Source organism: Hemiscyllium ocellatum, chromosome 17 (assembly GCF_020745735.1).
Source record: "Hemiscyllium ocellatum isolate sHemOce1 chromosome 17, sHemOce1.pat.X.cur, whole genome shotgun sequence".
In the NCBI taxonomy this organism is placed as follows: domain Eukaryota; kingdom Metazoa; phylum Chordata; class Chondrichthyes; order Orectolobiformes; family Hemiscylliidae; genus Hemiscyllium; species Hemiscyllium ocellatum.
Window position 1 is genome coordinate 57,212,995 of NC_083417.1, and position 144,179 is coordinate 57,357,173.

The 144,179-nt window shown below is 41.4% G+C and overlaps 3 protein-coding genes and 2 long non-coding RNA genes across 6 annotated transcripts; 2 read left to right on the forward strand and 3 right to left on the reverse strand.

Annotated features, from left to right (window-relative positions):
* Positions 1 to 536: 536 nt before the first annotated feature.
* On the reverse strand, positions 537 to 1,735 carry LOC132823770 (uncharacterized). The gene is made up of 3 exons (XR_009645586.1): positions 1,559 to 1,735; positions 1,275 to 1,352; positions 537 to 826 (listed from the first exon to the last, which is right to left on the reverse strand). It is a non-coding gene; the product is annotated as an uncharacterized LOC132823770 (long non-coding RNA).
* A 3,276-nt stretch (positions 1,736 to 5,011) lies between these two features.
* LOC132823771 (uncharacterized) lies at positions 5,012 to 6,502 on the forward strand. Its single transcript, XR_009645587.1, has 3 exons — positions 5,012 to 5,486; positions 5,693 to 5,770; positions 6,219 to 6,502. It is a non-coding gene; the product is annotated as an uncharacterized LOC132823771 (long non-coding RNA).
* A 17,200-nt stretch (positions 6,503 to 23,702) lies between these two features.
* On the forward strand, positions 23,703 to 54,850 carry usb1 (U6 snRNA biogenesis 1). 2 transcript variants are annotated; one of them, XM_060837780.1, is made up of 7 exons: positions 23,703 to 23,862; positions 27,496 to 27,644; positions 36,379 to 36,562; positions 39,298 to 39,351; positions 40,762 to 40,867; positions 43,267 to 43,347; positions 52,925 to 54,850. In XM_060837780.1, the coding sequence occupies exons 1-7, from the start codon at positions 23,756 to 23,758 to the stop codon at positions 53,027 to 53,029; spliced, it is 786 nt and encodes a 261-aa protein (XP_060693763.1). In that variant the 5' UTR covers positions 23,703 to 23,755; the 3' UTR covers positions 53,030 to 54,850. The 2 variants fall into 2 exon arrangements, with proteins under 2 accessions (XP_060693763.1, XP_060693765.1); XM_060837782.1 differs by having other exon boundaries at positions 23,833 to 23,897.
* Positions 54,851 to 59,330: 4,480 nt separating this feature from the next.
* LOC132823991 (phospholipase A2 group XV-like) lies at positions 59,331 to 101,033 on the reverse strand. The gene is made up of 6 exons (XM_060838193.1): positions 100,691 to 101,033; positions 82,754 to 82,910; positions 70,640 to 70,758; positions 65,877 to 65,975; positions 64,008 to 64,232; positions 59,331 to 63,423 (listed from the first exon to the last, which is right to left on the reverse strand). The coding sequence occupies exons 1-6, from the start codon at positions 100,824 to 100,826 to the stop codon at positions 62,903 to 62,905; spliced, it is 1,257 nt and encodes a 418-aa protein (XP_060694176.1). The 5' UTR covers positions 100,827 to 101,033; the 3' UTR covers positions 59,331 to 62,902.
* Positions 101,034 to 106,662: 5,629 nt separating this feature from the next.
* On the reverse strand, positions 106,663 to 139,958 carry lcat (lecithin-cholesterol acyltransferase). Its single transcript, XM_060837507.1, has 7 exons — positions 139,878 to 139,958; positions 137,134 to 137,192; positions 131,703 to 131,873; positions 130,184 to 130,299; positions 126,352 to 126,447; positions 124,798 to 125,022; positions 106,663 to 107,189 (listed from the first exon to the last, which is right to left on the reverse strand). The coding sequence occupies exons 1-7, from the start codon at positions 139,956 to 139,958 to the stop codon at positions 106,663 to 106,665; spliced, it is 1,275 nt and encodes a 424-aa protein (XP_060693490.1).
* Between the last annotated feature and the right edge of the window lie 4,221 nt (positions 139,959 to 144,179).

Below are 144,179 nucleotides of genomic sequence, written 5' to 3' on the forward strand. Positions count from 1 at the left end.
ACAGACACATGACAGATGAAACACAATAAAAATGATAGGAAGAGCTGGTAAGGGCACAATGGCTGAAATCGCATTCTTTAGATTGGCATTATTCATTCAATCACTGCTAATGCTTACAGAGGCATTTGACTCATATACTGACCAATTCATACACTTCAGAGCAGCAGAAACATTGCCTGGAACACAGGAACACATGCCTGCTCTTTTTCAAATTACTTCAAGTAATCTGTTCCATAAACTTGAGTATGCGCAATAAGCTGACAGATGGAACAGACTAATATCAAGTTTATGGTACAGTTCATAATGGGATGCTGCATCACTGTTGCATACGAGCACTAGCTACTGCCAATGAATTCCCCACACCACCATTCCTGAAACTGGTCCGCCTGCACAGAGTTTAACTTCATTTACCAGACAGATACAGGCATCAATCTGGCTTCAAAGTTTAATATTATGCAATGCGGGTTCTGCACAGATCGCTCAATGGCATTTCCGATTTGTTGCATCGTTGCTCATTTAAGAAAAAAAAGAGAGGATTTTTCAAATGTATCACAGAGTGGAATTTTATTCAGGAACTGATATCAAAAGACAAGCAAAACAACATTCAATAAACTTGCAATGATTCATAAAAATACACAAATCCTCCGGAGCTACATAACGAAAATATACAGCTTGGGGAATACAGTACAAATGGCCAATCTTTCAGAGGTTGTGTCTGAAGAGCGTGTTGTTCAGGAGCAGCAGGTACATGTCTCAGAGGTTTTCCCCTTACACACACAGCCATTGGCACAGTTGGTGCATGCTGCAGGACAGCAAGAGCAGCAACCTGAGAGGAGAGGACAAAGACACAAATCACTCACAATCTATTCGGTCACTGAAAGCTCCCACAGCCTCCCATGACAGCACCCAGCTCCTCCCTCACAAACCCATCTGTCTCCCATCTCCCAGTCACCCCCCTGAAGAGGCTCAGCAACACATCCCAGTGAGAGACAGTTTGAGGGAAGATGTTCCTCTCACTATCTCCACAACACGGTTTCTAATGAGAAGTCGAGAAGATCAGCGCTTTCCGATGGCAACCTCAGACATTGCTTTAAGCAGCAGCTTCTGGTCTGGAGATTCTTCCGATTGGACATTGTAGAAATCGGATGGCAATTCAATCCGGTGTCATCCCGGATCATGTGTCTGTCTGTGGTGTCCCTGTGTGAGTTGTGCCCAGGACTATGTGTCACACCAATAGAACGGGAGCAGTTTGAAAGCCTGTCCCAGTCACTCACTTTTCTGGCAGCGTCCAGCTTTGCTGGTGGCACATTGACAGTTGGAGCATCTGCAGGTGTTTTCACAGGAGCAGGATCCTGAAAAGAGGAAAAACACAGAGAGTGAGTGGTGTGCACCGCCCAGCAATGGCCCCAGGCACGGGCGGGGCCCGGGGCCCGGCTCTTTGTGCCATTGCCCTGGGCTGCAGTGAGTTGAAGAAGCAGCCTGGCCTCCCTGCAATGCTGCTGGCTCCCAGTCAGACTGAGGCCCTGCACTGGGACACTGTGCACCAAGCCCCACTCACCATCCAGGCACACACAGGGCTTCGGCTCCGACATCTCACCAACTTCTTCTGCAGCTTCGAGCCGGCTCCAATCCGCGCTTCTCCACCTTGTGCCGTTTGCTGAAGCCGAGCCGATCTTTATGAGATTGTGATGGGAGGCGAACCGGCTGCAAAACCGGGCAACGGGCGGCCCGGCGCTACCTGAATGCACACGACCCACCGGAGTGAGTCAGCGGCTGGAGGTTTGAATTGCAGCCGCTTCCTTCATTCACAACACGGCCCTCAGGGATTTCTCAGTCAGTGTAACATAGAGATCCTGTGGTGGGAAATATTTGGAGAGTGAGTGAAACCACACTGCAGGGCTCAGGGTAGGCATGGTCTGCACTCTGTCCATCGCCTCACTTATCATTTCCTTTCTCCCAGCTTAAAGCCTTTTACGATTTAAAATGAATTAGTTTTACACGTTTTCTGGGCTAATAAGAGGTTGAATAGATTGGTTATGAAAAAAATAATGAAAGAACATACAAACACAAGAGAATCGAAATATAGGACAAATTATCAGTCTCTGAGCTGTGTTTGTTTTGGAGGCGATGTGTCTCACATCCAACATACAGGAGTGGGTCAGTCTTAGCTGCTTGTCCACCTTTCTGTGTGTAAAAGGAAGCCGGAACCTCCCCAACTGTTATCAGAGACAGGGCTCGGGGGTGGGGTCTACATTTGATGCACTGTTTTCTCTGTATTTGGACTGTCTTATGTACATGGCATTGTCACTGTTTTGTGAGTGAAAGTGGATTCGAGAGTTTGTCCTCATTTCCCTGAAAACTGGTTGAACGGGAGGGTTTGGGGCCTGGCTTGACCGTTCCTCTCCCTTGTATAATTGCTGTTTTCTCCGTTTACAGCTGTTAATGTTGACTGTTTTGTAAACTGTGGATTGTTTTATAAAAAATAAAAAAAGGAAAAGAAAAATGGAGTCCGGGTGAATGATGTGAACCTCACAAATCGATTTTGTCCATTGTATCATTCCCAGCTCTGTGTGTGTCCCTGTTCTTTAATTTAATTGTCACGTGTCTGCCCATTTCCCCATTCTCCTTTTATGAGCCATTTATTATCTCCCTCATTTCTCACTACTCTCCAGATCTCCCATTCATGAGCAAACCTGGAGACCTCCCTCGAGTTGGGGTTAGTACCAGAGGATGGGAGAATTACAAAATTGCCCCCTTGTTCAAAAAGGGCATGCCCAGCAATTACAGACCCATCAGTTCAACTTTGGTCGTGTGGAAACTTCTGGTAATAACAATTTGCGATAAAATTAATACAAACATGGACAAATATCAGAGATTCAGGTCGAGTCAGAATTGCACCCTGTGGGAAGGTGATGCTTAACTAACTTGGTGCACTTTTATAAAGACATAAAAGAGAGGGTGGATATGGTTAATGCAATCAATAACATGTACAAGAACATAGTGGTTAGCACTGCTGCCTCACGGCGCCAGCGATCCGGGTTCAATTCCCGCCTCAGGCAACTGACTGTGTGGAGTTTGCACATTCTTCCCTTGTCTGCATGGTTTCCTCCAAGTGCTCTGGTTTCCTCCCACCGTCCAAAAATGTGCAGGTTAGGTGAATTGGCCATGCTAAATTGTCCGTAGTGTTAGGTGAAGGGGTAAATGTAGGGGAATGGGTGGGTTGCTCTTCGGAGGGACTGTGGACTTGTTGGGCCGAAGGGCCTGTCTCCTACCTTCAAGTCAATCTGTGTCCAAATGGCCAGCTCTCCCTCTATTCCATGTGATCTAACTATGTTAAACGGTCGACAATGCAGAACCTTTTTGAATGTCTTGATGAAGTCCATATTGACAGTATCCACTGCCTTGCCTTCATTCATCTTCTTTGCCACTTCTTCAAAATACTCAATCGTTATTGAGACACGATTTCCCACAAGCAAAGCCAAGTTAATGATGCTTCATCATTCTTGCCTTTCTAAGTACATGCAAAACCTGCCTCTTAGAATGACCTCCAACAACTTTCCCGCCACTGACACCAGGCTCACCAGTCTACAGTTCCCTGACATTTCCTCACCACCTTTCTTCAATAATGGTTCCACATAAGCCAACCTCCAATCTCCAGCTCCTTACTTATAGCTAGTGCTGATACATCTATCTCAGCAAGGGGCTCAGGAGTCACTTCCCTAACTTCCCACAATATTCTGGAGTGCCCCTGAGCAGGTCCTGGAATTTATTTATGGATTTTAATAAGTCCAGTGCTTCATCTGCAACATTTTTCAAGGATTCAAGATTTCGTTGTATAAGTTCTCTACCTTCTATATCCTTCCCCACACTAAATACTAATGTGAAGTGTTTTTCTAATATTTCACCCATCTTTTGCTGTTCCACCCACAATCTGCCTTGTTGATCTTTAAGGGGTTGCATTTACACACTAGTTACTCATTTGGCATTAATGTAATTGTAGAATCTCATTGGATTCTCCTTTAGCCTATTTTACAAAGCTATCTCTCATGTTCTCTTTTTGCCCTCCTGGTTTCCCTCTTGAGTCTACTCCTTCTTCCCTTATCTATATCTGTCACATGTCTCCTTATTTCTTGACCGGGCCTCAATTTTGCTAGATCTTCAGCATTCCCTAAACCTAACAACCTTGAGCTTCATTCTAACAGTAACATACTGTGCCTGGACTTTCATTACCTCATTTTTCAAGGCCTCCCACTTCCCAGCTATCCTGCGAATATCCGCCCCAATCAAATTCTGAAAACTCTTGCTGAACACCATAGCATTGGCTCTCTTCCAATTTCGAACTTAAACTTACAGATCAGGCTAACGAATTTCCATAACTGTTTTAAAACTAATACAATCATGATGACTGGCCCCAAAGCCCTCCCCCACTGACACCTCAGTCACTTCCCTATTAGCATGTGATACGGTAGGAATGATTCATTATGGTGTCGAGTCCAGGAATAGGGAGATTACATTAATCCTGTATAAAACACCAGTCACAAAGCAGCTGGAGTATTGTCTTCAGTTTTGAAGATACATTGGAAATGGTGAGAGAGTTTTCTTTGGAGAAGAGAACGTGAGGAACTTTTGATGAAGTTTTCAAGGTCGTGAATGAACTGGGAATGACACACAGGGAAAAGGAGTTATTCCAAATCAGAAACCAATGTTGGAGAAGGAAAGGTGACATGAGATGAAATAGTTTCACATTACTGAACCCTACACCATTATTCAGAATTCCTGCGGTGTTATATGCTAATAAGACAAGTGACTGAGGTGAGAGGTGGGGGAACACTTTGTGGGGAATCTGGGGGAAGCATTGCCACAGAAGGCTGTCGAGGGCGGGTCGTCCTTTGAGAGAAACAGATTGTTGACGAACAAGGTGCTTGAAGGACATGGGGAGGAGGCAGGAGAACAGAGTTAATAAACATCTCAGCCCTGATCAAACGGCGGGGTCGGCTCGGTGGGGGAAAGGTCACTCTGTCCTGTATGATTCGATGATTCTATGAGCTGGGAGAGCGATTGGAAAGCAGCAAATATCCCGAGTGGAAAGAGGAAATGTCAGGTCAAACAGAAAGTGCTGTCCCTGCCTCCCCCAGACCGTGGCGGGGAATCGTGTTGCAGACGCTCGGACACTGGCTGATCCCACAGGAAATGCTGACACATTCCACTGATTGAGAAATCCCTGAGGGCCGTGTTGTGAATGAAGGAAGCGGCTGCAATTCAAACCTCCAGCCGCTGACTCACTCCGGTGGGCCGTGTGCATTCAGGTAGCGCCGGGCCGCCCGTTGCCCGGTTTTGCAGCCGGTTCGCCTCCCATCACAATCTCATAAAGATCGGCTCGGCTTCAGCAAACGGCACAAGGTGGAGAAGCGCGGATTGGAGCCGGCTCGAAGCTGCAGAAGAAGTTGGTGAGATGTCGGAGCCGAAGCCCTGTGTGTGCCTGGATGGTGAGTGGGGCTTGGTGCACAGTGTCCCAGTGCGGGACCTCAGTCTGACTGGGAGCCAGCAGCATTGCAGGGAGGCCAGGCTGCTTCTTCAACTCACTGCAGCCCAGGGCAATGGCACAAAGAGCCGGGCCCCGGGCCCAGCCCGTGCCTGGGGCCATTGCTGGGCGGTGCACACCACTCACTCTCTGTGTTTTTCCTCTTTTCAGGATCCTGCTCCTGTGAAAACACCTGCAGATGCTCCAACTGTCAATGTGCCACCAGCAAAGCTGGACGCTGCCAGAAAAGTGAGTGACTGGGACAGGCTTTCAAACTGCTCCCGTTCTATTGGTGTGACACATAGTCCTGGGCACAACTCACACAGGGGCACCACAGACAGACACATGATCCGGGATGACACCGGATTGAATTGCCATCCGATTTCTACAATGTCCAATCGGAAGAATCTCCAGACCAGAAGCTGCTGCTTAAAGCAATGTCTGAGGTTGCCATCGGAAAGCGCTGATCTTCTCGACTTCTCATTAGAAACCGTGTTGTGGAGATAGTGAGAGGAACATCTTCCCTCAAACTGTCTCTCACTGGGATGTGTTGCTGAGCCTCTTCAGGGGGGTGACTGGGAGATGGGAGACAGATGGGTTTGTGAGGGAGGAGCTGGGTGCTGTCATGGGAGGCTGTGGGAGCTTTCAGTGACCGAATAGATTGTGAGTGATTTGTGTCTTTGTCCTCTCCTCTCAGGTTGCTGCTCTTGCTGTCCTGCAGCATGCACCAACTGTGCCAATGGCTGTGTGTGTAAGGGGAAAACCTCTGAGACATGTACCTGCTGCTCCTGAACAACACGCTCTTCAGACACAACCTCTGAAAGATTGGCCATTTGTATTGTTTTCCCCAAGCTGCATATTCTCTGCGTATGATTTGTGTGATTTCAGGTCTACGTGAACTAATCTGAACAGCATGTGCTGATTTTGAAATTACCTTTTTTGTATCCGGATCAAATTAAACATCTCAGTATTCTATGACAATTGTTTCGCTGTATGTATTAATTGTATTTTACTAATGAGGAAAAGCGCTTTACCGTATTAAGGAACTTGTACACCATGATTCCTGTACGGAGCATTGCCATCGGGTCATGATTTGGAGATGCCGGTGTTGGACTAGCGTGGACAAAGTTAAAATTCACACAAGGCCAGGTTATAGCCCTACAGGTTTAATTGGAAGCACACAAGCTTTCAATAGACAATAGGTGCAGGAGTAGGCCATTCTGCCCTTCGAGCCTGCACCACCATTCAATATGATCATGGCTGATCATTCCTAATCAGTATCCTGTTCCTGCCTTATCTCCATAACCCTTGATTCCACTATCCTTGAGAGCTCTATCCAATTCTTTCTTAAATGAATCCAGAGACTGGGCCTCCACTGCCCTCTGGGGCAGAGCATTCCACACAGCCACCACTCTCTGGGTGAAGAAGTTTCTCCTCATCTCTGTCCTGTGGTCTACCCGGTATTTTTAAGCTGTGTCCTCTGGTTCGGCACTCATCCATTAGCGGAAACATGTTTCCTGCTTCCAGGGAGTCCAATCCTTTAATAATCTTATATGTCTCAATTAGATCCCCTCTCAGTCTTCTAAACTCAAGGATATACAAGCCCAGTCGTTCCAGTCTTTCAGCGTAAGTTAGTCTGCCATTCCAGGAATTGACCTCGTGAACCTACGCTGCACTCCCTCAATAGCTAGAATGTCTTTCCTCAAATTTGGAGACCAGAACTGCACACAGTACTCCAGGTGTGGTCTCACTAGGGCCCTGTACAGCTGCAGAAGAACCTTTTTGCTTTTATACTCAATCCCTCTTGTTATGAAGGCCAGCATGTTATTAGCTTTCTTCACTACCTGCTGTACCTGCATGCTTACCTTCATTGACTGGTGTACAAGAACACCCAGATCTCTTTGTACTGCCCCTTTACCTAACTTGACTCCATTGAGGTAGTAATCTGCCTTCCTGTTCTTGCCACCAAAATGGATAACCATACATTTATCCACATTAAACTGCATCTGCCATGCATCTGACCACTCACCTAACCTGTCCAGGTCACCCTGTAATCTCCTAACATCCTCCTCACATTTCACCCTGCCACCCAGCTTAGTATCATCAGCAAATTTGCTAATGTTATTACTAATACCACCTTCTATATCATTTTTATATATATTGTAAAAAGCTGCGGTCCCAGTACTGATCCCTGCGGTACCCCACTGGTCACTGCCTGCCATTCCGAAATGGAGCCGTTTATCACTACTCTTTGTTCCTATCAGGCAACCAATTTTCAATCCAAGTTAGTACTTTGCCCCCACTACCATGCGCCCTAATTTTACCTACTAACCTCCTGTGTGGGACTTTATCAAAAGCTTTCTGAAAGTCCAGGTACATTACATCCAGGTACATTACGATCTCCCTCGTCCATCTTCAGAGTTACATCCTCAAAAAATTCCAGAAGATTAGTCAAGCATGATTTCCCCTTCATAAATCCATGCTGACTCTGACCTATCCAGTTACTACTATCCATATGAGCAGTAATTTCATCCTTTATGATAGACTCCAGCATCTTTCCCACCACTGAGGTAGACTAACTGGTCTATAATTTCCTACTTTCTCTCTCCCACCTTTCTTAAAAAGTGGTACAACTGTAGCCACCCTCCAATCCGCAGGAACTGATCCCGAATCTATCGAACTCTGGAAAATAATCACCAATGCATCCACGATTTCTCGAGCCACCTCCTTCAGTACCCTGGGATGTAGACCATCAGGCCCCGGAGACTTATCAACCTTCAGATCTAACAGTCTCTCCAACACCAATTCCTGGCAAATATAAATTCCCTTAAGTTCAGATCTTTCAGCCACTGTTACCTCAGGGAGATTGCTTGTGTCTTCCCCAGTGAACACAGATCTGAAGTACCAAATCAATTCTTCTGCCACTTCTTTGTTCCCTGTAATGTATTCCCCTGTTTCTGTCTTCAAGGGCAATTTTAGTCTTAACCATTTTTTTGCCTTTCACATCCCTAAAAAAGCTTTTACTATCCTCCTTTATATTTTTGGCCAGTTTACCTTCTCTGCGTATTTCCTTCTCAATAATCCTCTGTTGTTCTTTAAAAGCTTCCTAGTCCTCCGTTTTCCCACTTATCTTTGCTATGTTGTACTTTTTCTCTTTTAACTTTATATGTTTCTTAGCTGCCCTCATCAGCCACGGCTACCCATGCCTCCTCCTAGGATCTTTCTTTCTTTTTGGAATGAACTGATCCTGCAACTTCTGCATTATACACAGAAATATCTGCCATAGTTCCTCCACTGTCATCCCTGCTAAGGTATTGCACCATTGAACTTTGGCCAGCTCCTCCCTCATAGCTCCATAGTTCCCTTTATTCAACAGAAATATTGTCACTTCTGATTGTACCCTCTCCCTCTCAAATTGCAGATTGAAGCTTATTGTATTAAGGTCACTACTTCCCAATGGCTCCTTCACTTCAAGGTCCCTGATCAATTCTGGTTCGTTGCACAATACCAGATCCAGAATTGCCTTCTCCCTGGTCGGCTCCAGCACCAGCTGTTCTAAGAATCTATCTCGGTGCACTCTACAAAGTCTTTCTTGAGGTCCAATACTATCCTGATACTCCCAGTCTACCTGCATGTTGAAATCCCCATAGCAACTGGAGTAACATCTTTGCGACAGGCCAATTTCAGCTCCTGATTCCACTTACATCCGACATCCAGACTACTGTTTGGGGGCCTGTAGATCACTCCCAAGAAGGTCTTTTTACCCTTAGAATTTCTCAGCTCTATCCACACTGACTCTGCATCCCCTGATTCTAGGTCCCCCTGCGCAAGGGACTGGATATCATCCTTTACCAACATGGCCACCCCACCCCCTCTGCCCGTCAGTCTGTCCTTATGATATCACATGTAGCCTTGAATATTAATTTCCCAGGCCCTGTCCACTTGAAGCCATGTCTCAGTTATCCCCACAATATCGCTCCTTCATCAGGTGGTTGTGGACTAACTTTGCCATCTAGTGGACAAATTTAAAGTAATTGGTAATGGAACCATTGTGGGGAACGGTGAAGTAAATGATTTCATGGTGTGCTTGCATTTGCTTTTCTTAAAATAGTATTCGCGTGAGAACAAAGCTCGGGTAATGTGCTGCTTAGCTTCCTTCCCCCCACGCCCATTTAAGATGTGACTTTATTGCGCCAAAGCATTGCAGAGATGGATCACTCAATCTCTTCCTAGGCAAGAGGGTTAATTTCTCAGGCCGGTTTAGTCAAGTTGAGTCTTCATCAGTAGAGAAGAATGAGAGTGATTTTGTTCAAAGATCCTCAAGAGACTTGACTGTGTGGATACTGAAAGGATGCTTGCCTTTGCCTTTGAGGGCAATTCTAGAAGCAGAGTGCAGTTAACAATTAGGACTGTTCAAATTAAGACAAAGAGGAAGAGTCTTTTTTTCTGATTTAGGAGTCTATTGGCTTCTCTTCCGCAGACAGCAGTGGAAGAAGTGTGTTTGAATATTTTTAGTTTGGGGTGCAAATAATTCTTGACCAACAAGGAAATCAAAGATTTTCAGGAAGGTTATAGCTGTAGAGTTGCGTGAACAACCAGATCAGGCATCCTTTATTCAATGACCAGAGACCCCTACTGGCCAAATCGCCGACTCCTGCTGCAAATTCTAATGTTTGCATGCATGTCCTTACCATTTCAAGCTCAAACCAGAAAGGGGAGTAGTTTGGGAATAGCTGTCATTTGCCAGAATCTTCCTTCTGGTACAGGATCCCAAACTCAGGATTAAACCTGGCACCGTGTTAACAATCCACTCACACAACCTTAGATGGACTGGCCAGTTACTGGCCAAGTGCACCATTAAAACCTAGAAAAGGAAGTGGGGGATTGGAAGGGTGGAGGGGGAGATGTGGGTGAGATTTCAAAGGTGGAGTACTGATAAGAGGCCCTTCAGTGTTGAAGTAACTGTTGCTTGAAGTCGCAAGTACGGGAGAGAGAAGCTACCTCTATCTTTCCATGTGTTTCTATTTAGTGAATAACAGAGCTGCTCTGGCACATTAACAATCCAGACTGAAGTAGGGTGAAATAAATTAAAACTTTTTTTAGATTCAGATTTAAGGAAGCTCAACCACTATCTCTATGAGCAATTGGATTGTGGACTTAGTGTCAATGCATTGGATATCTACTATTAGAATACCAATTACTAAAATAGAGCAGAAGTCAACAGTGAACAATTTAATTTAATAAAATCAAAAGTTAGTTCAAATAATGATTACTTAATCCCCATGAATTATTTGTATTGCCGTCAAATTTCAAAGGAGGACTTTTCTAATTTTTTAAAATTACAAAACAACTTTACAAATTCCTGCTTTGTACACGAATTTTCACCTTTGGGAAATATTCTTTGAGAATGGTTCACTGGTATTGCAAATTCAGGTGTGAACCATCCTTTCATTCATTTCCAATCAGGAAAATAATGATGCAGAGGAATGGGGAATAAATATTCATTTCTTGATATAGTTCACAGTCTGAAATCTCTCCTCAAACCTCAGAATCTTTCATTGTGTGAAGGCTGGTAGCAGTTAAGTTTCTAATTGTGTTTTTACTGTTGTAAATTCTTTCTGCACCAAATATTCAACACTCACTTCAAAACCAACATCAAACTTGTTCAAATATGTGTGCAATAAAAAACTTTATAAGCATCATACATATCCAAGTACTTACACAGTAAATGCTGCTAAATCTACCAAATAATGACTGGCATGGTTTTAACCTGTTGACATGTAACCAACAAGGGTGTGGATTGTTTTGTTTTATGTCCGTGTTTGTGCAGGTTCAGAAAATCACTAGGTTGCAGAAAAATGAGGCAGAACATTTCTGTGGACATATCGCTAAATGTCATATCAGAGTTGTTAGTAGTCACGATGTATGACAGCCTTATTCAGGATTCAGAATTTGACTGAGAACAAATATGTTAATAGGGTATTTCCTGATCTCCATGTCCTCGGTATCTAAATCCTGATGAGTTGTGTGCAGAAATGAACTAGTTAAAATGTAAGATATAATTTTGTAATGTTCATTTTACTTTTATCTGTGAATAAAATGAGCTGTCTCTTCTGGGTTGATAAGTGCCAATCTGTTACTTTGATGAGGGTTATTAGTGAGCTCACTGTACCATGGAAGGAAGAATTTCAAATCCAAAAGGTGACATTGCATAAAAGTAGACTTGAAATCACTTCTTATCATCCACTGATATCTAGTTAAAGAGTTTGAACCATATGCTGATGGAGCAATTGGGGAATGATGGAGTGAATGCCTCGACTTAAAAAAAATCATGGCTTGTGGACATTGCTGGCTGGGTCAACATTTCTTCCAATAATTATTTTCCTGATTGGAAATGAGTGAATGGATTGTTCACATCAGAATTCTCAATACCAGTGAACTCTCAAAGAATGTTTCCCCCGAGTGAAAATTCATGGGGAAGGCAGAAATTTGTAAAATTGCTGTAGTATTAAGAGATTATTTAGAAAATCCTCTTTGGAAATTTGATGTCAACACATAATTAAATAATCATTATTTGAATCAACTGTTGCCTTTGAGAATATAGTTCAGCAAGAAGATTCTTGTTAGTTGGTCAATTACAGCTTCATAATTAAGTTTTCAAATGGTTCAAATTATTTTTATAGAATGAGTTGGGTGTTACATTAAGAAATAATCATGCAGAACATGGGACAATTAAAAGAAAGGAAAAGAAAGACTTGCATTCATAAAGCACTTGCACGTTTCAAAGCACTTTACAATTAAAGCCAATTTGCATTCAGCAAGCTCTCACAAGCAGCAATATCATAGTGACCAGTCAATCTGTTTTGTGTTCTTGAAGATTAAATATCGGCCATGGATTATTCCTCTGTTCTCCTTTGAAATAAGGGCATTGAATCTTTTACATTCTCTCAAACAGCCAGTGCAGGCATCAGTTTATCATTCAAAGGATAGCACCTTTGACAGTGTGGCATTTCTTCAGCTCTGGAGTATCAACCTGAATTCTTGTGGAGATCAGGAGTGAGATTTGAACCTGGAATTTTGTGACGCAGATGCAAGATTGCTGTCAACTATTGCACAATACATGCTGGTATAATGCATCAATTTAAACACTTTAGTGTATTAAAGCACAATCATTCATAATGTCCAGTCAAGCAGCACAGAAGAAAGATACTCCATTCATTAACCTTCTAAAAGTGCAATGACTAATAATTCAAATCTGATATTACATAAAGTGTGTTATAGTTCATTTCCTTTCAACATAATGCTTGCAACATTATGGTGCCATGCTACCCTTAAAATTACATGTTACATTTACAAGATACAGTAGTTACATTTCACGCTTAATGTTCTCTGGTCCATAGAACTTGAGAGCTTTATCCATGGGTTTGAGTCCATCATTGTACTAATATGGGAGGGCCTTGAATGGTAGCTTTACCCCATTGGGCCTTTGCAGCAGCTATTTCGAGTTTCTGGGGATCCTGAGCATTCCATTTTGAAGATGTGACCTTCATCAGGAGCAACGTGGCAAAACATAGAGCACATTTCATCAAATTGATTGCTCTTCACCAGCATCTCGATCTGCATCGTAGGCAACACTCAATCATGTGAATGTATTGCTTTTGAAGTGACCCTTTTGTATCTGAAAACAAAGCCCATTTCATTGTGGTATGGCAATCTCATTCATATTACTGAATAAATGATAGTTCTAAAGAGATCTGGATGTTTAGGGAATGGGTTAGTCCCAATCATTGAATCTCTACAGTGTGGAAGCAGGTCATTTGGCCAATTAAGTCCACACCGACCCTCTGAAGAACATGCCACCCAGATCCAGCCACCCCTCCACCCTCCTCCTGTAACCCTGCATTTTCAATGGCTAATTCACCAAGCCTGCACAATCAAGCAACATTTTATGAGATTATGTTTTAAAACCAGAGTGCCATCTGGTGTCATCCACTGGAAGAGGTGTTCTGTGGAGCTTGAACAGTGTGAGGTGCAAAATCTGCAATGAAATTGACTACAGATAGGATTGCTCAGCTGTTCAGACATAACATAGAAATTGTATGTTAATTTTGTGTATGTGTGTGTCGGGTTTTTTTAAAAGATATTCACTATTGCTACTGTTTACATTCTACACATCATTAATAAATACAATATAATGGTTATCCCTATGTGAGGGATATGCAAGTTCACAACACTGGTTGTCCAGTGGCTTAGTACTTGATGCAATAAATCCTACTACTCAGTCTGGAATGCTCAGCTTCACTTTTGGAGATGGCTCTGGTTTGTTGCTGTCTGATCATTGTCTTCCTCTGAGTTGTCCAACATTAACTAAAACTACATACTTGTTATTGTCTAGATCATTTGCTTTTATCTTCCACATTGGAAAATACTCATTTTCAATACTTTTCACAAGTTTATGTGTGATGTTGAGAACTTCAGTGACATCTTTCTGTTTCAGCACCTTGTGTCCTTTACAGACCATTCTCGAAGACAACACTTTAATTTATTCTTCTCCTACCTCTCGCAACTTATCAGTTTTGTCAAGCCAAATTTGACCTCTTATCCATTGATTTCAGGAAACAACTTGGACACACACATAACCGATCCTGACCAACAATGGATTTCAGCATGCTGAAGTGGGCAGTAGCACCTATCAACTTTCGTACAATCATGGTGTCATGAAAACCATCATTGGCAGGATTTAAGTTTGAAAATGAAGGATGATGTACAAAAGATTAGCACCTTAATGACAAATTTTGCACCTGTATCCACTGGGGTGAGGCTCCAACCAACCACTCCCAAAAGTTCATTTCATGCAAAATCTGTGGTTTATGGATGTTGTCATAGGTAGTGATAACAGGCCATGCTTTAAAGCAATGAATATAGTCCAGGGAAACAAGTGATCACAAGTCAACTTGAGCACCTACAAACAATTTCTGGTTCTGATTCCAGTTTCTGACAGGAATTAATCTCCGTTTTCCAGCAGCAGCCCACAACTTGCAGTTACATAACACTTTTAACTGAGTAAAAATACCCGAGGTGCTTCACAAGAGCAATAGTAAATCAGATTTGACACCAAATCACTTAGGGTAACATCAGGGTAAGTCAATGAAGAAGGTTTTATGAAGTATCTTAAAGAGCACAGCTAAATCCAGAGATGGAGAGATTTAAGGACTGTGTTTCAAAGACTATGATCCAATACCTACAGATATAACTATCAATTGTAGAAATATACAAGAGGACAGATATTAAAGAGTGCAGAGTTGTTGGAGTGATATCTCATTGGATACCAGAGAGGCAGTAAGAATCTCTGTTATAGATGAGTTTGGAAACAAGAATGAGATTTGACAATTTTAGCACCTAAATTACAGTCGAAAGGTGTGGTGCTGGAAAAGTACAGCTGGTCAGGCAGCATCTGAGGAGCAGGAGAGTCAGCAATTCGAGCATAAGCCCTTCATCTGGAAAGTTACTTATGCTCGTAAAGCTGACTCTCGTGCACCTCGGATGCTGCCTGACTGGCCGTGCTTTTCCAGCACCACACTTTTTGACTCTGATCTCCAACATCTGCAGTTCCTCACTCCCAGCTAAAACAGTACCAAAATATCCAAAGCAATAATTTATTTCTGGGTGTAACATAAATATGACATTTGACATTGAAAGTGAATATTTGCAGGGTGTAGTGTTACCACTATGGCTGGCAGAAATTACAGTATTAAAGCAGGGCTGGGTTTTGAATCAGCAAAAACGTGCATTTCTGGCACAGTCATCCTTTATTAGGCAATTATCCTGTCAAAGCATATCTCCCTGATTCAGATTACATGACCATTCACATTGCTCTCTTTTGTCCAATTGTCAGTCTGTGATGAGTCAGCTCATTTTCACTTGGACAGTAATAGGATTGTCTTTGCACTCTGGGCTAAAGAGAGGAAACCATTAATCAAAGTAATTTGTGATTGCTATCATAGACCCTTACTGGGAACATTCGTATGTCCAGCCAAAGAAGAATAAGATGGAGTTGACCTGTGACATTTCACAAGGCAGTTATGGATGAGAATGGTCATTTGAATCATTGAACTCCATCCATCCAGACAAATTCTCCACTTCCCTCAAAGACATGTCTTGTTGTCCATTCTATCATCCCGTGTGAAGAGGAACTTTACATACAGTGTACAATACAGAAATAACTCATTGAACCCAACAAGCCTTGTGCTGCTGCCTATGTTCCACTCAAGTTTTGTCCCAATTTTCCTCATCTAAATCTATTATGTTGACTATCTAGTGTACAATTCTGGTCTCCCTCTTATAGGAAGGATGTTGTGAAACTTGAAAGGGTTCAAAAACGATTTTACAGGGATGTTGCCAGGGTTGGAGGGTTTGAATTACAGGGAAAGGCTGAATAGGCTGGGGCTGTTTTCCCTGGAGCATCAGAAGTTGAGGGGTGACCTTATAGAGATTTATAAAATCCTAAGGGGCATAGATAGAGTAAGTAGACAAGGTCTTTTCAATGGGGTTGAAGGGGTAACGTTTTCATGCAGAGGGTGGTGTGTGTATGGAATGAACTGCCAGAGGAAGTAAAACATTTAAAAGATATATGGGTGGAAATATGAATAGAAAGGGTTTTAGAGGGATACAGACCGGGTGCTGGCAAATCTCATCAGCATGGACATGTTCAACTGAAGTTTCTGTGCTGTACATCTCTATGACTCTAGTCCCTTCTCACTCATATGATTAGATTAGATTACTTACAGTAGTGAAAACAGGCCCTTCGGCCCAACAAGTCCACACCAACCCGCTGAAGTGCAACCTACCCATACATTTACCCCTTACCTAACACTAGGGGCAATTTAGCATGACCAATTCATCTGACCGCACATCTTTGGACAGTGGGAGGAAACCGGAGCACCCGGAGGAAACCCACGCAGACACGGGGAGAACGTGCAAACTCCACACAGTCAGTTGCCTGAGTCGGGAATTGAACCCAGGTCTCAGGCGCTGTGAGGCAGCAGTGCTAACCACTGTGCCACCATGCCGCCCACAAATATGCTTGTCTGTTTTCCCCTTAAATGCACCAAACTATTCACATCGACCAGTGCCTGTGGTAGAACACTCCACATTCTCAACACAATTTAAGTGAAGAAGTTTCTTTTGAATTTCCTCATGTTACTTGGTGATGACCTTATATTGATGGTTTCTGGTTCCCAACAAGACAAAACATTGTCTCTACATTCGCTCTATCAAGATCTTTCATAATTTGAAAGGCCTTTATTAGGGCACTGCTTGGCTTACATCTTTCAAGAGAAAGAGACTCGGTCTGTCAAACCTTTTCTGATATGGATACTCATATATCCCTTTGTATATCTTCTCCATATTTTCTTTAGTATCTCTGTGCTTTTTATGATATGATGGCAAAATTGCACACAGTACACTTTAGACTACTACAGAATAGAGGGATCTGTGAGTCTTCATGCACAATTACAAAAAGCTAGCATTCAAGTCCAGCAGGTAATAGAGAAGGCAAATAGAATATTGCCCAAAATTTCAAAGGACGTGGAATTTGGAAGTAGGGCAATTTTGCTAAAATTAGACAAGGCACCAGTGAGACCACAGTTGGAATTATATCAACAGTTTTTATTCCCCTTATCTCAGGACAGATAACCTGGCATTGGAGGCAATCTAAAGAAGGCCCATTAGACTGCTGTAGAGGGACTGTTTTATAAGAGATTGAGTCGGTTGGGCATGTACTCATCGAAGTTTAGAAGGATGAGAGATGACTTCATCGAAATGTACAAGAGTCTTACGGAATTTGACAGGGATAGATGTGGAAATGTTGTTTCTCTTTGAAGGAGAGTTTAGAATCAGAGGACACAACCTCTGAATATGGGGCCACCCTTTTAAGTCAGAGATAGGGAGGAGTTTCTTCTCTCACAGGGAGGTACATTTGTATTTCCCTGTGAGAGAGGTACTTCACCACAGAGGGTATAGAGGCTAGGTCATTAAGCAAGGAAATCAAAGATAATGTGGAAAATGGAAGAGAAGCAGAGTTGAGGATTATCAGATCAGCCATGATCAATTGAATGGCAGAGTTGACCTAATGGGCTGAATGGCCTACTCTGCTCCTATGTCTTATGGTATTTTCTTTTCCTTCCAGTCATCTGCATCAAATTTCATTTGCCATTATTCTAACCACCCATATACCCTGGATACTGCAATAAATAAATGATGATGTTTTCTGATATTGCCGTTGATAAACAGTTAATTGGACAGCAATTTTTGGTACTCATGCATGCACGGATAAACATGAAAAACTGAAAGTTGCTGTTGAAGATGCCCTACTTCCCCATGATCTGGACAACAATGGTATTTCACTGAAATACTCAAAACTAAAACTTAGGTCTTGTCCATTCCAAAGTAAGTAATTTTTAAAAATATATGACTGGTCTCAATTACTTTTGAATAACCTCTCTGGTACTGAAAAAATACCATTGATAGCTGTAGAATGGAGGCATTGCAGTGGATAGCATCCTTGCCTCTGAGTCATAAACTCTAGAATTAAATCCCACTCCAGGATTTGATTACAGGTGTGAGAGAAGGATAAATTCCTGGTCAGGTATGTGATGGAATGAAAGTTGGTAGCCCTACTGTAGTACAATGGGATAGCAATACTTCAATGATGACAATGTAAGTGGTGATGCTATTCTGACATCAGCACAGCACAAGAAAGAGAAACAAGTGATTGAGACAATAAAAGGGGCAAAAGAGAGTTTCTGTGCTGGAGAGCTGCATTCAGTAAAACATATTGTCTAAATAAAGAGTGTATTGCATTATAGAGAGTGAGAGAGCCTTACTCTAAGTCAAGGAAAAAGTAGGGATGCAAGGCACTCAGAGCAGCAGCAGCCTAATAAAGTAGTTTAGCCTCTAAGAGAGCAATTGCAGACATCCAACACCCTATAGAACTAAACAAGTTGAATTTGCAAAGTCACAGTGAGTCTAACTGTCTGTTAGAGAAACATGATAACTGGATTTAGATGTAACAGTCCAAAGCATGGCGACATCCACCATTATCCTTCACAGTTCTCGACTATAAAATGCACATGAATATGTACATTACCATAGAAACATGCACTCCTTTTTTTGGAGTTGGGGAGTGGGGTTGGGCACAGTAATTGTCTCAGTTGCTTAGAGTGGCCTGCTGTGGGTAAGGTGCCAGTTACCCAGACTTCATTTCCCTTTCTGGTTAGGTTGGATTCCAGAATTGCTTGTTTGTTTAGATGTGATGGAGGTCATGGTGCTGGGGATCAGATCCACATTGAGACATAAAATTTACAAAGTTGCAGAATCTCTTTTGTTCAGATTTTAATTTTTGATTGAGATGCCACAAAAACAAATGTTATCATAACTTTTCAGTCTGTTGTTTTTTTTAAAAAAATTGTCTATTCATTAACCTCCCTTTCCCTCACTTTATTTTATTTTCTGCATATAATCTGGTATGTAATTTAACATTTATTTCATGAAAAGCATATCCTGCGATGTAGAATCAACATTACTGTTCTTTAATAGTGTTCATTTATTATCACATTTTATTCAAGTTCAAGGAAGTAACTGTGCAAAGGAAATAAAGCATGCAAAAAAGAAGGAAGAACTGTTGGGGCCACATGAACAGGTTCACAGCTTAATTGTGCTGAGGCAACAAAATCTATAGACACACTTTCGACCTTGGTTATAAAGTATTTCACACAAGGGTCAACAACATGTGACTACAAGTTGATAGACACATTTCTGATAGGTAAGCAGGTTACACCTTTTGTCTGTGTGCCAAGTACTTTGAGCCCACTCTGCGCATATAGGTAACACACCCCACATTAATGTGTGCAAAATATTATTTCCTGCACAGGCTTGTTTGTGGTGCAATCTAGGTGCATGCAGCTTCTCACATCAGGTGCTCCTGACGTTATATTTCTGATGACTTACTGAATATTTTGATGCCTGTGCTTTAAGCTTCATGTAATAGCCCATTTAACCAGGACCATTTAACCATTAAACAGCAATTTGCTGTTGCAGATACTTGTGAATAAGTTATACACTTATTAAACTGATACACTTATTATTAGGCTAGAAAGGGGTCAAGAAGTTGCCAGGAATGGAGGGTTTGAATTATAAGGAGAGGCTGGTTAGGTTAGGAAAATTTTCACTGGAGCATAGGAGGTTGAGGGATGGCTTTATAGGGTTTTATGAGGGGCATAGATAAGGTGAATTATAGGGATCTTTTTCCTAGGATGGGGGAATCCAAAACTAGAAGGAATATTTTTAAGGTGAGAGGAGAAAGCTTTAGAAAGGACATGAGAGAGTGGTTCATGTGTGGAATGAATGGCCAGAGTAAGTGGTAGATATAGGTACAGTTACAACATTTAAAAGACTTTTGGGTAAGTTCATGAAAAGGAATGGTTTAGAGGGATATTGGCCAAATACAGGCAAGTGGGACTAGATTAGTTTGGGAACATGGTTGGCGTGGATTAGTTGGACTGAAGGGTTGACTCTATGAACTGAGTCAACCAAAGTTAGTGCTGTGACCATACAAATGACTGGAGATTGTAACTACTCTCTTAGGGAATATGAGGAGGGAAGACACTGACCTTAGTAATAAGAATAATTCTGCCAAGACAAACAAAAGGAGGACATGTAGTTTATAGAGCTAAATATGGAGAATGAACATGCTGCATGTTTGAGTTTTTATACAGAGGATAAGTGTATATGAGTGTCCCACTGGGGGACTGTTTAAATTGGGTTGTGCAGTGTAATTGGGTCACTGACTTAAAATTCACTTTTGTTGCAGAGTTGAGAAGGATCAGAAACCTCGCAATGCATGAAAAACAGGAGCTGGTACTCCACAAGTTAAATGCCTTCCTCAGCATTCCCTACTGACCAAGAGAATGTCCCACTAGACTCATGGAAGTCACAGGTATCCCTTAGTCCTGAACGCCAGACTTCAGCTTGTTAATGTCGTCAGTATGATCTGTATGTAATGAGGTTACTCCTGGGTGAGATGAATATGAATGAAAGAAGAGATTGAATTCTCCTTTCTGTGACAGATTTGGTAATCTGTGTCTGGCTGATGTGCAGGAACTGCTATCTAATCTGGTTCTTTTTTTTCCCCTTTGCTCACCCCCTGCCCTTATGTGTAACAGTACATCCCAGAGGACTTCAGATGCAGATTATCAAAGAAAATTTGGCACTGAATCACTGTGAACTTTTCGAGCATGTATCAAAAAAACTGAGTCAAAATGTTGAGTTGTAACCAGCGTCTAAACAAGGAAAGGGACGTAGAGGAATGAGGAGCAACACCAGAGTTTATACTCAGGGCTACCAAAGCTGAGGGATTAAAATCAGGAATATGTAAGAGATCAGATTTAAACAAGTATAGAGACGTTGTAGGGTTTTGGGGAAGAAGGTGTTTATAGACATAGGGAGGAGCAACGCACCAGAAGGATTTGGAAACAAGAATGCAAAGGTTAAAATTGAGGCATTGGCCACATGGGAACCAACGTAAGGTTTCAAGCACAAGAATGGATGCTGGATGTGACTGGTTGAGTTACGACAGGGCCAATTGATTTTTGGCTTGATCTGATGTGTGGGAAGGTTTCTTATATTGCAACAGTGACTGAACTTCAAGAAATGAACTTCATTTGTTGTAGATAAAAACAATGACTGCAGATGCTGGAAACCAGATTCTGGATTAGTGGTGTTGGAAGAGCACAGCAGTTCAGGCAGTCTGAGCTGCTGTGCTCTTCCAGCACCACTAATCCAGAATTCATTTGTTGTAGTTTGCTTTGATTTGCAATGGATGTGAAAAGCGTAATTCAAATGCAAGACTTTTAGTTTGAAGGGTAGGGGCTTAGCCAAGTAAGACGTTGGAATGGCAACGACCAGGGTTTCTGTAACAAATGAGCTGAGGCAGGAGTGGAGGCGATGTTGTGCAGGATCGGTTTTGGTAACAGAAAGGTTGTACAACTGGAAGCTCAGGGTCAAACAAGATCCCAAAGTTGCGAGGGGTTAGATTCAGTCGCAGACAGTGGACAGGGAGAGTGGGAGCATGATAGATGAACAAAAGTGATATCAAAGGTTAAAGTGAGTCAATGAAAGGACAAATGCATGAATATATAATATATATTCTGGAAAAGACCTAATAGATTAACATGAGAAATACTTACGCATTCCATTTTCACATTATCCTGCATAGCACAGTTTTGAATTATTCGTCAGACTGTAAAGTACAAGTTGGGTATTAGATGTACTTTGGCACCCCCTAGTGACTAGCCGGATTGAGACTGCTTCAGTTCTCAGCCGCTGCCTCCAGAACGCTATGTTAATGAGGTCTACATGTTATTTGGGTAGCCCGCAGAACAGGACGCCAGGCTGGTGCTGTCTGTGCAGCTTGTGATTTCGAGTAAACTGTTCAGAAGTATCACTCATGCAATCTAGATAACCAAATTGTGCCAGTCTGCAGCAGAGTCAAGACAAAGAGCAAAATCCTGCATATGTAAAACAAAAGGTGTTAATTTGTTTTTTGATTATGGAGGCACTAATCAGATAGGCACCAATCTTAACAAAATGAATATGTGTATTCATTCTTTGAGAACGGGGTGTTTAAAACATGCAACTTGTTTTTAAAATTGCTTCTTTGTTTCCTGAAGTAGAATCTTGCCCCGTCTCTATTCTACAAAGGAATGAAGCACAGTTGTGCAGCAAATGGATTACAAAAGGGATCCTCATCTCATCTCCTGTCTACCCTGATGTTATTTGGGAACACACTTAAAAATTTGTATTCAGGTTTAAAACATTGATGTGTTATGAAGTACAAAGAACTACAACAGGATCTGGCAAGGGGAAGTCCGTCCCTAGGCCAGAAAAGACATGACAAAGGAATTTTATTTTTGTCTAATATTCCAGAATGCTTCAGCTGGTAACTCTAATTTCTATGTCAGTATGACACAATCTTAAAACAAACACAAAATACTGTGAATGTTGGAAATCTGCAACAAAAAAACTCTGGAAATTATGTTAAGCAGGCAGTAAACTGTGGAGGGAAACAGAGCTAATATTTCAGGCTGATATGAAATGCTTTGATAATAGCTTGTCTCAACCTGAAAGTAAGGTTCACTCCACTGATGCTGTTGGAATTTTCCAGCAATTCTTTTCTTAGGACAAAAACCTTGCCAATCTCTTGAGCCCATGATCAAGATTGAAATTCCAATGTAGCACTGAGGGCATATGCATTGTCAGAAGTTTTACCCCACAATAAGGGTTAAACAGGTTCTGTCTGCTGATGGACAAGGAGCTAATGGCATTATTAAAGAGAGAAAGATATGCATGTGTATATTTATACCTTTCAAAATTGCTCTTGATCACCTCTGTCAAATCTCCTCTCACCATTCTCTTCTTTGAGGAGAACAGCCCCTGCAGCTGTTCTAATCTATTTACACAATTGAAGTTCCTCATTTCTGGAACTATCCTTGTGAATCTCACTGCTTTATCTTTTATGCCTTCATATCCTTCCTCATTACCCATCAACCTGGTGCAATACCCCTGTTGTGGGCAAACCAGTGTTTTAAACTCAATTATCGTGACTCCTTTGCTTTTAAATTCCATATACTGTTGGTCAGGTCCAGAGTTCCAAGTGCTTTATTAACTGCACTCTCAAGTTTGTCTGTCACCTTCAATATTATTAGATTGCTGAGCTGGGACTTCATAGCAAGACACAAATATGCAATTTTCTATAGATGTTGACTTTTCCACTATAAAACGAATAATAGTTACATTGTTTTGTGAAAATGCACAATTAGTTCCAGCAAAGAGGCGACATTTCAATCAGAGATTCTTAAAAAACCTCCAATTCAATAATAAGGAAAGTGCTGTTGCAAATGTTAAACAGGGGATGGAGGCCTATAGCAAAATATATATTTAAAATCATTTGACTTCATGGCGAGAACAGACCACGGTTGAGGTGTCTGAGCAGCTGGGGTGAGGGTTTGTATTACTTTCGGGAGGTTCCTGGGTGGGGTGGGGTGGTAGCAGTTTGTGTGAGTTGCCGGAACCCTCCTCCCAGGCCCGCCGTTCAGGCCGGAACGTTCAGCGGGTGGCACCGGGGTCCAAGATGGCGGCGGCTGAAGGGGAGCGGTTGTGAGAGCGTTCAGCCCTGGGATGTTGTTGGTGAATTACAGCAGCAGCGAGGAGGAAGAGGAGAAGGAGGGTCCGGGCGGAGCGGGTGCCCGAGGCCAAGCAGAGGAAGGAGCTGCCGGCGGGGTTGAGTGAGTAACGCGAGGCCGGAATGAGCGGAAGAAGGGTCAGTGTGCGCCGCCAGGAGATTCCCCCGAGTCAAAATAAATGTAACACATAAACAGAATTAATGTAATAACAGGCCATTCAGCCCAAACTGTCCTTGCTAGTGTAAATATTCCCACCTCCAACTTCACCATGTTCTGACAGCAACACCCCCAGATTTCCTGGTAAAGCTGTAACCGACCAAAGCAAAAAAGAAAGGAGGTGGTTTAGGTGGGTGTAGAAAGAATATTTGGGGGAAGACCTCAAGACAACTAAAACAGGAGCTCCCTGGTTGGTGAAAGACCCACAAGGAATGGCAGAACCAGCAAAAAAAAGGAAAAGCATTTATTTGAGTGAAAATGTGAGTGAGAAACAGGCTAAATATAGTACCTTCGGAAGTAAAATGAAAAGGGATTTAGTATAATAAAGTATGAAAAGACAATGGCAGTTAACATTAAAGAAAATCCAAAAGTTTTCCATCGGCACTTAAATAGGAAAAGGATGAGAGAGGCACTGGTCAAAATATGTGAGTGCTTAAGCGTGAAATGATGGCTGTTGCAATGTAAGACCATAACACCTAGGAACAGGAATTAGGCCATTCAGTCCATCGAGTTTGCTCCACCATTCAATCACGTTTCTCAATCCCATTCTTCTGCTTTCTCACTGTTACCTTTGATTTCCCCATGATATTCAAGAACCTATTTATCTCAGTCTTAACTATGCTCCATGATCTTCCCTTTACTGTAAGGTTGTGCCTTTGGGTTCCAATCTCTCCTACCAATGGAGGCATCTTCCCAACATCCACTCTGTCCAGGCCATTCAGTATCCTATATGTTTTAAATAGATACCCCCTCATCCTTTTAAACTCCATTGCGTATAAGGACTCTGTGTCCTTAAAATGTTCCTCATATGTTAAGCTTTTCATTCCTGGGACCATTCTCGTGAACGTCCTCTGAACACACTCCAGGGCCGTATATCCTTCCTGAGATATGGGGTCCCAAAACTGCACACAATACTCCAAATGTGGTCTGACAGAGCCTCATAAAGCCTCAGATGTAAATCCCTACTTTTATATTCAAGTCCTCTCAAAATAAATGCCATCATTGAATTTGTCTTCCTAACTACTGACACAACCTGCAAGTTTATCTTGAGAGAATCCTGGACTAGAACTCCCACGTCTCTTTGCACTTCAGACTTCTGAATTTTCTCCCAATTTAGAAAATAGTCCGTGCCTCTATTCTGAAAATGTGTTGCTGGTTAAAGCACAGCAGGTTAGGCAGCATCCAAGGAACAGGAAATTCGACGTTTCGGGCCAGAGCCCTTCATCAGGAATGAGGAGAGGGTGCCAGGCAGGCTAAGATAAAAGGTAGGGAGGAGGGACTTGGGGGAGGGGCGATGGAGATGTGATAGGTGGAAGGAGGTCAAGGTGGGGGTGATAGGCCGGAGTGGGGTGGGGGCGGAGAGGTCAGGAAGAGGATTGCAGGTTAGGAGGGCGGTGCTGAGTTCAAGGGAATCGACTGAGACAAGGTGGGGGGAGGGGAAATGAGGAAACTGGAGAAATCCGAGTTCATCCCTTGTGGCTGGAGGGTTCCCAGACCTCCAACCGTCGTGTTGTTATGTTCTGGCGATGGAGGAGTCCAAGGACCTGCATGTCTTCGGTGGAGTGGGAGGGAGAGTTAAAGTGTTGAGCCACGGGGTGGTTGGGTTGGTTGGTTCGGGCGTCCCAGAGGTGTTCCCTGAAGCGTTCTGCAAGCAGGCGGCCCGTCTCCCCAATATTCTGCAAGCAGGCGGCCTGTCTCCCCAATTGAATGCCTCTATTCTTCCCACTAAAGCGCATGACCTCATACTTTCCCATGTTGTACTCCATCTGCCACTACTTTGCCCACTTTCCCAACCTATCCAAATCCTTCAGCCGCCTCCCTGCCTCCTCAATGCTACCTGAACCTCTACCCATCTTTGTATCATCTGCAAACTTAGCCAGAATGCCCTCTGTTCCTTCATCTAGATAGTTACTGTATAAAGTGAAAAGTTGCGGTCCCAACACTGATCCTTGCAGAACACCACTTTCTGCCATCATGAGAAGGACCCTTTTATCCACACTCTCTGCTTTCTGCCCAATAGCCGAGTTTCTATCCATGCTAGCACCTTGCCTCTAACACCACAGGCCCTTGTCTTACTCAGTCTCCTGTGTGGCACCTTGTCAAAGACCTTCTTGAAGTCCAGATAGATAACATCCATTGGTTCTCCTTGGTCTAATCTGCTCATTACTTCCTCAAGAATTCTAGCAGATTTGTCAGGCATCACCTCCCCTTGATGAAACCATGCTGACTTGCCCTATTTTACCACACACTTCCAAGTATTCTGAAATCTCATCCTTCACAATGGATTCCAGGATCTTATCCATGACTGAGGTTAGGGTATAGCGAATGAAGAAGTGATTAAGATGTTGGATGGGCTGAAATTTTATAAAGACTATGTTTTCAAAAGGATGGCTGTACTTAACGTTAGTAAGTCATTAGGACCAAAGGGTTACTGAAGGAAGTAGGCTGGGAAATATGACGATATGGTTATCCTTGAGAGGAAAGTGCCAGAATATTGAATAATTGCAAAATCTACACCCTTGTTCAAACTGGACAAGTCAGTTTAGCTTCAGTGTTGGATAGCAATCATCCAAGACTAAGTTAACAATGACTTGGACAAATAGGGCTAATGTAAGTAAAGCCATCATGGATTTATTAGAGGCAAATCTTGTTGGTCTGCTTTGATTGAGCTTTTTGAGGATGTGCCAGTGAGGGTTAATTCAGCTGATACACTTATATATGGACTTACCAATGACATTTGATTATGTGTGACTTACCATGCTTGGCACCAAAGCTCAGAAGCCTTTCATTCTTTAACACTCAACCATGCAAATTTATCATGCTCCTTTTAAACGTCCTTTATACCCCCCATGGCACTTCCATTTTCTATTTATAACTCAAAACACTGAGCAGAAGTGAATTAAGTTGATGCAAGTTTAACGTAATTTCATTACTTTATGAAGTTTGATTTTGTGACGATCTGATTCATGAGGTTCAGATACTAAGTAATTTGTTGAAATATGCCCTTTGTTCCAGTACCTCATTTAGATTCTTATATTCCAAGTAATGTAAAATTCTTATTGTGTGAGTGTCATTCTTTAATGTTCCCAGATTTCAGCAACATTAAATATGCCTGGTTATTTTAGTTTGATGGCCCGCACCAAGTTGCAACCCATTTTGTTTTAAAAAAAATGCAGTTGTAAATTTCTGTATTTCTTGCTGCAAACTGGAGATGATGAGTTCAATGAAAGATGAAAGAGAGAAAAAAGAACACATTGCAAGAATGAGAGTAAACAAAAGTGTGCAATTTAAAAAAGGAACAAGCATAAAGGCAAGCAATACATTTTTATTTGAAACCTCTATCTGGATTTTGCTTAGCTCAGTTATGTACTGATTCCATTCATGGCGTCATCTTAGCTGCAAGGTAGCTGGGTACAAATCTTAGGTTAAAAAGTAGAAAAATAAAGAAATAAGTTAAAAGTTCAACATTAAATGCTGACGCTGAGTGTCGATGTTTTGTTTTTAACTCGTAATGCACAGAGTGAAATCCCAACACTTGCCAGTCCCAGAGAGTGTAATGGGGATGTTCAAGGAACTTGAGGAGTTGGATGATAGTGCGAAGCATGATGGTCGCATACGAAGCTTTCCACACCAGCGAGGCAACTGGGCAACACTTGTGTACTTGGATTGTGAGTCATTGATCTTATGGTTCAGCAAATTTCAACATGGAAATTAGAAAACTGTTGATGTAATTTATAGTGATGCCAGTACAAAGTCTGAAAGGAAAGAAGGAACTCTGAGTTACATATTGTATTGTTACATGTTCCAACATGCTTCACAGCAAACAAACTCTTATTATGGTTATGAAAATAAACCCCACAATCACTTTTTGAATCTATAAGGATCCCACATAAAGTAATTAAATGAATCACCAGTATCTTATTGCTGTTATTTATTGATGAAGAAATCTTGGCTGTGCCAAAAGAAGAATAAATGTTGCTACATCTTGTTATTGTTAGTGGACTGTGGACCTCTGTATATTGGATTTGTAGTGCAAATGATTTTCTGGTTGTTTGTTATCAATTGTAAGGTAAATATGCTACATAATGAGGGTTCTGTCATTGGGCCAGTGATACTGATGATGCACTCTGTTGTTTACCAATACTTACATGAAACAATGTGACAAAGAGCATCAATATTCAAATTTATGAAGACAACCAAGCAAGAGGTTTATTTAATTCTTTAGTCTCTTAATAACAGAGAACAGCAAAAATATAATTCTCATTGGCAAATTTGAACAATATGCATTGGAACACCCACTCCTTTATTGTGTAACATTTCTCACTGAAATGTTTGTGCTGTTCAAAACATCATGTAAAAATATGATTGGAACTAAACTTTAATCATATCCCATTGTAATTATCTGAATGAAAAGATGACCGTACCCCCTCAAACTGAAATAAACTGGAGCAGTTAGAAATTTCCATTCACCTCCAGTTGATGATAGTTATTCAGTGCTGCAGCATTGATTTTACACTTCTTGTATCTTGCCAGTCTTTTGCGACAAAACCATATCCTTTTATTAGTGTTATTGGCTACACTCTAATCAGTTTGTTTTCCAATTAGATTGTTTGTGAGTTATCTTAATTTCATTGACACTTATTCTTAAATGCTACATATTAGTGTCCATTTTGTTGAAACCCTTGGGCTGCTCACTCATTAGAGAGAGATGCCTGGTGGTGAGTTTAACTTGAGGGTCACCATGTCTCTGCTTGAGAATGCAGGACCTGCACGGTGACCTCAGCTGGTATGGGAATTGAACCTGCGCTGTAGCTGTCACTCTATATTGCAATCCAGCTGAGCGTTGACTTGAAACCGCTTAAAGATAATTTTGTTTCAATGTGCACTTTGTTGTCTCAGTTGTATATATTCCAACAAATGATAAAACAATTCAAATGTTATTGTGGCACCATTTTACAGGTCAATTTTAAATGTAACCATTAAAATTTCTCCTGAACATGCTGGTTTCATAACAGTTTCTACCCTACTATTGTTAGAATACTGAATGGACTCACAAACTCTTAATATTTGCCTCTACCTGTGTTTTTGTTTTTCCGCTGTTGACCTATTATTTACTTACCTATGCACTTAACTCTGTGATCTGCCTGTATTGCTGGCGAGACCACGCTTCGCGCTGTGCCTCAATACACATGACAATAAATTCAATTCAATTCAGTATAGAAAATCTACTCTTGTTAATAGATTAGATTAGATAGATTGGATAGAGAGAGCTCCAGAAGTAATGTTACAGATAATGATTATTGAATCACTGTCTCTGTATTAACTGTATGTACTGATGAAATATTACATTTTGATCAACCCCTAAAGATTTTAAGTTGTCCTGAAACTATTTTCCACTAAATAACGTAACTGAGTAATTAAGTAAAACTGATTTAAGGACAACAGAATAGGTAATATGTCAAGTCTGTTGTCCATAGGAGCATCTGTATGCCATTGTGACCCAGACAGAAATGTATATTGTCAGTGTTTGATATTTGAGCAGCTTCAGCTCAGCGTTTATGACTTAAAGGCTGAAGTGCAGGTACACTTCAGGCAGGGGAAGGTGCCATAGATTCTTTGCACCAGTGGGCAGTCACACTATTTAAGGTAAGGGCTTCTGATTTATTCTGAGATCAAGCAGATGGGTGTAACTGAGAGTGAGACAGGTAAGGGGACCTCAGACAGCAGGAAGGTCAGCTTCTGCAATTGTCCAAAACATTGTTTTCAGCTGTATGGTTGAGAGCAGAGACGACATGGTGGTATAGCAAACTAAATGTGGCATCACGGTGCAGGAAGCCATGCAAGTGAGGAGGGGAGTCATAAGGAATGTGTGGTAGCAAGGCATTTAGTTGGGGGAGAATTGGCAATGTTCTCTGCAGCAAAGAGCAAGAGACCCGTCGGCTGAGTTGACTGCCAAGTGCCAGGGTTTAGGACATCTCCTCGGGGAGAGAGAGGAGCCTGCAGTGATTGGATGAAGATCCAGTTGTCTTAGTGCATGCAAGTGCCAGCAACATAAGAATGACCTATAATGTTGAACTATTTATGACTTTTTACCTTTCTAATTTTTTTTTGTTTCCTAAGAATTTGTTCTTCAGTATCTGTAGCTAGGTACCTTAGATGATGCTGTTATGTGGCCACTGTAATCTTTTCACTATATTCATTTGAGTACATTTGACAATAAAGCTAATTCATTCACTCAATCATTCGAGTAGAAATATGAAGGAATTTCTGCAAAGAGAGCATGTGGAGCTAGGTATTAAATCAAAAGGTAGAACCTCAAAGGTTATAATCTCTGGGTTTTTTTCCTCCTCAACCTCTCCCCTTGCCTGAGGCATGGTCACTCTTGGGTTAAACCACCACCAGTCATCTCTCTCTGATGAGTCCTATGATCCAGTAGGACTGTGATGAAATTAGCTGTTTTGCCTGAGCTGCATCTAACTTGGTATAGGGTGCTTAAAATCAAAGAGACGAATGTGTGACTGAAAGACTGTTATGGGAGAAATGAGCTCTGGGTTGTGGGACCATGGCCAAGTATCAGGGAAAGTGGAACTTCTACCATTGGGATGGTCTACAATTGAACCCCTGCTAGAGTCAGTGTTGTTGCTAACCACATAACCAGGGAAGCAGGAGTTCTTAAATATCAAACAAATATGGAAAGATGTTGTATTACAAAGAGTGGAAACAACGTTAAAGACAAAATTGTTAATGGTAAATGGGGTTAGACAATGACAGAAGAACAGAGTGTAAAAATTTAAGTAATACATGAACAATCAAGACTGAATGTTATAAAGATGATAAAATGAAACAAAGTCTTTGTATGTGAATGTATGTAGCATTCATAATAAAGTAAATGAATTGATATTATTTACTGGAATAAATATATATGGTAGCCATTATGGAAACATTGCTTCAAGGTGACTAGTTGAGTTCTCCATGTAAGACATTCAGAGGAATAGAAAGGTAAGTAAAGCTGAAGGGGTTGCACTGTTGATCAAGGATGACATTTCTGCAATGGTTGAAGATGGCTTTGATTCAATTGATCACGATGTAGAATCTGTTTGGATGGAAATGAGTAACAGTATGGGAAAGAAGTCACTATTGGGAGTGGTTTGCATTGGTTCTTAACAGTCAACACAATGTAGCACAAAGTACACAAGAGGAAAGATTGGGTCCTTGTGATAAAGAGATGTTGATAATCATGGGTGGTTTGAATCCCTGCAAACTGGAAAACGAAGGTTGGCAGTGGCAGCCTGGGTGAGGCATTTTTAGAATGCTTTTGATATAGGTTCTTGGAGAAGCAGGTTCTGGACCTAACCAGTGAACAGCTTATATTAGATTTTGTATTGAGTAATGAGATAATTATTTAAATACATCAGAGTTAAGAAACCCTGGGTTGCAGTGATCATAATATGATTGAACTTGGCAATCAGTTTGAAAGGGAGATTTGATAGATTGGTTTTAAGACTGGTATTTTAAAGTTAAATAAGTGCAACTATGTGAACATGAAAGCTGTTACCAGGCTAAGGGATAAATCAGTAGAAATGCAATAGCAAATGTTTAAGGGGATATTTCAGATACACAATACATATTTTACAGTAGAAAGAAAAGTTCTAAAGGGGGGACTCGCTATCTACACGAACTGAAGAAGTTAGAGAAAGCAACAAACTTCAAGGAAAAAGCATATAACTGTACAAAATGGAGAGGTAGCTCAAATGATTGGTCAGATATTTTAAAAAAAATAGAAAATGACAAGGGTTAATCAGGCAGAAGGAATCAATATGAGAGGAATCTAGTTGAAATTGTAAGAACAAATAACAAGAGCTTCTACAAATATTGAAAAAGGAAAGTAAGAAGTAAAGTGAATGTTCTCTGGAGAGTGAGAGTGGAGAGTTATTAGACAATAACAAAATGCTGTAAGAAATCGATGAATATTTCACTTCTGTCTTCACAGTAGAGGATACCAGAAACCTTCCAGCACTAACTATGTCAGAAGGTGGAAAGGAAAAGGGACGTGGTGAAATTTTAGTTACTTGGGAAGCACTATGGAGCCAACTGATTAAGAGGAAAGTGATGGCAGAGAGCTAATGTCACTAATACTCCAGAATCCCTCCAGGTGATGAAATGAATTTGAATTGCACCATGTCAAATGATGAAATTTGGTTCTAGTGAAAATCTGGAATGAAAAGTTGACCTAATAGCAACCATAACCACCATTGATTATTGTAAAAGCTTCTCTGGTTCACTGATGTCCTTTAAGAAAGGATATCTGTCATTCTTACCTGGCCTAGTTTACTTGTGATTTTTAAAGTCACACCAATCTGGGGTTAATCGTTAATCTCCACCTGAGCAATTAAGGACGGACAATAAGTAACTGTTTTGCCAGTGGTGGCCGTGTTCCGTGAATTAACCTTTTTAAAAAAAAGGCCTGTGGGCTGACAAGTCTCCAGACCCAGATGGAGTTCATCCAAAAATCTTAAAGGAGGTAGCTAATGAAGTTGTAGATACTTAGGTTAATTTTTCAAAATTTGCTAGGTTCAGGAAAGGTTCCATAAGATTGGAAGTTTGCACATGTTACCGTCTAGTCAAGAAGGGAGGGAAACAGGAACTATGGGAAAGGTAGCTTGACATTTGTCATGGTGAACTATTAAAGTCTTTATAGCTGCATTCTTAGTAAAATTCAAGGTAATCATGAAGTGTTGCCATGATTTTGTGAAAGGCAATTCATGTTTAACCAATTTATCAGAATTCTTTGACAACGTAGCATGTGCTGTGGGTAAAAGGGAGTCCACAGATGTATTTTACTTATGTTTTCAAGTGGCATTTCATAAGGTGCCACATCAAATGTTATTGTGAAAAATAAAACGTCATGGAATAGTGACTAACATAATACCATAGATGGAAGATTAACTGGCTGGCAGAAGGTAGAGCTTGCATAAATGGACATTTGTCTGATTGGGAGCATGTGACAAGTGAAGGTCCGCAGGTGTCTCTTCTGGGGCCTCAACCTGTTATGGTTTAACCATGCATCATCCTCTAAGGCAGCAGAATTCACGGGACAGCACTGAATTAATTGCCAAGATTATGTGCAAAGCTATGACCTCCCGACTCCGGTGAGTGTGTTCCCTTTGAGCCCATGGAGAATGGAACTCAGACTCCTATGAGAGACAGAGGCTTTGATCCAATGAGTTGATAAAACTCAGAAGCTTGTGTCAAGGCTAGGCTAATTCTTGATTTTTTGAAAATCAAGATGGATCAGTTGGTAGATCTGAGGACCGATTTTCAGTTGGTGTCAAGAATCACGGTATGGAAGGCATCAAATGAAAATATAGCAGCAAGCATAAAACTGCAGGTTTTTGATAGCTCCGTTTGTAGACATTTTTCAACTTGCTTTAAGTATAAGTTAAACATTTGGGGGTGAAAATCTAAACTATAAGGTATGGTTGTAAAATGCTGGTTGTAAATTTACCAAAACTGTCCTATACCTGAGTTTAAAACATTGTGGCACGCCTAGGAATGTTATGAATTTGGTTTGATGTTAGACTTTCTGTCTGGGCGACAGATAAAGACAGAAATGGTACGTGTTGTACATTACTTGGGAGGCTTCACAGATCTTTCATTGGAACAGGATCAGCTTTTTGGTTGGTTTTAGCAGGACATTTTCTTTACCACTTCAAATTGATGCTGTATATGATTTTAGCCACTGATAGGAGCTGTAACAAACATGCTAAAATAGCTTGTTGCTGCATCTTCAAAGCTTTGGCGGCACAGTGGCACAGTGGTTAGCACTGCTGCCTCACAGCGCCTGTCAGACCTGGGTTCAATTCCCGACTCAGGCGACTGACTGTGTGGAGTTTGCACGTTCTCCCCGTGTCTGCGTGGGTTTCCTCCGGGTGCTCCGGTTTCCTCCCACAGTCACAAAGATGTGCGGGTCAGGTGAATTGGCCAAGCTAAATTGCCCGTAGTGTTAGGTAAGGGGTAAATGTAGGGGTATGGGTGGGTTGCGCTTCGGCGGGTCGGTGTGGGCTTGTTGGGCCGAAGGGCCTGTTTCCACACTGTAAGTCTAAGTCTAAGTCTAAGTCTAAGTCTAAGTCTAAGTCTAAGTCTAAGTCTAAGTCTAAGTCTAAGTCTAAGTCTAAGTCTAAGTCTAAGTCTAAAGGGGAAGAAAGAGATTTTTCAGCAAAGAAAGCAGTCTCTTTTTTAAAATGTTCACCATTGCTGAGGCCCTGAAGGAATGTGCTTCCTCTTGGGCAGCTTGCATGATCTCAGTTATACAAAACCCTTCTCTTTTCTTCACTTGTGGTATCTGAGCATTGATGCCTGGGTTAGGGTTATTGCCTGTTCATAGTTGCCCTCGAGAACGTGGTGGTGAGCTGCCTTCTTGAACGGCCGCAGACCATCCATTGTAGGGAGACTCATGATGCCTCCATGGGAAACTGGGCTGAATTTTCCCAACCTCTGAGAAACATCGGCTGTAGTAACAGAGTGGGAAAACACAACAAGAATGAAATGTGAGATTCTCAATATTGAGAAGTACGTTTTCTGTTTGAGGTCTCAGTGACTAGATGAGAAGCTCATCGAGTGGTGAGGAGCTTTTTGCATGATTTAACAACTCGCTATTACTAATCTTGCCTCACTTTATATGTAGGTTGCTATTTCCCACATACCAAAAATAAACTAGATGGCACCAAATCCCAGACTTGAAAGTAACCTAATGGTTACAGCTTGCTATCGATTTTTCCTGGTTTCCATTTTGACCTGCTTTCCCAACATCTTAGAGTGCACTCCATCGACAGGGATTGCCTGCACCTTCCATCCATGAAAGCACTAGCCTTACCACATCATAGCACATCTTAACTCACTTATCATCCAGTTTACCAACGCAGTTTTGCATAATGAATGTTCTTGCAGCATTTATGTGTGTTCTTTTGGAATATGGACTCCAGAATAACCCAGGTATATGCCTCAGACCAAACTGACAAGGTTGGAAATAGTATGCAGTGGGCCTTAAATATAAAATGACACAAAAAACAGGGCCATGGAATTGGTGTGCAGACTTAAATTAGCTGGGTAAAATTGAATGAGAAAGGTCACTACTGCTCACAGATGGAAACATCTGCGAAACTACCAAAAAATGAAAATTTCATCAGATGTTTGGAAAATCCAGCCCTCAGTTTGAGGTCAACTCTGTGGTGATCCATATTATAGTTTTTCACAACTGCCTGGAGACAATAAGAAAATTTACTTGAAGGTTTTCATTCACAGCGATCAAGCTGGAGGTTTAAATAATTTGAAGAAATCTTTGGTAGACAATTATTTTTGAGCCAAAACCAGAACCCCTAAACTTTCCCTCCCCTGCATCAAATGGATGAAATATCGTACTCTTCAGTGCACCCTGATCACCAATGTGGTGAATATGTTTTCAATCTCACATAATTTCTGAGCAATACCTTCAAAGATTTTCGCAAGAGTGTTATGTATTTGCTGTGACTGATTATGACATTTGATTGTTTTCAGCAAGGGAGAAATATCTTAGCTTCATGAATTGAAACTGCTATGTGTGTGTATATTTTGGAGTTGGTGCAGTAATGTAGTAACATTGAGTAAGGAAGCTAATATCAGTATACTAACAATTATAGCTGTAACTTCATCTATCTGTAAAAGATAAATCAGTGTTCAAACTGTATGACTGAATAATTTTCCTATTGTTATAGTCTCAATTGAGATTGGTAGTTGTTTTGAAAAAAAAAGATATGTTTGCTATTGACCAATGCAAAGAATTGAATAACTAGATTTAGTGTTTTAAGTCTTCTACCATAATCAGGAAACTAAAATCAGTATCAAGTGATGACTACTTGACAGGCAACTAATATTTCTTACTACAACTGACATCCCAGGTCATTTTTCTGAGATTCTCACAAGAGTACTCTTGTGTTTGAAGTCCCTAAATATCCTCTGGATTTAGTAGGGTCTTCCTGTCCCTTTTAGGATGTATCTTCGACTGTCCTTTGATACAAAGTCAATCCTTATTCCGTGTTGTGAAAATAAATAAATGGGTTTCCAGTAACGAGGCAACTCTTTGACATTTAACTTTCCTATGCTCTCTTTCTTTCAATAGGGTAATGTGTCCTCACTTTGCTTGGAAGTTAACCTGGCAATATAGGGCAGAAGGCAATCATTTCAATACTGATTGGTATTTCTGCTTTAGTTACCCTTTCCTTTAAGAACAGGACCAATTGCCTGTGAACAATTTTGATTTCACTGTTTTAAAATAGCTTGTAATTAAATGAACGTGTGATAAACTATTCCAGAAATTGGTGCTTTCATGTTTTCTCAAGGAAATAAGATCCTGTTTTTAAATTCCAGACTACCCCGAAGAGGAGTTTATCGAACTTATTGATGTGCTGCTAACTCATTTGCAGACATTCGGGCTGCCAATGGTTCGCCTCCGAGAGTTTCATATCAGTCTGTCACAGACTGTCGTGCTGCGTTATCATTGGATAAACATCTTTGTGGAGTCGTTAAAGGAAAAGCTGAGCTCCTTTGACAGGTGGGTTTAAGTTTACTTTACTATTGGTCCAGAAACGTAGCTGTCTGTGGCCATGACTGAAGTAGATCTTTCTTCAGTCGTCATGACTGATCAGTAACAAAAACATGTTTAATGTAATGTTTGTGTTATTTTTCGTCCCATTTCAGTATCTGGGATGATTTCTATTATTCTTTTATACATAGTCCAGTGGTTAGGATCTGTTTTTCCTACCACTGCAACCCAGTTTCAGTTTATGGACAGGGAATTATTTTATAAAACTGTATGGAACTTGGAAAGATAGTAAACAGTTTGTGCTTTTCGTTTCTGTGCAAAGTTGCAGAGTAACCAATCGCCTTGTCAGTGGCTAGCTGGAGTTCTGTAAACGTTTCCCTTCCAGTTTAGTCAGCAGACACCCCTTGACACACACTGCAGTCTGGATGGTCGTGATCACTGTACTGACATTGGCTGCACGGAGGCATCTGGAAATGGTTTGAAAGGGTCCACCATGGGAGATCAAAGCTGGATGGGCAAGCAGTGGGGCTGACTAGGAGGAAGTGGTTTCTGCTGGATATTTCTCCTGCCATAGGTCCTCAGCTATTACTCCTTAGTCTGGTAGGACCAGAAAGATTAGGATGAGGAAAAATGTACTGCTGGTGGGTTAAGGAAGTGATTGAATAAAAACAGACCATCTCCAATAGCTTGCCTGTTGCACTAACCCCCCAGGTATTGGTGGCAGGGCCAGCAATGGTACTTGGTATTCGGAATATCTGTGACAGTGCGCAGTGTTGAGTTGTACATCACTAAGTTTGATCCAGGTACGTTAGTACCATACTGGAGTGCCGTACACTGCAGTTCAGTACGTGATAGTAAAAGCAGAGGTCCTTCGGGTTTAGGCATGTGACCTCCATGAGGTACCAGCCTACTTACTGAGGAGGTTGTTGCAGGTTTAGTTTTTTTCTGGAATACTAATGAGGTGCTACCCATTCGTGAGAATGCTAACAAGTGCACTACCCAGCTAGGCACAGTGCAGATCTTTCTTTAGTGTCAGGTCATCAATATGCAGGACAGTACCAGAATTCAGGAAGAATAACAAAGTGGTGAAATGGGACAATCACAGAAATTTAACACTGAAGTATGAAGTAATTCATTTTGATGAAAAGAGTGAGGAGACATTAAATGGTACAGGAGGAGGAAGAGCAGAAGCAGATCAAATTTGGTTTATGTGCACAAATCTGCACAGAATCGATTGAGGGAAGTTGTTCCTGCTTGTAAAAGGAAAAAGAACGAAAAGGCATAGTTTTGAAGTGATGTGAGAAAAGACTTCTTCGTGGAGCGAGTAATTAAAACGTGGAATGCACTGCCTGGATTATACGGTGGAAGTAATTTCAATTGAGGCATTCAAGAGGGCATTGGATGATAATTTAGATAAAAATAATGTGCGGGAAGATGGAGAAAAGGTTGGATATTGGTAACTGAATTTGTGCAAGCACGATTGGCCCGAATGCCTCCTTCTGCACTGGAACAATTCCGCAATTTTGAAGGTGACGGAACAAGTTGAGAGAGCTTTTCTAAAAAAAAAACCAGAATCCATGGCTTTATAAATAGAGGCTTAGCATACTAAAGTAAAAAAGTTATCCGTGTGAAGTTAGAATGTGGGATTGCTATGGCAATGCAGAGCTGAAGCAAATAGTGTAAATACGTTCAAGAAAAAACTAGATAAATGCAAGGGAGAAAGCAATATGAGAATATGTTGAAAGAGTAAGGTAAAGGTGTTTGAGAGCTGGCTCTCATGGACCCCAAACCTCAATATGGTCTTGTTGAGCCATGTGGCCTGGTTCTGCTCTGTAAATATTATGCAGGTTATGTTCATTCATTAATAAGTACTGATTCGGCCTCAGTGGTCTATCATGTGTATTTCAGGCAAGCTCAATTCTAACAGGTACAGAAGGTATTTACAAGAATGGTAACAGGCTTGGGGACTTCAGTTACATGGAGAAAGCAGAAGAATTAGCCGAGAGAAGGTCAAGAAGAGATTTGGCCAATCTGTTTGAAATAATTAAGGGTTTTGAAGAGTAAATAAGGAGCAGCTGTTTCCAGTTTCGGAAGAATCGGGAACCAGTTGGCACAATGGTCTCTTGTGGCACAGTGGTGTTGTCCCTACCTGTGAGCCAGGAGGCCCAGATTCAAGTCCCCCCTGCTCCAGACCTGTGTAATAACACCCCTGATTAACCATGGGCAGAGAGTTAAAGTAGTTGGCAAAAATACTGGCGGTGATATGAGGAAAATAAGTTTGATGCAAATTCGCTATGATCTGGCTGAGAGTGGTGGGAGCAGGTTCAATAATAACTTTCCAAAGAAAACTGGCCAACAGCGAGAAAGGATGACCTGCCAAGCTGTAGAGAAAGGGCAAAGGAAATGGACTAATTAATAGCTGTACGCAAGGTCTGGCACAGACATGATGGATTGAATACAGCCTCCCATGCTGCCCAGTTCTATGAAGTTTTTGTGTTTACCCTTTCTTCACCTTTTCCTTTGTAACTGCAGTAAAGCTGATCTCTCTATGGCTACACATTGTTGCAGCACTGTATGAATCAGTTGAACAAAAGTGCCCAAATTGGCAACTACTGCAAGAACTTGCGTTTTAAAAAGCTTCTTCAAGACCTCATGCCCTAGCACTTCATGGCTAATTAAGTACTCTTATTGTGTAGCTATTGTTGTAATTTAGCTTGTTAACAATATTGCAATTTATGCTCTAGGTTCTACTGTGTTTCAGATAAAGTGAAGATCTACATTAATCAAGAAAAGACCAGGTACAGTTTCCCATAGCAACTCTGGTTTTGACTACACCGTACACAAACAGTGTTCGCAGGAGTGCTTTTAAAATTATGTAAATCCACAACATTTCTTTGAAATTTGTTTAAAAAAATCTAAATTCCTTCCTGGTGATTACACAAGATATTTTGGGCTCTTTTGTTCTGAAGAGATGACCTTCTGATAAAATATTATTTATGAAAGATATAGAATTCTAGAATTGTATGGTAGCCCATTAACTTAATTTATGGAATACTTATGATACTAGCCATTTTCCTCTGAAAACAATTGTTTTCATTATCAGGCTACTTACGTAGCACTTTTAATAAATACTAACATAAAATCATGAAGGACTGACTGTGACCTATTATGAGAAACCGGGTCTTTTGTTGTGTGATCATAATTTATATACAGTACATATAATTTCTCCCACACTTGTTCATCACCTTATTTTTCTGAGACAGGTAGTTCTTACTCCTGATAGTTCTCAGTTTGAAAATATTTCTGGTTTTTAAACAGTAAATTTGTGAAAATCTTCTTTAGTACTAAATAGTTTGCATTAAGCCATTAATTTAACTTGGTGCCCTGTAAGGTACAGACTGTAGAACAGTACAGCACCCAGGAATGCGCCTTTTGGCCAGTATGTTGTGTTGAACATGGCACCAAATTAAGCTATTCCCTTCTGCCTGCTTTAGTCCATGTCCCTCCATTCCTTGCATATTCATATAAGAGCTACTTGTTTGGGATGTTCTCAATAACTTGCCCTCTTAGTGATCAGGCTCCTTTTCCAGCATTCCAAAGTAGTCAGGTGTTGTGGTTTAGATATTTAATTGAATCAACTGTGAATTTTGTTTGTGAGCCATGTGTGTACCTAAGTGAAGAATGACATCATTCTGTGTCGTCATTCAAAATTAATCAGACATCCTATGAAACAGAAGACCAAGTCTGCAGTCACTTAATGATTCTGGAAGATTATCAGCTTGTAATTATTCTAGCTAACTGATTTTACTGAAATAGGGCTTTCACTACTCTCTTACAAGTTCCTAGTGCAAGAATTTTTTTTGTTTTAATGATACATGAGATTACAAGAGGTACGTTCAGTTTAAACTTGCAGTTCTTAAGAATCGTGTTTGATTTGAGACGTTACCTCTGTTTTCTCTCTGCAAATGCAGCTAGACCTGCTGACTATTTCCAATACTTTGTTTTTAGTTCCAGTTAAACTAGGTTAATCTGAGATTTGTCTGCAAGACTGTGAAGTCTACCGCAAGGATCTGGGAGTTATGATCTCTTTATGATCACGTTATATAATAAGGGACAGTTAAGTAAAGATTTTCATCTAGGTCCTGTAAAAGGCTCCACCAATATTGTTTGTTTCATCAAGCTACAGAGATCTTTTCTTTCCTATACAGGACTTTCCTTGGCCTAGAGGTTTCAGCTGGCAACAACTACTTAGAAGAAGTGGTCACTGAGGTGGATAAATGTATGAAGGAGTTTGATCTGAAAGCTTATCATAAGGTTTGATCACTATAATCCATGCTGCATCTTGGAATGCATCACTAATGAGCTCTTATACAGCATGCTAATTATCTTAGAATATTCCTGGCATTTTGGAGCCACATTTCATAACTTTTATTTGCTTTAAAGAGTTGATGTATAGTATATAATATTGGAATACCTAAAATGCTCAACTGTTTGTCCAAGTTTAACCAGTAAGGATTCAGGGGGCTGATGGCCTCCTTCTATGCCATAATGACAACTTTATTCTACTGTATTGCGTAATAAAAGTGTTTTACATTAGATAAGTGCGTCATCACATGCTGAGTCTTGGTATGAATCAAGTACCAATATAAACTCAAGATTCAATGTGCAGCTCTTAGTTCCACAATATCGAGAGGGCTAGATGATGCAGAAGATTAGCAGTGTCTTTCATGTCTGAAATCTAAATTCACAAGATTCTGTGTTGCTTACCGAAGAGAGGTGTCATACAGCCTAACCTCTTTTGTCCATGATGAAAGATCCTTTGATTTCCCCATTGTAGCACCTAATTGTTTGTTAAATCATTCAAAGGTTTTTGTCTGCATTTTGCTATATGGAAGAAAGCCACAAGAAATTTGCATTTATTACATAGGAAAATGTCCTGAGCTACTCTCAGAAATGTAACTGGCCCATAAGAATGACTGAGCTAAAGAAGACAGTAATAGGTTTGATAAGGGGTCAGTTTTAAAGAAGATCTTAATGGATAGAAGAAATATATTTCATGTGTTCACTCAATAAGATCACCAGTTGCCTTTTCAGGCTGAACAGTCCGTTTCTTTGTGTTTTTCCTTATGACTGGGACTTTTTCCATGGGGAAAGTGAGGACTGCAGATGCTGGAGATCAGAGCTTAAAAATGTGTTGCTGGAAAAGTGCAGCAGGTCAGGCGGCATTAAAGGAACAGGAGATTCGACGTTTCGGGCATAAGCCCTTTTTCAGGAATGAGGAGGCGGTGCCAAGCAGGCTAAGATATTTTTCCATGGGATCAGCCTTGTGATTCTCTTCTACATCATCCTGCAGTTTTTGATGTCTTCACTGTGCTTGGCAGCTAGAACTGTCATGATACCCGAGTTGTCAGGTGACCTGGACACTCCACATTTAGATCACAACTTTTGTTTTATTAATGTTGTTAATTTTGTCGATCTTGAGATCCTGGCTGATGGGATGACTGTTGTAATAGCTATCCCTCTATAGATTAAGCTAATATAAGTTCAGTTATTTGCCACGGATTGATATTTCCTGAGGCAAAAGGTAGGAAATTTACACTGATGCAGTAGCTAATGTTTCTCCTATGTTGGACTTCAGTCACATTTAAACAGTGTGGAAAACTGTACGGTCTATCTGACATTAAAAGCACCTGACAATATGGAGTCATAATCATAGAGCCATAGAGGTTTATAGCATGGAAATAGGCCTTTGGGCCCAACTTGTCCACGTTACCTAGGTTCCACAATTAAACAAGTACCATTTGCCTATTTTTAGTTCATATCGATCCTATCCATGTACATGCCCAAATATTTCTTAAATGACAGCTCCACCCTCACCTCTGGCAGCCTGTTTCAGACACTCACCACCCTCTACAAAAAAAAATGTCTCTCTGGACTCTTTGACATCTCTCCCATCTTGTCCTGTAGTTTTAGACTCTCTACCAGGGGAAAAGTTGTTGACTATCTATCTTACCTATGCCTCTCATGATTTTATAGACCTCTATAAGTTCACCCCTCAGTCTCCTCTAGCAGAAATGTTCCAGCCTCTACTTATAACTCAAACCTTCCAGTCCAGGTAGCATCCCAGTAAATCTTTTCTGCAGTCTTTCTAATTTAATGATATTCTTTCTACATCTGTGATGCCTGATGCTCATAGTGGTAAATGGTTTTTCATAATGCTGATGCTGTCATTTTTAAATGCACAAAATATTCACTAAGGATATAAAAAGAAAAGTTAAGTTAGTTGACAATGCATTGTGTGACACTGTTTTCTTTACGTCCCCTTAATGGAGAATGTTGTGCCTTTTATTCAGGCTTGGTTATGCAGTAACCCCATCTGAATTATTCTGAGTGTCAAATTCTCAGCATGTGGTAATTTTTAATTTTGAAAGAATAATGGTTGTTACAAATAGTTATGGAGGTTCACACTGCTTCAGTAAAGAGCACGACAGATCTCGTACAGAAGAATCTAATTGAATAATGGAACAGGCTTGATAGCGTAAGAATTATCTTTTAGAATGCATCAATGCAAAACATGAAGTCTTGCTCATCTCAAAAACATTAAATTCAACCTTTGTAAAATGTAAAGAAAATTCTGCTTTTAAAATGTCCATGTGGTATTGATGTGCACCCTCTTTCATTTTGTAAAATAAATATCTCTTGAATTTTGACAGAAACCTTCCTTTCACATCAGTGTGGCCTGGTGCTTAGGGGATGTCACTACTGAACTTGAAAAACACAATCAGGAGCTGCAGGTAAGTACTATAGTTCTAGAATATGAAACCATATCAGATATCAAAATTAAATCTTAGCAAAGTGATTTTAAGCCACCATTGGAAAACAGCCCAAAGCTTCAAATTATGATAATAGAACTAATGCTTTGTTTTTGTTGAATTCATAGCTTTAACACTTATTTTTAAAGCTGTCATTTCTATCTGGATGTGATTCGATCTTGTCAAATAATGAAACAACGTGGTAGTGTGCACCAGGTACACTTTCTGCTTCTCTGCCTGGATATATTGGGTTGTCAGTAAAAGCAGGAAAATTGGGTGGAAAGTGAGAATTTGCCTCTGATCTGTCCATTTAAATTAGCAACCAAGATATCAGCCAGCCTTAGGAGCACAATATCCAACCCCACGTGATTTCTGTGTACTTGCTGGGTCCAATCATTTTGCTAGCCTTGGGAATAGAATTAGACAAATCCAATAAAAAATTATGTTGGCTCAATGTTGAGGGACATCTGGCATAGCCATGAGGTGGACGATTGATTGATTCAGATTGTTACTGTCTGTATCTATTACCTATGTCATTTTCGTGTGATTCTTTGAAGTCATTCTAAATTTGCACCACGAGAACATGGGAAGTGCTGTGATTCTTGTGTGATTTTGAGGAAATAGCAGTGGTATTGGTTGATCTGCTATAAATAACAAACTGTTATAGTTTATGTCATTATTTGACCTTCATGGATTGAAACTATACTAACTGAATGAAGGTATACGTGTACAAAGAGCTCCTGATAGAACTGGTAATTTTCTGATATTTCAGAGTTACGTTGTTTATATTTGTTTTACAATATTCATGAATGTGCTGGGTATGTTTATTTTGTAATTTTACTGAAGGAAAGTCTTCATATTTGTAAAAACAAATAGCCCTACATGGTTCTGTGTTATACCAGAACATAGCAAATAGAAGCAGGAGTACATCACGTGGCCCCTTGAATCTGCTTAGTTACTCTGTAATATCATAAATGGTCTTTGATCTTGGTTTCACTTTCCTGCTGAATCCCCGAATACCTTGATTCCTTTAGTGTCTAAAACATTTATCTACCTCAGCCTTGAATATACTCAACATTTCAGCTTGCAGTGATGCTTGGATGCAAATTCTACATTGTTCATTTTGCCTGGATACATTATTGGTCAAATTTATGTTGCATTTTGGAAATGCGTTCACTAGGAAAATTGGTGAATAAAATACAGTGCTTAATTTACAACTGTTCCCTAACCAGTAATGTTTGCAACATTGACTTTATTCGAGAGCCTCAGTAATGTATCACATTATCACAGTGCTTATTCCTCCCCAGTGGTGACATTGACTAGCTTGCATTGCATGAGACAAACACGACGTACAAGAATAAATATTTCTTCTGAAAGGAACTTGCAGTTTAATGCTATTAGTAATTTGGTTTATAAAGTTTATTTCCACAGAGAGTTCAAGCCTCTTGTCTTGTTGAGAATTTGCTTGCTTCATTTTTTTCCCAAAAGCTTCTTGAAATGCAGAAAATCCATAGAAATTTTTTAAAGCTGTGAATGCTGATAATTGACTTGCTTCTAATTAAGTGAAAGAATGTAGCAAACCTCGAAGGAATTCACTGATTGCGGTGGAGTATTTCAGCTTCAGCTGCCTCTGTTCATTAAATGTCAAGCAGCCTCCTGTCTATCTGCATTTTTTTTGTCTCTAAGCTCAATCTGGCAAATCTTTGTCAGCACTTCCAAGTAAGATGAAATGCATGAATGATTAGCAGTAAAATAAAGCATATTAAGTTAGTTATTTTATAAACATTTTCACAGGCAATTAGGTATTAATAATGACACCTCATTTAATTGTAAGTTATTTTGTATGATGTGAGATATAGGATTAAACAGCTGAACAAAAAAATTATACTTTTTTTGAAATGGCCTAGATCCAGAAAGCAAAAATTCCTGTTGTGTTGCTTTTCCCTTGTCACTGAAGTTCACCCTCCTTTAAAAGCATGGCCTAAAGTTCCATTGGCAATTGTTGCCCCTCGGTCTTTGCTCAAGTGGTCAGTCTCCATAGCTGAGCTTTGACAGGGTGTGCTGGCAAGGGTTTCAGCTACAGCTGGGTGGTGTCACATCTTCAGGTTGCTCATCTCATAGCTGGTTCTCCCCTTCCTAGCCCAGAATGCTCTGAGGGCAGTTATAGCACCCTTACTAATCATAGATTTGAGACTGAGTCTGGGACCTGTGTAGTTTCAGCAGCTCTCTTTGGAATAAAATTAGGAATTCTGAAAATACTCAGCAGACCTGATAGCATTTGTGGAAAGTGAAGTGGCGTTTCTGATTCAGCATTTAACACATCTCATCAAAATGTCCATCAGGTAGTGAGTCCAAATTTCTATTGAATAAAATACCTGTTTTTTAAAAATCACATCTTACCTTTATCGGATCAGTTAATGTTTTATTACAAGGCATGGTGATAATGCTATTTTATTGAACAGCACAATAACATTACTGCTTCAGATTGTGTGTGTGTGTGTGTGTGTGTGTGTGTGTGTGTGTGTGTGTGTGTGTGTGTGTGTGTGTGTATCTGACAAGTACAGAACAAGCATTTGGGTATATTCTGCACCAAATCTGCTCTTTCCATGCATAACCACTCCATCTATTCAACTCACTTAAAGAAATATATTCTGTTACTCAAAAGATTATTGAGAATTGGTTAGATGCAGTATTGTAGATGATTCTACAGTCCACACCTCCAAAAGGATGTGTCAAAGACTTTAGTAAAAGTAAGAGGAGATTTGATGGATTTCCAATCCCTAATTGCCCTGGGTAAGGTGATTGTGAGCTGCCTTCCAGAGCCTCTGCATTCCTGGAGTGTAGTGACACCCACAATGCTGTCTGGAAGGGAGTTCCAGGATGTTAACCCAGAGACAGTGAAGGAAAGGCAATGTAGTTCCATCTCAGGATGATGTCTGGCTTGAAGGGCAATTTGTAGGTCATGATGTAGCCCCCCCCCCCCCCCGCCCAATCATTTGCTGTCATTGTCCTTCTCAGTGGTAGATATCCCAGGTTTGGAAGGTGCTGAACGGAGGAATCTTGCTGAATTGCTGTCGTGCATCTCGTAAACAATACACGTTGTTGCCTCTCTGTATCAGTGATGAAAGGAATGAATATTGAACGTAGTGGTTGGAATACCAGTCAAGCTGCCGCTTTGTTCTGTATGTTGCTAAGCTTCTTGAGTATTCAAGTTCGATTCATCCAGGCAAGTGGAGCATTCACATAAAAATTGAAAGAACTGCAGATGCTGTAAATTAGAAACCAAAACAGAAGTCGCTGGAAAAGCTCAGCAGGTCTTGCAGCGTCTATGAAGAGAAATCAGAGTCAATGTTTCTGGTCTGGTGACCCTTCTTCAGAACTCACTTCTGAGGAAAGGTCACCTGACCTGAGACCTGAACTCTGATTTCTCTTCACAGATGCTGCCGGACCTGCTGAGCCTTTCCAGCGACTTCTGTTTTTGAATTCAATCACATTTCTGACTTGCACCTTGTGGATAGGTATTATGGAGTCAGAAAGTGAGTTATTCACTGCAGAATTCTTAGCTTGTGACCTGCTCTTGTAGCCACCATATTTGTTTGGCTGGTCCTGTTCAGTTTTTGGCCAGTGGCAACCCACAGCATGTTGACAGTGTTGAAGTTAGCAATGGTAATGCCACTCAATTCCAGTTCAAAAATAACACAACACTGGGTTATAGTCCAAAAGGTTTATTTGAAACTGCAAGCTTTCAGAGCCCCCACTCCTTCCTTAGGCAGCTAGTGAGACAGAATATATCGAACACTGAATTTAAAAGTAAAAGATCAAAGGGTCATACAAATTATGCGAATGTATTGAACAAACCTAGATAGCTATTAAGTCTTTAGTCAGTTGGAATGGAGGTGCAGATTTTGATTGATAAATATGTAAATCCCAGAATTACTTTCAGGTCACTCCCACAAGATAACTTCAGATTTTATCAGAATAAATGTGACACCTCCGGTCAGACAATATATTTTAGATGTGAGACTATATTTTTGCTTTTATCTGTCAGGCTGGTTTTATTTCCAGAGTAGGAATTTCTAAGATGCCACACTAATTGACTGTCTACAGATTGTGTGCTTTTTGAACAAAGTAGATTCACCCAATAGATTTGTGTACATGTGTGAGTGAGAGAGGGTGTGCGTGTGTGAGGGGGAGATGCATATGTGCACAGCTCTTGAGGGAGTATGCGTGTGTGTGCATGAGTTTGGGGCGATATATGTCTGTGAGAGAGTGTGAGTGTGTGAGATTGTATGGTGTGGTGGGGTTACATGTAGTGCATCATGAACCCAAGATTCCAGTTGAGGCTGTCCTCATAGGTACTGTATGTGACTGTAAGCCTCTGCTCGGCGATTCTGCATTGTTCCATGTCCCAAAGTCCACCTTGGAGGATGGTCACCTGAAGATCCGAGGCTGAATGTCCCTGATCACTGAAGTGTTCCCCGACTGGGAGGCAACATCCCTGGCTGGTGATTGTTGTGCGGTGTCCATTTATCCGTTCCTTAGTGTCTGCTTGGTTTTGCCAATGTACCATGCCTCGGGGCATCCTTGCCTGCAGTGTATAAGATAGATAACGTTGTCCAAGTCACATGAGTCTCTGCCATGCATGTAGTGGGTGGTGTCCCCAAGTGGAATGGTAGTATCCATATCAACATTCTTGACATGTCTTGCAGTGATTGCCATAATAAGGTTGTACGGTGTTGTGGTGTCGCTGCTGTCCTGAAGGCTGGGCATTTTGCTGTGAACAATGGTCTGTTTAAGATTTGGCAGTTATTTTAAGGTGAGAAATGGAGACGTAGGGAAGATCTTGGCTAGATGCTCATCCTCATTGGTAATGTGGTGCAGGCTGTGAAGAACATGGTGTAGTTCCTCTGCTCCTGGGAAGTATTGGATGACAAAAGGTATCCTATCGGTTGTATCCCATGTCTATCTACTGAGGAGGTTATTACGGTTTCTCACTGTGGCATGGCCAAGCTGGCAATTGATGCGTTGAGTATTATATCCCGTCCTTATGAGGGTGTTCCTCAACACCTTCAGGTGCTCATTGTGTTCCTCCTCATCTGAGCAAATCCTGTCTACACGTAGGGCTTGTCCGTAGGGGATGGTTGTTTTAACATGTTTAGGGTGGAAGCTCGAGAAATTCAGCATTGTGAGGTTATCCATGGGTTTGTGGTAGAGTGAGGTACTGAGGTGTCTGTCCTTGATGGAGATAGGTGTGTCCAAGAATGAGAGTGATTCTAAAGAGTAGTCCATGGTAAGTCTGTTAGGGGGATGAAACTTGTTGATATCACTATGTACTGTAGTCGTTTCAGTGATTCCTCGCCAAAGTCCAAAGGAAGAAAATGTCATCAGTGTATATGATGTAAAGCATTAATCAGAGTTCCTGTGCAGCAAAGAAGTCTTGTTCTAAGTTGTGTATGAAAATGTTGTCATATTGGGGTGCACATTTGGTCCCATGGTTGTTCCATGTGTCTAGATGAAGAGCTAGCTGTCGAAGGTGAAGGCATTGTGGTCGAGGATGAAGCAGATGAGTTGTAGCATGGTGCCTGAAGACTGGCAGTTGTTGAGTGCTGAGGCTGTTACAGTGATGCTGTGATCATGGGGGATGCTGGTGTAGAGTGCTGAAATGTCCTTTGTGACAAGGAATGTTCCTGATTCGACTGGTCGATGGGTGCTGAGTTTCTATAGGATATCTGTAGTGTCACAACAAAAGCTGAGCGTTCTCCGGACAATGAGTTTCAAGATGCCCTTGACGTAGCCAGAGAGGTTCTCATACAGGGTCCCATTGCCTGATCTGTTGGGACGTCCAGTTGTGTTGGCTTTGTGTATCTTCCGAAGGCAGTAGAAGTCCCCTTTGCAAGAAGTACAGGGAATGAGTGTGCTAGGGTACTCTGAAGGACTGGCACAAAATTCTTGATCAGTCTGTTGAGTTCATGGGTGTACTCTTTGTTCAGATCGGTCGGTAGTTGCCTGTCGTGTTCCTGGCTGGTCAGTTGTCGGAATATTTCTTTGCAATGGTCTGTTCTATTTTGTATGATGATGGCTCCTCCTTTGTTGGTTTGATGACAATGTTATGATTAATCTTGAAAGCATGGATGGCGTTGCGTTGCGGTCAGGTGACGTTTTGTGCTTCCTAGTGAGTGTGATAGATGAATCTGGCGTTCATGCACTTCCTGATGGTTTGAGCATACATGTCCAGTCCAGGGTAAGGATTCGTCTCTCTCGTGCTCTCTCTCTTCTCTCTTCCCCTCTGTCACACATCTAAACCTATGGGGTGGAACTGCATTTGCAGATTCGTGTATTTGCAGATGCATTTTATTTTGTTCAAAAAGCACACTATCTGTAGACAGTCAATGTGGCATTTTATACATTTCTATTTTGCAAATAAAACCAGTCTGACAGATACAAACAGACTTGAAATGTGTTCTCACCTACACAATACACTGTCTGACCTGAGGTGTCACCTTTATTCTGATAAAACTTGAAGCTATCTTGGGGAAATTACTTGAAATAATTCTGGGATTTACATACGAATCAGTCAAAACCTACATCTCCATTCGAACTGATTAAAGACTTAATAGCCATCTAGGTTTGTTCAATACATTTGTAAAAATTGTATGATCTTTTACTCATTCACTTAGAATATATCAGACACAGGATTTATGTCTCTAGCGGCACGGTGGCACAGTGGTTAGCACTGCTGCCTCACAGCGCCAGGGACCTGGGTTCAATTCCCGCCTCAGGCGACTGACTGTGTGGAGTTTGCACATTCTCCCCGTGTCTGCGTGGGTTTCCTCCGGGTGCTCCGGTTTCCTCCCACAGTCCAAAGATGTGCGGGTCAGGTGAATTGGCCATGCTAAATTGCCCGTAGTGTTAAGTATGGGGTATATGTAGGGGTATGGGTGGGTTGCGCTTCGGCGGGTCAGTGTGGACTTGTTGGGCCGAAGGGCCTGTTCCCACACTGTAAGTAATCTAAAAAAAAAGCTGCTTGAGGAAGGAGTGGCGGCTCCAAAGCCTGCAGTTTCAAATAAACCTGATGGAGTGTAACCCGGTATTGTGTGATTTTTAACATTATCCACCCCAGTCCAACACCAGCAACTCCATTCAATGCAAAGGTGTTAAGTGATGGTTAGATTATCTCTTGTTGGAGATGGTCAATATTAGGTACATGTGTGGCATGAATGTTATTGCCATTTATCAACAAAAGTCTGGATATTGTCCAGGTCTTGCTGAACATTGACATGACTGCTTCAGTATCTGAATTGTTGCAAATTGTCCTAAACATGATGCAATCATCAGCAAACATCTGCACGTCTGATCTTATGATAGAGAGAAAATCATTGATGAAGCAGCTAAATATGATTGGGCCTAGAATACAATCCCATACAATTCTTCTGTGATGTCCTGGAACTGATATAATTGACCTCCAACAACCATTACCATTGTCTTGTGTGAAAGCAATGACATCGACCAGCAAACAGTTTTACCCCTGGTTTTCATCTCACTCTGTTTTGATAAGGTTCTTTGATGCCAAGCTCAGTCAATACTGCCTTAATGTCAAGGACAGCCACTCTCCTCTCACCTCTGGAATACATGTGTTGCTGTTTGTGCCAAGGCTGTAATGAAGTCAGGAGCTGCGTAGCCCTCATAGAACTCAAACTGAGTGCCAGTGAGCAGATTATTCCTTTTGCAAGTGCCACTTGATTACACCTTCAGTGACCCTTTTCATCACTTTGACGGAGAGTTGGGAAGGTAGATTGATGGATCAGTAATTGGCTGGCCTGGATTTATCCTGTTTTTTTGTGAACAGGATGTAGCTGAACAAATTTCTACATTATTGGGTAGTATTGTGATTGTAGTGGGAGAGCTTGGCCAGGGATGAGAGCTAGAGCTAAACCTCAAATCTTCAGCACTGCTGTCAGAATGTTGTCAGGGCCCACAGCCTTTTCAGTATCCAGTGCCTCCTGTCATTTCTTGATATCATATGGGGTGAATTAAAGATGCAGACTGGCATCTGTAATGTTGGCTACCTTAGGAGGGGGCTGAATTGGATCATCCACTTAGCATTTCTGATGAAGATTGTTCCAAATACTGCAGCCTTGTCTCTTGTACTGAAAAGTTGGACTCACCATCATTGAAGATAGGAGTATTCATGGAGCTTCCTGTTAGTTTATCACTGTTTACAACGGGATTGACAGGATTGCAGAGTTTAAATCTCGTTCATTGGTTGGTGAGAGGTTTGAAATGCTAGGACTGAGAGGAAAAAAAAGTGACCTAATAGATGTTTTGAAATAATGGGAGCTTTGGGAAAGTAAGTAGAGAAAAGCTATTCTCTTTGATCAATCTGTTGATACTTAAAGGTCACGGATTTCAAATAATTGACAGCAGATGATTTCACTTTGTGTAGTCAGGATTTCGATTCTACAACTGAAAAAGTATGAAAGCTGATTCCTTAAATAATTTTAAAATGGAGCTGGAAAAGTACACAAAGATGTGAAGTTGACAGAGTTTGGACAAAAGGAGAGATGTGGAACTGAGTGCGACTACACTGTCAAAGACTAGCACAAGCACTTCTTGTGCTGTAAGTTTTTATAATTACTACAAACTGCACATGGTCTTTTGTGTCCATAAAATATAAAATCTTTTGGAACTTTAATGGGGGCCAATACAATCTTGTTATTGAATATATTCAGGGCTGAGTTAGATATCTTTAAGGGAGTCAGGGGTTATGGGGGCGGACAGGAAAATGGAGTTGATGCCACAATCCAATCAGTATGATCTTATCAAGTATCACAGAAGGTTGGTGGATTGAATAGTCTACACTGCTCCTAATTCTGGCTATTGAGGGAGTGCAGCGTAGGTTCACGAGGTCAATTCCTCGAATGGCGGGACTACCTTACACTGAAAGACTGGAGCGACTGGGCTTGTATACCCTTGAGTTTAGAAGACTGAGAGGGGATCTAATTGAGACATAAAAGATTATTAAAGCATTGGAGACTCTGGAGGCAGGAAACATGTTTCCGCTGATGGATGAGTGCCAAACCAGAGGACACAGCTTAAAAATACGGGGTAGACCATTTAGGACAGAGATGAGGAGAAACTTCTTCACCCAGAGAGTGGTGGCTGTGTGGAATGCTCTACCCAGAGGGCAGGGGAGGCCCAGTCTCTGGATTCATTTAAGAAAAAATTGGATAGAGCTCTCAAGGATAGTGGAATCAAGGGTTATGGAGATAAGACAGAAATAGGATACTGATTAAGGATGATCAGCCATGATCATATTGAATGGTGGTGCAGGCTCGAAGGGCAGAATGGCCTACTCCTGCACCTATTGTCTAATTCTTGTGTTCCTGAAGAAATTTACAAGCAATTTTTTCAGTTGAAATATTCAGGGATTATGCAAACAAAATTGAAGAATTGAAATGTTTTATCAACTTTCAATGCTTAAGAAAATCCATTAGCATGTGATGGTAGTGTATTAGATCTGGCATCATTCTCTAAATTTGATGTTTTGCTGTTCTTGCAGGCTATAGTGGATAGGTTTGAAAATAAAAGCAGAGTCCTCCGAATGTTTGCAGATCAAGTGCGATGTAAAATTGGAAACAAGATCTTCTTCTTTCCCATGCGATAGCAGCCATTACTCACTTTGAACAACTCAACTAGAAGCAACAACTTGCCCTAAGATTAACACCAAGAAACCTTGGGAAGAAACCTGCTCTTTCCCATCTACCTCCTCTGGCTACAGAGATGCAATGTAACAGCTTGCCGGTAACAGGTCATGTATTTCGGCTAATTTGTAATTGCACTGAGCTATTCATCTTTCAGAATAAAGACACCCTATTTTTCAGATGAAAGAAGATATGACGTAAGTAAATAGTAATTTTATTTTAAATTCCCAAGCAATGAGATTTACTTTTTAAACCCTAGTTCTACAAATGTCTTTACAGCAGAACTGCCTCCAATTCAGTGGAGTTACTGCACCTAACACATCATAATACCTTAATCACATGGATCTTCAAAATCATTGGATTTTACTACTTGTTGATATTTTTTCCATTTTTCATTTATTTCATTTTAATATTGAACTAAACTCTGAAACTCTTAGGTCTTGTTGCATATTTAAAATGCCTATTCCATAAGACATAGGAGTGGAAGTAAGGCCATTCGGCCCATCGAGTCCACTCCGCCATTCAATCATGGCTGATGGGCATTTCAACTCCACTTACCAGCATTCTCCCCATAGCCCTTAATTCCTTGTGACATCAAGAATTTATCAATCTCTGCCTTGAAGACATTTAGCATCCCGGCCTCCACTGCACTCTGCGGCAATGAATTCCACAGGCCCACCACTCTCTGGCTGAAGAAATGTCTCCGCATTTCTGTTCTGAATTGACCCCCTCTAATTCTAAGGCTGTGTCCACAGGTCCTAGTTTCCTCGCCTAACGGAAACAATTTGCTAGCGTCCACCTTTTCCAAGCCATGTATTATCTTGTAAGTTTCTATTAAATTTCCCCTTAATCTTCTAAACTCCAATGATTACAATCCCAGGATCCTCAGCCGTTCCTCATATGTAAGACCTACCATTCCAGGGATCATCCGTGTGAATCTCCACTGGACACGCTCCAGTATGTCCTTCCTGAGATGTGGGGACAAAACTGGACACAGTACTCCAAATGGGGCCTAACCAGAGCTTTATAAAATCTCAGTAGCACAACAGTGCTTTTATATTCCAACCCTCTTGAGATAAATGACAACATTGTATTCGCTTTCTTAATCACGGACTCAACCTGCATGTTTACCTTTAGAGAATCCTCGACCAGCACTCCCAGATCCCTTTGTATTTTGGCTTTACGAATTTTCTCACCGTTTAGAAAGTAGTCTATGCTTTTATTCTTTTTTCCAAAGTGCAAGACCTCCCATTTGCTCACGTTGAATTCCATCAGCCATTTCCTGGACCAATCTCCCAAACTCTCTCGATCCTTCAGCAGCCTCCCCACTTCCTCAGTACTACCTGCCTGTCCACCTAACTTCGTATCATCAGCAAACTTTGCTATAATGCCCCCAGTTCCTTCATCCAGATCATTAATATATAATGTGAACAGCTGCGGCCCCAACACGGAACCCTGTGGGACACCGCTTGACACCGGCTGCCATTCCGAAAAAGAACCTTTTATCCCAACTCTCTGCCTTCTGTCAGACAGCCAATCCTCAATCCATACCAGTAGCTCACCTCGAATACCATGGGCCCTCACCTTGCTCAGCAGCCTCCCGTGTGGCACCTTATCAAAGGCCTTTTGGAAGTCGACATAGACCACATCACTGGGTTTCTCTGGTCTAACCTACTTGTCACCTCTTCAAAGAATTACATCTTCAACTTGAAACTATTTATAAATATGTTTATCTTTTGCAATTTGTGTATACAGTGTAGCATTTTTTCCTTAACTTTAAAAATAGTGGGAATTTTGACTTGAAATTAACATCTTGTATATAACTGTGAAAATGCCAAAAATAAACCAAGTGTTCATCTAAAAATGTTCTTCTGTCAAAGTTGTAATTACATGCATGAAAACTGTGAATGTGACAATCCTGATAATGTTTTGGATTGAAACCTGTCAAGTATTAAGGTTTGAGGATTGCAGTCATGTTTTTGTGTATATTTGTTTGTAGATATAACCAGAAGAACTGTAAGCTATTTTGATGGTTTTCTTGATACCTGGATTTGATTACTGCATAACACAAGCACTAAAATTTCCTGCCAAAAAGCCAACAAGTTTATTTTATGACAAGGAAGTTTAGTTTATTTTATGACAATCCTGTACTGCGAGTTCAGGATTGATACAAATTGCTGTGTGCTTTGTGCCATTCCCTCATGAATACAAGATCTCAACCTTAATCTCAGTGTGAGTTTCAAGAAATGATCAGTTTTGCCTTCTAAATACTAATGGAAGGGGACACAAAGTTAGGACTAGTATTTTGCAATCTAAGGGCCCATTTACTGAAGAGGTTATTGTTTTTGCAATCCTACTCAATGTTGTAACACCCAGGAAATCACTGGAGTCTATAATTAAACAAAGATCTGCGAATGCTGGAAAATAGTTAAGATTGAGTGGAGCGTCCATCCTTCAAGGAAAAAGTGAGGTCTGCAGATGCTGGAGATCAGAGCTGAAAATGTGTTGCTGGTTAAAGCGCAGCAGGTCAGGCAGCATCCAAGGAACAGGAAATTCGACGTTTCGGGCATAAGCCCTTCCTGATGAAGGGCTTAAGCCCGAAACGTCGAATTTCCTGTTTCTTGGATGCTGCCTGATCACGTGTCCATCCTTCAAAACTGTTCTGTTCTGACAAGGTTGTTACAAGACTCAAAATGTAACTTTATTTTCTCTCTTGATTTCACTTTTGCTAGTAGTAATTTGTAAACATTTTTATCTTAATCTCTCTGTTTCTTCTTTCAAATTTGTCTGCCTCACCTGTAATTTTCTTTTGTCTCCAACTGATTATTTCAATAATTTGCCCTTTTTTATTGTTCACTCTTTCTCTATCCATATTTCTTTGAAGACATACTACTGACACTAAGCAACCTATCAACTTTGCCATATCATGACCAATTCAAGGCCACAGACAATTTTACAGATGAATAGTGAGTAAAAACAGTATGTGTCACTGCTCATATGCCAAATTCTGTTCCATTGCTCCAGTCACCAAGTGCTTGCATTTTGACATCAAAATGCAAGTGCTTATTTTTAAATTGGCTCAAGGAACTGATTTTCCAAGAAATGGGTCTCACTTCCTGGTAACTTTTACAATCAGTTAAGTGGGACATGTACTGTCTGGCATGGTTTGCAGCAAATTTGATTTTCTGATCAACTGATTTGAACACTCAATGTTGGATTGCATGTAAAAGTACAAGCAATTCTTCTGGTAACTTGTGGAAAGGAAAGGTTTTATTTAACTGAATTGCCGAGAGCAGTTTGAAGTCCCACTATGTGAAAGCAAGGTAGATGGCCTCACCATTTGTCAGAACTCTGATATCTATTGTAATAGGATAACTACCCCAAGGTAATGATTGATTAGATAAACCTTCTGAAGTCCATTGGAAAGGGAGGATCTTAAATAGAAAACCAAAAGATTGTTTCCATGCTGTATAACTCTGATTCTAAAATTGTTTCTCATTTCAAAATTTCTGAAGTTGAAAAGGAAGCAGTGTTCCAAAATTTGCAGGTACATATCAAAGCAATAGGTTGTCACTGTATTTCGATGGATTGGCCAAATCTGCTTGATATTTAGTATGGACAGATGTCATGTCATCTTCTTGGAATGAGGCTTGTCAAAAACGTGTAGGGGTTTGCATTTAAAGGTGATGGATCAAGAAAGAGACTGATGTTGATCACTCATTAAAGTGCACAAGCAATGTGAGGCAAATGTAGGGAGATTTACCAGGAGTAAGACAAGGTTTTGAATTGTCAAGGTGATTGTTAACTAAATAAAGGCAGAATCCTCTTTAGTTCTCCATTATTTTGGGGTTTTTGGAGAATTCCAGGTGTGGGTTTGGCCATCAGAATCTTCAAATTCCTGGAGAATTCCTACAGAGTTTGTTGTGTCTAGGAGTCCACAACTCCATGTCCACTGCTCCAACGTTTATCTGGTCATTTAGAATATCTGGGCCATGAATACCAATCTGTTGTACCCAGAATGATAAGATTTCAAATAAAACAGAGTGCATTTTTGACTTCCTGTCGGCAATGGAATATGTCATCGAGAAGGAGAGAGGAATACTATTGAGGCCATTAAATTAAATATTGCAGGGAGAACTCAAAATGCATAGATTGAGTTTGAGAATTTTATTTTAATTAAAATGTTGGCTAAAAAAGTAAAAATCTCAAAGAAAACTTAGTTATTTATTTTTCATTGTGTTGTCAATTTATAATGCCACTTTCTTAGGTTTCTGGAAACTTTCGGGGCATTTTATACTGAGATGATTAGACCAGCTTAATTCAAAGAGCAGAAATAATTCTTAATATCTCTCTTTAAAACAGATGGGAAGGAAGGATGTTGTTTTCAGCTTTTGCAAGCAACAGTTGGGACATTATGGGGAAGTGAGTGTGAATGCTCAGATTGTTAGCAAGGCAGCATTGTGTCACCTTCAAACATGAGCATAACAAATCTAGGTAATTACATGTACAGTATTAATGTTACATAGTGATGAACATAAAACAAATTTATCTCAGCTGTTAATATTATTGGAATATCTTGATGAACTTTTACATCATATTCTTTAATTCACTTGTGGGACATGAATGTTGTTGGCTGACCAGCATTTATTATCCTTCCCTCGTTGCCATTGAGCTGCTGCAGTTCACATGCTTTAGATAGTGAGGGAATTCCAAGATTTTGACCCAACAACAATTGAGGAATGGTAAGATAATTTCCAAGTCAGGATGGTGAGTGGCTTGGAGAGGAACTTGCATGGTGTTTCCCATGTATCTGCTGCCCTTGTTCTTCAAGATAGAAATGGTCATCAGTCTGGAAGGTGCTGTCCAAGGGTATCTTGAGTTTCTGCAGTGTATCTTGTGAATAGTAAACACTGCTGCTACTGAGCGTTCGTGATGGAGAGAGTGGATGTTTTGTGTTGCTGAGCAAATGGGCTGCTTTGTGCTGGATTGTGTAGTTTCTTGAGTATTGCTGAAGCTGCACTTATCCAGGTATGTAGGAGTATTCCATCACACTCCTGACTTGTGCCCTGTAGATGGTGGACAGGCTGAGATACTCACCATGATATTCCTAGCCTCTGACCTCTTGTAGCCTCTGTGTTTACTTGGTGAGCCCGGTTGAGTTTCTGGTCAATGGTACCTGAAGGTTGTTGATATTAGGGGATTCAGTGACGATAATACCATTGAACATCAACGGCAGTAGTTAGACAGTCTCTTTTGGAGATAGTCATTGCCTGGCATTTGTGTGTTGCAAATGTTACTTGCCACAAGTTAGTCCAAGCCTGAATACTGCCTAAATGTTGCTTTGAACATTACTGCTTCAGTGTCTGAGGAGTCACAAATGGTATTGAGCATTATGCAACTTGATGAAGAGGAACAGAAAAGCAGAAGTGAAATTGTAAGGAGATTAGTTAAAAAAAACTGTATATGATATACTGGAATAATGAAAAACCACAATTTCCTGGATTTCAGTGAGATTATTCATAAATAGCATCATGTACAATAGACCTTTCTACCTATCCAATGAACTGTAATTTTTAACTGATATATAAAATCCAAAAATACAACAGTTCTCTAATCAAACAAATTAATATTGAATCAAAGATGATTTTTGAATATTGAGATGGATGACTGTAACAAGGCTACAGAATTCCATTCATAGAGAATTTATAAAGGAACAGAGAGTTGTAAAGATTAGAAAATAGATATCCAAGATTAAAATCTCAAAAGCTGTAGCATAACCACCAATAGTGAGTTGGAAAGTAGTTTGGAGGATTTTTAGGGCTGAAGGAGTTTAGAGACTGGGACAAGGCCACAGATGGATTTTAACATGAGAATAAGCATTTAATAAAGAGATGTTTTGGAAGTGAATGCCTGTGGGTCAGCAAACACAGAAGAAGCAGACCTTGCTATGAGTCAGACACCAAGCAGCAAAGCTTTAGCTGAGCAAGTTTTTGGAGGGTACAGAATGAATGGACAGCCTCAGCGTTCAAATAGTTAAGATTGTTGTTCATAAAAGCATGGATAAAAATTTCTGCAGTAGATGAATTCTAGGAGAACCTCCTGTAACAGGCCATGATTACCATTGCCCACTTGGTATTGTGCACATGGGCACCTTCAAGAACCAGGTACTATGTCTTGCTGCCACAGTCATCGACAGATAGTAACATCCCAATTTAGTTGGAGACTGTCAAAAGATGAAACTCAGACACACGTACATGGACACAGTTCTCAGTGTTGAAATCAAGTTTATTATCCAGTGAAAAATATAACACTCTTAGTAGAAACAGACAGTGGTTTAGTGAAGCAATCTTGGCATTTATCAGTGAGACATTAAGTTTAACAAGCACATTGGCAGCAACTGGGTATGTAACTGTAGAGGTATGGGCAACACCCTTAATACACAATAGTTACCAACCACTCAGACTGAGACATTAAACTCACCATGGACTCAGTGTCTCAAAGTAATGAATATTTGATTTTTCCACCTCACCCTCTCAACCATTTGTTGAGGTGGGATTGGAAGAGGGTGGGGCAAGCTAGCCATTTGCCATAAGTCTCTGCTCATTCATGAGGCACTCAAGAGATTGTACTGATTGATGTGTCTCAGGCATTTCCCAAGTAGCCTCCATCGGGAATGGCTAGGAGGAGGAATTGAGTGCTGCTGGGGCTGTGCTGCCATAGAAGCACTATCCCTGATAAACAGGTTGCTGAAGGTTACAGTTGAGATTTTCCTTTGATTATCAGGATTATTGTGGTGCAATCTTGAAGACTTCAGGAATTTCATCACAAGGGACCAATTACGAGCAATTGTGGAAATGTTTTTTCAAAATATCTGTAGCAGCTTGCATAATGGCTGCACCCAGACTTGGCACCATGAGCAATGTGCCACTTATCAAAAATATAACAATTAAGAAAATATTCATATCCATAAATAATAACTGGTCAAATTCACTGACCCAATATTTGGAATATGCCACATTTACAATAGTACTATATATTAAAATATACCATTTGAATGTTATATTTAGACCAAGGAAATTGTCAACGCCCAACATTTAAAACAAACAGTCAAAATCAGAAATGTCCAGAAACTTTTGAAAATGTAAACAGGACACTAAAGGCTTATTTTATTATAAAAGCAACCATATCCCCTAACCCCATCCTGCCTTCAGCTCTTACAATCCAGGCACATAGCTTCTTTGCAGCCTGAATGACTACTCTCTTTAAAAAAGGAGCAAAGAAGCTATCAAAATTGAAGCCTTGATCCCCACCTGTTGGACAATAGGTGGTAACTCTCTTCTCAAATCTAGGAGAGATGGTGGGGGCAAGGGAAAGAAAGCTTTGGTTGATACTAACTATCCATCCTGGCCAAATACAAACACAGCAACTGATTCTTTCACACTGTTCCACACATTCCACTAATATAACATTTGTCTTATTTTAGGTTCTGTTTACAGATAAGTTAATCAAGTTATTTTTCTAAATCTATGTACCATTTTTCTGACATTAAGATTGTAAAATGTGTCCCTTTCTTCCTAAAGTCCCATCTCTGTAATCCGGAGGATAAACCCATGGGAGCTTTAATTATTTAGACTGTTGGCATAAGAAAATTGTGTTTCATCATTTACAACTTTTAAACAGATTCCTGAACCAGAAGGAATCAAGTTATCGGCAGTTTCATGGGAATGGAATAAGGAAAAGGGAAGAAGGACAACTTCTTAATTCAATAAGCTTGGAAAGGTTACAAGAGGAGAGAAACTTCATAAAAGGTAGGGCATTCAAATTGGGGCAGAGAAGAGAAATGGCTTTTGTTGGGAGGAGGAAGAGGAAATTGAAGTGTTAGGCCTCACCACCTCTGACAAAAGCCACAAGTGAGATAAGGCACAGAGACAGACACAATTAAATTATCAAAATATTGCACAACAGTACTCTAATATTCTTCACTGGAAGTCAGAAGAAGTTAAACAATTCTAACCAGAGGCTCGAAAAAGGTCAAATAATTATATCAGAATCATTTAGTGCAGCTGTCCACAACAAAAAAGAGAGACTTCAGCTGTAGGAAAAGACATCATTTTCCACTCCATTTGAAGTGTCAACTCAAAACAGGTCCAGAAAAGGAGCATTCAAAAGTCGTAAAAAGCAGATTCAAAATTAGGAAAACAGTCATTACCAGGCTAGTCAATAACAATGTGTCAAATAAGCTAATGGGGGGTAGGATATTTAAAACGCCATTTGGATGTTAAAAAGAGAAGAGCTTAGCATATTCGAGGAATGTACCTTAGGGAACTGAATGTCTGTCATATCCATGCTTTTGTACTTAAATCAGCATATTGTCCATGGTCATTTCAACTCATCAGTACGGATCCTTTACACTTCTTGTTAATGCATCTTAATTCTACTTTCAGAAAAGCACACTAATGTAATACTTCAATTAATCACACTGTGCTTATTAGTTCACATGAGATTGATACTAAAATGGCTCAGGAAGTGTGTAAAGATCCCATGCACATCCATCTTGCTGATAAAAGACACAAAACCTAGCCTTTCTATAAACCCTCCTTATATACAACACATTGTGGGGGGTGGGGGGTTCCCTCATTTGAAAATGAGACTATAATGAAAACGATTCAAGAACCACTGTCCTTTCAGCAGCAGACAAGGGTGAGGTTTATCTTCAGACATCCCATTTGGTTAAAGGGTTCACCAAAAGCATCTGTCTACTAGGGCTGTGGCTAAAACCATTTCCCAGGAAGCGATGGGCATGGTCTGATCTAATCCCTAAATGTTTGGAAAGAATAGGGGGCGGCACGGTGGCACAGTGGTTAGCCTCACAGCGCCAGGGACCTGGGTTCAATTCCCGCCTCAGGCTACTGACTGTGTGGAGTTTGCACATTCTCCCCGTGTCTGCGTGGGTTTCCTCCGGGTGCTCCGGTTTCCTCCCACAGTCCAAAGATGTGTGGGTCAGGTGAATTGGCCATGCTAAATTGCCCGTAGTGTTAGATAAGGGGTATATGTAGGGGTATGGGTGGGTTGCGCTTCGGCGGGTCGGTGTGGACTTGTTGGGCTGAAGGGCCTGTTTCCACACTGTAAGTAATCTAATCTAATCTAATCTAATCTAATAAACAGCCTCTGCTCCTGTTTCACTTCTCAAACTACACTGCCACAAGACAACCCACAGAGGCTCTGTCGTGGTACATAACTTTTGGTTCAAAGGGGTCAATTGGGACTTGTTACTTTACATTTAAAACAATCTATTGTTAACAACGTGCATCCAAGGTATGGAATACCTTCATGATTGGTGGGACTTAGGTACTGACCTGGGCCCATAGGTAGAAACATTAGTGTCTACCACAAGAGCCCCCTTATTACTTCATATGTTGACTACCCGACCAGTTAAAATACAGATCAACCACAGTCCAACATATATGGCGGAACAGGGTCAAGGACCTACTTTCAACTCCTACCTTCCCAGCTAACACTATCAAAATTGGAAAAGGTCCCAAAATGAACACCATTAACCTCGGAAATGTGGAAAACAGCTCACTTTGCAACTATCTGATTTATACATGCGCTGTTCTGGAGTGACATGAGAGTTAGTTTCACTACTCCTGTAGCCCCTTACAGGAGGAAATTTAGTCTTATTTTTACACAGCTTATGCTCTAATAAAGCCAAATTTCAAACATTGTTTGAAACAGATACATTAGACAGTATTCATAGACGACGTTCTGCCTCAGATCATCAGGAAAACATGGCGCAACTATAAAAATAAAAAAGGGAGCTTTCTCTCATTCAGAATTCAAAACAGAGGCAGATTAAATAGCACTTTTTTGATGTAGGATATTGTGGTGAGGTTGGACAGCATATCAATATGTTCATTTGAACGCAATTCCTTCATATGGACTTTGCCTTTCTGTTTCCCTTTCCAGTTTTGGCACCGAAGAGCACTGACTAGGTTGACTGTGCCATCACCATCACCGTAGTGCACTTTGGGCTCCTGGTCAGGGAAAACATCGTAATGAAAGGACTCAGGTGTTTGTATTCCAGTTCCATACAAGCAGTGTATTGTTACCCCTGGGGCAGTCAAGTTGTACACCAGTGATTCAGTGTTTTGCCGCATGAGCCAGCCATCTTTAAAGTTGATGTCCTGGTAGAATTTCTGATAGTCCTTTGTTGTATAATTGCGTGTTGGTGTGGTGACAAAAATTGTGTCCACCGACCAGGTATTGTTGTAAGGAAGTAGCCAGTTTGTGGAGACAGCAGTCCGTTGCTGTTCACGGATCTTGAGTGGGCTGATGACAGGAATTCGATCATTGTCTCCTGTGAAGTTAAGCAAAGTGCTTTAGCAGTTTTGGACATTTACAGCACAGAAATAGGCCATTTGACCCAACTGGTCTTATGACAGCGTTAAGTTTCATAAAGAACTTCTCCCATCTCCTTTATTTCCTTTCTCCTTCTATCCATTAGTGACATTTGCCTCAACCTGTCCAGAATATTGCCTGGACCACATTTGAAACATTCTGAAGAAAGGTGCTGAAAATAATGTCATCTTATGGGGAAAAAAAATTGAAATCCTTCTTAAAAATAAAAGTAAAAGTAAGGAAGTTTTTAACAAAGAATTCATCCCCCCACTCTCCCTGGTGAGTGTTAGCCATTAGTTAGAATAATTCAAAACCAGTCCCACTACCCTCCATCTTCTGAATAAAATGCGTACCTTTTCTTTCGGGATACAGTTGCCTCAACCATCCACTGCCACTTAGTAACCATCGTACACCCCAATATATATTTTAGTCTGACCACAAATGAAATTAAGGCTCCTGCTAACACACTTGACTCACAATGCTAACAATGAGGATCGCCACAGGACACTTTCATTTTTCTGGAGGACTGATCTCATGACCTACCTGTAGCCAGCACTCGCAAAGTCTTCGACACACCTCCCCAAGGAGCCCCCAGTGCAATATAATATTTAATGTACTTGTCTTTCCACTCCTGGGGCTGATGGTTGAGGAAGTAAAGTGTGTAGAGGTTTCCCATGCTGTGTGCAATCAGGACAACAGGGCTACCATACTGTTCATACATGGATTCAATCATCTTCTGCAGCTCTTTAAAAAATGGGCCATTTTCATCTGGGGATTAAAACAGAAGAGAGAATGTACTGCGCTGTTTGAAAACAAACTGACATTTTTCTCAGGCCTTCCAACAAAATTGACCTCAGAAATATTCTCTCAAAAATAATTGTCTTATTTCATTTTAGCATTGTAATGATGTGCAAATAAAAAAAAAACTATGTTAGCTCCACCAATCTATAAAAATACATCAAGACAAATACATAATATTTAAATATTAATAAAATACACCCAATTGGTACCTTAGTGCGAGGACAGAAGTGAACAAATTGATAGAAGCAACAATGGATGTTGAGATAATGTGGGAGATAGACAGGTATCACAAACCTGATCAATAAGAGAAACATTTTGAAAAGATTTAAAAGTGCCTTTCAACAATGGTGGAGGGAAGATGGGAGGGTATGCAGAAAACATCAGTGTTGAAAGACCACAAAGCACACCAGACTTCGTGCAGGCAGCAAGCTTTGAAGTACACAAATCCTTGTAGAGGAGGACTTTACCTGTCTACCAAGATGTAGAATTTAATGAATGACTGAATTTTGAACCTTGCTGATTTATGGAAGGAGAAAGAAGAGTCAAGCAAGAGAAGAGCAAAGCAGAATCTATCGATGGCAAAATGGATTTCAGTCGCAGTGACTGGGGTGGAAGGGGGAGGTGGAATTAGGAGGAATTATGATTAGAAATATGTCAGCTGCTAATGTACCAATTACATATCTTTACAGATTTCAAAATAAAGGCAGAGCAGTGTTGCTGACTGGGGAGGTTCCCTTGGTTTTTCTCAAATTGCGAGATGAACGTAGGACTTCCTCCCTGATACAGAGAGTGGTGAATACACTGCCAGGGCTGTCACTACACAAGCTGGAGAGAGACAGGGCAAAAGAAAAGCAGAAAAAAGGTCAAACAGACACCACTGAAATGAAGCAGTACTCAATGTCACCTGATTTTCCCTCTGAAAATACTGTAAACCATGTTTGAATTCCAGAATTAATCTTCTGGTCTTTCTAAAAAGAGATTAAAAATCTGCCCTATCTCTAAAAACACCTATAGAAAGAACATTGCTAAACACTCTGATCTCATTGGTGGTTTGGACAGAATGCTGCCCTTGACCTATGACACAATGGAAAAGGTTTTACAGTTTGATTAGATTAGATTCCCTACAGTGTGGAAACAGGCCCTTCGGCCCAAGCAGTCCACACCGACCTTCCGAACAGTAACCCACCCAAACCCATCTCCCTCTGACTAATGCATCTAACACTATGGGCAATTTAGCATAGCCAATCACCTGACCGGCACATCTTTGGATTGTGGGAGAAAAGCGGTGCACCCAGAGAAAACCCACACAGACACGGGGAGAATGTGCAAACTCCACATAGACAGACAGTCACCCAAGGCTAAAATTGAACCTGGGACCATGGTGCTGTGAGGCAGCAGTGCTAACCACTGAGCCAACATGCTGCCCTTTAAATGTTTGATTTATTTTAAATATTTTCACCTTTAAAAAATAATAAATCAATCATAATAAACTATTTTGTTCTGAAGCACATGTCTGGTTACCTCCACCCAACTAGCCAGGAATTTACCAGAGGGAGGATGTACTTCTCCTTCTTAAACCCTACAGCCTGAGATGCACACTTCTTTACTTACTGGGTGCCCGGCGCCAATCGTAGGGAGCACCTCGGACATCTTCGTCTCTCAAGTAACCCCATTCCACCATAGACTTCACCAGAGTATAGAAGTAAATCCCTGTAAAGCAAGAAAGAGAAAGTGACCCAGGTGGGGGCCAGTTACTGTTTAGTTAAGCAACATTTGTCCTCAGTTCTGTAGTAACTCCAGTATATTTCTGCAGCCTTTAATTGGATTCATTACCAAAACAAAAACTCCTTGGGATGACAGAGATTGAGAGAGAGATAAAGGGAATTTATTTTGGCACAAGGGACTAAGAATCTTTGAATATTTTTAAGGAAGAGGTAGATATTGACAAGGGGGTGAAAGGTCATTGAGAGTTTAAGGGCCGAGGGCATATTCCTGCTCCTAATTTGTACATACATAAGATGTGAAGTCAATCGTGGAATGCAGAAAATTGACCAGGGTTATTTCATGGGAGCTAGTGGGTTGAAGGTATCCTCACTGTGAAGACCTTGCTGAAGACACGTACTGCTAATGACAGAATTGAAGATGAAACAGTAGAGATCAGTGACATCTATACTTTACCCCTCCCTTATCTATAGGGAGAATAAAGCTGCTTGGTATGCAATTTTAACAGCAGAACCCAGAGTGCAGTAACTTCTGTGTCACTCAAAATGGCACCTTGAGTGCAAAATGCAACTTATTTTGCAGTCAAATTTTAAGTGTGTTGCTGCTCAAAATAATTTCTATTTCATTGAACTTAATCTGCCAGTAATTAATATAAGCAGGCAGCCTCACAGTGTGGAATTGTATATAAATAAATACATCGAAAAATTCCTTGATGTTATTCAGGTGGTAATTTGGTGCAGTTTAATTAATGCAGCAAAAATTGGTCAATCATAAAATGTTTGCATTTTTATGGGGTGGGTGGGGGTGGGAGAAAGAGTCCAGAACTAGAGGTCATAAGTTTTGGCTGAGAAGGGAAAGATTTAAAAGGGACCTAACGGGCAACTTTTTCATGCAAAAGATGGTCTGTGTATGGAATGAGCTGCCACAGCAAGTGGAGAGGCTGGTACAATTACAACATTTAAAAGGCATCTGGATGGGTACATGAATAGGAAGGGTTTAGAGGGATATGGACCAAGTGCAGACAAATGGGATGGACTAATTTAGGAAATCTGGTTGGCATGGACGAGTTGGACTGAAGGATCTGATTCTGTGCTGTACGTCTCTGTGACTCCAGTGGAGTTCTGCAATGGTCAGTGTTGGGACCACAGCTATTCATTTGGTATGGTAACAATCTGGATGAAGGATTGGAGGGTATTTTTGCCACATTTGCAGATGACACAAAAATAGATGGAGGGATGGAGTGTTGAGGAAGAGGGAGGCTGCCAAAGGACTTGGACAGGCTAGGGGAGTGGGAAATCAAGAGGCAGATGGCATACAATGGCAAGGTGCGAGGTTAGGAACTTCAGTAGGAAGAAAAAGAGACAGACTATTTTCTAAACAGGGAAAGGCTTCAATAATCTGAAGTACAAAGGGACTTAAAAGTCCTAGTTCACAATTCTCTTAAGGTTAACATGCAGATTCAGTTAGGAAGGCAAATTCAATATTAGCATTCATTTCGAGAGGGCTAGAATACAACAGCTGGGTTGAAATGCTGAGACTGCATAAGGCTCTGGGTCAGAGCACGTTTGGAATATTGAGAGTAGTTTTAGGACACTTATCTAAAGAAGAATGTGCTGGCATTGGAAGGGGTCCAGAGGAGGATTAAAAGAATGATCCTGGGGATGAAGGTCTTGTCACACGAATAGCGATTAAGGTTCTGTATTCGGAGTTTCAAAAAATGAGTGGAATCTCAATGAAACTTTCAGAATATGGAGAGGCCCAGAGAGAGTGGACATGGAGAAGATGCTTCTAGTAATAGGAGAGACTAGGACTTGAGGGCACAGCCTCAAATGAAGGGATGACCTTTCAGAACTCAGAGGAGGAGGAATTTCTTCAGACAGTGGATGTTAAATTGTGGAAGTCATTACCACAGAAGTCTGTGGAGGCCAAGTCATTGAGTGTATTTAAGACAGAGATAGATAGGTTTGTGATTAGAGAGGGGATAAAGGGTTACAGGGAGAAGACAGGAGAATGGGATTGAGAAACTTATCAGATTCTATCGAATGGTGGAATAGACTTGATGGGCCAAAATGACTTAATTCTGCTCTTACATCTTTTGGTCTTGTAGAATTGAGTGGTGGTCACTCTTAGTGATACTGTCATGGACAGATGCACCAGCAGCCAGCAGGTTGGAAAAGACGAGGGCAAATATCTTTTGCCTTTTATTGGTTTCCTCACCAGCTGCTGGACAGGGTCTGCTGCAGGTATGTCCTTTAGGACACGACCAACTTGATCAGTAGTATTGGTCCGAGCCACTCTTGGGTGGTGGACATTGAAGATCCACCACCCAGAATACATTCTGCACTTTTGCCACCCTCAGTCCCTGTGTTGTTAAACATGGAGGAGCAGCAATTCATTAGCTGAGGGAGGATGGTACATGGTAATCAGGAGGTTTCCTTGCCTGTTTAACCTGAAACCACAAGACTTCACGTGGTCTGTAATCAATATTGAGGACTCCTACAGCAACTCCCTCCTGAGTGTACACCACTGTGCTGCCACTTTTGGTGACATACCCAGGGATGATAATGGTGATGGTCATTCTTGGACATTGTCTGTAAGATTATGATCATGTCAGCCTGTTGCTTGACTAGTCTGAGACAACTCTCTCAATTTTGGCACTATTCCCACCCACCCCATCGTCTGCAAGATTTGTTGTATTCAAAAGTATGAGGCATTCTGATGGGAAAGATGACAAAAAAACATACTTTCGGTGGCAGGATAACTGACGACCTAGAGGACAGAGATTTAAAATAAATGTCAAAAAAAAAGCGAAGAGGGAAAAGATCTTGATGTGGATCTGGAAGACACTTCCTAAAAGGGTAATAGAAGCAGGTTCAACCATTTTCAAAAATGAAACAAATCATTGACTTAAAATAAATTTAGTCAAACAAAAAGCTATTTCAGAACAGTTGGAATAAACACAATGGACTGACTGGCCTCTTCCTGCACTGAGAGAGATTCCACACAAAGACTTTCTCAAGCTTCTCTTGTTCTGTCTAATTCCACTGGAAACTAAGCCTGTAATGCATTTTGACAGGAGTTACCCCCAGGGCCCGCTGTCTTCCCAATGTTAATGTGTAGCTTGATGGAGCTTTGGGACACAGCCACAAAAACCTTTGTTCGTCACAATCTCATGACTGCTTTCACAGCTGTGACACAGCAGGCATGCACAGAAGGAATTTGTGTAATGGGGCAGTGACTGATCTGGAAAAATACTTGACTGATTTGCAAATGGACATATAGGGTATATTAGAACAGGTGATCAATAGCTTGGTTAGGTAGATAGATCTTAAGAACTATCTTGAAGGAGGGGCAAAAAGGTAAAGAGCTGGCAAGGTTTAGGGAGGATCTCCAGAGTCGAGGGCAGCTGAAGAAAGGAAAATCTATAACAGCAACGATACCCTAAGTAAATCACAAGAATCTGTTTAGGAAATAAACATCACTGGCTAAGGCAAACATGTTTAAAACATGAAGTACATGCAGAAAACAAATCTGAATGAAATATGACCATGTGATGTGGATAAACAAGAATGCCTTTTTAAACTGTGTATAACTAGGTCAATCAACGTCATAAATGACACTGGCATTCTACAATTACAGCAAAGCTTCTGCCTTTGTGCCTACTTACTAACTCAGTTGATTATTTCATGTGGTCCCTCTCGGCTCTTCCCTTCTCAAGTCGGTCACCATCATTCCATTCGGGTCAGCTGCTTTGTTTCAGATAAGACTTTAAACAAATGCAGTCAATTGTCAATTGTGCCCTCCACAACCACTTGATGAAGGAACGGCGCTCCGAAAGCTAGTGCTTCCAATTAAATCTGTTGGACTATAACCTGGTGTTGTGTGATTTGTAACTTGTTTCAATGGCTCAATGACAGCATGTTAAGGTATTTACTTATTGGGCAAGCTGCAGTCTGCACACGTGTCCCTTGGATTCCCCTGCCCTTTGGTTCTTTTCCCTCAGCTTCACACTTGACTTTCCTGGTCATTATCACTCCAGCTCTGAATCTTGCTTCCAGTTCTCCATTTTATACCCAAAAAACCCTAAAATAAACTAGAACTGTGTGGAATCATTTCATGGTCCGCTGTAGCCTACAATACAAACACTGAAGAATGGTGTCACACATGTCTTTTTAAAGCAGCACTAGTTAAAGAGAACCTGAAAAGCTATTGGAAAGTTTCAAAGTTATAGGTTAGTCTCCAAAACAAAAGACTTGTTCCATGTTAAGAATTTGTTGACACTTGCACTGTTTTTGTTCATGTCTAATACACTGGTTTAATTACCCAAGGTAATATTTACTTCTTGCAAATGAAAATGTGACCTTAATATGCAGGGGAGCTTCGTTAATATGCTGCCAAAAAATTGTCAGTGATGGATACTGTCCTTTAGATTTCCTGATGCATTATCAAGGCATCAGATCTAATGGCCTACCAAGAAAACTAGAAGCTCAAGAAAAGAGACTTAGCACAACAGTGTATTGTACGTCATTGCAGTCGAAATTCAACAAACCAAGTACTTTGTCGGTCAGCTCCAGATAAATAACTTTAAACCACTAGAGGTCGTCTTTAAAGATTTACACCCGAAAAATCACATTCATCTTGTTAAAACTGACCTACAGTCCTTTTGCTAGGATCCAGGAATTCCAGGGGGTAGGTTTTACCAAATCCAGGGATTCGCACATCAACTCCAGGTGGTGTTTGTGTGGTCTGAGTTGTTGTGTTGTAAATCAACCTTCAAAACAAAAGAAGAAATTACAAAAATATAATTGAATTCAGTTCCTTCTATTTCTTGTTCAAATCATTCGATAAATGCAAACATCACTGGTAAAACCAGCATTTACTGTCCATCCTCAACTGTCCTTACGAAGGTGTCGATGAACTATCCTCCTGAATACAACTGGGTGACTTGCAAAGCCAGTTCAGAGGGCATACAGGCTGGGTAAAGACAGCTTAAAAAAAGGATGAGTCAATCAGAAGGGTTTTTATGCCAATTACTTTTATAAAGGATAAAAACAGATGACATGAAACCAATTGAAGTGAACTCCACATCAAGTGAAATTGAAGGTCCTAGTTTCATAGTCGTAATTGTTAAATCACTTAATCTGAAATGTAATTAGCTGAATTGAAATTCTCCAACCTTCATATTGGGATTTTAACTCTTGTCTCTGGGTTACAAATCCAGTAACATAACCACTATGTATGGGGAGTTGGATGTTTTGTGGTAAGGTCGCTGGATTAACAATTCAGAGACCCAGGCTATTGGGCTGGGAGATGGATTTAAATGTTGCAACCAGTGGAGTTTAAACTCAATTCATAAGTTTGGAATTATAAAGCTATTTTCATGGTTATTGTAAATAATTGAGAAAACCCATCCAAAGCATTCATGTCCTTTACGAATCAAAACCTAAGGTTACCTGGTCTGGCCTACATGTCACTCTAGACTCAGCAACGTAGTTGGTGCTCAACTTCCCCTCTAAAGTGCCTGAGATAATTAAAGGGAAATTAGGAATGGGGAACAAATGCTGAAGTTGCAAAAAGCAAAATTAAGAAAGTGTTATTAGACCTCAGCAGGTTCTCCCAATTGCTCTCTCACTCCATACCATTGCCTCCTGCTCAATTCTAAAGTTTGCAGAGGCCTTCAGTCCTGTGCACTCACATTAGATTGCCAAAGCAAAACTCACTCTTTTCCCAAAGCAATAACTGAAAGCCTGTCAACAGTATTGCAGCTGACGTTGATAAGTTTCATGAGAGCATCTTGTCTCTTATTTCAGACAAGATTGTACTTGAAGCCACTTGGTTAACAGTGCATGGCAAACAACAAAGTCAGATCACCTGTTCTGTCAGTCATCCCCATCTGAAAGTCACCTTCAATCTCACTTGATGCAGAGTTTGCTTCAACTGGATTCATATCATCTGCTCATCCTTTATAACAAAAGCTCTGAATCACTCCATATCCAAAAAATGTAATTTTATGAATGAAAATCTTACATCTGGAAAGAAAGATCTTGCATAACATGTTATTGAGGAGGACGACTGTTTATTCAAATGGTGATAAAACAATTCCAGTATTAGAATTCTAGAATAATGATGTGGAGGAGACTGGAATGGATAAAGTTAAAAATCACACACCAAGTTATAGTCCAACAGGCTTTTGGAGCACTGCTCCTTTGTCAGGTAGTTAGTGGGGCAGGATCATAGGACACAGAATTTATAATAAAAGATCAAAGTGTCATACAACAGATGCAAAATATTGAACAAACTTACATTGCTGTTAAGTCTTTAATCACTTAAAATGGGGATGCAGGTTTCAAGTGATTAATATGCAAATCCCAGAATTTCTTTCAAAGCCACAGCCTCAAGATAACTTAATGTTTTATTTAAAAAAGTTACAAATGGAATTGAGGACTAAATTTGCATCCCAATATGCTAACAGTTTCATGCACAAAGTTCTCCAAACAGCACTATATACCAAATATATTGATGACATCTTCTTCCTCTGCACCCTTGGCGAGGAGTCACTGAAACAACTGCACAGTGATATCAACACAGTTCCATCCCACCATCAGACTTACCATGGACTACTCTTTTGAATCAGTCTCATTCTTGGGCATATGCATCTCCATCAAGGATGGGCACCACAGCATCTTACTTTACAGCAAGCCCATAGATAACCACACAATGCTACACTTCTCTAGCTGCCACTCTAAACATATTAAAACAGCCATTCCTTACAGACAAACTCTACACATACACAGGATCTGTTCAGATGAGGAGGAACATGACAGACACATGAAGGTGCTGAGGAACAGGATATGATGCTCAACTCATCAATTGCCAGTTCCAACATGCCACAGTGAGAAACCGTAATGATCTCCTCAGGAGAGAGGCATGGGATGCAACCGATAGGGTACCCTTCATTATCCAGTACTTCCTGGGAGCGGAGAAACTATGCCATGTTCTTCACTGCCTGCACATTATCGATGAGGATGAGCATCTCACCAAGATCTTCCCTAAGCCTCCACTCCATGCCTTAAACAACTGCCAAATCTTAAACAGGCCATTGTTCACAGCAGACTGCCCAGCGTTCAGGACAACATCGACCACAACACTATCCAACACTGTCATGGCAACTACTGCAAAATGTGTCAAGAATGTCGACATGTACGTGATTGGTGGTGTCCCCACGTACATGAGCAGGTACTCATGCATTTTGGCCAATGTTTTCCATCTCATACGCTACAGGCAGAGATGCCCAGAGGCAGGGTATATTGGTGAGACCAGGCAGATGCTACAACTGATGAACAGACACCGTGCAACAAATGCCAGACAGGGATGTTCCCTCCCAGTCGGGGAACACTTCAGCAGTCAAGGACATTTGGCTTGGATTTTCGGATGACCGTCCTCCAAGGCAGACTTTGTGATATGCAAAATGGCTGAGCAGAGGCTGATAGCCAAGTTCGGTACCCATGAGGAGGACCTCAACTGGGACCTTGGGTTCATGTCACACTACAGGTGATCCCACTACACTATATACTCACACACAAGCACATATACTCACGATCACACTCACACAGACCCTCTCTCTCTCACGCACACACTCACACATATATCTCGTCATACTCGCAAACACACAAGTCAATGGGATGAATTTGCAGATTTGTATTTGCAAATTCGTTCTATTTTGTTCAAAAAGTACAAAATCTGTAGGCAGTCAGTCCATGTGACATTTTATAAAGTCCTACTTTGGAAATAGAAACAGCCTAACTCAAGGTTGGGATACAGACAGACTCTAACTTTGCACCTTTAACGCATTGTCTGAGTAGAGATGTCACTTTTTAAAAAATAAAACCTTAAGTCATCTTGGGGCTGTGACTTGAAAGAAGTTCTGAGATTTACACATTAATGATTCAAACCCTGCATCCCCATTCCAAGTAATTAAAGACTTATAGGTTTGTTCAATACTTTGCATCAGTTGTACGACACTTTGAACTTTTACTATAAATTCTGTGTCCTATGATCCTGCCCACTAACTCCCTGACAGAGGAGCAGTGTTCCGAAAGCTTATACTTTCAAATAAATCAGTTGGACCATAACCTGTTGTTGTGTAATTTTTTTTAAAAACGTAATTCTAGAATAGTACTGGTAAGAAAGTAGCTGCTTCCCAGCACCCTGGCTTAGGTGGTTAAAGCACCTGTCCAGTAAACAGGAGATCCTGGTTCAAATTCCAGCAATGTCTGTAACTCACTTCAAAAGATTCCTTGTTTAAACTTCTCTGAAATGCCAGGTTGTTATGGAATGCTGGTGATGTAGAACAAGTTGTTGTTATATTCAATAATGATATGTTATATTCAAAATGCCATCCTCTCAGTAAATGACATCACAAGAGAGAATGTTTACACAGAAGGATACAAGTACAGGTTTGCCCCACTATCCGAAAGTAGAGCGTTCCTATGAAACCTTTTGTAAGCCAAAATGGAGTAAAGCGAAAAAGCAATTACATCTCTCGTAAAAGTGAAAATCTTCTTCAGATTTCTTTCGATAAGCAAAAACAGGTACGTTAAAGTGAAGTGGCATAAAGCGAACTTTCAAAAAGCGGAGGATACCTGCATTTCGACAGAACACTCCAACTCTTCACTGTAGTTCAAAAAGGGATCTAATCTAGAAACGAGTGGTGCACCAAACCAGGGCAAAAAGAAAAGGAATGTCTTTATTAATTATGAATAAACCTCTGTTGATCTCAAGGTCCGAAGCTAAGACAGGATGAGGTGACAACATAGGCAAGAGGACCATTGATAACCAGCCATTTAAAGTAATTGATATTAAGTTGGGTTTAAATGAATGCAGATACAAAATGAAACAGATTTATTGTGCAATGGAGAAACTTGTAATCCAATTGATTTGGTGTTAAAATTGGAACAGTACAGTAAGTTAATGCATAAGTTCCAGACTTCTTGAAAAGAAATTATTCAGACCACCTTGACACCCACACAGAGGAAAAGTAGTAAAATTAGTTTCCAAGACTTCTGTATCAGCCACCAATTCAAAAGGACCAAAGAAGGTGGCCAGTGTTTCCTAGTTAAAGCTCAGCTCAGTTAAAACTCGCACAAGGTTTGTTTTGTATTTGGTCATGCTGCAGTACATCCAAACTCAACATTTGCTTTGTTATGAGCGTTCAGATGTTTGTGCTCTAGGACACTCAAATCTGTCTTCTCCATGAACCTGTAGTGTATACACTCGCTTTTGACATTGGCCCTTTCCACTGGTTGAACAGATTTATCTGGGGAATACTGACGAATGCCAGACTTGGGAATTCCCCCAAAATATTTAAACCTGGCTGCAATCTATTCCCACTAAAGATTCTAGAATGAGCACAAATTAGTCTGCACCACATTGTGATGAGTTGATATTGACCTCTAACAAAATAATTTAACAGGCCATATAAGTACATGTGATTGGCACATTCTGCAGGTTCTGAAGAGTCTCTCAGCTCTGTAGTGGACAGAGATCAGTTCCTGATGGTCATGTCTTTGGATCTCATGCATATCAAACTTTCAAAACCTGGCCTACGATTGTGAACGTGGATCATGTAAGAGATTACTCATGTTGAAGTAAAAAGACCCTAACAGTGGGAAAGTGGTACTGTGTTGTCAAAATGAGTTAGCAGTCTCTTCCTCAGAAAACTCCACCACAAACATCTGCTCTGATTAGATAACTAACTGGGAGCAAATCAGCCAGTAAAAGGATTCAGAATGGGGAAACGGAAGTAAGGGATTTCCCTCCAAGTGTCTCTTTAGTGCTAAGCACAGAGGATCGGACTTCCTCAGAAACTGTTTCTTTCATCACGAGAAATGGTTACTGTCTTGCCCATGAAGAGTAGATTAAAATTTCCATCAGTTCCCTCTTAGATTCTTCTGAATATGACACTGCTTTTCAGCGATGCTTTCTGTGCAGTCTAGCACTGTAGGTGGTCTTAACCTCATTGGAACTAAGGTAGCAGCAGCGTGACCCAGTAGCTGTTATTTTGTTGGAAGTCAATATAAACCCAACACAATGTGGTGCAGAATAGTTCAGTGAATTTGTGCTTATCCCAGACTTGTGAATGATAATAGATTGCATCTAGGTCTAAATGTGACGGAGCTTTTTGTGCATCCATCTAAATTTGATACTGCTCTCTTCCCACAGCTCTGTCTTAAATGTTCCTTTATTCTTCATACACTCTCACAAAAACAGTTAAACCATTTCACCCAAACCTCTCGCAGCACTTCACGAGAGCTGCACATGTTCCACACTCTGGAACTGCTTTCACCCAACCACCCCCCCCCATCTCCCTGTCAACCTCTATTTCAATCACCCCTCTATCCTGTCAGATATTTGATCATTCCCAATGTCTATTTTTATTAATTAATTCAGTAACAGGATATGGGTGTCTCTGGCAAGACAAGCATTTAACAAATTATCCCAAATTTCTCTCAAGGTATTGAAGGGGAGCAGACTTCTTCAAATGGTGAACACTATTGGTAGGGAGGGAATTCCAGGATTTTGGACCAGCAATGATATATTTCCAAGTAGGAGTCCCCAAGCATCTGTTGCCTCTACCTTCACATGGTTATGGGGCTGGAAGGCACTATCTAAAGATCTTTGGTAAATTTCTGCTGTGCACCTTGTAGATGACACACACTGTTGTTACTGTGCAGCAGTGACACGTGGGAGTGAATGCCTAATGTGATTGGGTAGATCGAGAATCAAAGGGGCCCCTTTGTCCCGAATGGTCTGAACTGGAGTGTTGGTGCAACTGCAGCTACACAGGCATGTGGGGAATATTCCACTACACTCCTGACCTAAATGGTGGACAGGCTTCAGGAAGTCAGGTGGGGAGAGTAACTCACCGCAGGATCCCTGGCCTCTGACCTGCGCTTGTAGCCACTGCATTTGTGTAGCAAATCAGTTTTTACTGTGAAGACAGATATGGAGGCTAGAAAACTCAGGGAAACAAATACTGACATTTTGAAAACAGTTCTACATTATAGAAGAGGAAGTGATGGAGGTTGACAGAAGCTAGGGAAGAAATTGCGGAGCACATAGCAGAAATATTTGTATCATCTATAAGCTGGTGGGGTGTTGGAGGACTGGAGGGTGGCTAATTTGTTGTGCCTTTATTTAAGAAGGGCTGTAAGGAGGAGACTGGGAACTGTAGACCCAAGTCTGACATTGGTGATGAGTAAGTTGTTGAAGGGGATTCTGTAAAATAGGATTTACATACCTTTGGAGAGGTAAGGACTGACTAGGGATAATCAGCATCGTTTTATGCATGGGAAGTCATGTCTTACAAACTTCAATGAGTTTTTTGAGGAAGTAACCAAAAAGATTGAAGAGGACATTGTTTATTTGGACGTTCGTAAAGCCTTTGTTCCGCATGGTAGACTAATTAGTAAAATTAGATCACATAGGATTCGAGGTGAGCTTGCCAATTGATTACAAAGTTGGCTTTACAGTAGGAGACAGACGGTGGTGGTGGAGGGTTTTTTCCCCCCAGACTGGAGGCCTGTGACCAATTGTGTTCCACAAGGACCAGTACTCTGTCCACTTTCGTCTGTCATTTATATAAATGATTTGGATGAGAATATAGGAGACATGGTTAGTAAGGTTGTGGATGACAACAAAATTGGTGGTATAATGGACAGTGAAGGGTTTTGCAAGATTACAAAGAGATCTTGATCAATTCAGTCAACGAGCTGAGGAGTGGCAGATGGAGGTAAACGGGAGGTAATGCATTTTAGCAAAACAGACAAGGGTAGGACTTGAACAAGAAATGGCAAAGCCCTGGGTAGTGTTGTAGAACAGAGACACCTAGGGGTTCAGTTACATTTGTTTTGAAATTTGCTTCACAGGTAGACAGGATGGTTAAGAAAGCGTTTAGCACACTTGCATTCATTGCTCAGACCTTTGAGTATAGAAGTTGGGACATCATGTTGAGGTTGTATTCTTCTGCAGTATTGTGTGCAGTTCTGGTCACCCTGTTAAAGGAAGGCTATTATTAAATTGGAGAAGATTAAGAAAAGGTTTATCAGGATGTTAATAGGAATGGGGGGTTTGAGTTATAAAAATAGAATGGGACTTGTTTCACTGGACCATAGGAGGTTGAGGGGTGACCTTATAGAGATTTATAAAATCATGAGGGGCATAGATAAGGAAAAGATCTTTTGCTATTCACCTTAAGGTGGAGGAGTTCAAAACTAGAGGGAATATCTTTAGATGAGAGGAGAAAGATTTAAAAAGGACAGAGTCATAGAGATGTACAGCACAGAAACAGACCCTTCGGTCCAACTCGTCCATGCTGACCAGATATCTCAACCCAACCTAGTCCCACCTGCCAGCTCTAGGCCCTTAATGTTTTTTTTTAAAAAGATAGGAAGAAGTGTTTTGTGAGTGGTATAAACTGCAGAGGAGGTGGTAGCTGCAGATACAGTTACATGAATTGTAAAGATTTAGAGGGATATGGGTCAAACATAGGCAGCTAGACTAGGTTAGCTTGGGAACATAGTTGGCATGGCTCGTTGGACTGAAGGGTCTGTTTCCATGCTGGATGACTCTATGACCAAGTCCAATTCAATTTCTGGTTGTTACTGGCCTTTAGGATGTAGATGCTGCGATATCTGATGATAGAAATGCAAGTGAATATCAAGGGGTGTTGATTATACCCTATCATGCTACTTGTCATTTAACAGTTCAAGTCTGGATGCTGTTTTGTCTTGCTATACGTAGACACCGGCTGTTTCATTATCTGACCAATTGTAAATAGAATTGAATAAAACACAAATCAGTAAACTGTCAGATAACTGCTCACAGTATTTTACAGACAATGGGAAACAAATTACATCGTTTGCTTTATTAAAAGTTGTGTCAGAAAAGCAGTGGGGTATGTTGACTCCTGCCCTACATGCACTGATCCAGGAACATACAGGCTGCTTAGCATGGTCACATTTTTAAAAAGGCAGAAACTTATGATCCAACCTAAGAACTTTTACATGTACGATTCAGAACTGTTCAAACAGGAAAGTTATTCAATTAATATTTATATATCATTTCAAATGATATGAACTTTGGATTTACTGTACAAACAATGGCTTTTTAAAGATAATACTTTGGTATCCAAGATGACACCGGGAAGGGTGACTTTGCACACATTTCACTGTACTTTGTATATCTATATTGAGTACACGTGACATTAAAACCTAATTCTATTCCTAATTCTATTAGCATGTTCAAATTTGTTTTTTTTCCTCCAGAAGAGGCATGTTACAGAATCACAAGACCAGTGATCTGACAATCACATGAGTTTTACAAAGACAGCTCTGTTGATCAATAAACCTGCTTCTGTAATATCTTTATACTGGCATAATCTACAAGGTTGTTATTCCTGTGCGTAATTAAAGTACTAACTTTGGCTTAAAGACCCTAGAGATATTAGCTAGTCATTAAATAGTCAGGAGCTACAGCAGAAGAGAATGCTCCAAGGTCACTCCTTGCTCAATCTAATTCATTCATAAATGTTGCAGCAACAAATATAGCATTAGAGAGCACTTTCACATCTAGGCTTTTCCGTTGCAGAATCATCCTTCATTTTCATTTCTATAGGCGCAGAATTTTCCCACAGACCAACAAGAACTATTTTCTACAAAATATCTGGTGATCATTGAGGAAATGGACCTTCGTTCAATGAGGAACAGAAAGCTGGGTGTGTCATTCACTGGCAAATTGCCAATGCATTTTTCCAAATGAAAATATTTCAACAAATACAGGTGATTTTCTTCAGAGCTGCTTTTATGTTTCCCAAAAGATAAAGCTAGAATTGATTGATGATGCACACTGGTCTAATCCAAGTAGTAAATTTCAAAATGAAGATCAGTAGCCGAGGTATGTTCATTTCCCACTATTCCTGATTTGTCCCTCTAGCTGTTTATTTCAGGTTGCATTTGAATCATGGACACACTTTGCAACCATATCTGTAATGTAGGTCCAGAACTCTGGCCCAGTAACTTGACACCATTTACTATTAAATATTTACAACAGCAGAGGTCAGTTTGATATAGGGACTCCAGTTGTTGCTTACAAGCTTTGCACTTTCAGCAAAATTTGGTCTTTCTAATGCAGGGTGACTGAACAACAAGTGCTGCAGGGTCCGACACAATTTCTCTCTCAACCTTGGGGGCAGCACAGTGGCTCAGTGGTTAGCACTGCTGCCTCACGGGGATCTGGGCTCAATTCCACCCTTGGACAACTGTGTGTGTGGAGTTTGCACCTTTGTCACTGTTAACAGAAACCCATGCGTGCATAGGTTTCCTCTGAATGCTCCGGTTTCCTTCCACGGAGGAAAGATGTGCAGGCTAGTTGGATTAGCCATGGGAAATGCAGGGTCACAAGGATACTGTAGGGGTGTGGGGTCTGGGTGGGATGCTCTTTGGAGGGTCAGTGTGGACTCAATGGGCCAACTGGCTGCTTCCACATTGCAGAGATTCCATGAACCAACATCAGTGGAATTGATAGATGCTCTAATAATTATCACATTGGTGCTTGTGAACAATTGCTGTGCACAAACTGGTTGCCATGTTTCCTTAGCAAAAAGAAGAGATTATAAGAAGGGTCATTTACTGCAATTTAAGGCTCATTTCCCGAGAGAAAAGTACACAGAATCAAATCCAACAGGATTTGATCTGATTGGCACAAACTAACTCAATAACAAGCATAAACCAGAGCTGCAATTGATGTTCAAAAAACAAAAGCAGGACAGAAATGTATTGTTACATTATTCAGGTTAATATCTCAAACACACAACACACAAATAACTTTGTAAAAAGTGAGTGCTGGGACAGTGAGTAGAATCTGGAGTAAAAGACTGCAATTTAGACTAACTCAGAAGTCACTGTTAACAGAAACCATTTGTGAAAATGACCACTTTACAGGGTCAAACCATAGATAGCTTGCAAGGAAAGGGAGGTACAAAACCAAGCAAGTTAACATATTTCCACAAAGATTGGTGACCAAAGCTCTGCAGTGAGATCCATTTCACATACCTGACATGAGCAGAGTTTCACCTGGACCTTATTCAAGAAGCTGCAGCTGAATCCACCCAAATATGCCCAACTACACTTTGTTGGATTCAGGGAGACACTAAAGGTGTCTGAAATAAATTAAGTTTTCTAGACTCAGAATGGCAGTGCTGAAAGAGCAGTAGGAGTACCTGCCCATTTGAAATAGAAACAATAACTAAATTTAATCTGAAACTGTGGTGATGGTACAATTGCATAGTTTATAACTTTAACACGAAGACATCCTGGTAAAGCATGAGATGGCGTCTTCCATGAAGGAGATAGTGAGATGATTATGAATAGTTCTGTTCACAAAGTGGTTTCCTACAGATGCTTGGACACCTCACCAGCAATGCTCAGCAACGCGACTGGACAGGAAAAAAAGACCATAACATCAGCCAGTTCTCTCAGCTCTCAAATCAAGAAAAGATCTTTCACACATTTGCACGAAATGAATATACTGTGAACACAGAAAACATTTCTGCCCAGTTGCAATGAGCCTGAGTTTCAGCACATCGGTCATTTTAATTTCGGCAGCCTGATTGCACTCTGATCTCCTTGTGCTCCACCTCCTACGCTGTTCCAATGAAGCTGGAGCTCCAGCACCTTATCATCTCGATGGGCATCTTACAGCCTTAAAAATGAACACAGAATTCAACTATTTCAAAGTGTAACCTCTGATCTAGTAATGTTAAACCACAGGAGTTGTTGACAATTCTGCTATTTTCCACTTACGCTTCTGAGATCCATCATTATTTGTCCCATTACCATCTCTTTTTACCCAGCACCACCATTTTATCACACCCACAAACCAGGGCAGGACTTACAGTTAATGGCAGTGCCCTGGAGAGTGTTGCTGAACAAAGAGACCTAGGGGTGCAGTTGCATAGTTCCTTGAAAGCAGAGTCGCAGGCAGACAGGATGTTGAAGGTAGCATTTGGCATGCTTGCCTTCATTGGTATAAGTGGTGAGATGTCATGTTATGGCTGTACAGGATATCATTGAGGCTACTTTTAGAAGACTGTGTATAATTCTGGATGAAGAAGGAATTAAGCAAGGATGCTGCCTGGACTGGAGAATTGGGGTTATAGTGAGAGGCTGAATAGGCAAGAGCTTTTTTTCCCTGGAGCATTACAGAAATTTATAAAATCATGAGGGGCATGGCTACGGTGAATAGACAAGGTCTTTTTCCTAGGGTGGAAGGCAAAAACTAGAGGGCATAAGTTTTAAGGTGAGAGGGGAAAAGGGACAACTTTTTCATGCAGAGAGTGGTGCGTGTATGGAATGAGCTGCCAGAGGAAGTGGTGGAGGTTGGTAAAATTCCAACATTTAAAAAGGCACCTGGATAGATATATGAAGAGTAAGGGTTGAGAGGGATACAGACCAGCTGCTGGCAAATGGGACTCAGTCAGATTGGGATGTTTGATTGGCACGTACGAGTTGAACTGAAGGATCTGTTTCCGTGGCGACCAACTCTGACTCTGCTTTGTGTCCCATCATAAACCCTCACCCCTGGTTGCCTCTGTACTTGTTTAAAACTGGTTACATCTCTAACAGTTTCCAATTTTGACCAAAGGTCATTGACCATAAAAGGTCACTTTGTTTCTCTCTGACCAGGTGGTGCATGACCTTGTACCATACCTGATGTTGTCAATCCAGCAGTCAATGACCAGGGGTAGGAGCAGCTCCAGGTTCAGCCACAGGGTGAAGTAATCATCCGTTTTCTTGGTGCACATGTAGTGCACTACACTAGGTTTGTTCAGCTTCGCCTCCAGCTGGTTCCCCAGGTCACCTGGAACTGTCAATTCCAAAACAAATACAAAATTACAACTAGGAATCAAATCAGCAGACACATCTGCATACACACGAAACAAAAAAGGATCACAGCTGTGGGAGGCAGTAATGTCACCAGCAAATCAGAACCCTAGGCTAAAATTCTGAGGCGATGACTTCAAATCCCGCAAAAGGTAGCTGGGGAATTCAATTCAATTTTTAAAATATCTGGAAGATAGATTGATGGCAATTACTTACTGTCAGTCAATTATTTTAAAAACTCATTTGATTCGTTAATGCCCTCCATGCCTTCTTACTTGGTCTAGCCTACGTGTAACTCCAAAGCCACAACAACATGGTTACTTCTGTACTGCCATCTGGGAAAATAGGGATGGGCAATAAATACTGCTCTAGGGAGGGAGGGATGGACAGATGTGGGTGTGTGCATGTGCGTGTGCTCCTGCATTCACCTGTGTATATGTATGTCGGTGTCTGTCTCTCTATGGTCAAGACCCATCAATTTAGTGACAAGGAAACCAGAAGGGCTGACAGTATAAACTTGTCTGTGGTATTTGAATTCCATTTGTAAGTATTATATTTTAAATTAGAAATTAAAAGCTCACATCACTAAGTAATCACAAAACTTTCAGATCTTTGTAAAACCTAACCTTTTTTTATTAGTGCCCCTCAGGAAAGGCAAGCTGCCAATCGTCCTCAATCTGGTCTGTATGCGACTCCAACCCTACATTATTGTAGCTGGACCTTAATCACCAAGCAAGTAGCCAGTTGTGGCTATGAACAATCATAGAATCCCTATAGTGTGGAAACAGGCCACTTGGCCCAACAAGTCTCCACCAACCCTCCGAAGAGTAACCCACCCAGACCCATTCCCCAACCCTCTAATAACCCCTGATCAATGCACCTAATTTACACATCTCTGAATAGTATGGGGCAATTTAACATGACCAATAACCTGCACATCTTTGGATTGTGGGAGGAAACCAAAGCACCCAGGAGAAAACCCATGCAGGCAGTGAGAAAGTGCAAACTTCACACAAGGCTGGGATTGAGCCCAGCTCCCTGATGCTGTGAGGCAGCAGTGTTAACCACTGAGCCACCATGCCATTAATCAATGACGGCCATGTCTGAAGAACAAAATTTAAAAATCACTCGTGCCTGCATCGCTTTATAATACTCTGTCAAAAAAGTGTGATGCTGGAAAAGCACAGGAGGTCAGGAAGCATCTGGGAAGCAGGATAGTTGATATTTGGGGCATTAGCCCATCATAAATGACATTCATGATGAAGGCTTTATGCATAAAACATCGACTCTTCTGCCTTTTGGATGCTGCCCAACCTGCTGTGCTTTTCTAGCATCACACTTTTTGACTCTGATTCTCTAACATCTGCGGTCCTCAGTTTCTCCTTTATGATACTCATCACAGACAAAATGTTAAAGATATGCGCTAGATGTGATATTTATACATTAATATTAAAAGCAATATCAGAAAGCTTTACAGCAGAGCAGCAGAGCCAGCTATGATCTAATGTGCCTATTGTAGGGATACAACGTCAGCAAATAAAAATCGACATGGAGCACATGAGAATCTTATGAGGAATTTGGAGTCTACCCATGTGCCAAGAGCTGGGTGGAAGCCAAAAAGACATTGAATTCTCAATCGTGCAAATTAACACATTAATTACTCAAAAGGGCAGAGCCTGAATCAACAGTAACACAAAACATGTTAAAGATAAAAAGTACTTTATACCACATCTCTCACCAATTTAGCAGCTTCAACCTTGATGGTAAGACACAATTGTTTAATAATGCGCATCAAATTCAACCAGTATCCGTGCGTAAGACACTTTCTAGGAGGAGATTAGTGGACTGCTCAACATTTGGTGGATTTCCTGATGCATGACCGAGGGGAGAGACAGTACATTTGCCATGTCAAGTTCAAGTTCAAATGATATGGAGCAGCACTAGATCAGATCAGGTGAAGATGTTCATCTGAAATACTTCTACGGTCACTACAGGGTCAAACCTCATGTGGAATCCCCATGTTTCTCAAAAGAATAGTCAAACTGCTGCTGTAATGTAGAAGTAGATTATAGATTGAGAAAGAGCACGTTCCTGGTTACTCAGAGGAGAGTGGAAGACTATTCAGGTGATCTGCCTCCTGTATTCCTCTCCATGATGACTGAAGCTGGTTAGGACCATAGCTGGTACAAAGAAAGGTGGTTGTGACTGTTGGAGGTCAATCTACTCAGGGAGTTCCTCAGGGTACTGTCCCAGGCCCAACTATCTTCAGCTGCTGCAATGATGCTCTCTCCCTCATAAAGGTCAGAACTGGAGATGTTCACTGATGATTGCACAACATTCAGCAATATTCGCAACCCCTCAGACACCGAAAGAGTCTGTGTCCGTATGCAGCAAAACTGGACAACATTCAGGCTTTGACTGAAAAGTGGCAAACAATATTCATACCACAGGTGCCAAGTGATGACCATCTCTAACAAGATGTTGATGTTGATGTTTCCCTTTGATGTTGCAAGGCATTACAATCACTAATCCCTTACATCTCCAGGTTACCACTGACTAAAAGCTGAACTGGACCAGCCATATGCACATTGTGACAGCAAGAGTTAGAATTCCTTGCTTTTAACAAGGAGTTTCTATGAGTAACTCCCCATCTGCCTCCTCAAAGCTGCCCACCACCTTTAAGGCTCAAGTCAGGTGTGTGATAGAATACTCCCATTTGCCTGAATGAATGCAGCTTCAAGAGGATCAATACCATCCAGTACAAAGCAATTCACATGATGAAATCTTATTATCTCCAACATGTGTTCCCTTCATCAAGGTATACACTGCTGCCATTGTGGGTCAATCTACAAACGCAGTGCAGCAACTCATCAATGCCTCCCTCACTTGGAACTACATTAGTGTTCCTTCACTGTTGTGGAGTGAAAATCCTGGATCTTCCTTTCCAACAGCACGGAGGATGAACCATGGACTCCAGGGGTTCAAGAAGACACGTCACCATTGAGAGTAATTACATATAGGCAGTAAATGCTGCCCTTACTGGGTGACACACATCTCATGAACAAACAGCAGTAAAACATACAGCACAATAAATCATTTCAACTGACCAAATTGTTTACTCACTTATTCTGTCTTTGAATGCAGCTTTTCAGTATTTACATAAACACAGGCAATAACATCCAGCACCTACAGAATGTATTGCTAGAAGTTGAGGGTTTCAGCAATTCCTTTTAAATTTCTTGGTATTAAACCAAAGAAAAAAAGCACCAGTAAAAATTAGTTTTGTTCAGTTAAGAATGGAATATAACAGAAAACATTAAGCTTCTTCGACTGACCACTTGGTCCTGTCCTATTTTTCATTTACATGTTTTCTTTCGGCAACATCCTGGAAAAACCGTTCATGTCGCTGACAATATCTAGCTCTACTTCAGCTTTTGAACCCACATACACATCTCATCACAAATACAGGTAGATCTCCTATATTGCAGTAATTGTGTTCCCATACAACACTGTTGTAGAAAATTGCACAATATATAATGGGGCTTATGGGACAAACAGGGTTAGGGCGAACCACCAAAAATACTAGTAAAAATTGAAACAAAAATGATAACTAGCTTAACACAAATGATAGCACAGTCTAAGTCAATCTTTGAATCTCATAATTTTAATGCAATAATACAGTAAGTGTAACATTTTAACACTAAGACCACTAACTACAGGACTGTAACTTTCACAAAGCTCTTCATCAGAAAGCACACGAGGTGAGACTGACCACGTGATGCCAAACGCAGAGTCCAGTCCTCCAAGATTCTCTCCAGGTTTGAGTCGAGTTGAATTGAACTGAATTGAATTGATTGTCACGTATACTGAAGCACGGTGAAAAGCTTTGGTTTTGAGAGCTATACAGGCAGATCACAGAGTTAAGTAGCATAGATAAGTAAATAATAGGTAAACAGTGGCAAAACCAAAAACACAGGTACAGGTGAGTGCTAAGAGTTTGAGGATCCATTCAATATTCTAACAACAGTAGGGTAGAAACTTATTTCAACCGGCTGGTGCGTGTGTTCAGGCTTCTGTACCTTCTCCCCGATGGTAGAGGTTGTAGAAAAGCAATGCCAGGGTGGGATGGATCTTTAAGAATGCTGGCGGCCTTTCCTTGACAGGGGGTCCGGTAGATGGATTCTATAGACTGGAGGTTGGCCTTTGTGATTGGCCAGGCTGAGTTCACCACTCTCTGTAACTGTCTCCGATCTTGAAGGGTACAGTTGCCACATCAGGTAGTGATACATCCAGACAGAATGCTCTCAATGGTGCATCTATAAAAGTTGGCAAAGGTATTTGCCGTCATGACAAATTTCCTCAGCTGCCTGAGGAAAAAGAGATGTTGTTGGGCCTCTGTAACCAGTGTATCCACATGAAGAGTCCAAGAAAGCTTGTTGTGGATGACCATTCCCAGGAGCTTGACACTCTCCACTCGTTCCACCCCTGTGCTGTTAATGTGTAGGGGGGCAGGAGTAACATCCCGCTGAAAGTCAATAATGAGTTCCTTGGTTTTGCTGGCATTGAGAGCTAGGTTGTTCTCAGTGCACCATTTTTACCAGGTCTTCCACCTCCCATCTATAGTCTGTTTCAGTGCCAATTGTGATTCGATTGACTATGGTGGTGGCATCAGCAAACTTGTAAACGGCATTAGTCTGGTTTTTAGCGATGCAGTCATGGGTATACAGTGAGTACAGTAGGGGGCTGAGTACGCACCCCTGGGGGGCTCCAGTGTTGAGGGTTAGTGAGGGTGAAATATTGTCCCCAGTCTTCACTGATTGTGGCCTGTGGGTCAGGAAACTGAGGATCCAGTTGCAGAGAATGAGGCGTAGTCCGAGATCACTGTTTAGTAATCAAAGCTCCTTCTAAATGTAGACTACAATTCCAGTTTCAAACTAAGTTTCAAGGCTTGTAGAGCTGATTGTATTCCTGTTTTAACAGAACACACCAAATTTGTATTTTGCAGACTGAGGATCCGGAGGCTGGGTTTTGCTGTTCAGCTAGTGCTGGGGATGGAATCGCATAACAGCAAATGGGAGTTCGCTTTATACAAAAAAAAACTCCGCAATTCACAAATCACGTTCCAATCAAGTTGTGTTTAATAAACGGGCATTTATAGGATAATTACCTGCAGCAGCTATTTCCACACTTGTGACACTCCCACTTTTATGCTGTTGGAATCCTCATCCATTTCTTTGATACTGCTGGACTGGACTACTCAAACTCATTCATGGTCAGTCACACCTTACATTTTGTGAACTTATCCAAACTGCGCTGTCACAGGCACCACGTCCCATCCGGCCAACATTCCTCCCCCCATCACCTAGTGTACACTGACCTCCACCAATTCCTACTTAAGCAACACCCCAAGTCTAAAGCTCTCATACTTCTTCTCAACGGCCTCTGTAATAACTTCCTACATATTTGCTTGTTTTCCTAGTCTTGCCTTTTGCACAACTCTGATTATAATTGCACTATTGCTGGTGGTTGGGTTTTCAGCAGCTGTGAACTTATCAACTCAAACTTCCTTCCCCAAACTTCTACACCTCTCTCTTCCTTCTTGAAGTTGCTACTTAACATTTACCAATTTGATTACGTTTTTGATTACCTGCATGGATGTATTCCCATGTAGCTTAGTGTTATAGTTCATTTGAGAGTATTCCTGTGAAGGTCCTTAGCGTCTTGAGTGCAACAAAATGTTTGATGTCGGTGTAAGTAGTTGTTACTGGTGTCTGAATCTAATCAGAAGGCAGACCATCTTAGTAATATGGCTTTCAGTAATATGTAACAGTGAAAAAACAATGGCACATCTCTTGCATGATTGGGACAATAGTTTTCCAAATGCAAATGGTATTGTCAGTGGACTAGTAACCTGAACCCCAGGCTAATGTTCCAGGGACACAGGTCCAATTCTCACCATGGCAAATGGTGACATTTGAATTCACTGAAATCTGGACTTAACAGCCGGTCCAATGGAAACCACAAAGTGATGGTTCTAAAAAACCCACGTGGCTCACGGATTTCCTTTGGTGGTGAAAAATTGCCTCCTTATCAAGTCTGTTCTATGAGACTCCAGATCCACAGTAACATGAGTTACCCTGAACTGCCCAATGATTTGGAGTGTGAGCCCAGCATGGCCAGTCACTTATGGGCTGTGATGTTGAACTGTTAACTGTGTTTCTTTGTTTTCTACTTTTTAGTAAGAAGGACTGTAATGTTTAACTTTTTAAACTTTGTTTTGTTTATTGCTGTGCTTTGTATTAAAATTCTGTGCCTAGGTACCATTTTACCAATGAATGCGCCATAAGTGGTGATTTGTAAACTTTTCACTGTACTCATGGGAGTACATGTAGCAATAAACCTGATTCAATCAAATCAGTTTAAAACAGCCACTTTGTTAAAGACCAACCAGGGAGGTGCAACAAATGCCAGTCTTGCCAGTGATCCCACATCCCAAGAAAGAAGAAAGAAAACTGTTGCAATTGGAGTGTAAGCATTTCTCCAACATAAAACCATCTTGGACATTGCCTCTCTTTTTGCTTTGAATCCTGTTGCAAGATACATTGTACTGCTGCACCTTCTACTAATTCTCTAAATTTCTTAATATAGTTGTGAGATTAACAACAAACTGATATGAAGGCACTGTGTGGTGTTTTGTATGCAAAGTTTCACGTGAAGATGATTAAACAGAAAAATCACACAACTTAATTTATTTGCTGTGGATTACTTCACAGCAGTGCACTATCTACCCATCATTCTTTCCTCCCTTATCTGACCGAGTTTTAAAACCAAGCTTCTCTGTCTAGTCAGCTCTTCTACATTTTCATCTCCATTCTTTAACTTTTATTGCAATTGTTCTTGCACTCAAACTTTTAGGTTTCTCAACAGCAACTACAATAGTCACATGAATTGGAGGACTGGGTAACTGCTCCAAGGTTAACAGTCTCTTTGTAAACAATTGGCTCAGTACAATTATATAATAGGGAGTACTACCATCATGTTTACTGGGAAAGATCAAAGCAAGATACCATGCCTTAGCTTGATATTGCACAACAGTGATACAGGGGACATAACTGAGACACTAGCTACCTCTTGAGCCAAAGGGAATTTTCTTTTATATAATCAAACTGTGGAGAGTTCTTGTATCTGTGCTCAGTGTGGGTTGGTGTACTGAATTGTTCCATCTTTTAGGCAATTAGCACACGATTTGGTCATCTCCGTCTCAAGACGGACATTTACTATAAACCTACAGACTCTCAACTACCTGGATTACACCTCCTCCCACCCAATATTCTGCAGGAACTCCACCTTGTTCTCCCAATTCCTCCACCTCCACCATAATCGGCTCTGATGAGGAGACATTCCACCCTCAAGCATCCCAGATGTCCACCTATTTTGAAGAATGCGTTCTTCCTCCCTCCATCACAATTCAGGAGTGTGGTGGAATACTCCCCAGTTACCCGAGCAGGTGTAGCTCTAACAATACTCAAGAAGCTTGACAGCATCCAGGATAAAGCAGTCTGCTTGACTGGCAATTAATCCACAAGCATTGATTCTCTCCTCACTGATAGTATGTACTGTAGCTACTGACCACCTACAAGATACACTGCAGAAATTCACCTATTCTCATTAGATAGCCCCTTCCAAACCCATAACCATGACCAGCTAAATGACAAGGGCATTCACTGGAACATCACCACCTGCAAGAGCCCCTCCAGTCTCTCACCATCCTGACATAGAAATACATCACTGTTCTTTCAATGTTGCTTGGTGAAAATCCTGGATCTCTCTCAATAATAGTACCTTATGTCTACCCACACTAAATGGACTGCATTAAAGGCACCATTCTTTTCTCAAGAGATAGACAATATATACTGGCATAGCCTATTGCCCATATCCCATAAATGAATTTTTAAAAAGATAGAATGCAATACATTCATGCCATAAACTGACTACTTAAAACAATACAACCTTAAACTATCAACGTTATGAAATCCTGCTCTTACAGACAGGTCAGGTGACTAATGCAATATCAGTAATGCAACCAAACATCTACAATAAGTTACTCAACAACGTAGCACCCATCACCAAGAGCAGGAAGATTTTAAGACGATGACAGATTCTTTCCTATGTTTAGCTGGGTACCTGGACAACACAGTAAAAGATGCAAAGAGCAAGTGAATAGAAAAAAAATTATTCCTTTAAACAGGTTGACCACTGTACACACCTTCTGTCAGATGGTGACAAAATGCTGCTAATGGCTTCACTGCTTTGGTCCAAGGAAGCACTAGTGACAATTGTCCAGCTAATGTAATTGATCTCTCGTGTTGCCCTGTCTGCAGGTTCCACATCAATGGTTAGCAGTTGATAGTAGGTGCAGGATTGTCTGCAAAGAGCCATATTGAATTGATTGCAACACTTGCATGAGAGAGCACACAGTGAAATGTTTGTCATGCTACTGCCCAGAAGAATGCAGTGATGATTAGTAAGTATACTAATACATGTATATCTGTGAGCATCAGTAACACTGAACTGAATCAGAATCAATAAATGCCTCAGTCTGGTTTTTCATTATTATTGGCATTTGAACAACAGCAATGCAACTCTTAATATAATGCATTTTTGACTAAACTCTTAAACAGTGGCTCTTGCTTTAAATATACTGCCCTCAGCTTAAGAGGCATAACTACAAGCAACATCGTGCCCATTTGAAGACCTGCAACACACAAAAAATGCTCCATTCAAAGAAGGGATTCAATTTTAGTTCAGTTCCAGTTGTTTCACACCACAAGGTCTTCCTGGGCTAATTCATGGATTGCATCAACCACGTGCAAACTTCACAACCAAATGTCAACACAAGACCACTTCCTTCAAAGCTCATGATAATTTTCAGGTAAAAGTATTGTAACATCTTCTGAATCTTGTCATTTTGATTTTCTAACATATCCATTGTAAATAATGTATATATAACTACTGCTGCGACTCTATTCTCCACCTTTCTTTTCCAATGAGAAACAGATCTAAGTTCTCTACCAATTTAATTTCCTCTGATTGACACGGTGATGTGAGTAGCTTGTTTTTCAATCTATTTAGTAACAGTCAGTCATGTGACTGAAGTGTGCCACATGTTTACTGGTACACTCCAGCTTGTCGCACTTAATATAGGAAAAGAAAAACAGATTTACAAGTGCATGCAAGTCAAAAGAAAACTGCAAATGGATTTCTTTCCTCTGCTCCTTAGGCTTGGAGGATTTCAGATCTATTTATCATCTATTACATTCCAAATTATAATGCAGAATCATTCACTAGCACTGGATCCCTGTAATTCCAACCTTAACAGTGATGTTGGTGCAAGCTGGTTTTTAGAATAAAGTAATTCTTACATGATAAAAGTTTGAGCCTATAATCATTGGAGTTAAGAAGAATGAAAGGTGGCCCTGTAAGGAAAAAAAGATTGAGGGGGCTTGATGGGGTAAATGGTGAGAGAGGATGCTGCTGCCCCCCTGCCCCTGCCACCCCCCCCGCGCCCCTGCCACCGCCCCCCACCCGCGCCCCTGCCACCGCCCCCCACCACCACCATGGCAAAATCTGGACAAAAGGGGCACAGATTTTGAAGGAAAGCATCTCTGATTTAAGACAGCAACAAGGAGGAACTTCTTTGCTCAAGGAGGTGTCAATGTTTGTAATAATTTTACCTAGAGACCAGTGGAGGCTGGATCATCAAATATGTTCAAGGCCGATTTAAAAGGGATTTTTTTTCTACAAGGGAGTTAAGGATTATGGAGGGGCAGAAAGCAAAGTGGTGTTCATGTCTCAGTCAGATCGGCCATGATCTTACTTTGTCATTGACTAAGTTTGATGGACCAAAGTGACCCACTCTTGTTGCCACTGAAAATGTGTTGCTGGTTAAAGCACAGCAGGTTAGGCAGCATCTCAGGAATAGAGAATTCGACGTTTCGAGCATAAGCCCTTCAGGGGTCTGCACAGCGGCTCAGTGGTTAGGACTGTTGCCCCACAACCCCAAGGACCCAGGTTCAATTCCAGCCTCAGATAACTGTTTGCGTGAAGTTTACACATTCTCTCTGTGTCTACGTGGGTTTCCTCCCACAATCCAAAGACGTGCAGGTTAGGTGAACTGGCCATGCTAAGGATGTTCAGGGTTGTATGCGTTAGATACACTGGTTAGAGGTAAATATAGGATAATAGGGCAGGGGAATGGTTTGGGTGGGTTACTCTTCAGAGAGTCAGTTTGTGAACTTGTTGGGCTGAAGGTCCTGTTTCCACCCTGTAGGGATTCTATGATTCTTATGGCCTGCACCACATGGAATGCAGCAGCAATGCAATACACCACTTTCAAGGGGAGATAAGGATGAGCTGGCTTTGCTAGTTATGCAGTCATCCAAAAAAAACGAAAAAAAGAGGCTCCTCCTATTCCAAGTGAGAGTTTCGAACCTGACAGACTAACACCACCCAATTTATCAGCCTGTGCTAGAGAATATGAGCTACAAGGAAAGACTGAATTATTACATCCATTGAAAAACACTTGCATTTTGGCAAGGTTGCTGGTTGATGCTACAAAATATATTTAAATACTGGCCACTTTAAATTGGCAACTTCATCAGCTCCAATTAGAAGGATAGAAGGATCAAATCTCTGGCGTACTGCCACTGTAATGAAGTTCCACAGAACTGCTGACCTCTAGAATATGACTGTGTGTTAACCATGAGTTGGCTGGAGTTGGGGGAGGGGAGGGGATGGATCTTGAGATTGGTGTCACACACAGCAGTTTTAAATGGGGCTTTTTTACTGCACACCAGGCCATACTCAAAAGTCCCTTAAGTGATGCCACGAGCTTGCAATTAGCAGCAATAATTCAGATCTGCCTTAAATGAAAAGGCCACATTAAATAGTTTGCTGCACCCAGATGGACTTTCAGTGTGTTTTAATCCATCGGCAAACAACAATACAGGAAAGCTCCTGTACCGAAGGAGAGCTGTCCTGTTTGGTTACTGACTAAGCTAATGTAACTCCATGTGTTGATATATATCATTCATGTCCAATCCACTAATACACACACTGGGCTTCATTCCTAATCCTGCAGGGTACCTATAAACTCTGGGATTTCACCATCCCCACTGCATGCTGGGTCCAGACTCCCCTCTGGCTGCTCCACATTCAAGCAGAAATGGCATGCATTCATAAAGTACCTTTCATAAGCCCAAAAAGTCCCTATGCGTGTTTAAGCCAACTTAGTACTTTTAAAGCACAGTCGCTGCTGTGGTGTAGGAATATTTCAGATGTTGGAATGTTTCAGAACTTGCTGCCCATTCCTGGATTTCACAGCTGATTTAGATGCTGAATGGCTGATCCTTGTGGAACAGTGAACACTAAGATGCACACACATTGTATCGTACTCATTGCTGATTGTGACCATTTAAGAAGAAATGACCTTACCGTGACCCCACTTCCCAGCTTCGTGCTGTGGTTCCCTAGTCTGAGATGTAACCTACAGATAGTGTTGTAGGTGGCTTTCACTTGATCGGAGTGGCAGCCTCATTTTAAGCTATTCTAGTGATGGTCTGTGTGCATGCACATCACCTGGGGCATTAAAAGATAGCAACATTCCAACCAAAAAAAGCTAATTTGAGAAAGTATGTATGAATTGAACAAACATGCCAAGCTAATTCCTTATTTTAGTTCAGACACATCCCTAAGTAATTGATGACTTATTGATGTATGAAATATTCCGAGTATATACAATAGAAAGGGATGAGCACAAACCTACAGAACAAGAAATGAAGAGAGGCAGTGAGAGGAATAAACATGGAGTAAACAAATGCATTCCTCCAGTGAGAAAGATCAATGGGAAGATAAACACAATAAGCAGGAGGATGTGTGAAACGAGGAAGTAACCAGAGTTAAAATTCCAGGAATAGTCTTTACTTTGGTCTGACAGTGACATCAAAGGCAGCTAAAACCCTTAGATTAAAAAAATGCATTTAGCTAGTATCAAAAATTCAGTTTCTTGAAGTCAACTATTCAAACAGGGACAGGCTTTAGAAAGAATGAATGCCACCTCTCTGATAGATCATCCTAATTCCTCCTGAATCATGATGCCACCACTCACCAAGCTGTTGTTTTCAGGACTGGCACTGACCTAGTCTCCACTAGAAATCTCCCATACGCATCTTCCCACCTCATTAGTGCTGCAACCCTATTGCACTGCCCACTTCGACCTCCTTCCCAAAATCCATAAAACAGGACTGATCTGATAGGTCTGCTTGTTCCTATCCCACTGAATTAACTCCTTCCTATTTCGACTGTTTTTGCTCCCCTCATTCCGTCACTTCCCACTTTTAAGAAAAAGTGCCAGAAGAGATGTAAATGGTGTTTCTTGCTCACCCCATTGCAGAATTCATGATTCTTAGGGATATCAAGGGGTACAGGGAGAAGGCAGGAGAATGGGGTTAAGAAATATCAACAAAACATAATCTAATGGTGGAGCCGACTTGATGGGCCAAATGATCTAATCCTGTTTCTATAATTTATAAGCTAAATGTATCAGTTCCACAATTTCCAGTTTTGTAGCCCACCATGGACATATAGCACAGCTACAGCTCAATCCTTCAGCCGGATGGTCTGAATACTCAACATTTCTTCTTTGAAAAGGACTCCTGAATAGTCCTTATCCACCATCCATCTGTGTCCGCCTACACTTGTTCTTATGTTGAACAAAATCTCCCTTAATGCATTTCATTTCTCCAAGTACAACTTGATTTGAGTCCCCACACAGGTCCCTGTTATGCCTGTCTCTTGCAAGAGTATGTGGAAGATTCCATTTTCTGGTCTTAAATGGGGCCCCCTCCTAAAACTCTTTGTTACATCAATTATACCACTGGTGCTGCTTCTTGCTCTGACCCAGAATTGGAACAGTTTTGCTTCCAATGTACATCCTTCCCTGGGGAATCTGACTCTTCCCTTCTTTGACTTCCATTTCTTGAATTAGGCTGTCCACTCATACCCACTCCAATCCCACTGACTCCCACAGTAACCTTGACCAGATTTCCTCACACTCTGTTTCTTGCAGGGCTCCATACCATTCTCAGTCTCTCCACCTCTGTTGCAACTGTTCCATTGATGGGGGAAAGCCAATGCATGTTCCTTTCCCTTTCAATCAAGGATTTCCCCATATCCGTCCCCAACTCCATGGCTGACACACAGTTTCCAGCCCCGTCTAACCCACTTCCTGCATTTCTGCCCTCACCCCTTCCTCTCCATTTCATAACAATGATATGGTGCTCCCTATCCTCACTTTCTACCCTATCAACTTTTGTATTCAAAAAGATCATCCTCCGCCATTTCCATCACCTCCAGCAGGAGGCACTACGAAACACACCTTCTTCTTCCCTCTTCATGACAGTCTTGTCCACTCTTCTGTCACTCCCAACAAATTTTCACCCCATCCTGGCCCCTTTCCATACACAATCGTAGTCCAATCACCTGTCTCAATGTGATTTTTTTCCTCCTGTCTCAATGTCCAAGATCCCAAACATATCTTCCAGGTGAAGCAGCAATTTACTTTCACTCTAGTCTACTGTACTCAGTGCTCAAAACGTGGTTTGCTCGACATTGGCAAAACCAAACATAAACTGGGATTGCGTCTACTGTGCCCACAAGCAAGGCTCCAACTATTGAACATTTCAACCTACCATCTTGTTCTCCGACAACAGTTTTGTTCCAGGCCTGCTGCAGTGCTTAAGTGAAGCCCGAAGCAAACTTGAAGGGGGGAAACAGCACCTCAGTTTTCATTGAGACTTCACATCCTTCAACATTGTGTTCAACAACCTCAGAGCATGAACTCAGGCTTCCATTCTAGAAGAGTTATAGGGGACCCAAAACATTTACTGCGTTTGTCTCTTCACTGATGCTGCCAGACCTGCTGAGTTTCTCCAATACTTTCTGTTTATATTTCAATTTTAAAGATTACTCTCTCTGAATTTGCACGTTACTTCTATAACTCTGAATCGTCATCATCTTGGAGTTTCTCACAGGAAGGCAAGTCTAATCCACAGCGACAAGGAGGAAGATCCATCCCACTAGAATGGGAGTCAAACCTTTTATTGCTGGCACCCATTAGATGCACAACAGCCTCCAGGCTACAGATCCAACTAGCCCACAAGTGAATCTAGATTTCTCAGGCAACATATACCTTTACTTACATGTTGTAGCATGGAGCTTCTTTCCATTACCTGACTGACCAGGAATCTCTCCCTCTTTTACATCAGTGGGTATGTGTTTGAAAGATTTAAGCATTGATACTCAACCTGTTAGGCAATGGTATTAGCATGTCTTCCTTGCTGATCAAGTCCTGGAATGAGACTTAAACATGTAGCTTCTGGCTGCGAGGCAGACACACAACCTACTTTGCAACAAGACATCCTAATCCGGAACGTCCCTCATCAATATAAAATTGTCATTTTTGAAAGTTATCTTTACAACCTAAGCTCCTTTGGAACAGGGGCAAAGATTTCCAATACTCAGTAAAACAATGCAGAATAAGGCTTATCAAGTAAGCTAAGCAGGGCTGATAGTAGTGTCAATCAGATCCCACATACAAAATAATACCTCAACTATAAGCACCATATTCCTTGTACTGCGGTAGCAGAATTAGGCAACGTAAAATTTATGTACAATAGCAGAAGTCAGGAATTGACAGTAATGCAGAAAGACGTGTAGTTAGTTAATGATAAAAATGAACTACTTCATCTGACAACTCCAACTTAACTACTTCTGAAACAGACTCAGTTGTAAAGCAAAGGCATTGATGCCAGATTCAGACTATTCCAGTTCTGAGGAAGGGTCACTCAACCCAAAACATGAACTCTGATTTCTCTCCACAGATGCTGCCAGAACTGTTGAGCTTTTCCAGCAACTTCTGTTCTTGTTTCGATACATTCAACCTTGCAACTAAATATTTCGGGGGTAAAGGAGGAGTTTAACTGATCAAGACAAACCACTCCAACTGCCCTTCCTCAACCATCCCCATTAAATCTGTGAAAAGAACTTGTTCATTTAGTTACTTCGCACATGCTCAGGACATGACAAAAATGTTTCAAAAACCAAGGAATTATTTCTGAAATGCATTCACCAAGCAAGCGAGGCAGCTAATTTGCACACAAAGTTCCACAACCAGCAGCTTTGATGGTGGATCAGATGGGGAGTTCTGTTTTGTCGACGAAAAATTCATGCACTTGAGCACTAAAGCGAGGCGACAACTTCCGTGCAGTAATAAAGAGCACGGTTATATTCAACGCTGCCAAGTTTTAAACAAAATTTCTACCACCTTGGAAGGATGCAATTTAAAGATGAGCAAAGTTCTCCTGTTATCTCAACCAAAGTCCATCTCTCATTCGTCTCATTCAAACAGATTATCTGGTCAATTGTTGTTTTTGGCAGCTTAGAATGTAATCATAGAATGGTTATAGCACAGGGGCCTTTGCTTATCATGTTGGTGTTGGTTACTTAATGCCACCTTTTCTCCACAGTCCTGAAAATCCTCCTCCTTTCAACAATCCTTCAATTCTCTTCCTTGGAATGTCTCGACTGAAGCACGGGCAGCAGAAAGGCAGTGCATTCCAAATTCTAACCATTCAACGTAGGTGAACATCAGAGTCAGAAGCAGAACTGGGAGATCCGGTGCCTGCTCTGCCATTCAATAACATCTGTTTGTGTTGTGGCTTTCATAACACTTGATATTTGTATTTGTTGGTGTGTTATGGGAACCACTGGCTAGACCATTCCTTATTGTCTGTTCCTAATTTCCCAGCTTTGAGTAAACTGTACTGCTGTGGATCTGGAGAAAATGCATGCCAGACCAGGACAGGACAACAGACCTCCCTCGCTAAAGGAGAGTGAACTAGATGGGTTTCCAAGACATGGTTATATGGTCCTTCACCTAATATGAATCTATATACCTGTCCCACAGTAACATTTCAGCACATTTACACCAAAACGGGTTCACTTATACATTTTCCAGGTTACCATTGCTTGTTTTGTCAATCAACTTCGATCATTGATCTCCAACTGTTGTGTTTACCTACTTTGCAACAGCGACTTGGCTTCACTGGCTGTGAAGTACATAACAGCAGGAGCCCATCAGCTGGCCCCCTTGAGCATGCTCCGTATTCATTAAGATCATGGCTGATTTTCTTATGGACTCAGCTCCACTTACCTGCCCACTCACCATAACTCTTAATTCCTTTACTGGTCAAAAATCTATCTTTGCCTTAAAAACATTCCATGAGGTGGCCTCAGCTGCTTAACTGGGTGGGGGAATTCCACAGGTTCACAACCCTCTGGGTGAAGGAGTCCCTCCTCAGCACAGTCCTAACTCCGCTCCCCCTTATTTTGAGGTTATGCCCACCTAGTTTCACCCACCAGTGGAAACAACCTCCCTGCTTCCATCTTATCCTATTCCCTTCATAATTTTAATGTGTTTCTGTAAGATTCCGCTCCCCCCCCCATTCTTCTAAATATAACGAGTATTATTCAAGGAGCAGGCGAATCGACTTTTTGGGCATGAGCCCTTTTTCAGGAATCATGCCCGAAACGTCGATTCTCCTGCTCCTTTGATGCTGCCTGACCTGCTGCGCTTTTCCAGCAACACATTTTCAGCTCTGATCTCCAGCATCTGCAGTCCTCACTTTCACCTAGCGAGTATTATCCCAATCCATTCAATTCCTCCTCATCAATCAAGTTTTCCAGTTGTGATGAAAAGGAGTCTTTTCCCTGGGGTCGGAGAGTCCAGAACTGGAAAGCATAGGGATAGGGTGAGAGGGGAAAGATATAAAAGAGACCTACAGGCAACTTTTTCACACAGAGGATGGTACGTGTATGGAATGAGCTGAAAGAGGATGTGGTGGAAGCTGGTACAATTGCAACATTTAAGAGGCACTTGGATGGGTACATGAATAGAAAGGGTTTGGAGGGATATGGCCCAGGTGCTGGCAGGTGGGACTAGATTGGGTTGGGATAACTGGTCGGCACGGACAGGATGGGCCGAAGGATTTGTTTCCACGCTGTACATCTCTATTACTCTGCTACTACAGTTCAAAACAACATTAAATGAAAATACAGTATAGGCATTAAACTCAGTATGATTGTTTGAAGGGCGAACACTTGCATTCACTTTCACATTAAAACAAAACAATGTGCCAATGTGCGGCAGGGACAGCTCAGGAACACTGGCCTGCGCTTTACCTCACTTCTCCCAGTCACTACACATACAGCTCAGTACTACTCGGTGGCAAACACCAACAAAGAAACACCTCACGCAGTTTATTTCTACTTCGGTGCAGTTAGTCGTTGGAAAAGCGAACATTAGGGACAGTAGAAATATTATCTATACAATAATTACCCAATCCATTTATAAATGTTTAAACAATGCATTAGGTAAACAACGCTATTGAATATTTTACTGTCAGGCTGAAGCTGTCATAAGTCGATAGAGCGATTTAAAGAAAGTGACATTTTCACATGTTTAAGGCAGAGAAAAAAATAAATTCAACCGGAAGGATGATGCATTCAATCGCAGGCCCACGGGCACTAAAACAAAATAATACACTTGGCCATAGAAATGGACTTTTTTAAAAAAAATGAAAAGGGTGTCTCAAAACACGTTGAATAAATAGACAAAAACCGAGCGTCCTTTACTCGTGAACTCACCCAGGACAACAGGAGGTCTGGTCACCTTTAAGCAACCCGGCGATGATGGCTTATCCTCGCAGGCGAAGGAGAGAGCGCCGGGGCAGGCAGCGGCGAGGAGGAGGAGGAGAGAGGAGAGGCCAATTCTGGAAATCATTTCCCAGCTCTCATAACTCAGAGAGGAAAGATGAGATAGAGAGGAGGTGGTCAGAACAGCAGTGGAACCCGGCGGATACAATGTAGCAACTCCGCGAATATAATGTAGCAACTGCGCGGATACAATGTAACTAACAGCGAGTTTCACTGGGAAACTGACATAAAAGGGAGCGCACCCTGGAACTCGGCCCGTCCATCGCAAGCTACAGTCCCCCGCACAGTAAGGCGCAAATAACAAACTAGACTCTACCAATCGAAACTAGGGGGGCGTAAAACGCCACCCTCGGGACTCGGTTGGTATGCCCTCACCCAATAAGCCAATAAGGAGGCAGGATTGGGCCCAATAAGAAGGAGCGAAGCAGAGGAGGTTTACACAATCGTTTTATGATCATGACTCAGTGTGTAGTGCAGTGTACTCCAGTCTAATCCCTGAGAATATCAATTACAAACTGAGAGAACTGCGGATGCTGTAAATCGGAAACAAAAACATAAATTGCTGCGCCTAATCTGTTGTTCTCAGCACAGATTCCAGCACCTGCAGTGATTTGCATCGACAGAAATCGCAGGAAAATCTCAGCAGGTCTGGCAGCATTCATGGAAAAAACTCAGTTCTGAGGAAGGGTCACTCGACCTCAAACGTTATCTCTGATTTTTCTCACCTGTACTGCCAGACCTGCTGAGCTTTTCTAGCAATTTCTGTTTTTGTTGCCCTGGGGAATACCATGCTGATGTAGAAGAACAGATGGAGACCTTTCTCAAGAAAGGGCACTGGACTCAAAACGATAATTTTATTTTCTCTCTACAGATACTGCCAGACCTGCTGAGTTTCTCCAGCAATTTTTGGCTGTTTGTTTGTTTCAGATCTCCAGCATTCACTTTGTCCTATTTTGTTTTCTTCCTTTTGCCCATTTTCTTCAAAAAATTTAATAACTCTCTCTCAGCTGAGTATTAAATTGTCCTAAGCAATCTCCCGGCTTTGGAAGAAAACAAGGAAGTGCTCTGTTCTTCCCCAACTGTTGAGCCATAATTTCTCTCTCATCTCTGAGCAAGATGTATTTGGTAAAAGCAACATACTACATTTGCTGGAAATCCGAAATAAACACAAAAATGTTTATTTTTGTTAACAAACACAACAGAGTTTGCTGGAAAAAAGAGAGTGACATTAGAGAAGAATGTTCCCAGATGCCGGCGGATTTGGTCATGATCACACTGCTTTTTGTGGGAATTTGGTCAGCATAAATTGGCTGCTGTGTTCCCTTTATTACAACAGTGACAGCCACCCCAAATGTACTTAATTCATTGAATCCCTACAGCAGACCATTCAGCTCATTGAGTCCACACCAACCCTCCATTTCCACACAGACCCACCCTCTCCTTGTAAACCTGCATTTCCCATGGCCAATCCACCTCACCTGCACATCTTTGGACTGTGGAAACTGGAGCACCCAGAGGAAATTCATGCAGACATGGGGAAAATGTAGAAACTCCACACAGACTGTGGCCCAAGGGTGGAATCAAACCTGGGCTCTTGCCACTGTGAGGCAGCAATGCTAACCATTGAGCCACTGTGCCAATTTGCTCTAATGTGCTATGAGATGTCCTGAAGTTATGCACAGGTACTATGCACAGGTAAGAGTAGTTCACTCTTCCATACAGAACAAATCATATCATCAATAGATGGAAATTTCTGTAGAAAACAGCTTTATACATTTCCAATATTGTTCCAGGTAGATCTAACATCTGAATCTATGCATATGAGCTAGACTGAAGGGGTTGCTGCGGTGCAGTGATAATGTCCCAAATTCTGAATCAGATGATCTGAGTTCAAATCCCACTTGCTTTCAGAGGTGTGTCATAACATGTCTGAGTAAGTTGATTCATAAAAAAAATTAAGTTGCCAGAGGGGGGGATATCTTTTGATATTAATGCTTATGCATTCAGTGACAAATTCCTGATGAAGGGCTTTTGCCCAAAACATCGATTTTCCTGCTCCTCGGATGCTGCCTGAATGGCTGTGCTTTTCCAGTACCACCCTAATCCAGAATCTGGTTTCCAGCATCTGCAGTCATTGTTTTTACCTGACAAATTAATAAGGAAACTATCCCTAAATATAGCACCAAGCAAACATGTAATATCACTGACATCAGGCTGAGGTTCCCATGTCAGGGTCATGACCATTTCAGTCATTGGGGGAGTGCTTGAACTAGTTCATTGACTGTTGAAGAAGTGCTGCTCCCAAAAAGAGATCAACTTCAGCCAGAGAGGTTCCCCATGAAATATATCAGTCCCAAGGACTTATAATTTACAATAAAATTCATTCTTGGTGTACAGGGTTTCTAGCAAGGTCAGCATTTATTGTCCATCCTTAGCTGTTCATTGAGACAGCATTGGCAAGCTGCCTTACACAGATGCAGTTTCAGTTCTGAAGGGTATCCACTGTATATTGGTCCACTTTATGTTTGATTCACAACAAGTGGCCATTCAGCTTGTCATGTCCATGCTAGCTCAAAATGAGCTTTCTAGCCTATCCCAACCACCGGCTCTTGCTCCATAGTCCTCTTGGTTACGAAACCTGAAGTGCATAACCAAGTGCTTGGAAGGTTCTGCCTGTATCACTCTTTCACACAGTGAGTCCCAAATCCCCACCAGCCCCGGGGTGCAAAGTTACCCTTTAACTCTCACTTCTAACCCTCTCACCAATTACTTTAAATACCTGTCTCTTGCTTCTTGATCTGTGCTAATTAAATAGATCCTTTCTGATCTCTCAACATTTTCCACAATTATATTTCTCCTCAGCCTCCTCGATTCCAAAGAAAACATCCCCAGCCCATCCAATCTTTCTTCATATATAAAATTCTCAATTTCTGGCAACATCCTTATTCATTTCCTTTCTGTCTTCCAAAGTGCAATTATATCTTACCTTCAACACCAGATCAGCACAAGGCCTCTGTCTGTGATCAGTCATTCCTACCTGAAATATGTTTATTTGTGTGGATAGCAGCAGAGATTGGATCAGGTAGTACTCTTGATGCACTCTATGATAAAGTAAAGTGAGTATAGTTGCCACTTAAACAAGCTTCCACTGACCTGTGAGCTGATTCCTCCTGTAAGTGACAATAAAGAAGCCGAGAAGGTGGCTGGAGAAACAGCCCTCATAGTGGGAGAGAGGAAATTCAGAGCATTCTTCTTGGGCTGTCACACCATTCTGAGGAATATTTCAATAGCATTGCAGATGGGGACCAGCCTTGCAGGAGCTCCTTCACCCTCTATGATGCCTGCAGTCGCGCACTATCTGAGAAGCAATGAAGACTTTAACAAAACCATTACTTAGAATTTACAGCTCACCCACATTAAAATGGAATGTCAGTGTAATAAACATAAAGGTGAAGAGTTTATTGATAATTACCACAAAAATCAAAGTTAATATCTTTTTGTTTAGTTGTTTCCATTAAGTTGATGAAGAATATATCTGCAATATAGTTTTAACAAGGCCAAAGAAGGTCTTTTAAAAAGTTCTTTCATAGGACATGGGTATAGTTGCTTTGGCCAGCATTTATTGTTTATCACAAATAGCATTTGAGATGGTGATGGTGAGCTGCCTTCTTGAAACAATGCTGGCCATTTGGTGTTGGTCAACCTGTTACACTGTCAGCCATGTATGTGTGTGTGTGTTTGTAGATGTGGATTTCCAGGATTTGGACCCAATGACAGTGAAAGAACAGTGTTATGTTTCCATAACATAACACTGATGAGTGGCTTGGAGGGGAACTTCCATGTGGTGATGTTCGCATGTATCTGCTGTTCTTGGCCATCTAGATGGTAATGGTCATGAATTTGGAAAGTGCTGTCAAAGGAGACTTGGGGAACTATTAAAATGAAAAGTATTCCAAGGAGGGACTTACTCCCTCCCGACCTACCCCCAAGTTACCCCCATATAACCAGTGTTAAAATTACTCTTTCTTTGTCCAGGAATTCACTAGCAGCAACTAACTTGCCCCTTCTATCCCCTTTTCTAAAACCACGTGATCAATACTATAAAAAATCCACATCAATCAACAACAAACATTTGTGAAATCCAGGAAAGCTCCAATTCAATTTCACAAGCAAGTATCTGTTTCCAGTCATTTGGCAATTTCAACTCAGTTTCAGCAAAAAAAAGTGAAACCACTGTTTAATTGAACATAAAACAAGAGACGAAATTGCTGGCGAAACTCAGCAGGTCTGGCATTTTGAGTCCAGTGACTTATCAGAACTGTAAAACTCCCAATTTTATAGATGTAACTTTTGAAGTAATGCAGAGTAAGACTTTACTGTTGTCAGCACATTGTACAACCATGCAGCTAGATAGGAAATGATGCAATTCTCTGTTCTAGTGGCTTCCATTGCAGCAATGTGACATTTTCCCCACCAGCCATTCTGTGGCCAGTCCAGTTGAGAATGTCAAGTTGTACTCAATAAGGGACAGTTATGCCCTGTAGGCCATAGGATTGAGATTGGAAAATATTATTTCACAGAAGAACATGTATAGCTGATAAACTAATGATAATGAGAAAGATCTGATTTAAGCAGTGTCTAACCCATGAGGTGTTTGCCTACTAATTTTTCTGAGAACTGACACTCCCACAAGCTACGTATCATGAGCATGTGTTTGATCCATTATGTTTCACTTCGTGGAAAATTTAGCAATTACACAAACTCTAAGTTTTCAGTTCCAATATTGCCCATTATAAAGAATTCCACTATTTGTAAATCACTGTGGGGTGCTCATATTTCAACATTTAGAAAGGGAAAGGAGCTAGAGCTCCTTCAACAGATTCAATTCTTACATATGGAGTTTTACATCGAAAAATAACAATAAAATGTTTTCTTGCTGTTGTACATTTAAAGTTTTTTTTCCCCACACGCCTGATCTGTTTACTCCATGGGAATCATTTTTCAAAACGTGCCCCCTAGTGGCTTCTCTGAGAATTGATAAAGCTGTCCCAGAGTAAGGATCAGTCAAATACGAGAGATGTAGAATCATAATTGGCCAGGTCAAAGGTTGTCTGAGAGCTCATTCATATTCCTCAGGATGAAAATCCTTTTTATTCTTAAAAAAATGTACACTAAAGCAAAATGGTTTTTATCTGAATTAAGCAATTGATTGATGCTGTAACTTTGAGAACATTTTACAAATTACTATTGAAGATATCAGCAAACAACATCCAACTAGTTATGTGGCCTTCATCTGGAATTACCTGATAATTTGAGATATGATTTGAAATGGGTCAATATCTCTTTATAAGGAAAAACATAGATGTGAATTTGTTTGGTATTCTGAAGATATTGATTTCTGGGCTTAGATTGCTTATATAGAAGTGTAAACATCACTTAACTGGGTCTGATCATAATTTTCGAGGAGAAAGTGAGGTCTGCAGATGCTGGCGATCAGAGCTGAAAATGTGTTGCTGGAAAAGCGCAGCAGGTCAGGCAGCACTCAAGGAACAGGAGATTCGACGTTTTGGGCATAAGCCGAAAGTTGAAGAAGGGCTTATGCCCGAAACGTCGAATCTCCTGTTCCTTTGATGCTGCCTGACCTGCTGCGTTTTTCCAGCAACACATTTTCAGCTCTGATCATAATTTGTAGCTTGTAAGTTCAGAATTCCTGGATATAAGCAATGAAATATGGTAGTTATTATTCCCAGCAGAAACAGTTATTACAACTTAAAGATGTTGTTGAACCCCTCAGAGAAGCCCAGTCTAGTTTAAAGCTCTGATTTGGAAATCTGAAGTTTATGTGTACCTGAATCAGGTGTACCCAATCACAAAGGAAACCACATCTAGTTGACAGAATTGACTTAGTGTTCAGAATAATTTCCTAACAATATATCTTGAATCATTTGTAAAGCGTCAGTGTCATAAATTGTCTCAAAATGATGTTTGTTACGAAGTTCTATAACATGAATTTTGTGCTTTTGCTGGTCCTTCCATTGTCCACACAGAGACAAGCTTCTCTTATTCACTGTGTTGTCACCACTTCCGTAGATAATCTGTACTGGCTGGTTGGAAGGAAAATTTTCATCGTACACATAAGTCATTGGTGTTGGAACTTCTGTTCCATACATACAATACAATTCCACCCCTGGAGGAGGCAGGTCAGTCAGAAAACTTTTGCTGTGTTGCCATTTGAACCAGCCATCTTCATATCCTATGTCAGTGAAGAATTTCCTGTAGTCTTTGTATGTGTAATTGTAGCTTGGGGTGGAGATGAAGACATGATCTGCAGGCCAGGCTTGTGAGGTAGGAAGTAGCCAAGGGTTCGTTGTTGTTGTCCGTTGCTGCTGCCGTATCTTCATGAGGTCAAGAGCGAGGCCATAGTTGTCCCCTGGATGGTTGAAAAAGAAACACACAAATATGAAATCCCTTTCCTCTTCTCTGACAATAGATACTATACAGTGGGGCTGTGGGAGGCTTTAGGGATTGAAAAGAGTATTTTTCACATGGAAGTATTGTCTGATTTCCTTCCTTCCCCTGTAGGTTTTTTGTATTCATGAAGTTGGACTTTTTTAGGAAGTTTAATAGTTGATGATGGCAGTGGCTTGATCTCATCATTCATGTCATCCAAGTGCCAGACAATGATCATCTCCAGTGAGAGAGAATGTAACCATCTCCCCTTAATATTGAATGACACTTACCATTGTTAAATACCAAGCCATCAGCAATTTTGGGGTTACTTTTGACAGAAATAACAGAATCAGAAAATTAAATAGTGTGGCTAAAGACATTATGCAGCAAGAAAATTACTTCCTGGCTCACCAAAGCTTGTCCGCTACCTAAACAGTACATGTCAGGAGTGTGATGGAGCACTCTCCACTGGCCTGCAAGCGTACAGCTCAACAATACCCAAGAATCATAGCTGCACCAAGGACAAAGCAGCCAACATAACTGGCACCCATCCAATAGTTAAGCACTTAGTCCTTCCATCACAAGTGCACCTAGCAGCATGATGAACTATGTATATAATGTATTGTGGCAATTCAACAAGTCTCCTTTGATATCACCTTCCAAATTTCTGATATCTATTACCTAAAAAAACAAAGGCGGTAGTCATTTGGGGACATCAGCACCTGCAAGTTCCCTTCATATATCATTGTTCCTTCACAGCCACTGTGTCAAAATCTTAGAACTCACTTTCCACAGCACAAGGTTAATAACAGTGGTTCTAGAAAGTGGCTGATTACCATTTTCTCAAAGCAATAAATACTGGATCAATCAGTGATGCTCATGTCCCATAAATGAATTTGAAAACACTTTGAATGATTGTACAGAGAGTGCAATTATCAGCAAAATGAGGTGATAAGCTATGAACCAATCATTAATGTTCAAGGGAATGTAGAAGATCTGAACACATAGTTGAAAAGGGATCCCAATATCACTGACAAGGTCTGGGACAAAGAGGTCCCAAAATTGGACCCAAAATCAATGACTTGGGCTCTAAGGGACTTGCTGTGCTTGGGTAGTGGAAGGGGCCACTGTCCTTGAGTTGGTGGAGCAAGGAACAAAGAACATTACAGCATAGGAACACGCCCTTCAGCCCTCCAAGCCTGCACTGATCCAGATCCTCTATCTAAATCTGACAACTATTTTCTAAGGATCTGTATCCCTCTGCTTCCTGCCAATTCATGTATCTGTCTAGATACATCTTAAATGATGATACTGTTCCCACTTCTACCACCTCTGCTGGCAATGCATTCCAGGCACCCATCACCCACTGTGTCAAGAACTTTCCATGTATATCTCCCTTAAACTTCTCCCCTCTCACTTTGAACACATGGCCCCTAGTGATTGAGTCCCCCATTCTCGGAAAAAAGTTTCTTTCTATCCATCCTATCTATACCTCTTATGATTTTGTACACCTCAATCAGGTCCCTCCTCAACCTCCGTCTTCCTAATGAAAATAATCCTGATCTACTCAATACCTCTTCATAGCTAGTGTCTCCCATACCAGGCCACATCATAGTGAACCTCCTCTGCGGCCTCTCCAAAGCATCCACATCCTTTTGGCAATGTGGTGACCAGAATTGTATGTAATATTCCAAATTTGGCTGAACCAAAGTCCGATACAACTGTAATATGACCTACCAATTCCTGCACTCAATACCTCATCCGATGAAGGAAAGCTTTCTTGACCACTGTATCAACCTGTGTTGCCACCTTCAGGGTACAATGGACCTGAACATCCAGATCCCTCTGTACAGCAGTCCATTGCTGTTCACCCTGCTGACACACAACTGTGCAGTGACACACAGGTTGAATCACATCATCAAGTTTGCTGATGTAACGACTATAGTGGGTCACATCAGCAGGAACAATGAGTCAGCATATAGAGAGGAGGTGCAGTGGCTAATGGACTGGTGCAGATCCAACAAGCTGTCTCTGAATGTGGACAAGACAAAAGAGATGGTTGTTGACTTCATGAGGGCATGGAGCGACCACTTTCTGCTGGACAGCGACGGCTCCCCCGTGGAGATCGTGAAGAGCACCATATTTACTGGCGTCTACCTGGTGAAGAATCTCACCTGGATGCTTGACACCAGCTCCATTGCCAAGAAAGCACCGCAGCATCTCTACTTTCTATGCAGGCTGAGGAAAGCCCACCTCCCAACACCCCATCCTCACCACATTCTACAGAGGGTTCATTGAGAGTACCCTAAGCTGCCACATCACTGCTTGGTTCAGGAATTGCACCTTCTCAAATCACTACAATGGATAGTGAGGACAGCTGAGAAGATCATCGGGGGTCTCACTTCCCTCCATTGCACACATTTACACCACATGCTGCATCCAAAAGGCTAAAAGCATTGTGGAAGACCCCACACACCCCTCACTCAAACTCTTCTCCCTCCTGCCATCTGGCAGAAGATACCAGAACATACGGTCTCTCACAGCCAGACTGTGCAACAGTTTCCTCCTCCAAGCTATCAAGCTCTTTAACATAGTATGATCGAACACTTTCCCACCTGATTCTTTGCACAACTTCAAATTGCTGCTAGAAAAATGTTTATTAATTAATTTTTTATTATTACACTGTAATTTGTGTGTTTTGCGCTTCTAATGCACTTTATGCTGCCCTGTCTACGATCATGTCGTTTGTGTTATCCATGTAGCACCTTTGGTCCCAGAGGAATGCTGTCTCATTTTTACTGTATCAGTTGTATCTGGTAGAAATGACAAATAAAAGCTGCTCTACACTACATCAATTTTCCCCAGGGCTTTTCCATTCACCATATAGTCCGCTTTTGAATTGGATCTTCCAAATTGCACCACCTCTCATTTGCCCGGATTGAACTCCATCTGCCATTTCTCTGCCCAACACTCCAAACTATCTATATTCTGCTGCATTCTCTGACAGTCCCCTTCACTATCTGGTATTCCACTAATTCTAGTGTCATCTGCAAACTTGCTAATCAGACCCTCTATCCCTTCCTTCAGGTCATTTATGTATATCACAAACAACAGTGGTCCTAACACAAACCCCTGTGGAACACTACTGGTCACAGTTCTCCATTTTGAGTAACTCTCTTCCACTATTACCCTCTGTCTCCTGATGGCCAGTGTTAAGGACTAGGCCAGACCACTCAAAACGTTCTTAAGCAGGCAGCCAGATCATAACTTTGCAATTTGTTTCAGTAAGTGTACAGTGAAAATTACCTGGATTATGTTAGTGAGGTTATGTTACAGACAAACAACAGGCCTCTCAAAATCCTTTAATCTCGGTACCAAACCAGACTAATTGGAGCCTGACCTAGTTTATGATCCCTCTGAAAAAATCAAGGACAGAGTATCCCTGAGCCAAAGAACAACTTTTGGAAAAAAAAGGAACTAGCTTTGTGACACCAGCCAATTCTCTGAACATTTAGTGTGTATACCCTGGACCCCATACGACTTCACTTTCTCTATCAGCCTGGTTCCTATGGGGAACCTTATCAAACACCTTACTGACATTCACGTATATGACATCTGCAGCTGTTCCCTCATCAAACAACTTTGTCACTTCCTCAAAGAACTCTATTAAGTTGGTAAGACATGACTTTCCCAGCACAAAACCTTTTGCTGATAAGTCCATTTTCTTGGTGAAGGGCCATTACAGCTGCACTAGGTCCATGTTTTCTGTTTTTGACCCTAGTCCCAGTCAACGTCCACCCCAGTTACCTAATTACGTACCTATCCGACCTGCTGATTGTGGGAGCAGTACTTAGGTGGAAACTAATAGCCAACATTAATGTAAATATTGTTCAAAACTTAATTGTTAGCAAAGAATTAGAGGACATAGATTTAAGGGAGTGGGAAAAATATAAAAGGGACATAAGGGAGCAACCTTTTCAAGCAGATGGTGGTGTATGTATGGAGTGAGCTGTCAGAGAAAGTGGTGGAAGCTAATACAATTGCAATGTTTAAAAGGCAGCTGGATGGATATATGAATAAAATGGGTTTGGAGAAATAAGGGGCCAAATAGTGGGCGGCACAGTGGCATTAGTGGACGGCACAGTGGTTAGCACTGCTGCCTCACAGCGTTAGAGACCCGGGTTCAATTCCCGCCTCAGACAACTGACTGTGTGGAGTTTGCATATTCTCCCCGTGTCTGCGTGAGTTTGCTCCGGTTTCCTCCCACAGTCCAAAAATGTGCAAGTTAGGTGAATTGGCCATGCTAAATTGACCGTAGTGTTAGGGGCAGGATAAATGTAGGGGAATGGGTCTGGGTGGGTTGCGCTTCGGCGGGTCGGTGTGGACTTGTTGGCCCGAAGGGCCTGTTTCCACACTGTAAGTAATCTAATCTAATCTAAATAATGGCAAATAAGATTAGATTTATATAGGATATCTAGTTGGCATGGACGAGTTGGACCGAAGGGTCTGCTTCCATGCTGTATATCTCCATGACTTTATGAACCTTGCAATATACTGATAGTATGAAAAGCATTTTATCAAAGCAAGTTCTTTTTTTCTGACCAGACCGGTTATAATTCTCTTTTAATTAATTGTCATGGTTCAATACTGATTTATGTGGATTTATCGTTTCTACTTCCCCTGGACACTGTATCCATATTGTTACAGTCTTGATACAGGTCAAAAATTATGGTCTGAATTATACTGAAGATTGACTGAACAAGGACATTTTGGAGTTTCCTGGAGAATTTCTCTCTGAGAGCCATAGCACACCTCAGAGACTTCCCTGCGGTGGAAGTGCTTGCCACTTCCAAGACCTCCTGCGATTCCTGACCAGTTTTGTTTCTCTGTTGGCTGTAGAAACCCAGCAGGTATGGCAGCATCGATGGAAAGAAGGCAGTGTTAATGTTTCGAGTATTGTGACCCTTCTTCAGAACCCGGCTTCAGAGATTCTGAGGGAGGATCGCTGGAGTTGAAACACTAATTCTGTTTAACTGTTCATTCTTAACTCTGTTTTCTCCCCATGGATGCTGGCAGACCTGCTGAATTTCTCCAGAAATTACTGCTATTGGTTTCCAGTTTCAACCATCCACAGTTATATTGTTCTTTTGCTGCTTCCATTGCTTTTCATGAGGGTGCTGTGTTAAAACAAAACACAGGCTTTGAAACCACAGATTCAACTCCACTACAATGCATCTTCCCATTTGTTTTCTTTCAGTACTGGGTGGTCTGTACTTTCCCGCTGCCTCTTCAGCCTCATAGTTCTTTCTGGAGTACTCTCTGGACTATGTATTTCCAATGTAACATGATAATGTTAGCTGAAAACAGTATTCATGTTCAGCCTGACCATAGAAGAGTAAATGTGTATATTTTAAACTTAGATTAAATAGTCAATTTAAAAGCACAGTATTCAGTCAGATTCATTCGATACTAATCTGCAGTGAATGAACAACAAAGGAAAAAACAAATTCCCATATTCCTAAAGAGGGTGCCTCTTAATTATACATCTCCTGTTTAATCCATTCCACTTATTGCTCTAAATTTATTTTCCATAGAATCTCAATGCCATAGAATTTATTTTTCAATCTACCTCATATGATAACACCAGAGCTAGGAACACTCCCCCTGTGAATGTTTGATCTGCACTCACTGCATGAGCAGGTAACTTGTTCCTAAGGTCAATAAGCAACTGCAAAAAAAAAATCAAATCTAGCTCGTTGTTTTCATAACTGATTCACATGTCTTTTTGATCTTGATGGACTCACACTTTTTGTTATCAGTAATTTGTGCTATAGCGGCCAGCCCTTAGTGAACTTTGTAACCCTCAGGGAACAGACAGTTCCAAACGGGCTGCTATATTTGAGTTGTCCCAATATATAAGTTACATTCAACACTGCATAGAGAATTTGCAAGTTTTTCACTAAGTCAGCCCAAACAGTTCAGGGTCACTGAAAAACAGTCCCAGAGTCACAGTTAGTTTGAGAAGACAGCAGATAGTTGGATGCAGGCTCCTTGAAGAAAAGAATTGTTAAGCTGCGTTGCTGAAGGGCAACTTAGGGTCATTGACTCTGTGCAGATTGAAGTCTAAAAGAAGTTTTTGGTGTCGGTAGGTGCATACGTAATGGTAAAAGTTGGGGACTTAGGAAGAAGTCAAGTTGGTTAGCTCTGTGCAGTCAGAATACAGGGAAACATCATGGGAGTTGGTAGGCAGCTAAATGTTATGGTTATGGCTTGAAGGCAGACTAAGCATCATTAATATTTGGAGTTGAAAACCCATAGACAATCATTTCTTGGTGCAAACAAGCAAGATTGGAGCTCAGAAAACAAACCAGGGGCAGTGCTAGCTTGGTGAAACTGGCTGTTTGTGAAAAGCTGGTGTTATACCTGTGATTAAGTGCTGGAATGCAATTTCCGCATAATCAAAAGGAGTGTAATCGCAGGAAAGGAAGGTGAACCTCTAGAATAGGAGCGCTTGTTGAGGCATTCCTTAACAGAGTGATCTTTGAGAGAGTTTGAGGCTGGATTGTTGAAGGTTAGGGATTGGAATCCCCTGTGAAGGTTGAATGAGATTTACTGACACCTGGAGGGGGATTGCTGAGAAATCTGTGGTATTTGTCTCGATTAGCTTTGCTATTTGACGTGTGAGTGTTCAATCTTAGTTTGTCTGTTCCCCAAATTTACTTCATATTAGTTTTGGGATGTTAGAATATCAGTTATATCTATCCTTGTACAGTTTAAAGCTTTTTTGTTAATGATCTTGGCTTGTTTGTTTGTTTATGTTTTATTTATAATTACCTTGTTATTCTTTATTGACTAAAGAAGCTTGTCTGACTTGTTTCTCATATAAACCAGACACAGCCTGACACCTCTATAATTCCTGACCTCAGTAATAGCAATGCCCCTAACCCACCTAGCTCAAATACTGAATTTACATGGACAGAGGTTCATGATTTTAAGCACCTCAATCAAATTTCTTTCTGGAGTGGGAAAAGCTTGGCAGAGATAAAGGATGATGGTGGTTGGAGAGGACAAGTTCTCAATATCATGCACACTCTAAGCTTTCTGAAAACCAGTCTAAGATCCAGCTCCCGGTCTTCAGATTATGAACCATTCTGAAATCCATATCCATCCATACCCACCTAACACACAGGCCCTGATCATCTCCCCTATCATCCACCCACCCTCACCTGAACAAAGGAACATCTCGCAGATTCTCCCCCACTTACTCCACATGCCATGAAACATGGTTTGATCCAACTCTTTTCCAGATACCATGAAGGCTGTCGTAGCTCTGCATTATGGAAGATGAGTTACTTTCCTGTGTTTGCCAATGCAGTTATTGGATGCTCACCCTCTAATTTGCTAATCGTGTAACTCTCTTTTTGTGGGTGAAGGCTCCCTTTTAATCTGGGAGCAACTTTCAGATAGCTGAGCTGACATTACCTTCTTTTTCAGATGGAAGATGACCAGTCTGGAGGCTACGTATCATTCCCTGCTGCCTTTGCCAAATAACAGCACTTGAAAATAGTTAAAATGATGCATTGCAGAGGTTCAGCCAAGTTGGTAACCAATAGACTCAATTACTAACCACCCCTCCAAATGCAACTATCCTTTAGCTATATTTCATTAACGTATAAGCATATGTATTTCTTGAAGCAAAGAATCTACTTAAGTTTATCTACATCAGTCCAGATAATAATAGTTAAATGTTAATTGTGATTGCACTTTTCCCCATGATTTTCTAGCCTCTCTTTCCTCGTTCCAAATGCACCAATCTGGTTTCTGTGTGGCCCATGCTATTTACAAAATGAGGAACTGAAGGGGGAAGAGAAGCAGACATGTTTTGTTTTCCCCCAGTGGGGTAGTATGCTAGGAACCAGGCCACACTATTCTCGGAGTCTTCACAAAAGTTAAAGATTTTATCAAGGCCGAGACAGAGATGTTGGCCAGGGAACAGGGTGATATGTTAGTAGCAGACAACTCTCACCTTCTTCGAGATGACATTCACCAGGAAGACATCCCAAACAACATAAAACATCTTTGGTGAGTTTTGAGAAGAATTGTAGCTTAGATTGAGGTTCTGCATGTAGGTTTGCTCACTGAGCTGGAAGGTTCATTTTTCAGACCTTTCATCACCATACTAGGTAACATCTTCAGTGAGCCTCCAAATGAAGTACTGGTGGTATAGCCTGCTTTCTATTTATATGTTTGAGTTTCCTATGGTTGGTGATGTTATTTCCTGTGGTGACATCATTTCCTATGGTGATGTCATTTCCTTTTTTTCCCCAAAGACTGAAACACTTAGTAGAAGACTCACACGACTGCTTCCACTCCATCCAAGAATTCCTGAAGACCATCAAAGACACCAAGATAGAAGAGGATGAAATAATTATCTCCTTTGACGTAACAGCCCTGTTCATATCCATCAACATCAACCTGGTCAAGGAAACATTGACTACATTATTAGAAGAACCAAAGACACATACACCAAACACCACCATCTTCATCAATAAGGACAGTATCGTCAAGCTAGAGGACCTTTGCCTTACCACCCACCTCACCTTCAACAACAAAACTTACAGATAAACTGAGAGAACACCCATGGGATCTCCGATATCAGGGTTTTTAGCAGAGGCAGTAATGCAGAGACTTGAACAAACAGCTCTGCCAACCATCCAACCCAAACTTTGGGCCCGCTACATGGATGACACCTGTGTCATTACTAAACGAAACAAGTTAGAGGAAACCTTCAAGACCATCAATAATGCCCTTATGGCATAAAATTCACTAAAGCGGAGGAAAACAACAACAATCTGCCATTCCAAGATGTCACAGTAGAGCGAACAGCCAACCAGCGTCTACAGGAAAACAACACATACGGACCAAATATTGAACTACAGAAACAATCATCCCAACATTCACAAACGAAGCTGCATTAGAACATTATTTCAGTGAGCCACCACTCACTGCAGCACAGAGAAACTATGCAGAGCAGAGGAAAATCACCTATACAATGTATTCAAAAAGAATGGGTACCCAATGAACACAGTCAGCTGATTTCTGAGCAACAAACCGAAATAAGGAAACAAAACATGTCCAGAAACCCTAGCCACTCTCCCCTACATCAAAGACATCTCGGAAATGACTGCCAGGCTACTCAGACCTCTTGGCATCATGGTAGGTCGCAAACCCACCCACACAATAAAACAGTAGCTAATGAACTTGAAAAACCCTATCGAGACAACAAGCAAAACTGATGTCATTTGGAAAATACCTTGCAAGAACTGTAACAAACACAACATTAGACAAACAGGCAGAAAACTAGCCACCAGGATACATGAACATCAACTAGCCACAAAACAATATGACCCACTCTCACTCGTATCCTTATGTACGGATGAGGAAGGACACCTCTTCGACTGGACAACACATTCATCTGAGGACAAGTCAAACAGAGACATGCATAAGAATTCCTAGAAGCATAGCAATCCAACCGGAACTCTATCAGCAAACACATTGACTTGGATCCCATTTACCACCCCCTGAGAAAAAGAACAGGAAATGATATCACCACAGGAAATCATGTCACCAACCATCGGAAACTCAAACATATAAATAGAAAGCAGGCTATACCACCAGTGCTTCATTCGAAGGCTCACTGAAGGTGTTACCAAGTAGGTGAAGAAATGTCTGAAAACAAACCTTCCAGCTCAGCGAGCAAACCTACATCCATAAAATATACTTGTAATGTTTTATGATCTTTCAGCAGTTCAGCAGCCTTGGCGGCTTGCAAAATGCAGCAGGTCTCTTGTGGTGTGTGTCAGGTTACCAGTGCAAACTTTAGCCTTGTTCCAGCTGGGATAAGTGCATTTTGCTTACTGTCTGCTATCTAGAACTCCAGTTAGAGTCATAGAGCCATAGAGATGTACAGCATGGAAACAGACCCTTTGGTCCAACTTGTCCATGTCAAGCAGGAATCCCAACCTATTCTGGTCCCATTTACCAGCATTTGGCCCATATCCCTCTAAACCCTTCCCATTCATATACCCATCCAGATGCCTTTTAAATGTTGATGGTTAATTTTTAGGTATACCAGGTGCTGCTCCTGCCATGCCCTCCTACTCTCCATTGAAGTAGGGTTGATCCCCAGGCTCAAAAGCAATATTTGAGTGGGTGATGGATCAGGCCATGAGGTTGCAGATTGTGGAGTATAATTCTGCTGCTGTTGATGGACCACAGCACCTCAGATGCCCAGTTGAGTTGCCAGATCTGTTTGAGGTCTGTCCCATTTAGCCCATGGACAGTGCCACACAACATAATGGAGGCTATTCTCAATGTGAAAGTGGGACTTCAACTCCAAAAGAACACTGTGGTCACTCTTAGAGTTACTGTCACAGAGAGATGCATCTGCAGTCAGCAAATTGACAGGGATGAGATCAAGTTATGTTTTTCCCTCACCACTTGCCAGAGACCCAGTCTAGCAGTGGTGTCCTTCAGGATATGACCAGCTTGGTCAGTAGTGCTGCTGCTGAGGCACTTGTGGTGAACATTGAAAACCTCCAGAGTTCAATTTGTATCCTTGTCACCCTCAGTGCTTCCTCCAAGGTTTGTTCAACATAGAGGAGTAAAAAGTGAGGTCTGCAGATGCTGGCGATCAGAGCTGAAAACGTGTTGCTGGTTAAAGCACAGCAGGTTAGACAGCATCCAAGGAACAGGAAATTCGACGTTTCGGGCCAGAGCCCTTCACCTCTCCTCATTCCTGATGAAGGGCTCTGGCCCCAAACGTCGAATTTCCTGTTCCTTGGATGCTGCCTAACCTGCTGTGCTTTAACCAGCAACACATTTTCAGCTCAACATAGAGGAGTACTGATTCATCAGCCAAGGGAGGATGGTACACATTACTTAGCAAGCAGTTTCCTTGCCCTTGCTTAACCTGGAGCCATGAGACTTCTTGGGATACGGAGTCAATGTTGAGGATTCCCAGGGCAACTCCCACTTGACTGTATAACACTCTGCCTCATCTATGTTGAGTCTGTCCTTCCAGAGAAAGACAACATATCTAGGAAAGGTGATGTTGGGGGCTGGGACATTGTCAGTAACGTCTGATACCATGAGTATCAATATGTCAGGCTGGTGCTGAGACAGCACTTTTATTTTGACATTAGCCCCCAGATATTCACAAGGAGAACTCTGCAGAGTTGACAAGGCTGTTTCTGTCATTGTCTTTTCTGGTGCCTAGGTTGGTGCTGGGTTGTCCTTCCAGTTTTATTACTTTGTTGAGATTTCATAACGATACTGAGAGAGCAGTTGACAATAAACCACACTGCTGTGGGTCTGGAGCCACATGAAGGATAGAACGGATTAAGATGGCAGATCTCTTTCCCACAAGGACATTAGTGAGCCAGATCTTGTTTTTTGACAAACAGTAATGCTTACAACTTGGTCATCTTCAGATTTTTAATTCCAGATGTTGAATTCAATTTAAATTTCAATTACTTCTCATATTGATAAAGAAAATTTTCTTAACGCATTTAACAAATTCCTCATCATCCAAACTTTTAACATTGTGGCAGTCCCAGTCAATGCTTGGAAAATTAAAATCCCTTATTACAATGCTATCACTCTAAAATCTATCAAAGATCTCTGTATTTGTTCTCAATTTCTGAATATTGGCGGGCTTATAGTACAACCACATCAAGGAGATCGTCTCTTTCAACCCATATATTTAGCTGAACAATCCCTTTGAAATATTCCTCTTTAATTACAGTATAGTGTTTTCCTTAAATCAAAAACACATTTCCCCCTTCTCTCTTGCCTCCTTTCTATCATTCCTATAGGATCTAAAATTTAGAACGTTCAACTGCCAGTCCTGTCCTCTCCTTCCAAGTTTCTGTCATAGTTATGACATCCCAGTTGCATGTTCCCATACATGCCTTGAGTTTATCAGCCTTACCTATAAGACCCTTTGTATTGAAATAAATGCAGTTTAATTCTTTAGTTACCTTGCTCTTCTGTCTTTTCTAATTAACTTGCTCTTTTCTGATTCCAAACCATCCATATCTGTCTTTCTATTTTCATGGCTGCTTAGGAACATCATTCCCCATCCCTCTAAGTTTTCCAGGCTCCCAAAATAGAACTAGCAAATCTCCCAGGATACTGGTCGCTTCCAGTTCAGGTGAACCCAAACCCTTTTGAACATGTCTTTTCTGCCCCAGAAGACATGCCAATGATCCAAAAACCTGAATTGCACCTCCATTTCAGCCATTGAATTATCTGTCCCATCCTTTTACTCCTTCCCTCATTAGAACTTGGCACCAGGAGTAGAGATTACTACTTTTCAGGTTCCATTCTTTAAGCTCCTACATTCACTCTGCTAATCCTCAAACCTTTCCTTAACAATCTCCAGCTTGCTCCTTTCAGATTCTAGATTGCTCATTTAGTTTCTTTTAGTTACAGCATTGTTTGACCTTGGCTGGATATGCTGTATTTTCTTTAGTATCCTCTAGAATACTCACATTCTGTTCTCTGGCCTTTATCTTTCTGTTGGCTCTTCTGATAGTATTTATTCTTTATTTCCAATGTGTTGTTCTTATTTAGCCTTGGAATGCTTCCCAGCATGATGCAAAGCTTTGCCTTTTCTTCTATTAGTAGGCTGTACCTGATGATTAGAGTGGTGCTGGAAAAGCACAGCAGGTCAGGAGCAGGAAAATCGATGTTTTGGGCAAAAGCCCTTCATCAAGAATGGGAGCCTCGGGGGTGGAGAGATAAATGGGAGAGGTTTGGCTGGGGAAAAGTTAGCTGAGAGTGCAATAGGTGGATGGAGGTGGAGGTGAAGGTGATAGGAGGTTGGAGTGGATAGGTGGGAAGGAGGATTGACAGGTGGGACAGGTCATGAGGACAGTGCTGAGCTGGAAGGATGGAACTGAGTTTAGGGGAAATGAGGAAATTGGTGAAGTCCACATTGATGCCCTGGGTTGAAGGGTCCTGAGGCAAAAGATGATGCATTCTTCCTCCAGGTGAGGATGGTGAGGGAATAGCAATGGAGGTGGCCCAGGACCTCTTCCACATCCATCAAAGTTTCACCTGCACTTCCACATGCCATTTATTGTATCCGTTGCTCCTGATGGGGTCTCCTCTACATTGGGGAAACCGGACACCTTCTCACAGAGCTCTTCAGAGAATATCTCTGGGACACCTACACCAATCAACCCCACTGCCCCGTGGCTGAACATTTCAACTCGGCCTCCCACTCTGCCAAGGATATGCAGGTCCTGGGCCTCCTCCACCACCATTCTCTCACCACCCGACTCCTGGATGAAGAACGCCTCATCTTTCACCTTGGGACCCTTCAACTCCATGGCATCAATATATGTTCACCAGTTTCCTCATTTCCCCTACACCCACCTTACCCCAATTCCAACCTTCCAACTCAGCATCGTCCTTTGACCTGTTCCACCTGTCAATCTTCCTTCTCACCTATCCGCTCCAACCTCCTCTCTGACTTATCACCTTCACCTCCAACTCCATCCACCTATTGCACTCTTAGCTATCTTCTCCCTAGCCCCACCCCCTTCCCATTTATCTCTCCATCCCCAAGGCTCCCAGCCTTATTCCTGATGAAGGGCTTCTGCCCAAAACATTGATTTTCCTGCTCCTCAGACGCTGCCTGGCCTGCTGTGCTTTTCCAGCACCACTCTAATCTTGACTCTAATCTCCAGCATCTTCAGGACCTACTTTTGCCTGTACCTGATGATTGATAAACTTATTATTCCTGCAATTGCAATTGCTTTCTTGAAAGTGTGTCTCCTCTCTCAGTAGACATGTTTTCATAGCTGGATCACTTATGCCTAATACAATCCTATCCTGATGAGATCACCTTTCTGTGATCCAAATGCACAACATTCAGATAGAAATATTCTTGCAGTCACGAATGATTAATAGTCTCCCTCTTCCCCGATCTATAATCGTGATCATACGCTGTACATAAGTAGCAATAATATGGATTTAAAAATATGTTTGAAAAGCTATCATACATCTCCTTTATGGCTTTTCTGCTCCTCAGTGACATCTAGGCTGCAAACATCTAAAGTGGTTTGTAGCACTCTTTCCTCAGCACTAATAACAGAGCTGCTACACTTATTTCTTCAGTCTTGTTATTTAACTATGTAGCTATATCATAACTTTATCTCCAACTGTAGAACAAATTCCAATTCTGTCTCATGTCTCCATTTATTTCCAGTGTAGCAGGGAATGTAAAAGTCACAACCACCCCACCTCAGCCAGCAGTTCAAAGTTGTAAACATATGGTTTTTGTGCTTCCTTGCTGTCCTTTCTTTTTGTTACAGAAACTTGCTCTCTTCCAGCTCTGAAAAGTCAGACTCCTGATTTGTGTAATTACAACTACCACAAACTAAAGTGACAGCATATAAGTTGATAAAAGGGAAATGAGAACAGCAAGGCAACTCACTATGTGACAAATGTATTTCTCTAAATGAAAAGAATCTAGGGATAAAGCTGAACAAAAACTATGAGTAACTTCACTCATCAGCAAAATATGCTATCAAGGCCCTGGGATTTATTCCTATAGGTACAGAATTTAAAAATTGTAAAGTAATGTTAAACTTGTGTAGGATCTTGGTCAGACTACACTTAAAGAACTGCCCACAATTCTAATCTCCAGACTATAGAAAGGACATAGAATTATGGATGTAGAAAAAAAGATTAACAAGGATGGCAATTATTAGATAGGATTGAACACAAAGATACCTTTTGTTTAGAAAGACAAGACTTAAAAGTGGCATGAGAGAAGCTTTTCAAATTAGAAATGCATTAGGCTGGATAGATATAAAGTGGAAGGATAGTCCCTTACATTTTTTGGACTGAGTTTTAGTTTTGTCAAGTTTCATAGAGGGTTTCTCTCTGTGAGGTTGAGTGAGGATTCTTGTTGTATGTTATCAAACACGCTATCACCCCTCTGCCACTCCTTGTTTGATTTTGAACACATCCTTCCACCCGCTCTATTCCTGGAACAACTCTTCACTGAATGGCCCTTCTCGAATTGATTGGCATATTTGGCGCTCACGGGATCTTTAAAAGGCCAAGCACGGTCAGTCTGGAGCAGCACCCTAATGTTCCTGACATTTACCCTGGGCATGGCAAACAAGGAAATATTGGTGCTTCACTTTGTGGGCAGGGTAAAGGATCTGCTGCAGGCAGGTCATTCTTTTCTTTCAGGGGCAGTGGTGGAGGTCTCAACGCCTCCCCACTTTCTCCAAGAATAACAGCAATGCCACTCACTTTCATTTCCCTTGATACCTGCCTCTCGGTCAAATTGCCGGAGGAAAACAGGCCACAATTGGGCATAAAGAGACAAGTTGGATGATGGACTGATAAACATTCAGCTCCTCACTCCTTATTTGGGCACCACCCTGACTCTGACCACTCTGAGCAGCTGACTGACAGACCTCTGGACTGGTATTGGAGGCTGCCCTCGACTTACTGTGCAAGGACCCCGACAGACCTCCCTCGATTTGGAATCATTGAGTCATAGAGTTTCCCAACACGGAAATAGACCTCTTGGTCGAATTCGCTCATGCCAATCAGATATCCTAAATTAATCCAGTTCCATTTGCCAGTGTTTGGCCCATATCCATCTAACCCCTTCCTATTCATGTACCCCCTAGATATTGTAATTGTACCAGTCTCCATCATTTCCTCTGGCAGCTCATTCCTTACACACACCACCTCTGCATGAGAAAGTTGCCCCTTAGGTCCCTTTTAAATCTTTCCCCTCTCACCTTAAATCTATGCCCTCTAGTTTTGGATTCCCCCACACTGGGGAAAAGACCTTATCTATTCACCTTATCAATGCCCCTCATGATCATATAAATTTCTATAAGATTAGATTACTTACAGTGTGGAAACAGGCCCTTTGGCCCAACAAGTCCACACCGACCCGCTGAAGCGCAACCCACACATACCGCTACATTTACCCCTTACCTAACACTACAGGCAATTTAGCATGGCCAATTCACCTGACCCACACATCTTTGGACTGTGGGAGGAAACTGGAGCACCCGGAGGAAACCCACGCAGACACGGGGAGAACGTGCAAACTCCACACAGTCAGTCGCCTGAGGCGGGAATTGAACCCAGGTCTCTGGCGCTGTGAGGCAACAGTGCTAACCACTGTGCCACCGTGCCACCCACCCCTCAGCTTCTGATGCTCCAGGGAAACTACCCCCAGCCTATTCAGCCTCTCCCTCTTGCTCAAATCCACCAATCCTGGCAACATCCTTGTAAATTATTAAATCTTGTCTAAACCCTTTCAAGTTTAGCAACATCTTTCCTGTAGCAGGAAGACCAGAATTGAATACAGTATTCCAAAAGTAGCCAAACCATTGTCCTGTACATCCAGAACATGACTTCCTAGCTTAAAGTCAATGCACTGACAAGTAAAGGCAACCTTGATTGCGCACTGCTGATATCCACATCAACAATGAGACACAAAAATGGGTTTGAATTGGAGTAAGCCTTTCAGTTTTATGCTGTTCTAAGCCCAAGCCAAGAACCTTGAGGTGAGTGCTCTGAATGTCAGGGAACAGGCCAAGTTCGAAGTTGGTTAAACATGAAAATAATCTAGATTTCAACAGAGTCCGTGGGAGGGACTTGAAAGGAAACAAACACTGTTGCAAACAGTTGCTTTGAAACTGCTTTGTTCTCTGTTTTGTAACTAAATGAAAATCATACGGATTCAATGATGGACAACTGAGCAAACAACATCAGTTTTAGTTCTGGGCACCTATTTAAAATCTGACTCCCCTTAAATATCTGTTTTCTCCTTTCCCCACCTGTACCCAACCACTTCCCAAAAGTTGAACAGATCAAAGCAAGGCTCTGTCTGCAATTTGTTTCATACCAACAGCATTCTGCAAGAACTCTGCTAAATTCACAGCTTGCATACACATTTCCCTAATCAAGAAACTGAAGAGCACAAGTGACTAAGGGGTCACAGAAGACTGGGTTATGAGTGTTTACTACGTTGCTCAGAATCCATTCCAACTCCTGGGGGTACATGGAGTAAAAGAATTAGTGAGCTGCATATTTATAAATCCTGATTCTCCTTCTATATTCCAAACGGTTATGGAAATAGATTCAGTGAGATGAGCCTGTCAACTTTCTAGTCTGCATGCACAATAACCTAACCCCACCTCCCACGAACAAAACAGCAAAAGCCAACCGCATCATCAGCAATATGCAGAGAACTGAGATCATTGCTAGATTCAATGTGCACACACTCTGCTAATACAGGTTTCATGATAGGGGATAGTGGGGTGAAAGCAACATGAGGTGAAATGAAAGCCAATCTTGAATCAACTGATACTCAAATTTCCAATTCACAATAGGCTTTTCAGAATCCTACCTCTCTTTATCCCACATCTCTTTACGATGATGGAAACCGGGTTGTCAGATTTTATGACTTCACTTATACCTCTGAAAGTTGCACAAAAACAAGGGTGGGAGAATAAATATGCACACAGAATTGTTACCTGAGGCAAGCACAGCGAGAGATTTCACTGTTCCACCCCATGGAGCTCCGAGTGAAATTAATCCATTAATGAATTTGTCTTTCCATTCCTGGGACTGTTCTTTCAGGAAGTATAAGATGTATAGATTCCCCATGCTGTGGCCCAGCAGGTAAACAGGCTTGTTGTGTGCTGTGTACATTTCCTCAATCAATTGCTTCAATTTGTCAAAATATTCTTCTTGTTCGTCTGTGAATAACAAAGAAGCATGAAGTATTACAATCAACAAGAGCCCCATTGTACTCAAGTGCTACGAGGTATCGTCTGAGGGCTCAGAAAGGATTGAGTTCATGCACTTGACCCAGTCAGTTCTCCATCACAGTCACGCTGTTATGCACAGAGGCTAGATCAGTGCTATCAGTAATTTGACAAAATTAGACTGTAAGCCGGTTTTCTGTTTTTGGACATGAATTAACATTTTAGTCCAATCCAGTTAATTGATCAAGTGCTGGCAAATGGGAATAGATTAGGTTAGGGTATCTGGGTGGCATGGACAAGTTGGACGGAGGGGTCTTATTCCATGCTGTACATCTCTATGACTCTATGACTAATTCAACTCTTGGACACTTTCCTAGAAAAATGTTCACCCGACGTAGGGTTGTCCCAATCCCCATGGTATGGTGGAGGCGTGAAGCCAGAAGACTGACCAAGTGATGAGGTATTTGTGGAGGAGAGACCACATCAAGAGGAACAGGATAAGAAAATTTTAAAAAAAGGTTTACTTCAATGTTCTTTTTTAAGTTGAAATCTGGTCAGAAGTAGGAAGCAGTCTGTTGCTTCTTTTAAATAAGAGAAACTGTTTGCATTGACGGGAATGTTGGTATCTAGAGGATGAAGTTTGAAATCATTGACAAATAAAATTGGATCTGAGATGGAAAGAAATTTTTTAATCATGGTGAGTTGTTATAATCTGGAAGCAGGGCCCTAAAGTAGCCTTCGAGAGAATTAACAGAACAGTAAATGGGGCTAGTGTCAAAAAAGGGTGGTGCTGGAAAAGCACAGCAGGTCAGGCAATGTCCAAGGAGCAGGAAAGTTGACATTTTGAGCAGAAGCCTTTCATCATAAGCCCATCCTGATGAAGGGCTTGTGCCTAAAACATCGACTATCCTACTCCTCGGATGCTGCCAAACTGGCTGTGCTTTTCCAGTGCCACACTTTTTGACTCTGATCTCTAGTGTCTGCAGTCCTCACCTTCTCCTAGTAAGTGGGACTAGATTAGTTCAGGATATCTGGTCGGAATGGACAAGTTGGACCAAAGAGTTTGCTTCCATTCTGTATGACTGTACGACTGAAAGAAATTGCATGACTTTCAACAAAATATTGGATGTGGGGCTAATTGGATAGTTAATTCAAAGACCTGGCACAGTAATGATGGGTTGAATGGTCTCCTATGCTGTTAGATCATGTGCTGAAGTGCCACTGAAGATGTCATTCAGAATACAGTATTAAATTTTCACATAGTTAGCACTTTTGTCAAAAAGGTAATGACTTGATGAGGTGTCCAATATCTCTACTCACGTGCTGCAACTCTCCAATCATAGGGGGCTGCTCGCACAGTGTCATCACGAATGTAGCCTGTGTTTACCAAGAACTGCACCAACGTGTGCAAGTACCCTATCGAAACAAAACAAGGTTTGTAGCTCAGGTTGAGGTTTAGGGTTTAGGTTTGCTTGCTGAGCTGTAGGGTTGATATCCAGACGTTTCATTACCTGGCTAGGTAACATCATCAGTGGCGACCTCCAAGTGAAGCAAAGCTGTTGTCTCCTGCTTTCTATTTATATCTTTCTCCTGGATGGGGGTTCCTGGGGTTTGTGGTGATGTCATTTCCTGTTCGTTTTCTGAGGGGTTGATAGATGGCATCTAGATCTATGTGCTTGTTTATGGCATTGTGGTTGGAGTGTCAGGCCTCTAGGAATTCTCTGGCATGTCTTCGCTTAGCCTGTCCCAGGATAGATGTGTTGTCCCAGTCGAAATGGTGGTTTTTTTCATCCGTGTGTAGGGCTATGAGGGAGGTGGGGGGGGGTCGTGTCTTTTTGTGGCTAGCTGGTGTTCATGTATCCTGGTGGCTAACTTTCTTCCTGTTTGTCATACGTAGTGTTTGTGGCAGTCCTTGCATGGAATTTTATAGATGACGTTGGTTTTGTCCATGGGTTGTACTGGGTCTTTTAAGTTTGTTAGTTTCGACTGGGACAACACATCTATCCTGGGACAGGCTAAGCAAAGACATGCCAGAGAATTCCTAGAGGCCTGGCACTCCAACCACAACGCCATAAACAAACACACAGATCTAGATGCCATCTATCAACTCCTCAGAAAACAAACAGGAAATGACATCACCACAAACCCCAGGAACCCCATCCAGGAGAAAGGTATAAATAGAAAGCAGGAGACAACAGCTTCGCTTCACTTGGAGGTCGCCACTGATGATGTTACCTAGCCAGGTAATGAAATGTCTGGATATCAACCCTACAGCTCAGCGAGCAAACCTAAACCCGAAACAAAACAAAGTTGCAGTTTCTAACGTCATACATGGCCGAGAAATACCTGCTTACTAAATGGTTTGATACTGCATGACTACCTCTCCCCCAACTATTGAACCATAACTCAATTGTTTTCTTTGCAGTGGTGGAGGCTGAGGGGAGACTTGAAAGATGTCTATAAAATGCTATTGAACCATGTGGGCGGCACGGTGGCACAGTGGTTAGCACTGTTGCCTCACAGCGCCAGAGACCCGGGTTCAATTCCCGACTCAGGCGACTGACTGTGTGGAGTTTGCACGTTCTCCCCGTGTCTGCATGGGTTTCCTCTGGGTGCTCCGGTGTCCTCCCAGTCCAAAGATGTGCGGGTCAGGTGAATTGGTCATGCTAAATTGCCCGTAGTGTTAGGTAAGGGGTAAATGTAGGGGTATGGGCGGGTTGCGGGTCGGTGTGGACTTGTTGGGCCGAAGGGCCTGTTTCCACACTGTAATGTAATCTAATCTAATCTAATAACATTTGCATTGTGGGTTATAATGGAAGAAACTATTAAAGGTGGAAAATTTCAAACCCAGCAATAATTGCTTTTTTTCCTAGGTAAAGGTATTAAGAGATAGGGAATTTTTTGTAGATAAATAGAAGTCAGGATATCATGTCGCAGCTTTATAAGACTTTGGTTCAGCTGCGCTTAAAGTATCGCATTCAATTCTGGTTGCAATAATACAGGAAGGATGTGAAGGCTCTGGAGAGGGTGCAGAAGAGGTTTACCAGGATGCTGTCTAGATTAGAGGGTATGAGCTATAAGGACAGGCTAGAAAAACTCAATTTTTTTCTTTGCAGTGGTGGAGGCTGAGGGGAGACTTGAAAGATGTCTATAAAATGCTAAGATCTATTGATAGGGTTGACAGACAGAAGCTTTTTCACAGAGCCAAAATGCCTCATACTTGGGGGCATGCATTTAAGGTGAGAGGGGCAAAGTTCAAAGGATATGTGAGGGGCAAGTTGTTTTACACAGAAATGGTATCTGGAAAGTGCTGCCAGGGTTGTAGTGAAGTCAGATATGATAGCAGCATTTAAGGAGCTTTTAGATAAACACACAATATGCACAGAATTCAGGGATATGACCGAGGGCAAACAGAAGGGATTCGTTTAATTTGGTGTCATGTTTGGAGCAATATTGTTGGCCAAAGGGACCATTCCTGTATTCCTGAACTGTTCTATGTTCTATAAGTCAGGATATAGGTCACCCATAGTCTGATGGAATGTCAGGATATGCTTGAGGAGCTAAATGGCCTAATCTTTGTGTTCATGTTGCTGGAAAGGCGCAGCAGGTCAGGCAGCATCCATGGAGCAGGAGAATCAACGTTTTGGGCATGAGCCTTTCTTCAGGAATCAGGATGACCTGCTGCGCCTTTCCAGCAACACATTTTCAGCTCTGATCTCCAGCATCTGCAGTCCTCACTTTCTCCTAATCTTTGTATGTGTCAAACATGTCAAGCATCAGATACATTAGGGTTATGATCTTGGGGGAATTTGTTCATGGACTTATTGTAACAGCTTCTAAGAATGTTTTTGAAAACTTGGGTTTTGAAAGATTGTGGGAAAATAGATTTTTTTTTCAGGTTTAGTGAAAACCTGAATTTTTGAAGGTCACTTTAAGAGCTAGTTTCTGTAGAACAGTGTTTTGCATGCATTTGGATATTGTTAGGTTTGCAATTGGGGAGAAAAGTCTACTGAGGAAAAGGCATTGCAGCTCATTTCTCTACCTTCCTGAGACACTCTTGTTGTGAGTCCATGGTAAAACCTGATTGTCCTCTTGAAGAGCATTTGGAAGACTTCTTGATCCTATGTTTACTGATCAGCAACTGCCAAGACCCCTGAGACAGCTATTCTTTCTCTAGTCTTTACTATGTGTACACATACATATGTGTGTGTAACATTTCTGTGTTCTGTTTGTGTGGGGTGAACATTTATACTTTCATATTGAAAACTATGTCTGTTAACCAATCTTGCACCTCACTGAATAAATTTTGATCTATGATGCATCAATAGTTTTGGGATTTCTTTTGTTAACTTGATTGATGAATCTTTTAATTCTAATGTCTAATATGGAAAGGCAACATATGTTTACCATATTTGGAACTGGGTAAAATAATTATAATTATATTGTGACCTGTGGAGCAGTGGAACTCCTACCAACTCAGTCAAAACACTTTATCTATATGGTGCATCGGATGCTGTATGGGTCAGAGAACATAACATAGACTGTAATTACCATATGATAAACCACCATAAGTCAGCATAGTCCCAGAGAACCATAGGGATGCCCTCTCATTAGAGAGAGATGACTGGTGGTGAGTTTAAACTGAGAGTGACCATGGCTAGGTGAGGCTAAGAGGGTGGGACTTCCATGTTAGAGTGGTAGGAAAGAGCTGACCAGTAAAGAAGTGGATGAATTGATGGTCGCATGAATAAATATTGACTGTCTGCTTGTATGTTAATTTCTTCATATGACTTTGGAGAGAGATGAGAAATGGAGAGTTTAGATTAAACAAAAAACTGACAACTAATAAGTTGAGAACATAATCATTATCACATTACAGTTTGTGGGAGTTGGCTGTGTGCAAAATGATGGCTGTATTTCTTGCATTACAACACAGTCCAAATTGCAAAATATTCTTCATTGGCTGTAAATGACGAAATGTTCTTCATTTGTTTGGGACTTCCTGACTCTTGTGAAAGGTGCTGTCTAAAGATATGGCTTTCTTGTTGTACTGTGGATCTTTTATTCACTTGCACACCATATAACTTAAAGATTGATGAATTCAAGATGCACTAGTCACCAGTGGAGAATTTACCAGCTTTCCCAAACAAACCTGCTAGTTTAAATGGATCCAGATATTCCACAGAATAAGTCTTCCCGAAACCAGGCACTCGGATCTCTACCCCAGGGGAATTGGAACTCCTCCTTGTTGTCCTGTTGTAAACAAGTCTAAAAGAGATTCAGTTTTGTGAAGTTCTAATTTTTAAAAATGTCAACACAAACTGCACATTATGATCGACAGAAGGTACCTCTCTGGTCCTTAATGACTTTTCACTCAAATTACCAATTGGCTGTTAAAGTGGCACTGATGGGAATGAAAATTGGGCAGTATCTGTAACAGCAATTCTAATCCTGAATATTAATCTGAAAAGTCAATTCTCAGGATCCAAGGGGTTCACATTCAGTTCTCATCTGTTCAATTTCTGTTTAATTCTGTTTAACATAAGGGATTGTATAGGGGAGATGGAACTTCACACCAATTCCCACTCGAATGAATTCCAGCCTCAGCTTTGCTGCTACAGGAATGAACCCGTAGAACCCAAGTATTTGCCCCCTAGAAGAAAAAGAAATATCTAGAAACCATGCTGTTACTCAGCTTTGGCATTACTGAGAAGACGGACCAATCAGCTGAGAAAGTGAGAAGAAGACGACGAATTTGGGGAACTGGAAAATACCATCAAGAATGAAATGAAAAGTGATATAAAATACACTTCTCTGTAAGAAACATAAATGTTGTATGTTTCTATGGGCAGTTTGGTGACTCAGTGGTTAGTACTTCTACCTCACACTACCAGGGACCTGCGTTCAATTCCAGCCTCAGGTCTGCGTGGAGTTTGCACATTCTCCCTGCATCTGCGTGGGTTTCCTCTGGGTGCTCTGGTTTCCTCCCACAGTCCAAGGATGTGCAGGTTAGGTGGATTGGTCATGCTAAGTTATCCATAGTGTCCAGGGAGGTGCAGGCTAGGTAGATTAGCCATGATAAATGCAGGGTTACAGGGTAGGGAAGTAAGACTGGGTAGAATGCTCTTTGGAGGGTTGGTGTTGATGAACCAAATGGCCTGCTTCCACACTGTAGAGATCCCTTTTTTTTTATTAAGGTTGTATTTTGACCTTATTGTATTCTAAGGTCAAAAAAACCTTACTTTCGCAGAGAAAAACTGCAAAAGAAGAATAATTTTATCTTAAATAGGAGTTTTTTTAAAAAAAACTTCCTTCACATGATTTCTCAGAGATTGGGTGATGCCCACTGAAAGAAATAGAATGCTTGTAACAGTGGGGGCAATGGAACTTGAGATCAATGCCGAGAATTTCCATGGGAAATCTTCTATTGGCCACAATATGTTGATTTAAGATTGGCTGAAATCCTGTTTACTTATTGATGACAGGTTCCTGCCAAAGTTCAGGCAGCATCTATTTACTAATGAAGGGACTACAGCAAAATGAATCTTTCGTCCCATTATGGCTCTGAAACTCACACTGAAATCTGTGAACAGGGAAATCCCCAATTTGTACAGCAGAAAAAGCATTGGGAAGAAAAAACAGATTAATAAAGTACAGAATGGCATCGATACCTGATATTATCTATCCAGCAGTCAATTCCGATGGGCAGGAACATATTCAGGTTGAGCCACAATGTGAAGTAGTAGTTACTTTTCCTCATGCACAGCCAGTGGACTATAGCAGGTTTGTCTAACTTCGCTTCCAGGCGATTTCCAACATGCCCAGGCACTTGTAGCAATAGAAGAAAAACTAGGTTATAGAGAGTCACCGACCAAAAAAACACCATGTTTTCTAGTTCGACAGCCTGGTGTAGACTGACATTACCTGTTTATAGAAACCTTTTCACACCTCCTTTAACATCTATCAAATCAGGCATGTGAGGGAATGCTGTCCACTTGCTTGGATGAGTGCAGCTCCGATAGTTCTGAAGATGACTGGAACCTTCTAGACTAAAGCAATCAACTTGATTGATATTGCATCCATGAACCTAAACATTCACCACCTGACCTCCGGTACAAAAGATGCACTGCAACTATTCATCAAACCTCCACTGACAGCACCTTACAAACCTGTGACCTGTGAGATGAAAGACTGCTTAGTGCCAGTGGGTACCTTTCGAATTAGGACAACCCTGCACCTCCTTGTTCAGGTTATGTGGCCATAACCTCCTCATATTGGCTGTTTTACAATGATCCAGTCCATGACACTCTTTTAAGATGGATGTCGCAGGTGGAATATGTGTCCTGTCACAGTATGCACTTATACAGTAAGGAATGAAAGAACTATAAAGTTGTTTGAAAATTTATCGTTGGCCAGTGTTGAAAAACAACAAATTGTAAGCGTACTCACAAGCATATTTGTGCCTTACACTTGCAACTCTTGGGCAATTTTAACTTACCAGTATCTTTATATCTGGCAATTTCTTAGGTATCCAAATAGCCAGGTTTAAACACATTTAGCAGGAGCAGGGAAACCAGAAAATAGCAGTGAGGAGCAGAGATAAGGTCATACCTCAGAATAATACAAATTGTAAAATTATAAATAATTTAAAGTTTGCAGACATCAAGTTGAAGAAAGTAGCAAAAGTTACATAGGAGATATTAAATAGTATATTTGTCAATTGCCACTGTATTGCAAATAACATAGTGAGTTACAAGCATAAATTGTCAAATGAGATTATGAAATGGTAGCATTAATAGATACATAGCTCATTTAAGGCTGAAAAGAAATGTTTCATATTCCCAGATACCAAATATTCAGGAATGAAAGAGAAAGAAAAAGAAGGGGTGTGGCAGAATGGATTAAGGAAAATGATACAGTTCTCAGCAGAAATATTGTTTGAGAACTGTATCCATTTAGCTCGAGTTTTTTTGAAGACCAAACATTGAGGACCAGAGCATTTGTTGACAAATCTCAATGGCACATAACGAAAATGTGATTGTAGGATCAAAAGCCTTTCATGATCTGAATACAGAATAGGAAGAAGAAAGTGCTGAAAGCAACGAAGGAGAGGAATTTCTGTGAAGTGATCTGAAGAATTTTCTTGAGCAATCTGTCTCCAGCCCAACAAGGTAAGAAACAGTGTTGAATCTTGTTCTGGGAAATAAAGCAGGACAAGAAAGGATTTTTTTACTTTAGGGGATCAGCTGGCTAACAGTGCCAGGAAATTTCGATTTTGAGTAAAAGTGGAAAGATATCAGAAAATACCTAAAGAAGATCACTCGACCAGGAAAGAACTAATTTCAGAGATGTGCAGGTAGAGTGGAAAGGTAATTGTGGGATAAAGCAGAAATGGAGCTGAGACAGACTGCTGGAAAAGCATATTTATTTAAAAAGGTCAGTGTATTCTGAGCTAATTGCCTCTAGGTGATAAGAGAAATGAAACTTAAATACAAATATCAAGATAAATTTCATTTAATAACCAAAAAGGTGATGGAAAGTACACATGACCAAAAGGGAAATCTTCATGGACTAAAGGGGCATCAGTAAAATAATAAATCAATAATTTTCATTACTGTATCTCCTACCATCAACATTCTGTGTGTTACCATTTACAGGAACTAGACTGGAGCTGCAAATACTGTTGGGACAAGAGCAGGTCAGAGACTGGGAATTCTGTTGTGTGTAATTCACCTTGTGATTTCCCAAAGCCTGTTAACCATCTACAAGGCTCAAGTCAGGAGTGTCATGGAAAACTCCCCATTTTCCTGGAAAAGAGCAGCTTCAACAACACTCAAGTAGCTCAACAACATCCAGGACCAAGCAGCCCACATCCATCACCTTCAAATTTCGTCTTTTCCAACATTGATGAGCAATGGAATTAGTCTGTACAATCTACAAGATGTAATTAAGTAACTCACCAAAGTTCTGCAGATATCACCTTCCAAACCCATGATTGCAACTTCCAACAAAGTCAAGGTATCATATGCATGGAAACATCAGACCCTGCATCTTTCACATCATGTCACACACCATCCTGACTTGAAACTACAGGTAGTTCTTCTATAACATGATGGTTGCGTTCTTATGCAAACCCACATTATGCAAAATCACACTTCAGAAACAGCACTTAAAATGTTGCGTGATGTAATCGCGTTACAGCCAACACACATTTGTAAAGTTCACACTTTAGAAACAGTGTATCCAATGCGTCAAACACATTACAGTGAATTTTCATTAACAAAACGTGCATTAGACCAGAGTGACCAATATATACATTTATCTTATTTGTTCATGATGTGTGGGTGTCATTGGCTGAGCCAACATTTATTGAACATCCCTAATTGCCCTAGAGACCGTCATAGTGGCTGAAGAAGAATTGCCTTCTTTGACCACTTCAGTCCTTGTGTGCAGGGACATTCACAGTACTGTTAGCAAGAGAGTTCCAGACTTTGGCCCAATGGCAATGAAGGAATGGTAAGATAGTTTCAAGTCAGGGTGGTATATGACTTGGAGGGGTACATGAGATGATGGTGTTTCCATGGATCTGCTGTCCCTGTCATTTTAGGTAATAGAATTAGATCCTGCCCAGATAATGTTAATATAGGGGAAATTAATCAATGCTAATGTCATGGAGTGTCAAGGGATGATGGTTAAATTCTCTTTTTATGGATATGGGCCATAGTCTTGCACTTGTGTAGCACAAACATTATTTATCACTTTTTAAGCACGGTAAGGTCTTTTCTTTCCTTTTAATCCAATAGTTACTGTAAGATTAATAATGGTGGTTAGTGGAGTGGTATACACTTCCTGTGAGAGGTGGAAGATCAGAGACCGGTCAAATGTCCCTGTCAAGTATGCCATACTGGAACAGCATGCACCTGATCATTCGAGACATATTTGGACTCACAAGAGGGAGAGAGTATGATAGATAGGAGCTTCTGGGATATGGTCACACCAAGGGTTCAGCCAGATAAAAGGGTGACTGCCATGAGGGGCAGGCAGACAGTGTGGGAATCTCCGAGAACATAGAACATCGAACATTACAGCACAGTACAGGCCCTTCAGCCCTCAATGTTGTGCCGACCTGCAAAACTGATCTGAAGCCCATCCAACCTACACTATTCCATAATCATCCATATATTTATCCAATGACCATTTAAATGCCCTTAAAGTTGGCGCTCTACTACTGTTGCAGGCAGGGCGTTCCACCCCCTTACTACTGTTTAAGTAAAGGACCTACATCTGACATCTGTCCTATATTTATCACCCCTCAGTTTAAAGCTATGTCCCTTCATGCTAGCCGTCACCATCCAAGGAAAAAGGCTTTCACTGTCCATCCTATCTAATCCTCTGATCATTTTGTATGTCTCTATTAAGTCACCTCTTAACCTTCTTCTCTCTAATGAAAACAGCCTCAAGACCATCAGCCTTTCCTCATAAGACCTTCCCTCCATACCAGGCAACATCCTGGTAAATCTCCTCTGCACCCTTTCCAAAGCTTCGACATCCTTCCTATAATGTGGCGACATGAACTATATGCAATATTCCATGGGTGACCACACCAGAATTTTGTATAGCTGCAACATGACCTCATGGCTCTGAAACTTAATCCCTCTCCCAATAAAAGCTAACACACTGTATGCCTTCTTAATAACCCTATCAACCTGGGTGGCAACTTTCAGGGATCTATGTACTTGAACACCGAGATCCCTCTGCTTATCCACACTACCAAGAATCTTACCATTAGCCAAGTACTCTGTATTCCTGTTACTCCTTCCAACGTGAATCACCTCACACTCCATTTGCCCCCTCTCAGCCCAGCTCTGCAGCTTATCTATGTCTCTCTGCAACATCCTTCTGCACAATCCACAACTCCACCAACTTTAGTGTTATCTGCAAATTTATTAACCCATTCTTCTACACCCTCATCAAGGTCATTTGTAAAAATGACAAAGAGCAGTGGCCCTAAAACCGATCCTTGCAGTACACTACTAGTAACTGAATTCCAGGATGGACATTTCCCATCAACCACCACCCTCTGTCTTCTTTCAGCTAGCCAATTTCTGATCCAAACCATTAAATCACCCTCAGTCCCATGCTTCCGTATTTTCTGCAATAGCCTACTGTAGGGAACCTTATCAAATGCTTTACTGAAATCCACATTTTCCACATCAACTGCTTTACCCTCATCTAGCTGTTTGGTCACCTTCTCAAAAACTCAATAAGGTTAGTGAGGCGTGATCTACACTTCACAAAACTGTGTTGACTAACCCTAATCAAATTATTCCTTTCTAGTTGATTATAAATCCTATCTCTTACAATTTTTTCCAACACTTTACCTACAACTGAAGTTAAGGCTCTCTGGTCTACAATTACCAGGGTGATCTCTACTTCCCTTCTTGAACAAGGGGGCAACATTTTCTCCAGTCTTCTGGCACTATTTCTGTAGACAATGACAAATTAAAGATCAAAGCCAAAGGCTCTGCAATCTCCTCCCTAGCTTCCCAGAGAATCCTCAGATAAATCCCATCCAGCCCAGGGGACTTATCTATTTTCACAGTTTCCAGAATTGTTAACATCTCCTCCTTATGAGCCTCAATCCTGTCTAGTTTAATAGCCTGTATCTCAGTATTCTCCTTGACAACATTGTCTTTTTCCTGTGTGAATACTGATGAAAAATATTCATTTAGTACCTTTCCTATCTCTTCGGACTCCATGACAACTTCCCATTACTATCTTTGACAAGATGATAAAGAGCTCAGATTTGAAACGTTGATTCTCCTGCTCCTCGGATGCTGCCTGATCGGCTATGATTTTCCAGTGCCACACTTCTCGACTCTTCCCCTCTCAAACAATTATACTTTGTACAGTGGATGCTGTTGGGGGTTTGGGAGTGGCTGGGGCTGGGGGATAGCAGGAAAGCAGCAGTAGCAGCCATATACTGTTTTGGAGCAAAGAGGGTCGAAGTGTAGGTGAGCAGTAGTGATAGGGTTCTGTATAGTCACTGGCACAGATAGACCTGTCTGTGGCTATGAGTGAGACTCCTGGTGCTAGAGTTAAGGATGTCTCTGAGCAGATAAAGAATATTCTGAAGGGAGACGGTAAGCAGCCAGAGGTTGCTAACGACATAGGCAGGAAGAGAAAAGAAATGAGGGAGTTAGGTAAAAAGTTGAAAAGCAGGACTCTAGGTTGCAATCTCAGGATCACTCCCTATGCCAGGTGCTAGTGAGATCAGAAATAGGAAGATAATACAGCTGAATGTGTGGCTGAAAAGTTAGTGGTAGGAGGGAGGGTTGTAGATATCTGGATCTTTAGGATTTCTTCTCAGGCAGGAGTGACCTGTACAAGGACAGATTGCACCTAAACTGGAGAGGCAATGATCTCCTTGCAGGCCATATGGTAGTGCAGTCAGGAGAGTTAAAACTTGTGTGGCTGGGGGTGGTAACCAGAGCAGTAGGTCAGCATGTGGATTGATGAGGAGACAGTAGAGGTTAAGTCAAGTAAGGAGGAATAGACAGGGCCAAGTTAACAAGTACGGCAGAACTGGCAGTGTGAAGTGTGTTCATTTTTAATAAGGGGTATAACAGGTGAGGCAGATGAGCTTCAAGTTTGGATTAATATGTCGGGCTACAATGTGGTACCCATTACAGAAATTTGGTTGAGAGAAGGGCAGGACTAGCAGCTCAGCGTTCCAGAGGTTAGGGTGTAAAAGGGGTGAGGGGGATTGCATTACTGATTAAGGAGAATGTCACAGCTATGACTGAGAGAGGAGATCTTGACAGGTTCATCTGGAGATGCTCTCTGGGTAGAACTCAGGAATAAGCAAGGTGCAATCACTATGATTGGGTTATACTATATGTCTCCGAATAGCCAGCAGGAGATGGAGGAACATATATGTAAGCAGACCATAGAAAGATATAAAAACAGCAAGGTTGTTTTCATGGATGATTTTAACTTCCCCAGTATTGACTGGGACTGTTAGTGCCAAGGACTTGGAAGGAGCAACGTTTGTTGGGTGCATCCAGGCGGGCTTCTTGAAACAATATGTAGATAGTTCAACTTGGGAAGGGGCCGTACTAGACCTTGTGTTTGGGAATGAGCCTGACCTGGTGATTCAAGTTTTAGTGGGGGAACATTTTGGGAACAGTGATCAGAATTCTGTATGTTTTAAGATAGTTATGGATAAGAATAAGACTGGTACTCAGGTGAAAGTGCCAAATTGTGGGAAGGCTAATTATGAGATTATTAGGCAGCTACTTCAGAAATTAGATTGGGGGGTGGGGTGGGGTGGCTGTTTGAGGGTAAATCCACATTTGACAAATGGGAGTCTTTTAAAGGAGTAAAAAATGAGGTCTGCAGATGCTGGAGATCACAGCTGAAAACGTGTTGCTGGTTAAAGCACAGCAGGTCAGGCAGCATCTCAGGAATAGGGAATTCGACGTTTCGAGCATAAGCCCTTCATCAGGAAGGGCTGTACATCTCTCTAACTCTATGAGAGTCCCCTCTCACAATTGTTCACTTGGACTTTGTCAGATCCAACTTTACAACATAGCCCTGATGAAGGGCTTATGCTCGAAACGTCGAATTCCCTATTCCTGAGATGCTGCCTGACCTGCTGTGCTTTAACCAGCAACACATTTTCAGCCGTCTTTTAAAGGAGTTCAGGACACATATGTTCCTGTGAGGGTGAAAAATATGAATGGCAAGATTCAGGAAGACTGGATGACAAGAGACATTGAAAGTTCAATCAAAAAGAAAAGGAAACATATATAAGGTTTAGGGAACCGACTTCAGAAAGACCCTTAAGGAGTATAAAGAATGCAGCAAATAACTTAAACAAGTAATTAAGGTGGCTAAAAAGGCCCAGGAAATGTCTTTAACAAGTAAGAGTAAGGTGAATCCTGGGATACTTTGTAAGTATACTAGGAGCAAGAAGTTAGCTATGGAAAAGGTAGGTCCATTCAAGGACAAATGAGGGAATTTATGTTTAGAATCAGAGGAAATGGGTGAGGTTTTTAATGAGTACTTTGCATCGGTGTTCATCAATGAGAAGGATATGGATGATAGTAGGATTAGGGAGAGATATGTTAATATTTAAGGGCATGTTGATATTAAGAAGGAGGAGGTTTTGGTGTCTTGAAAACATTAAGGTAGATCAGTCCCCAATGTGTCCTAAGATCTATCCCAGTAAACTGAGGGAGGCAAAGGAGGGAGCTTCTGGGACTTTGACAGCGCTCTTGCTATCCTTTTTAGGCACAGGCAAGGTCCCAGAAGACTGAAGAATAGCCAATGTTATTCCTTTATTTAAGAAGGGCAAGAATACTCCAGGAAATTAGAGACTGGTGAGTTTTATGTCAATGGTAGGGAAATTATTGGACAAGCTTCTTAGAAACAAGATTTACTATGGGTGGGGGGGACAGGGTTTGGTGGGGGTGTGTGGGGGGGGGGGTGGGGGGTGGTGTGGGCCAGGTGCTGCCAGGTGGGATTGGACTGGGTTTGGATGTCTGGTCAGTGTGGATGGGTTGGACCGAAGGTTCTGTTTCCGTGCTGTACATCTCTCTGACTCTATGAGAGTCCCCTCTCACAATTGTTCACTTGGACTTTGCCAGATCCAACTTTACAACATAGCCAGTTATGGCACCAAAGACTGGTGGCTACTGCTGTTATTTTCCCCTGAGAGGTAATTCCCCCAACTGAATGGTATACTTGTTTGAGAGGGAGATAATCACAGGAGACTCCTGCAATCCCTGCCTACCTCTCCTGGTTGTCACCTATCTATGTGACTGTATCTGCAGAGTGACTACCTCTTTGAAACTACAATCTATCGCACTCTTTGCCTCCGCTATACTCCTGAGTGCTTCCAACTGCCGCTCCAACCCAGCCATGGTGTCTAAGAGGAGCTGCAGACAGATATACTTCCTGTAGACATATTTGTCAGGGACAGTCCCTGATCTCCCACATCTGACATGGACCATTCCACTCCATTGACTGCCGTCTCTGCATCTTTAACAGCTAGTAGACTTAGGATAAAAAAGAGCCTTATCCTTACCTTGTTGCTGCTTGTCCTCTTCAACAAAGTCTGGTATTCGCCTAGGGCTGCTCTTCAATCTAACCTGCAGTACCTTGACCACAAAGCAGCCCTTTGTAAAACTGGCCGGAGCAAGACGCAGCAATGCCTCCCTCCCCAACTTGTTTGCACTCCCACACTTAGCTCAACTCAAAGCGTTTGCACTCTCTTGCTGCACTCTCTGACACTTCTGTTGAGGCATACCCATGAAAAATAGACACTTTTGTCAGTCTGGCTGATGCCAGTAGACTTTATACCAAAATGTATCAGTTTGGCTTTAGTGGAGGGAAGAAAATGGTGGTCCAAAAAAAAGATCATTTTGTGGTCAATATTGAGGTCATCATCTAAGCATTTTAAAACATAATACCTAATTATGAAATCTTTGAGAGATTTTAAATTAATATTCAGTAATTGCTTGAATACTAAATCAATATTTTATTTTTCAAATATAGTCTTCTGCCTACATTGTAGATGAACGATTTTCAACTGTACCTGTCCTAAACTGGGCTCACATGCTGAAGGCACCACCAATACTTGCACAAGTTGCATGTGGGGCAGCCAACATAAAACAAACAAGATTGTCCTGGGGACTCAGTGTACGCAGGAAGTTTTACTTCTGCAGTATTCAGGTGACTGGTAAATTTTGACTGTTATCGTTAGTGAGATTTTGTTTGTCTGCACTGTAAAAACAAGTTGATTATGATTCAAAGAAAAATAGCGTACTTTGGGAGATTTTAGGATGTTCAAGGTGGGCTGATGGGGAGAAAGGAAAATATTAAAGGGGTTCCCACCCCAAAACGTCGATTCTCCTGCTCCTTTCATGCTGCCTGACCTGCTGCACTGTTCCAGCAACACATTTTTAAGCTCTGATCTCCAGCATCTGCAGTCCTCACTTTCCCCAGAAATCTATGCCTAGTCAAAGACATTTAATGGCAGTTACAAACAATTTTCTGCACAATAACAATGTTTGGTAGCTTTTCTGGGATTTGTGGTACATTTCAAACTCTATTATAAATGCTGCAAATGAATTGGATATAAACATAGGAGGTATAATTAGTAAGTTTACAGATGACACCAAAATTGGAGGTGTAATGGACAGCAGAGAAGGTTACCTCAGATTACGACGGGATCTTGATGAGATGGGCCAAAGGGCTGAGAAGTGGCAGATGGAGTTTAATTTAGGTACATGAGAGCTGCTGCATTTTGTAAAAGCAAATCTTAGCAGGACTTATACACTTAATGGTAAGGACCTTGGGAGTGTTGCTGAACAGAGACCTTGGAGTGCAGGTTCATAAGCTCCTTGAAAGTAGAGTTGCAGGTAGATAGGGTAGTGAAGAAGGCGTTTGGTATGCTGGGTGCTGAAAGTACATCATGAAAGAGATAGGAATAAATAATAATAATAATAGATCAGTCATTCTGTTATTGATGATGGGAAAATTATTGAATCCTTTATGAAGGACAAAATAAACTTGCATCTGTAAAGGCACTAGTTAATGAGGGAGAGCCAGTATTGATTTGCCCAAGGTAAACTTTGTCAGATTAACTTAGTTCATGAAGTAACAGGGAAGGTTGATCAAAGTAGTGTATGAGATAATAACTTTCAAAATGTATTTGACAAAGGACCATGCAGGCAGCTTATTAAGAAAATGTAGATCCATGGAATTAAGAGGAAGGTGGCTCTACAGATGCAAAGCTTGATCACTAACAGGAAAAGAGCTGTTGTTATGATTAATGCTTTTCAAATTGGGAGATCATTTGCAGGCATGTTAAATTGATTCGATTAGATTCCCTACAGTGTGGAAACAGGCCCTCCGAAGAGTAACCCCACCCAGACCCATTCCCTCTGACTAACGCACCTAACTTATGGCCATTTCACCTGACCTGCACATTTTTGGAAGAAACTGGAGCACCCGGAGAAAACCCACGCAGACACGGGGAGAATGTGTAAACTCCACACAAACAGTTGACCAAGGTTGGAATCGAACCTGGGACCCTGGTGCTATGAGGGAGCAGTGCTAACCACTGTACCACCACGTCACCCCCAATAATTTGAATCCAATAATTTTCAATTAAGTCCAAATTGAGTCCAAAAGTTTTCAATTTTTAGGTATGGCCTACATTTGAGTATGGGATGGGAACAGCATTTTAAAGTTTGCAAAAGATACAGAATTTGGCAAAGTCGTTGATCATGGTGAGGATTGTTACAGAGCTGAAAATGTGTTGCTGGAAAAGCGCAGCAGGCCAGGCAGCATCCAAGGAGCAGGAGAATCAACATTTCAGGCATGAGCCCTTCTTTAGGAATGAAGAAGGTCTCATGCCCAAAACATCGATTCTCCTGCTCCTTGGACGCTGCCTGACATGCTGCGCTTTTCCAGCAACACATTTTCAGCTCTGATCTCCAGCATCTGCAGTCCTCACTTTCTCCTCGAGGATTGTTACAGAGTTTGGCATGACATAGGAAGGATGGCAAATTGGGCAAAAATATGGCAGATGGATTTCAATGTGGAGAAGTGTGAAGCGATGCATTTTGGAAGACTTAACCCTGAAAGATAGAAGTTATAAATAGCCTGATTTTCAAAAATGTAGACAAGCAGAGAGACCTTAATGCTCCTTTGCACAAATTCCCCAAAAAAGTTCTGCAAGTTGATAAGATGGGTTATAAAATCTACTCTATTAGTTGGAGGTAAAGCCCAGACCTCCCAACCCAGAATTAGGTTCACATCTCTTACGTACCTCAAGCACTGATCCAATTTCCAAAGTCCAAGGATGTGCGAGTTAGGTGGATTGGCAATGCTAAATTGCCTGTAGCCTCCAGGGATGTGCAGACTGGGTGGACTAGCCATGGGAAATGTAGGGTTATGGGGTTTGGGGAGGGGAATGTGTCTGGATGGGATGCTCTTTGGAGGTTTGGTGTGGACTCAATGGATCAAATAGCTGTATAGGTTCTATGATTCTATGAGTACCTTACAGAATTGCATACCAAAAGTGCGGAAGTGAAACTTAGCAGTCAAGATTCCCCATGGGAGGCTGATTAGCAAGGTTAGATCTCACAGAATACAGGGAGAACTAACCATTTGGATACAGAACTGGCTCAAAGGTAGAAGACAGAGGGTAGTGGTGGAGGGTTGTTTTTCAGACTGGAGGCCTGTGACCAGTGGAGTGTCACAAGGATCAGTGCTGGATCCTCTACTTTTTGTCATTTACATAAATGATTTGGATGCGAGCATAAGAGGGACAGTTCGTAAGTTTGCAGATGACACCAAATCTGGAGGTGTAGTAGACAGCGAAGAGGGTTACCTCAGATTACAACAGGATCTTGACCAGATGGGCCAATGGGCAGAGAAGTGGCAGGAGTTTAATTCAGATAAGTGTGAGGTGCTGCATTTTGGGAAAGCAAATCTTAGCAGGACTTATATACTTAATGGTAAGATCCTAGAGAGTGTTGCTGAACAAAGAGACCTTGGCGTGCAGGTTTATAGCTCCTAGAAAGTGGAGTCACAGGTAGATAGGATAGTGAAGAAGGTGTTTGGTATGCTTTCCTTTATTGGTCAGAGTATTGAGTACAGGTGTGGGAGGTCATGTTGCTGCTGTACAGGACATTGGTTAGGCCACTGTTGGAATATTGCATGCAATTCTGGTCTCCTTCCTAACGGAAAGATGTTGTGAAACTTGAAAGGGTTCAGAAAAGATTTACAAGGATGTTGTCAGGGTTGGAGGATTTGAGATATATGGAGAGGCTGAACAGGCTGGGGCTGTTTTCCCTGTAGTGTCAGAGGCTGAGGGGTGACCTTGTAGAGGTTTACAAAATTATGAGGGGCATGGATAGAGTAAAGAGGCAAAGTCTTTTCCCTGAGGTCGGGGATTCCTGAATTAGAGGGCATAGGTTTAGGGTGAGAGGAGAAAGATATAAAAGAGACCTAAGGGGCAACTTTTTCATTTGAACAACAACAACATGAACTTTGATCCATCATGTCTTTTAAAAACATTTAGGCTCAATGAAAACACAGCAGGATGTTCATACAAAGGTAACAAAATGATC

Coding starts and splice junctions, on each gene's coding strand:
- usb1 (XM_060837780.1), top strand. CDS start 23,756: ATGTTGTTGGTGAATTACAGCAGCAGCGAGGAGGAAGAGGAGAAGGAG. Junction 40,868..43,266: donor ATCTGAAAGCTTATCATAAG/GTTTGATCACTA, acceptor GAATTTTGACAG/AAACCTTCCTTTCACATCAG. Junction 43,348..52,924: donor AACACAATCAGGAGCTGCAG/GTAAGTACTATA, acceptor CTGTTCTTGCAG/GCTATAGTGGATAGGTTTGA.
- LOC132823991 (XM_060838193.1), bottom strand. CDS start 100,826: ATGATTTCCAGAATTGGCCTCTCCTCTCTCCTCCTCCTCCTCGCCGCT. Junction 82,911..100,690: donor CAGACCTCCTGTTGTCCTGG/GTGAGTTCACGA, acceptor TGGAATTGACAG/TTCCAGGTGACCTGGGGAAC. Junction 64,233..65,876: donor CGATTGGCGCCGGGCACCCA/GTAAGTAAAGAA, acceptor TTTAATCCCCAG/ATGAAAATGGCCCATTTTTT.
- lcat (XM_060837507.1), bottom strand. CDS start 139,958: ATGGCTGGGTTGGAGCGGCAGTTGGAAGCACTCAGGAGTATAGCGGAG. Junction 131,874..137,133: donor TTATCTGCTCAGAGACATCC/TTAACTCTAGCA, acceptor CCTAGTTTTTCT/TCTATTGCTACAAGTGCCTG. Junction 126,448..130,183: donor GGATCCATTTAAACTAGCAG/GTTTGTTTGGGA, acceptor TTGTTTCGATAG/GGTACTTGCACACGTTGGTG.